This window comes from Diorhabda sublineata, chromosome X (assembly GCF_026230105.1).
Source record: "Diorhabda sublineata isolate icDioSubl1.1 chromosome X, icDioSubl1.1, whole genome shotgun sequence".
In the NCBI taxonomy this organism is placed as follows: Eukaryota; Metazoa; Arthropoda; class Insecta; order Coleoptera; family Chrysomelidae; genus Diorhabda; species Diorhabda sublineata.
This window is the reverse complement of record NC_079485.1, coordinates 31,275,153-31,419,331: the sequence shown is the minus strand read 5'-3', so window position 1 is coordinate 31,419,331 and position 144,179 is coordinate 31,275,153. Positions and strand designations below refer to the sequence as shown.

The following is a 144,179-nucleotide window of genomic DNA, read 5'->3' as shown; positions in this document are numbered from 1 at the left end:
TGCTGCTTACTTACATAAAAGAGTTTTCCTGAAATATTGGCCATTTATAGTCACAAATAGTTATAATACAAGCAGTTAATAAATTTAAACCTTTCTGATAAACTATATTTTTTTGTTTTGAATAATTGCCCATGCGCGAAACAGGAAACTCCAAGATGATTCCGCAAACTCTCAACGACTGGCCTTGCGATTTATTTATGATCATAGCAAAGGCCAGACGTACCGAAACGTTTAAAATCGAATGGTAAATCCGTTGGAATCATCGGTATTTTCCCTTTATGATTGTTGCCTCAATGAATTTACTCATCACGTTTTTTAAAACCAGTTTTATTCCATTGCACAGTCGAGGTCGATTAATGTTACGTAGCATAATTACAACTTATCCTACTTTTAACAACAAATTGGGAGATCATTCTGGTTCATTAGGAAGCCGACTGATTTGGAAAAAAACCAACGGTCCCGAAAGAAAATTCTGAATGGTCGCACTGAGATCGTCGCCTCTAATATTGCTCATTTACCCAGCCAATTATGGTTATTGAACTGTTGCGCTATATCTGGGAAAACACGCTGAATAAGCTCTTCTTTTGAATCTCTGCTGTGGCAGAGATCTGTGAGTTACGTGATGAATCCGGTCGAAGTGTCTATAGCGACTATATTATTATTTCATTCTAAGCATATCTCCTTCACTCTCACTCACTAAACGGCAAAACTCGCCATCATAAATTGTAATTAATCAGTGAGAAAAGTTCTCGCGCACTTAACATTAAAGTGTCACAATCACAAAAGATCAACAAAAAAAGAGCACATAGCTTGGAATGTCACTATCACAAGTATAGAAAGTTCTCGCGCACGTAGCGGTAATCGTCACTCACAAAGGATGCACTCTTTGTATGGATCAATATAGAGGAAGAGTTGACATATTAGTTGGTTGTCAAATGTCAAATATCATGGTTGCGTTCAGAAATTTAATTTGTGACAAAACTTAACTTAAGATTCATCAATCTACATATAGTTGGTTGTAAAGGAAAATTACGTGGTTTGAAAATAATAACTGATATAATTTTCAGTACAAACAATTTATTGTAATTTCAGTCTTACACATAAAAGAGCAAGATTGATAAGATCAATTGACAGACCTCAACTTCCATTAACAACATTTGACAGTTAAATAAAAATAGGTTGCGTTCCATATATTCTAACAGGTTGTCAAATGTCAAATATTATGGTTATGTTTAGAAATTTAATTTGTGACAAAACATTAAGGAGAAACAAAATTATTCTTTTTATTCAATTACGAGCATTTTCATATTTATTCACCTTTTCAACCTTCATGAATCTTGGTTATTCTAAATAGGAAAAAGTTGACATTTTGGAACTAATAGATGTGCAGAGGTATAATGCAAGTGCTACAACTAAAGCATTTGCAATTAAATGAAGCGAAAGTTGCTTCAGTTTGCTTTCTAGTTCTAGTTTAGGGTTTCGTATTTCTACCCCATAGAATCTTCTAAACCTATTTCATCAAGTATGTCCTGATGCTTCAATACCCTGTTAGGATGGAGAGATGCAGCTTGTTTTTGCTAGAAGTCAAATACTTATTAGATCTAGTGTTATCAAATTCCCAGAAGAGCTTTCACGGGTGATCTAGCTTCCAAATGTGTTACCAGAGTTTTCTCTATTTTCCTTATAGGAGCATTGAAAGGCTTGCAACCAATAAAAGGTACTTCTGTTCATTTTTGACCAGTATATCAGTTTCTTGGATTATGTAACTAAAACCAAGATTTAAGAAAGGCTATTGTTAACTGCTTGATTGTTAAATATATCGCTATGATATCTTGTCTCTAAGTTTGTGTATTCATACCTGTAAAACATGAAAAAATCGAAGAAATATATTATGATTCATTATTTTTTTAATTCCATGCAGGAATTATTCCGAAAAAGAATGAATTTAATTCCGAGTTTAAAACTGATTTTCCATTAAGCACAATTTATTTAATATTACATCAAAGTGTTGAATTTCCCACATTTTTGTCCCTGGAAAAATGAACCCGGAAAGTTTCGTCAAAGCATCTTCATTTCCAGTTTACACTTCGGAAATTTGTATCATCTCTTCGTAACTTCAGTTCGGATCTTGTTCAAAAGTGAATAATTACTTAAAACGTCTCGAATTATTTAACTTGATTTTATTGTGACACTGTTTGGAAGATAATTCAATATCTAAAACAGTATATTGTAACTTATAAAGTTATAGATTTCCCAAGTTCAATTTGATTAGCCGAGAATAATAATGCAGCTCTACAGGAAGTCGTTTTATACGTGACAACCTTCAATAAAGGTCAGATATTGGGCAATATCCTACAGGATCGTGTCTTACCAGCCAATATAAGACCCAAATTCACATTAATTTCCATAAATACGGAAACTTCAAACAATTTATTCAAATAATAATACGTGCAGATTATTTCTTCGTGTGCATGGGTTAAGTAGTTTTTTTTCTTTTTTATACAAACCTTCTTCTATATATTCCTCATAGTTACTAAAGATATTGGATGCCATCGCGATTGAAGAAAGGAAAGGTTCTTCTAGAAACACTATTATACAGGGTCTATATTGAGTTGAGAGATAATTTACCCACTGAGTTTAGATTTCTGAGATACGCCGTTTGGAAAAATCTTTCATTCTATTCTTGCTATCTTAAATTATTAAAAAATATTTCATTTAATGTGAAAATGATTCCCAAATAATGGTATTTTAGAGCTCAATAGAGGCTCCTTTTTGACTTGTACCCTACGTTAATAATGAAGATTCCGAAGAGACGAAGGCTCATGGATAATTTCTTGTCAAACTATTAATTCTTTTATCCACTGTTAACACTGAATCCATCGAGATTAATCACAACAACGTGTTTAGTGACTCATCATAAATGGAGAGTATTTGATTAAGAAATTATATTGCATCTTGTGGCTTGTCAAAATCATATTGTTTTTTGCTCAGAAACTTCGGATTTTCTACGAAAAGGATTTCACGAGAAAAGTCACAGATTCTTAAAAATTCACTTTCTATATCTCTTGTTGCGGCATTATACTTCACTTTTCCCTCCATTAGAAGTGCAGTACAACGCTGCAGCGGGAGATATAGAGTCAGAATTAAACCATATAGTGCATCTTCAGAAACGTTTCAAACTGACTGGGTTTAGTCAAATATCCATACTCGAACGTTAATGACTGTCGGCTGTTTAGCTTGAAGCCTACTCTTTCGATTGCGATGTCCACCATGTCTGTAAATAAATCAGTGCAGCTGTTGTTTTTTTGTTGTGTCGTAAAAGTGACCGATGTATGAATAGAGCAACTGAGTGTTGTCGAATTTCACATGGAATTTGGAAAAACTGCACAGGAACTTATAATTTATTGAAATAAGTGTATGACAATGAGTGTTTGTCGCACCCACGTACTTTTGAATGGTTTGAGCGTTTCCAAAATGTTGTCGTCCTTCCACATCAAAAATGGATGAAATTATCGAAAAAGTCTGTAATTTTATTCGACCGTAGGCTCTTACTGAATCTATAGGAATTGATAAAGAATGTAGGCGCCAAATTTTACATGAAAACTATCAGAAAAGTGTGTGCTGAACTGGTAACTAAAATCCTCACACTTGAGCAAAAAAAATCTCGCAAAAATATTTGTACTGACACTCCGAATGCCACTGAAAATGACTCAAACTCATTGGAATAGGTAATAATCAAATCTGCATTAAAAGGAACAATATTTGAGTCTGTTGAAGCTATGGAGGAAGAAGCAGCGCGCGTCCTGAAGGAACTGGTAGAAAAAGTCTTCAAACACTGTTTAGAACAATGGAGTGATGTAGTGACAGAAGAGGGGTATATTTACACGGTGATAACAAATAAATATACATAATATCAAGATAAAATGTTTATGTTTCTATATGTTCTTGATTTTAGGTCTCTTCTGTTTCAAAATTAGTTTTTTTTAAATAATTTTTGAATGATAGAAAAAAAACTAATTTTGAAACAGAAGAGACCTAGATTTAAGAATATTTAGAAACATAAACATATCAAAAGGTCTAAGAAATAAGAAATTAAAAAAATAAAATGTTTCATATCACTAGTCTCAATATTTAACAACCACATCTTGTATAATTATAACAGAAGAAAAATCAACTTTAAAGAAGGGATATTTCAACGAAAATGTGTGCGAAAATGTCAAAATGTGTCGAATTGACGAATTGCTTCTCAAATAATAAACAGATTGTACATAACAAAACGTTTTTAAAAAAAATACAGAAAACTACGAAAATTCTAGCCATAACCTTCTCCATAGAGTCATTATAGATTTTCAAAAATTACCCTCGTTGTGTAAAATAAAACTTCACATGTGCCGACATGTGTATTCTGTTATAGATATGTGAAACTATTATAATTAATTATTCCTTGGCTTTGCTTTCAGTTATTGCGATTCTGAGGTTTAAATTACAATGACACCTCGTATATTATATTCGTATGAAGTAATTAAATCGTTTATATAGGTTAAAAATTTAATTTTCTTAAGTTTACGTTTGTCGAATAATCCAAACAGTGCTGCTGGTCTTTAATCCCAATATTCGTAGACTTCATGCTGCGTCGTATAAAAACGACGTTGGTAAATCCCCGCTGTCATCAATAGAATGAAACATTTTCATGATCCTGATTGTTTGGGGGTTTAAGGAATTCTTATATCAACATTATTAAGTTAGCTTTATGTATAAGCAAGCTCCAAATATTTAATGACTGTTGACAGTTGACGTTATCATAGATTTTGATAATACACGGAATTGTTTCTTTAACTCAACCTAAAATTACGTTTAAGATTGATATTTATCGTTGAAAAATAATAAATGGATAATAAAAAATAAGGAAATATTATATATTCCAAGAATTTTCATCAAAATATAACCTTAAACTAACCTAATACAAAAACTATTGATTTCTATGCGGACAAGTATTTTCGTCTATATCGTCGCTGTAAAAAAATCCTTTGTAGTTACATTTTTTAGGGAGTATCCTTTGATTTACATAAATTTAATAACAGATTGTGTACTCTTACAATAATTTTACAAAGGTTTTTTATGGTTCAAAGGGTTAGAAGATAATTAAACTCTTAACAACATCAACTAAACAATGCTCGACAATTTTCAACGACTTTCTGTAAAATTTCACATGCTTATTAAAAAATGAATTCAAATTTGACGAAGTATAAATATTTTAATATTACAAGTTACTTATAAATTGTGTGTAAAAAATAATTTCTTTCTCTAATTAACACAAAAATCTTGTTCTGTTGATATACGAGTTGCGTCTAATATATCAAAAAATAATTTATTTCTTTCACTTCTGATTTTGTTAATTCAAAAAACTGATCTCCTATTTGTTAAATTAGAAAAGTACTTTCTGGGCTAGTACCGCAACGAATATTAAATTACACCATTTTGTGAATATTGAGATAGCTTGGAACTTCAAAGAAAAAAAGGTATAAGCCATTGGTTTTAATCTTGTTGGATCTCTCGTTTATTTGGAAGTCAGTGTTGCTATTAGTTTTGTCAATGAACAACTCGAAAGAAATTCACTTCAAATTTAATTTTCTCAACATTTCGATTTTCATTTTGATTCCGTAATCTCAATTTGCTCACTACACACAATGAAACACCCACAAAATGTTTATACTTGATAACGTATTATAAGCTTCAAGACTTATATCGACTTTACATATTTACTCAAAGTTTCGCATCTAAATTCAAGATCTGATCTCCCCAACTAATAATTGCTGATTTTTTTAAATTAGACGGTGTTATAAATTAATTTATTTCGATAATATTTCTTTCAAAGCATAAATTAAATTTTTTTGTCAAATTTGACATGGGAGTAATGACTTTTCACAAATTGTTAGATCTTCATGTCCCAATTTCATGATCTTGATATATACTCTATTTTTTCATTTACAATTCCACTTATTTTAGTGTAATCTTCTCCGAAAAACTTGATTTTCCCCTGTTTTCTGTGGCGACTAAATCGTTGGTACAAGATGTATAATCTACAGTTTTTCTCCTCTACTCGTTCGGCAATGAAAACATATGTCGGCCGAAATTTCGAGTGAAGTAGAATGTAAAAAGGTCGTGACCCTTAGAGCTTTTATTGCAGGCTGAGGGAATTTTTGCTGTCGTTTTGCACCGTGTACGCAACTGTGACGCACTGCGTTCTTATTAGATGTCTAACGTATACCATGAATTTTTCAATTTACTCCTGAGAATGAATATAAAGATGATTTGTTTCAAAAGATAAACAAACATAAATTGAAACACTACAAATATTTTCAAATTCCCTTTCTCTCGTTCATTTAATTTTTTTAAAAAACAAAAACATTAACATTGTTTTCTACTATGAAATATCCATTTATAGATAAAAATACATTTACGTCATAGAATGAGATGAGGTGTTGATTTAACAACGTTGCCAGATTCTATTGGTTTAATAATCGTGTTTATATTGTTGAATACTGCAATGAAATTTTGAGAACTCCTCAACAGAAGGTTAAGTTGTGTTGACATTTGGAGTAGTATACTATCAAAAAACCCAGTTTCGGATTGATGGTATGAGGAACATCTATTAAATAACTAAACCGACAACACATTTTATTCATAAATGTATCTCCTTCAAAAGCAATACAATCATTTCAACGAATTTCCAACTTCTCTATGCCTGTGCTTGTAGAAGGATTTGTCTTTTGCCTCAAAATAGGCTTCAGTTTCAGCAATTGCTTATTCATTTAAGCTCAATTCCTTATCATCGAACATTTTTTTGAGTAGCCAGTAGTCACTGAGGGACAGATCTGGACTATATAGTGTAACTCGTTCAATTTAACCATCGTTGCCATTGACTTGTGAATCGGTGGTTTTTCCTTGATTTTTGCATTCAAACGATCCAACAACTCTTGAGAGTATTCGGTATTGATTGTCTCTCCTTTTTGGAAATGATCGATAAACAATATTCCATGCTCATCCCAAAATACTGAAGCCATAACTTTCGATGCAAAATATCTGATTTATTACGTATAAACATGGCCCAACTTTGCTTTGAATCATCAACACGTTATTGTTTTTCATCGACTGTGAGTAAACGCAGTACCCCCTTTGAAAAAAGCTTTCTCGTGGACAAATTTTGATGCAAAATTGTAAACACACTGCCTTCTGATGTCTTTATGGACTCAGCTATCTCAAACTATTTCAATTTACGATTCAATAAAACCAATTTGTGGACTTTCTTCATGTTTTTTGGAGTAATCACCTCAATTGGACGACCAGATCGGCATCGGTGTCTGTACGGCACGGTTCTTTTCGATAGAGCAGGGACCGGATAACATTTTGGTTATTGCTGAGCTTGTATAGAATTTTCATGAAGAAGCAATAATAAATTTACACACAAAATTATTTTGAAAATAACAAAAGTATCTTCATTCAAATGGCTGTCACTTTTTTTCATCCCACATAGTTTTTTTTTTATTTATACATTATTTTTTTGCTTGGATCCTGTTTAAAAGATCATTTATTGATTATCAGCTAAAAATTCTTTCAAAATGATTGATTAATATCTTTATTTTCAATACTTTTCCAAATTAATCACATTAATTTTCAAAACTTTATTCGTTTCGGTCAGTTCTTTAGATTAAAACCTCAATTTTTTATTTAGATCATTTTTTAAGAATTATTTATTGATTATCAGCTGAAAATGGCTCTTGAATGATCGATCTGTGAGTATTTCATAATTTTTTCCAATTTAGGTGAGAAATTTCCCAATTTTGTTGTTGTTCCAATCAGCTTTTGTATTTAGACTCTAATTTTATAAAATGATGAACTATTTTAATAATCGTTTTGATCAATTTTTTAGATTTAAATTCAAATTTGTTTATTCAGATCCTTTTTAAATGATAATTTATTGACTATCAGCTGGTTTTAAAATGATCAATTCATCATATTTTTCCAATTTAGCCGTGAAATTTTTCTTTGTTTTAGTCAGTTTTTTTAATCATCATCAATCACAAATCCTAAGTTTTAAGTTTGGATACTTTTTTAAGGTCTTAAAATATTATCATCTAAAAATGTTTCTTAGATTTTCGAAATTTTTCTAATTTTAGCTGTCATGCCTCTAATCACTTTTTTCGAGTTAAACCCAAATTTTTTGTTTTAGATTCTTTTTGAAAGATCATTTATCGATTATCAGCTGACAATGATATTTAAATGATCGCTTTGTGTGTCTTTTCACATTTTTGAAGAATTGCATGAAGTGTTATAGTATAGTAGAAGGAAATATATAGAAGGTGGAAATATTTAACATCGTCATTCTCATTATTTGATAGTCACACCTCGTATATCCGAAATGGAAATGAGTATACGTATACAATAGATCTTCAACGGTAACAAAACAAAATAATGTATGTAATGTTTCTTTTCAAAATTATATAAAACGAAATTATTTTGATGCAGTAAGTTGATATCGTGATGATTGTTGATTACATTAAGTTTTATAATGCATGGTCTAAACTTACTGTCTCATATTTTTACCTGTGACTGTAATTAATCCTCATATTTCGCAAGTAGTCTCGAATCCCAATTAAAATCAGCCCCTAAAACGTTTTCTTAGGGATAAAGTCTCTATAAAAGACGAACACCAAACTGCCCTAAATTACAGATAAAATCAGAACGGAGACAACTATCTCAAATTGCGGTTTATTCCCGATTAATGGAGTAATTTTTTAGCGTATTATTCGATATCTTCTATTTCCTGTTTGTCATTTAATGATTCATAAATTTTATAAAAAATAATCGAATTTGTGATATCCCTAAACGAATTTGTCCATCAATAAATAAAATAATTTGAGAAAATTCAATTGAAAAGTAAGTTTCTAATAGACGTCACCACAGTTATAAATGTAGCCACAACTAAATTCTAAAAGCGTGGTACATAAAACGCCGCATATTACCGGAAATTGAAAAAACCACCCTGAATTTAAGTGAAACTGTGAAACGCCTTTTCAATACGCAACTAATCTATTGCTGGCAGCTTTTACATAATCCCCTGTGTGTTGTAATTATGTTCGGATATAACCGGAACCGCAGGGAAAATTCATACTAATAAAAATTTTCAATTTTAACATAAAAGGCCAACTGAAGCTATTAAGTTCCTGTAGTCACTCCGCCAGTAATAAAATTTCAAATTCCAGAGAAAATTTTAAATTCATTTTTTTTAATGAAGACATGCTCTCTTGAAAGCAAAACAGTGTTTTTCTACCAAGATTGCGCTTTTGCGCTTTTTACATTATTATTTAATCAGAAATCAAGAGCACTTGAATATATTTTGAAAAAAAATTACCAACTAAGAATCTTTGTAGTCTGCAATAGTGAAAACTGTGACAACGATATAGTATAAAAAAACACCAGCAATAACATGTTTGTTCTGTCCCTCTTCAAATAAAAATCGATTGTCCTAAAGACAAAGAAAATTTTAGTATAACAGTGAGAATCTCTATTGCTTCATTTCTGTCAATACTTATACCTCCTTTTTGGGTCACAATACTTGAATTCATCATCGTCATAACATTCAAACTTTGGGATTACTAGGTCTGGCTATTAAATAACGAGACTGAGAAAAACGGTTTTATTATAAAAATTCTTCTACATTCGAATGCTCCTCTTCAATATACTTCCCTCCCCTTGCCATACATCTTTCCATACGTTTTTTTCCATTCATCGAAGCAGTGCTGGAAGTCTTCTTTGGCGAGTACCTACAGGAGCTCTTTCGTTTTTTGCTTTACCGCTTCAATCGACTCAAATTGGGTCCCTTTCAAAGCAGATCTTTGTTTACCCTTTCCAAGAAATCTGCGTCGATGCTAGAGCTTCTTTTGGTCAGGAGGCAGATTTTTTGGCAACAACTTCGTACAAACTTTCATCATGTGTAATTCCTCGTGTAAAATTTTTCTAACCGTTTCTTTATCAGCGTTAACAACTTCGACAATTATCCGGATGCTCATTCGACGATGTGCACGCACAATTTGGTTGATTTTGGTCACTGTTTCCTGAGTTGAAACAGTCAGGGCGACCTAGGCGCAGGTCATCTTCAGTGCTCTCTCAACAAGAAATTTGAGATTGATAAGTTGCTCCACGAGAAAAACACACATTCGTTTCAAACCTCTACTGCACAAATATAATAATTTATTATTATTTAATAACCAGACTTCGTATAGTTGACTAATATCTTATTTTGCATTTTCTTTCTATTTCGACATTTCAGTGTAGTTTAATTGGTACGATTGATCAAAAACATTCTGAAAATTTATATTAAACCGGTACTACACGATGCGTCCAGCATTCGCGTTTCCAACGTACGACTAAACGTTGGTTAGTCAGCAGTGCTGCAACTACTCGATGCGTCCAGCATATGCCCTAACATTCACTAACGTTGACTAAACATTAGACGAAAGGATATTAGCGAAATTTACCTAAAGAAATGAAAATTTGGTAAAAAAGTGATAAACAGCATATAACAGATATAAATTCTTTCAAAATAAACTATATGATAGTGGTAACTTTGGTTTTTAATATAAAACACTTGCATACACGCGCAAGGGGTGAAGAAGTGTGTGTAGTTATACTACAAGTGTTTGTTCCAGCTTCATTCCAATGTTGAGTACTTCTTTGACGCGGGTATCCATTGCCAATGTTGCAATACCAACGTAGTCGTCAACCACATGAAGTACCGGCGTGAATATTGATATAAAACTGCCATTGGAATATGATAGGTGCTAAATGCATTATTAATTAGAAATTATTATTGAGTACATCCAAATCCGAAGACATTTACAATATTATTATTCTCCAAACAAGATCCGTCTTAAAAGAGGTTTCTTTACTACGACTAAACTACAATCATAAACACCATAGAAATAATTGCAAGTTGTAACATGTCGCACTCACCGACAAGATTTAAATATCTGTTCGTATAAGTAAACAAATAACGGACACCATTATATTTGGCACCATTTCAACCTTTACTTGTTATGAAAGAGAAATTTGTTAAATTGTATTATTTTGGAATTTAATGAATGGACTACGTGGCGGGCCGAAACAATTGGTATGATAGAAATTATAAGTGAAAGAAATTCATAGTGTAGCGCTTCCTTAAGCTGTCTTGGGAAGCAGTTGTCAAAATTACATTTGTCTCATTAGTTTCATCGTCTCTGTTTCAAGTCTGAATTAAAGAAAGCGAAAACAGTTCATATACAAACTTCACAAAAAGGTGTCTTTGTCCAAAAAGTAGATTCCTGGCATTTCACATGGTCGGTGCGTTTGTAATCTGGGAAAGATCCAAAAACATCAAGCTTGTATTTGTTGAGATAGTATTGGATTTGGCGGAACTGTTAGAATTGTCACTTTGTTAAGCATTGCAGTACAATTTTTATTGAATGCGAAGTCTGCCACATTGTGTCAAGGTCGTTGGTTTTGATTTCGATCCGACTTTGACATCCGTTTGTGCTATTGGCAATTGTTTTGGGATCATAGCTGTAAACCCATGATCTTTCACCAGTAATAATTTATTTAAATTTTTAAAAACTAAATGAAGACTTGATGCACATAAAACAACACAAAATAAACACACACCAATATGATCTAAGATAGGTTCGATACTTTTGAGAAAAACCTGTTATATCTGATAAAAAATTTATATACATATCAAGAAATTTTTGTACCACCCTGTATAGAGGGAATCGTCTTTTTTTTAATATTTCGGTAGCCATTTATTAAACCTTAACTTCAGTCTTATAAAAAGAGCTCTGCTTATAAATGTTTAATAGTTGTGTGTTTATAAATATTTAATACAGTTGCGGTAACTAGATTATAGTTTTCTTCAAATTACACGATAATAGTGGTTTCCTTTTATTTTTATTTTATCTGTAGCAATAGTCTTTTCTGCATCAATTTGTTATCGTCTTTTTTCAAACCGATATTTCAACTCGATTGTCATTTGAAGTAATGACAGCCATATTTGTTTTTAAGAGACTCTTTAAATAAATTGTTCCATTCACGTTAAATTGCAAACAATTACTTGACGATGTGACTTGAAAATAACCATTAGAACTTCTCTCGCAGAGCTAGACTATTTTAGTAACGAGAAAATATCACATCCACAAAAACCTCATTCAACAAAATTATTATAAGTAATTAAAAAATGAAATCAATAACACACATTTCCTTGGAAAGAGCAATTTATCTTTCTAATACCACCAGAAGACGAAAAACATGTAGTAGCACTCATTTAATTCAAACGTAAGTAATATCAACCTTAAGTGCTTAATAAAAGAATGGAGTCTCGTAAATTGAGAATCCCAACAATACGAACAGTATTTAACGCTTGAACTATCAAATGGAGACAGCAAATAATTGAAAAAGAATTTTTAATATTCGATTGTAATAAACTACATTTCTCAAATATATTGTTTCCTCTAAAAAAGTATTAAATCCATCCATATAAAAAAACTGATAGGGTCGCAATGTATATGAACTAATTGAAATAAAAAAGACCGTTTGATATTTTATAGATTTAAATAGAGCTGGAGCTCTATTTCTGGTTAGCTTAAAACAGGTTCTCTGAGCTGATTGAATTTATACACCTTTAGCCAACAGGTTATCGAGTATGAATTCTGGATACTTCATAGAAACAATATTTTGAAGTTCATGTTTATTACGAGCCATTGGGGGACATTAATATCGACAAAAAGTGTCCCTGCTTTCTGCCTTTCCTGTCCAATTTGTCCTACAACTGAATCGGGTTGAGGTCGGGTTATTATGATGGCCAAATCATTACTTATTTTCCAATTATTACAAGGACTGCTTGGTATCGTTGTCATGCGGGACTACATATTTATCTAACATCCGTTCTTTCTTAGTCTTACGCACAAACACTTTTAGTGGATCTTTTATTGGTCCCAAAAAGCTCAAGCATTGACTCATCGATCAATAAACTCCCTTAATCCCACTGTAACCTCTTAATTTTATTTTAAAGTTGTAAAAAAGGATTCTTCACTGCTGCCCTACCAAAAATCCCAGCTTATCTCAATCTCTTTTCCATTGTATAAGTACTAAAAGGCAGATTCCTGAGTTCATTGATCCAAGCTACTATCTCTGGGCCTATGAGTCGTCAATAACCTTTACTGATCATTCAACACATTTTATCTTCAGCGGTTGTGGTGGTCTTGATGAATGAATATTTTTTTCACGTTATAGTCCACGGTACGTCAAGGTATTTTTAATTCAGAAGTTACTTTTGGGTATACTGTACCCAATCGATAGTTTCTTGGTTTCACATATTTGAAAATTTGGTCCAAAAAGTATAAATCATAACAAATCCTTGCGTCTTACAACTGGGACTAAACTACAATCATAAACATCGAAAAAATAAGTCACAGTTGAAGAATAATGAAGAAATGAGCCGGTACTTGCAAGTTTTTACTTATAGCACTCATTGACAAAATATAAACATGTGGGTTTGTAAGACCCTTGGAAATATGGAAGAATTGATTATGGGATGAGCAAAAACTTTTGAAAATATATTGAATATAAGAATTGGACGTTATCGAAAGAAAACTGGGAGGATTGCATCGAAAGCCATATATATTTCTATCAATTATACAGGTTGATTAATTTTCCCAATCAAAAATTTCGTCAGTTATAACCAATCATACTTAATTTCATGACTGCAAAAACTCTATTGAAATAACTGTATGCACTTGTTTTTTAAAAGTCTTAAGTTGTTCTGTTTTCTATAAATTTTAAATTGAAAAGTTGTTTTCTAGCAATTATTCTTATCCCCATCACATCCTGATGATGTACCTTAGTTCCATAAAATATTAATAAATTATTTGATCAGTCAACTGGATTATTCAAGTCACATTTAATAATTAATTTTGTATACGGTTTTAACAAAATATAAATTCAAACAATCGTCGAAAGAACTTGTTGCATCCACTTATCCTAATAATACGTATCTTCAATAATAAATGCACTCTACTTTGTACAAACAAAGAATATATTTCCGGGAATAAATTGATTTTGTTCGACTTCTACGAAGAAGTATTTTAATATTCCCAAGAAGAAATTCTTTCCTTGCCGTATCTTAATACCTTAAAGCTGGCTGTTGATGCGTACGGATCAAGACAACAAAGGTGTATTTTTAATTTAGCAGAACATGCCTGTTTCCGAATAAAAGCAGGAATTTCGAGAATCAAATCTCTACTATGGAAAGGACGGTGGTGCCGTCGACGATGCTGTTTGCTGGTAACGCTCATATAAAATATGTTGAAACACTAACCTAAAAAAACGTATACAGAGATTTGGAATTTATAATGGTATTTCTATTTATTGGTTCTCCATTTTCGTCTAGCATTAAGTTTAAAAAAACCAAAACTTTTCATGTATCGTTATTTCTTGTACAGTACAGTAAAATAACTACTCCTAATATCTCGAATTATCTTTGGATTTGAAAACCATGTATATTTAAGGGAGGTCGATATTTATAGTTGATTCATTTTCTTCGCCCCTTTAGCAACATGAATCGAAAAACATTATCTGACAAAAGTAGCACATTATTTAGAAGCTACTTCACGTTTCTTTACAACACTGTTTCTCTAAATTCTCTAAATATTAACCAGTCACGACTCTATTTGGAAGAAATTGATTAGATTCAGGTGGTGTAGCAAAAAGCTTGGAATTCAACTAATCGCAAAAAAAATAATAGAACTAAATTGGGTGCCATAACTGTCCATATGATATCTAAAATGTGTGCGTTGATATCACTACAAGAACTTTGAGTATGCCTGTTGACTTGACCATTTGACGACCATTTCTGAAAGCCTTGCAATACTTCTGGATCTGGATGATCTGTGTCCAATTTTTGGATTATTATCATATTATACTGTTACAAACTCTTCCATGACATGGACCGTGAAACCGGTCCTGTTATGTTATAATGTTGATTTCACCGGTTTACGGCATCTTTGATATGCTTTCATAAACAGCTGCGAGTTTTTTATATTATTTTCTTAGATCTAATTTCTAGGAAGGTCTTTTTATCTATTTGTTTATTTTCTAGAATGTATGAAAAATTCGTTTTGGGTATATAAACTGGTTTGTTAAGCAGCTGGAGCTTAGTTTATAATAAGAATTCATTTCATAGTTATTAAATAGTGAAAATTTTATTATACAAGTAGTGTATAGTATAAGTTAATTATCACTATATATGTTAGTTAAGTGTAGCTTAAGTGTTTAAATAAATTAATTAAGTAAAATATAGAGTGTATTCAAAGACGAACGAGAAGATGTAGTTTGTTTGACAATATAGTAACCGAGATAATTTCTTGTTATCACAGAAAATAAAAACAATATTAGTGTAGATAAGGACATGATAAAAATAACTGAATGTTCAGAATTGATAATTCCAAAAAACCTTTTGAAAAAAAATTGGTATTTTTCAAAATTAAATAATTCTGGATAAAAATAATGTTCTACTTCATACCCCTTGCCAATGAATGTTTCACAAGAGCGATCTCGGGCTCTAAACAATCAACCTGTTTTGACATTTTATAAAAATTCGAACAAAATTCTCAAATTTTCGTTACCTGATAAACAATCTTTGTACATCATCTGTTATTGTTGTTTATGCACCTATGATTTCCCTTATTTATTTCTAGTTCCTTGCGTTGTCGGAACACCCGCTGATCTCCTCCAGAGATCCATTTCCAACGCTAGAAGCTGGTATTGTTGGATTTTATCTAATTGCCAGATTTCGCATCCGTTCAGCACCACACGCTTCAGAGTAAAGTTATAAATATCTCTTTTGTGCAGTTTGGATAGTTTCTTACAGCAATAACACTATTTTCTATACGCATACAGTGCCGGATTTGGTTTCCTCTCCTTATCATAAATTCAAAGTACGAAAGATTTGATGGCTATAATCAGTTTTTGAAAAATTTAGTGACCCTCGCCCACACAATGTCTTCTGTTTCAGAAGCTACATATCTGATTACAGAACATCACAAAACAGATACCAACTCCTATGGGTCCAAATTCACGGAATCTATTTCGTAGGACAAATGTTTTAATTCTGATAATGTGTATTTTCTTGAAATGATTTTGAAAACTTGACTAGGTCTTAGTGTTCGACCGATACCCTTGCTCTTGATGTTGTCTATTGATTAGGTTATGTTAGATTAAGTTAGATACGATTAGATACGTACCTGTAGAATTGGATTAGTAATTTTATATATATAAGAAAAAATGAACTTTCCTGGCGGGAATATGATGATTAAGCCTAAGTCTACCTTCTATTTTTGTCTTTAAGCCCAGTTTATTTCAAAATGGGAAATATCAAAGTGAAAAATGTATACATTGAATTTTTTGTTATTTATATTAGTAGTATGCGAAAAATATGCAACAGACGTCGACTTGACTGTACAAGAAAAACAAGATATTTCATCTCTCATATCAAAGCCATTTGTCATAATGAAATGAAATTCGTTTTGATAGTGTATGAAAGTGGAATGTAGGAAATGAGTGTAGTCACATTTGCAATACTTTGCATACGAAATATAGGAAATATGCACATGGGATTCATATAGATTCACATTCAAGATTGTTTATAAAATACAAGGTTGTATTACAATACATTACAAGTAATTGACTTAGAAACAGAGCCTCTAAATCTAATGCCATTATTTTTGATAATAAAATAAAATAATTTTAAATAATACGTCAACAGTATAATCGAATAGTAAACGAAGAAACCTTTTGGGTGGAATGAAAAGATATCAAACTAAACTTCTATTATTCAGTATTCCTAATTTCCCTAAATATCCTCCAAAATATTGTCATTATGTTTGTAGAGAATACGTCAACAATTCATATAACATCACTCAATAAGTCGTGTGACTGACACCCAGATGGCACTGCCATTTTCAAATCCAAATGACGTTTATGAAGTACCAACTTTCAAAAGTTTATGTGTCAAATTTCATGACATTTCGATCAGTCATAGAAAAGTGACAACCATTTAAGTGAAGCTAGTTTTGTTATTCTCAAAACAATTTCGTGTTAATTTATAATTGCTTCTTAATGAAAAAAAATACTGTACAAACTCATCAATGTCTTCAAAATCGTTATCCGGACTCTGCTTGCTCAATTTAAACGTACAGACACCGATGATGGTGAAGGTTCTGGTTGTCCAATTGGTGGTTACTCCAGAAAATATCAAAAAAAGTCACAATTTAGTTATATCTAATCGTAAATTGAAATTGCGTGAGATAGCTGATGCCAAAAAGATATCATAAGACAGTGTGTTTACTATTATGTATGAACATTGACCATGAGAAAGCTTTTATCAAAGTGGGTGTCGCGTTTACTCATAGTCGATCAAAAACAACAACGTGTTGATGATTCAAAGAAAATTTTGGTCATGTTTACACGTAATAATTCAGATTTTTTGCGTCAATATCTGACAATGGATGGAACATGCATCCATTACTTTGGATCTTAAATCTGTTGGAGCTGTTGAATGCAGAAATCATAGAGAAACGGCCTCATATGTCGACGAAAAAACCACTGCTTCACCAAGAGAATGCACCGATTCATAAGTCGATGGCGACGATGGTTAGGTTAAGTAAGAAATTCAGCTCAAATGAATAAGCAATTGAGGCAAATGAAGCAAAAGGAAAATCCTTTTACAAGCACAGCATCGAGAATTTAGAGAAGCATTGGAATGATTGTATTACTCTTGAAGGAGATTACATTGATGAATAAAATCAAATTTTGGCAAAAAAATGTGTTTTTCTTAGTAAAACGACTTATTGAGTGATGATTTCACTGGTAAATACTGTCTTTGGTAGAGGGTTGAACGTATTTTCGTTGAAGTTATCTCTTTTATCATAATAACAAAATTGATATTTTTCTTTTAAATGATCCAGCTTTACCGTGGCATAAACAAGCTCATTCGCATAGCTAAAAGATAAAAGTCAAGACATGTAAGGTAAGGAAAGCCCATGGAAAACTGTTGTTCATGACGAAAATGTCCCTTAAATATGTTCAATGGAAAGTAGTAGCTCAATTTGCGAAAAATATGAATAGTTGTCTTCGAATATGCAGAAATTGCTCAAAACAAAGCGTAATAGCCAGACTAAGATTAGGTTATACTAAAATCACACACGAATATTCACTATGTAAAACTAACAAATCTATGTGTACAAGGGTTGTCCATAAAATATAGTTCCCAAGAGCTGCGGACACAACGTTCATTGTAGTCTTGTAACCATGAAAGATGGAGCTTTTATTCGATTCTCACGCTAGGTGTGCTTTGCGCTCTGTAGGACATTCATTCCCAACTGTGTGAGGTGTTGAAGAAACACTTGAGAGGAACACATGTCACAGCCGAGCAAGAAGATGGGGTTGAACTATCTTCAAAGGATAAAGTCTAAGCTTCCCAATTCAATGCCTATAAACATGTTTTTCATTATGAAAATTCGATGGAAACCTTATTTTATGGACAAGCCTCGTATATGTTAATTACTTCTTCAGTTAATAAGTTGTGACTAAATTATCAAATTTATCGCTAATGATTAACATGGTTGATGCGAGAAGTTTAAAAAAAAAATGGACTTACCTACCCAAAATTTTGTACAATCTTTTAAAAAGTGTTTTCGTATTTTACTAAAGAAATCTGCTAATCTGGAGAGAAAAAAAAATTTTAACATAATATCGTTTTCAACAATTAGAATTTTTTATTTGGTGTAGGAAAAGGAAGTAAACTACATAACTCCCTTTTCCTTTGGCAACGGTGACGTAACCGTCGTTAAATGCAAACCCTTAGATTAAATGATGAGGCAAATTCCTACTACCGTGTAGCCAGTTCTCGTTGATTAATTATAATGTGGTTATTAGGTAGAATCTGTTGTATAAGGCCCAAAATCGATTATTTTCCTTCATCGTTTCAGTACGTCAGACCCACATTCAAAGTTTGTTGACACAATTTTCAGTTTTTCCTTCACAAACAAAACTGAGGTTGAAACGAAAATCGGTTAATCGTGCTAGAAAAAAGATTTATTTATTAAATGTGCTGAAGCTTTGTCGGTAGTTTTCATCTGACGTTGAGATTTTTTTGTGAAAAATGAGAAAAACAAAATGATTCCACATTCAACAAATGATTCTTTATACAAACTATCTAACATGGAAATTTATAGTTATTACTAAATTGAAAAATATAGTTTCTAGATGATTTCTTAACTCTACGAAACATATCTCTTGTAAAAAAGTTCTCTGCAGTGAAAATCTATAAGGACTCAATCAATTCGGTTTTTTTTTAATGTAATTTCCAGGTCGTTTGTGCACCTAATCATAGGTCTTTTTTTACCACATTCAATCCTGGACATATGAATAGCCCAATTCCACTTTATGATGACTATTTTCTCCAAAAATATTCCTCTTCAGAAGAGGTACACAATTGATAATAATAAATGACGTAGGGGTCGATAAAATAGTTCAGTTTATGAAGAGAACAGGAATTTGTCTTGCGTTTCATCATCAAACTGGAACGCAAAAAAGTTGTTATATGTAAGGAAGCTTGTTGCAAGAATAAAAAATTACGCGCCTTTTTTACCAGGATTTCAAACTCTTTGGTTAATATAATTAGACTTATTTGTTTTCTTATAACATCGAGCATCAAGCTGCTAGGTTGTGTGCATCCGTCCCGATTTTAACCAAGACAAAGCCTCATTAAAAAAGGCTAAGAACAAAAACTAGCCAAAACCCGAAAAAATTATAACAAAAATAAAGACAAATGTAAATGAGAGTCCTCTAAAATGAGCGAAAAAGTAAAAGATAAGATAAAGAATGTATATAATATTTATTGGCATAAAAAATACATTGTATAATTAATTACATTGAGTTGAAATATCTAAATATATATACATTTACTCCAATAAACAGATAAAAAACCTCAGATATTATCTGTACGATAATTTGTACGTGGTGGGATATTTAATTAAATAAAAATTTAGTACTTATTTCTAAACTTATCTAAGTTAACTGTTACATTTAAGAAATGGAACAACACAAAAAAGTGAAGTATATAATATGTTTTCATATAATATAAACTCATTTTTGTATAAATATGGCATCACAGTCAATGTACGTTCTCAGTTTCTTTTAGATCAAGAACTGTCAAGTAATTAATGAATATATTTTCTTGATCTATTCCATATATGACATTTTAGTGCAGTTATGAATATTTTTAGTATATTTTCGTTTGGTAGATTGTTATAAAATACAGTCGCCAAGTACAAATAACTTCTCTGTTCCATGTTCTTGTTCATAAGGGGTGCAACATACTTTTGTTTATTCCTAGTTTCATAGCCATGTGTTTGTCCTAATAATTTATCCCTGTTTAAATATTATCTTAAATTGACATGTCAATAATATATTTGACGGATATCTAATACTCTAGCTTCGATGTATTCTCACTAAACTCTGATAAAACATAATTCTCTATTTTATATTCAAAAATTCGACAATTTCATTTGCTGGTTTTAATGTGAAAGAATTATATAAAATTTTGGAAGAGCTTTCTCAAGGCTGCCGAATTGTAGATAAATTGTTTCTTTGAAATTCGCCGATAATAATCTATAGTCCAACCATGTTTAAATTTCTACAAAATCCCTTTCAATTTTTAATTTCAAGTTGTACCAATTGTGTTTTTATATACGACCACAATATCATCAGCAAAAATATATTATTCATGTAAATAGTCACCCCAAGACCGTTCCTTGAGGCACTCCACACGTCAATTCTTTCGTCTTTATTTTGTCCTGTTGTTTTCGATTATCCAAAAAAACTATATATGCTGGACCTTTTATTCCTAAGATTTCCAGTAAAATGGAATGATTGGAATGGAATATCCCTGTTACTAGTTTGTCTTTATCTATGCATTCGTAAATAGTGTAAATTGTTGTATCAAATTCAGATTCTGATACTTAGATACTGATGAATGGTTTTGTTTAGTCTTTAGGTCTAAGGTTACAGCACTTCTAAGAAAGAAGATTGGTTGGAATGTTTAGAATGCAAAATGTGGGTCTATGTCAAATATGTAACTGGAAACGTTCACTCATACATTTGCATAAGAGTATTGCTACCTCTGTATAATATATATTTTCTTAAGAAATATTATTTTAGTTTGGCAATGGTTTATTAAAATAATTATAAGTATAAATAATTTATACAAGTTGTGGTTTGTAGACGAAGTTTTTTGTGTGTGTTTTTATATAAGGTTTAAAAAAGTTATGTCACATTCAAAATTACTAATTATTCATAATTTTAATAAAACTGTCTCAAGTGATCTCTTTTGTTTATAAGGTTTTCAAACAATAAAAAAATTATTAATAATTGACGATTCTGTCTTTTAATTTAACAAACCTCGCACCCCAAAGGTGTAACAACTATCATCAAATCGGAGGTAAGTGTTGTTACAATCGACTTTTTTGCTTAAATTTTTCTTTTTGAAAAACTTACAGTGGTTTTGATAACTTTCATATTTTCATTGATGAATAGACATATTAACGAGGTATTCAAATGTATAAATTGTTTGATAGCTATTGTCATTTTAACAATAATCTAAAAATTGCAACAACGTGCCCCCCGCTCACGTATGAGTCTTAGGACTTCTAGTCAGAGTCTGAAACCACGTCGACGTTGTCCATATTGAAATCCACACAAAATTACTACCACTGTGTACTCAAGTTCCAAATGAACTAAACGGAGGTCATGGAGAGACTGACCACGATTGCGAAATCCAAATGAAGCGTTAAAATAAATTTTGTGAGCGACAATTTGAAGCTATACGTGTCTTTATTTAACTTTTTTCATTCTCAAACCTTGAGGTTTCTTGCACCGATGAAATTTCGTTTCTGAACTTTCTGAAATCTCGTTAACTTTTTCGTTTTAAAGCGTCTTTCTACAATCCACATTATCCATTCTAATTTGTGACAGCCTAAAGATACAAAATTTATAGTTGAACATATTGTACAGAATTTAATATCTGTATCATCAATTGTTTACATTTAACAAACAATGGAGCTGATGTGTATGAGCTTATTCGAAGCGTGAAAATATTCAATTCATTAGATCGTTAAAGAAACTGTTTGTGTTCCAATGCAATACTCGGCAGGCTGATTTTATTTGAAGTTTAAGTATAATATCTGTGAAATATATTTTTGAGTTGCACGCAATTTGGTTTTGCATCAAATACAATATCTAATATATAGAGCAGTAGGGCCCTGAAGGGCCATCATAGGAAACCAACACTTAAAATAAAAAATAAGGGCCGAATATTCTGGTAATCTGGAATGATAACAGAGCAAAGCTCAGATAACATGGAACAACGGGTAACAGAACACGAAAATGGAAGGGAACTTATAAAAACTTTAAGACACGGAGATAAAACGCGAATTATGGTAAATGGAAAATAATAAAATTGGAGGAGAAAATGGTCTCAAAGCGGAAATATTCAAAATAAGTGGACGAGAGCTACATAAAAGGATTTGAAGAGTGATAAGGAAGGTGCGAGAGCTACAGATGCATAACACCACTGGATGTGACCTACAAAGTGTTGACCAGAATAATGAGGAACAAACAGGAACCAGTTTATTACCAAAACGTCGGTAAATATTAAGGAAGCTTCATAAGGGGCGAAGCACGACGGAACATATTTATAAACAATATAGATCAAAAATCAAGACCAAAATCTAGAACTGCACCTACTGTTCATAGATTATAAGCAAGATTGGACACAGTGTGCCCTTTGTCTTCTATATAATGATTAATAGCATATTTAATAGAACGAATATCATGCAGTTTGGTTGAATTATATCAGGTCTTAACATCTTTATAACGGCAATTATTGCCTCACGCGCTTTCTAGATCCCCTTGCAGTAGCTTTGTCTTGGATGCTGCGTGTTGGACATTAGACAAGTCATTACCAGCTATAACTATACCAAACTTCAATCAGAAACTGGTATACTTGAGGTATATTATCACTCCAGCTGCTCTCTATTGAATCTAGGAAATCTCGTCGTTTTTTTAGGTGTTTGAACCCCAATTCTAAGCTTAGCAAATTTGACTTCGTTCTCAGCAATTCTAAAATACAATAATTTATAAATTATTTAAAAAGGTGACTCTACACTTGATGATTCAGAATGTATGAGCTGACCTGCGCTTTAGCTCGTCGAGATATTTGTTCCCAATTTTGATACAGATTAATTTGTTGCAGGAAGCCGAAAGTGCCATAGCAGCTATGAACGGGCAATGGCTCGGCAGCCGAAGTATCCGAACAAATTGGGCTACTAGGAAACCTCCGGCTCCAAAAAGTGAAGGTAAGTAAATTTTATTTATGACATAATCACTTTCGGGCCACGAAAAAACTTCTAGAAATATGAGCTTTTAAGTAGATACAATTTAACGTAGGAATCCACTCTTTAAGTATTGTTTAAAACCTAACCTAACCTTGCTCAATCCAGAACTAGTATAATCAGTAGTAATATACCGGGTGTCCTGTATAAGAACAGATACAGAGGCGTATGAAGGAGCCCAAAATTGGAAATGTTTCTCTATGAGGAACCACGCGATTAGAAAACCTCTTCCGACATTATTCCACGCTTCTTCTGCAGTTTACACTTTTTTGCTAAACGAGAATTTCACACTTATATAAATAAAATTTTAACAATTCATGTATAAATTCGTATACAACTTTTTAAATAACTTTCTTGAAAACATGTTTGCTGTTATTCCATTTTTCTTTGAAAATAAGTTTTATGAAAATTTACAATATTAAAGAAAGTTTTATAATTAAATTTTCTATGGTATAAACAAATTTTTTTTTCTGTTGAATCCTTTTACTTACTATTACTTAATGCCTTTAACAGTGTACCAATTCTGATATTTTTAAGTTGAACGGTTACAAAAATATTATTTTTTTTTAAATTTTGGGTCCTATAACTCATTGATGCAACTTGGTATGGAGGTAAATTGCTTAACAATCGTAATTTGAGTTCCCCTATACACCTCAGCTCTGTGGCGGTTCTTATGAGGGACACACTGTATATCAAACAATATCATCGTCATTCAATATATTAGAGTAACTGATTCTAGAGATAGTATAGGATTAATACTAATTTGTTGATTGACTTATTAATATTTATACAACCCGATAACCATAGGAGGGATTTATTCGATATTATCTAATCGATTGTTGTCGCCCTATATTCATACACAAAGTTATTTATCAAACGCTGCCATTGAATCTTTTCTTGTTTGAAATGCCGTATATTATTTATTATTATATAGATCGGGAATTGCATGAAGTTCTATATGCAAAATATAAGGACCGTATTTTATCGATAGTTTCAAAAAGAAGGTTGCAGAATAAAATTGTAGATTTTGCCCTATAGTTTGTAAGTCATAATATACATATTTTTTATACATTTTCAGTATAAATTGCTTTAGAATAGTGAAAACCCCAATGTGCCAAACACCCTCTATAAAACAAACACAAAAATTTTTTCATATTTTGAAGCTTTTGTTTGTTTTTCTGGACAGTTATTATCTTTCTATTACATTCATATGATAGTTTCGAATTTTGTCCAAATGTAAATAGTCACCTCAATCCTTTGAAGATTAATTTGCAATTTAAAACATCTTTTGGACGTAGACTCCTTTTTTTTCCTTTTTCTTTTACAGTATCGGTTCAAGGAAATATGGAGGTAAAATAAAAATACGAAGTTTTGAATTATGGCAGCACTGATGTGAATATGTCAAATCTGACATTCCCATCGAAAGTTTGACATTATTAATGGTGAACGTACTCAGAAAGTGTTGTCATATCAGTGATATTCGAGTTGTTTATAGATACTTAAGACATTCATCAAAAAATGACATTCGACGTAGATTAAACCAACAAATTCATGCTGGTGATTATGTTTAGTAAATATGAAAATATTAAATATTTCCGAGAGAACGTATTGCTCAAAAATAACCTCAAACATTTCAAAATGCTTCATATTTAGTCGAGAAAAAATTGAATGATTAGAATCTCTGCGTATAATTACTTATTTATTTGGGCTAATACAGAACTGTATTGGAACTTACACCTGTTCATCACTCATTTTTTATACAACCAGATAGCGTCAATATTCCACTTAATTAAATATGTGTCAAAGCAATAAAGACTGGAGGGTAATGAATCTGCCTCCTGTTTCCGATGCTGCAACCGAGAAATCCTTTGATCTACTGTACACCACAAACCTTTAAATTGCGTGATGCAAAATTAAAAATGCACAACCATTCGCTTGACACATTTTCTTACAATTGTAATCAAATTTCCTGTGAAAAATTTTTAACGTTCCCACCCATAACCATATTACGTTATTGGGTGTGTTGAAGAAAGATTTGTTGTATAGAAATCAAAATTTTCATGAAACTTGGAACAAATTTGAAATTTCAAGCTAGAATTTTCTTGTATCTATCACTTGATTTGAGCTATATCTTGTAGTAGAATCAAATTTTTATAAAAATATGCAATAACTGTACTTGTTTGTTAAAGTGTAATTTAATAAGTTTAAACCTCCAATATTAGTTTAAACTACAGATAACTATTTTTTTTTATATTTTATAGATATTGTTCACTTGACTTCGGTTTAACCGGCTCACTGAAGGTAGTTTAAATTTTAGTTAAACATAAAACTGAGAATTCCTACGTACTTTTTTGAAATTCTAAAGGATTTTGGTTTTGTTAAAATGATTGAAGATATGCACTTCACTTTATAACTGTTATTGTACCAAATTGTCAAAAACAATTTTTAGACTTCAAAAGATTTCCGATGTAATACAACCCCCTTTACGTAATTACGACTACGTAAATTGAAACGTGAATTATTATAGATCCAAAAGCTAATGTTATTTCATAAGGTAAAAATCGACTTGAGGTCGTCTGTCAAATTGATTCGATTTCAAAAATCCCCTTCGCTTTTTCGATCCTGAGAATTGTTCTCAATCAAAGACGATTTGAAGCTGTCAGAAGTTGCTTATGTTTTGCATGCCTCGAAGGTTCCAATACGAACATGTGCATATTCTATTGAATACAAAACTTTTTGATTTCCTAGCGATTTCGAATATGTCATAGCGCCGTGACGTTGTTTCGAACTTATATTATATTATGAAAAGAGATTTCCCTCTTTTGTGTTATTTCGTTTCCTTCTATAGAAAATGTTGTCAAATGTTTTCATTTCCAGCGTACTGTTCAGTTCTTATACTCACATATAAATGGGTTCATTATTAATTCTCTCTTCTCTTGTTAATTCCTGTTTAATATAAGAACAACATATTGGCGTTGAATGCAGCAAATTATATGGTAAAATACCTGTCAAATTCATCTTATTTATAGAATCGTTACCAGAATGTACACATTCATGTACCCCTCATCAAATTTGATTACTGGTAGACAGAAAATTAACAGTCGCGTTTGTTGCACTAATTTCTATATATAAATGAACATCATTGCATAGGATTATGTCGATCAATTGAATATTGGATCGCCATTGGTCGTTGTAAAATTAACCTAAAACCAAATATAATATTTATACACTGCTTCGTAGTTACATACATGATCATACCAGTTCCAATAGGAAAGTATTGTATGGTGGTTTCATATCCATATATATAAGGATACAAAATTAGCACAAACTATGGGGGGCTCCAAAGTAAACTGAAAGATAGTATGTACGATTCCATATTCAATTAATTCTTGTTTTAGAAGCCATATTGTGACAAACAACAGAATAGTACATTTCAAAATTTGTAAACCAGCTTTCAGCAAGCTCTTTGAGAGCTTGGTAAAATCATTCATTATTACATCGCAGATTCAGCATGTTCTTTATATTGTAATCTTTTTCCATGCAATAATTTCGCCATGTATCTGAAGAAATAGTAATCTGACTGTGCAAGGTCCAGACTAAATGTTGGATGAGGTAGGAGTTCAATTCTCCCAAGTTTGATCTAATTCCGCGTAATTTTCTCGGTATGTGATTTAGCAATGTTTTTTCGTAAGAGAACCAAAATATTTCTACATTAAAGCATCACAGATTCTCATCAGCTATCTACTATATAACTCGGCATTGATCGCTCGACCATCTGGAATGATTTAACATTCTTAATTCCACCAGACACAAAATAAGACTATCCGCTCTAATCAACCTCTTTTTGCGACAGGTTTTGGTGAATGCCCTTTTTCACGTTCCAGCAGAGTAAAGAGCTGTTTACACACCTCTACTAGACGTTTCGCTTCAATATCGATAAATTTCTGTGACTATTCGACTATTCGAGAAAAATTCAATGGATTCTAACGAGGTGACTTTGGGAACCACGAGAATCCCCAGTACGACAGTTACAAAATGTGGACAAGCAACATCAACATTATTATTATATGTTTCAAAATAAGTTAAGTTCCTAGAAAATGAAGATTTGTCTCACATGACAACTATGGAGGAAGGAAAAACATTCTGATACATAATTTCCAGGAATATCTTGACAAAAAACCTTCGTTCTATATTAAAAGCTTATGGATTCACTCCAATAGAAATGTGGTTATTAACATTCACAATGTCACCTTAGGAATTGGCTTCATTTATAAACAGAACATCGACAGAACAATTTAGTTTTTTTTCAATTTTATCAAAAATCTCATCCATAACTTGGTTGAAGTCTTCATGTACTCTATTTTGGATATTGGTCTTTAATTTGAAGAAACTGGTATTTTGATCGTAGAGTCCATACAATTCTAGGTTTCCATTGACTTTATTTTTTTTTTCTAAGCAAAGGAGTAACTTGGTGAACATAACCCGCCCTACTCCAAAATCACATTGATTCTTTGTCGATTCTTGAGTTTCATATGATTTTTTACTTTCAAATTACTTTGGAAGCAACCTGTATTTGTAGTAAATTATCCATGATTTTTACTTAAATGTGTTAATTCAGTGGAAGTTGAATTAAATTGTATGAAGTTTTATTTTTGACTCATCGGATATTTCGGAATGTGTGAAGTGCTTGTCCACAAAAAGACAACATAATTTTTTACCACTGGAAAAAAAGCTTTTTTATCCCATCGATGAAATATTGAACGCATTTTTTTCTAGAATAATTTGAATAATTGATGGGAGTTTTAACTGCAATTTTTTTTAACAAATACTGATCCAAATGAATACAAAATTATGAAATGGTGTGCAAATTAAATAATCGACAACAATAAACCTGCAATACAGATTAGCTGACAACAAATATCCATTTTGTTATTTATATATGCAACATTATATTAAAAAATATGACATACCAACGAAGTATTTTTTAATTTATACCAATTTCAAAGTGGCCAGTGAAAAAAATATAACGGATGAAATGTTATAAGTAATTGAAGAAAGTATGGATTAGATTTGGATTAAGAATAAATACAAAGAAAATTAAAATGAAAATACTATAAAAAAAGTCATATGGAAAAATTACAATAGGTATTAGAAAAGTACAAATACCTGGAAGAAGAAGAGAAAGAGAATTGAAGAGAAAAAGTGACAAATCAAAAAATATATGAGGAAGATGTAGAATAAAGTGGTTGGATGGAAAGACCAGAAGACTATGCTCAAGGAAAAATGGTGGAATGCTCTGATATGAATGATTAGTGAAGATAGATAGGTACTTACGCAGGTCAGGAGTTACAAGATGAAAGGAGAAAATTAGAGATCGGATATACAATTTTGAACGGAGTTTGAGGATTGATTCACCACGTCAAATAATTTTAACCCAAAATCAATAACAAAACAAAATTTAATGAAATACAAAAAAATGTGGGTAAAAATATATCTATGGTTTTAAAAACAGCATTAGATTTCACACTAAAAAAGCCTGGAAAATCAACTAAAGGAAAACAGATTCGAAACTTATACAGAATGTTTCATTAATACTAAGCTGGAATTTCTAGGACTTTTGTTTGTGATATTTATACTGAACACACTATTAACACTACACCAACACTCACAATTACACTTTCTGACGGGCGTTTCGTTTTCAGATTCCGAAAACTACATGAGGACGATAACTTGAAAATCAAAACGCGCGCTCAGTTTTATTAATAATTATCTATATAGTCTAACTGTTAAAACAATACAATTTAACCTAAAACAGACTCATAATATTTTTGTTTACCGAGATACAGCGTGTTTTATTATAGATGATTTAATACCTTCTAAAACTTACTTTCTCGACAGTGGCGTAGATTCTAGAGGAAAATATATATACATCCCTGTTGATAGAGAAAAACTATATTCTATAACTTAATTGTTAAACAATGAATTTTGGAAACTGTAGAAATGATGAATTGAACACTGTGTATCTTTGTCAGCATGATATTTCTATCAAGTGGTTAACTTTTCAATAAATACTGGAAAAATTGTGGTATAAAGTTGGTGAAGACACAAAGGATGCTTCGCTGTTTTTTTAGTTTTATTAATTTGTATCTATGACTTTATTTGTTTTTAATATATATACCAAGATTAAATATTCATAAAATTCTCCAATTACTTTCATCCCTCGTACTTTTAAATCCGTTACATACAACCACCGTAGCTTGAGGCTACTACAGCACAAACATTATATGGTTGTGATTAGTAGTTTTTGCCGAGTGAAATATGAGGGTAAAAAAGAATTTGATGTTATTTGCTTGTGAACATCTTTCAAATATCAAACTGCTGGACATGATAAAACGTGTTGTTTAAAAAAAATGCACGGCTCAGGTCGCGTAAAACCTCAAATTAAAAAAAAAGTAATCCAGGAACGAATAATTGTGGAACAATCGTTTTGTCAAAGAAAGGACGAAAGACCTTTGAACAGAGCTCATTGTTTTCACTTTAGTTTTCTATCAATGACGGTAGGCGAAAATTGTATAGTAAAGCACAACATAAAGAATACGAACAATCGGAAAACTCGTCCTGAGTCTCCAATAGTCGTAGAGTATCAATTAGTTAACACATTTTCAACATTAAAGTGAAATGTATTTTTACGAAACAGAAAGATCAAGTTGACCTATTTTATTTTCCATCAAATTTTCATCACATTACAACTAATCTCGATTGACTATGATTATGTGAAATTACGAGCAAAAATCAATCAATTGTTTACGTGAGTGGTCTAAAAATGTATATAAATAAAGAAATTATCATAAATCGGATAATGAAATATTGATAAACAAATTGTTACGTTTTGGTATGAATCAAGTTTAAAAAAATAATCACTGGATGCCAAATCTGAGCTATATTGGGATGACTTCCTACCGGCGTAGTTCTTCGCAGTATGGAATCTGGCATTGTTATGCAGGATGATGGAACTATTCATATCCGGTCATCCTCGGACCTTCTTCGAGTAACCTCGTCACAGTGGCACAATATCCATCATAATAACACAAACTGAAAACTAGAATTTGACTAAATGTGAAACTTAACGTACTTCTTCAATTCCTGCCGTGGTGATTTCTGTAGTTAAATTTTTATTTGTCTGAATGGGAAAAGCAATACCATCTCGTTATATAACTTGTTCACCACAGAACTTACATACTTTCATTGTAAATGTCATATGGGAACCCAGTCTGTGTTCATAAAAATTGAATTCATGTTTTGCACCAGATACTCTAGATCAACTTTATAAGCGTCTTGCCGTTTCAATAGTCTTGAATCGTCTGTCACCACTGTAGTGAAAATAATTTTTCCATAATGTTGTATCGAATTGCAAACTTTCTTCCCATTAGATTTGTTCCAGCAAACTGTATGTAACTATTTGATCATTCGCGATATGAAAATAGGGTTCCAACAGTATCAAGTTCAAGTATTCAATAAAAAGTTTCACGTTCCAGTCACAAATTAAACTTGTTCACTGCTAGCTCAGGAACATATATTTTAGATCGTCTATCGTGTTTTATCAGGTTATAAAATATTTTTAACATGGAGATAGAGTATTTAATCGGTAGTGGAGATGAAAGTGAATGGTCCAGTGATAAAACACGAAAGATGATTTTCTTCGTTTCTCTACCTGTATTAAATCTGGTGTTCCAGCAAAAATTGCTGGGTACTAGATCGTAACATATTACGAGGATGGTCCCAGAAGTACCTGGCATGACCTAGTGATGGCGGTAGTTGCTTGTAAATAAAGTACACAATTTATACAGCATAATTTTCAAGTTTGAAAAAGCTACACTGTTAAGTATTTGTTTGGCAGCTATCAATAGTGGACGTTTTAGGTGAATTGGTAAACATGGAAAAAATTTGGCATCGTTATGTGATACAAAACTTTTATGTGAAAGGCAATAGCCCAACCAATATTGAGATGAATTATATTCTATTCTGGGGAGGACAGCTCCTTCGTTTTCAACAGTAAAATATTGGTTAGCAGAGTTTAAACATGGCCGTAGAACCTGCGGAAACCAGCATCGCTGTGGTCGACCAAATGTGGTTACAGCCCCAGAAATGTTCAATAAAATCGACAAAAAGGTACTGGACGATAATCTACTGAATGTGAGCGAGCTGGCAGGCATAGTAGGCATTTCAAAAAGTGCGGTACATCGCATATCAACTGAAAATTTCGTCATGGGAAAGCTGTGCGCAAGATGGGTGCCACGTTTGCTCACAATGGAACAAAATAGCGCCGTTCACATGTTTTCATCGAGTATGTGGCAAGATTCAATAGACTTGCTAGGACGTTTCATAACCATGAATGAAAAGTGGGTCCACCACTTCACACCCGAAACAAAATAATAATCAAAACAATGGACTGAAAAAGAAGAACCGACTCGGAAGATTGCAAAGACCGTTCCATGCAGGCAAGGTCATTGCTTCGGTTTGTAGGATGTACGTGGAATATTTTCTATTGAATATCTTGAAAAAAGAAAGTATGAATCGTTACCTCACGCACCTTATTCACAAAAATTTAGCCCCTTCGGACTATTTTCTGTTCCTCGACTTGGAGAACGCTGGGAAAAGTGTATGGAGCTACGCTGAAAAATAAATATATTTTTAGCCAAAATTTTAGTGCTTTCTTTGATAGGCCAGGTACTATCCTCATATAGTCAAGTCATGTGTAGTGCATCAAAGCTTGAAATATGATCCGAACATACTGCTGGAAAAAAACTATTATCTCTCGTATAATACAAACTAGTGCAATGGATTCTCCATTATTTATTTAATAGAAAAAGAAATGTAACTTCAAAGTAGAATATATAAATTTTAGTTAGAGAAGAAAATAAATAAATTGTTGTCTTATCTAGAACATATTACCTTCCAGTTTGTTAACTTTTATCTTAAAAGTTCTATAACGTTTTTATTCAGAATATTTTTATCAATAATATAAACGAATTGTAATTCTTTGCTCTGTTTATGCTAATGAATATTGGAGATACTGATTTGAACACGTCCCGTTTGAACTCAAATTTCATAAATTGTAATGGGAAAGAATTGATTGTTTTCGGCTCATAAATAAAGTAAAAGCAAACAAATTATAAGATTTATTTTTATATATATATATATATATATATATATATATATATATATATATATATATATATATATGTATATATATATAATTTATAGACCTCAGAAGCACTACTATAACTTACAATAATGGTTATGTTTTAATCTATTTATTTTAGAGTCCGTAGCGAAAAATAATAACGATGGAAATAAATTTTCTAGCGACATGTCCTGCTGGGGATAATCTCTGGCATTTCCAAGATTTTATAATTCATGTTTCACTCAAAAAATCAGTCTTGGCCCCAAACTGTATTTAAGACACGAACTATAACTTTGCGAAGCGGACTAAATACGAGGTTTTTATTAAAGCGTTTTTTTTTGTTGTTTCAGTAAACTCCAAACCTCTGACATTCGATGAAGTTTACAACCAAAGCAGTCCAACAAACTGTACAGTGTATTGTGGAGGTATAACAAACGGTCTGACTGAGGAACTCATGCAGAAAACATTCGCCCCTTTTGGGACTATTCAAGAAATTAGGGTATTCAAGGAAAAAGGATATGCGTTTGTGAGGTAAACTTTAGTCCTGCTATTGAAATATTCCAACCGGTTTTCCGACGGTGTTTGCTTACATTTTTAATTTTCATTGTGAAAAGATCGTTGCTTTCTCCAATAAGAAGAGATTGAATAAATAAAAATATTATCATCGTTCCATCGCTATGTAATTCCACCGTTTTGCTGTTTTCATCGGTGTCGAATCTGCTTTTGAAAATAATTCGAACAAATAAAGAAACTTTTAAGTAATTAACGATGTGCCAGATTTATCCGTCTCTGTAAAAGACATAATTAGAAAAAACTGCTGTCCGGGTAAATTTTGTGACTCATTAAACGTTTTATAGTCCAATAAAAATGCTTTTTTTCCTCTATAAACTTACGACATTCTCGATATTAGCTAGAATTCGATTTCATACGTTTAATTCAGTATCGTTGTAAATTATTTAAGAGTGAATTTTATAGTGTACTTTGAAAATATAATAAATTTTATTGTACCTTCGAGAGTGATATTGTCATCGGAAAAGAACAAAACCAAAAAGTGTTATCAAGAAGTAACGATACAGGGTAGCGCCATATCGTAACTCTTAATATTTTAAACCGATATCATACACATACTAAATGTCGCAATCAATTATTCCCGAGAAACCTGACTTAACACGAAACCTTGCAACACTTTCAGTTTTACTTCAAGCCTCATGCCCACAGCTTGGATTGTATTTTGTGACTTACATTACAAGCAAGGTATTGTTGTTCAGTGTATAGAAGAACTAGATGAAAAACCTTCGATAATCTTTCGCAAATTATAAATCCTGTATGAATAACGCGCCTAACTATTCGTGCATTCTCTCATGAATTACATAGACCGCCGCAAAATATTATATCAATATATAAAATATCAACGTCAGTTTGATTATTGAATACTGAAACTAAAATTTTTCACAAGAATACGATTCAAAACCACCGAAAATCTTTTATTAATTATATCCCACGTAATGATTAAATAAGTATTCGAAAACTCGGAAAATATATTAGTTAGTCCACTTTGGTGTTGTGTTGTGTGCTATACATAAATTTCTTAAATTTCTCATTTCCTAGACCTTTTGATATATTGATGCATCTAAATGTTCTTGCTTTTAGGTTTCCTCTGTTTTAAAATTATATATAATGTATAATTATTTTTTTTTTTTTGGAAGAAAAATAAAATTTGACGTTCCGTTAAAATTAGTCTTTAAGTCTTTATCGAAATATAAGACGTGAATGAGTGTATTTTCATTCAAAGCCTTGAAACCAATATAAGTTCTCATTTTTTTCAATTCTCATAATTTTTTTCGTAAATCCGCCGTAGAAACGAAAAAAAGAAAAGAATTTAAAAGAAATTTATTAAATAATTTCGAAAATATATTCTTCAAAGAGGAAAACAACTACTTTCCTGGCTAATGCCTCGACGAATATTGAGTCACAACTTCTCTGAAGAGCGTGATGTGAATTGACCTTTTTGTCGATATTAACATCCCCAATGACACGCAATTGCAAGGAGACTGACTACTGACTAGTTTCGATGTTATTACGTCTCATCAAAGCAGTTTAACACCCCTCGTTCGGGCTGAACGGGCAGACCCGAACTGAAGACAACGTCAAAGAGCGCCGCATTTGGTACATGTAGTTAAACATTTCCCAGCGAACGCTAAACGTCGTCATCTTCACTTCCAGCTGCGAACCATAGTTAGGTAGAAATCTAGCGTAGTCGCCGATAATATAGATTTTACACACCTCATTTACCATGTAAATATATATATATATATATATATATATATATATATATATATATATATATATATACATATATATATATATAGCGTTTTCCTAGTGGAATTGTATCAAAATTAAACACAAATGTGTACTAACTTTAATATATTTCCCAGCTTTCGAATAGTTATGTATTTATCGTCTGGGAATTAATTAGTTAAAAATTTCGATGTATCAAGTTCTGTTATATATTTCAAGTATTGAAATTGACGTTTGACAGAAATTATTTTATATGGAGGCAACCTTATAAGTAATCTTTGCGAAAATCATGTGAAATTTTGTATGAGACATTATTTGCTTAATTTATAATGAGAAATTGCAGCATCTCGTAAATTTCTCCTTTTTTTGTCTCCCATATTTTTCACTTTCTAGACATTTCCCAATTATTGTTATGATTTTTGTTTTCACTACGCTACTGATTATGAAACAAAATCAGGAAATAAGTAGAGATCACTTATTATTAATCTATATGATTATTTAATCGTGTTACGCAACATTCTTCATTTTTCTGGGTTTTTTCATTCCAAAATTGATGAACGGATGCTGCCCTTCATGATAAATTTGTTTATTTCGAAAGGTGCTTCTTTTTCATCCGTAAGGGTTCAAAAATAAAAATCTTAAACTCGGCCTAAACAAATCAAACCATAATTTTAGATTAAAGAAAAATGGATTTAGTAGCATCGTGATATATTTAAAATTTATTAAAGATGCGAAATTATTTATTCATATTAACTGTAGTTTCAACACTCTACTACGTCTATAAAAAAAGTTCAACAGTTTAATAATGATTTATTACCTTTCTACATTAAGTTGGAATTTTTAGAACACTTGGCGATATTCATACTGAACACACTGTTTACACCACCACTACACCAACACTCACAATTACATTGTGTGACGCGCGTTTCGATAACCAAGTCCCTTCTTCAGAGACTGAAGGTAAACTAAGTTGGTAATCGAAACGCGCGTTCGAAAATGTAATTGTGAGTGTTGGTGTAAACAATTTGTTCAGTACCTTCTCACATTACCATATTAAAATATTTCTTAGAGCATTTTATTATTACCGTAGGTTTTCTACAAAGGAATCAGCAACACATGCAATAGTAGCTGTGCACAACACAGATATTAACGGACAAATAGTTAAATGCTCTTGGGGTAAAGAATCTGGAGATCCTAACAATGCACCTGTGGCCGGTCAGGTAAAAGAATAATTCATAACTATTATATTGTTATTTTTCACCATAACATTAATTATAGTCTTATATTAAACTATTTCGTCTCAAAAATGACACGTGGATCACTTATAGCAAAACCTCTTTTTAAAAGAAATGAAATTTGCACTAATATCGAGGTGAAATATATCACAACATTTTTATAGCACTCGTATATATTAATTAATAAATTCTTCAGGCAATAGCTGGGACTACCTTTCCATACAGCGCTTACGGGCAACAATTAAGTTACTGGTATCCCCAGAGTTATCCAGCAGCTAGTTCAGCACAAATGCAAGGTCAATTTTTAGGAGGAATGCAAGGTTATGCTTACGGGCAATTTGGAGGTTATCAACAATCATATATGGGGTAAGTGATTGAAACAACAACTCATTAATTCACTTCAAATTGCATTGATCCATTACTAATATTGTTTACGTTGGATCCTATCATCATTTCAAGTATTAGCGAACAAACTAAACCGGCATCTTGCACACAAACTGATCTCCATAAAGCCAAAACTTTCTTTTTAATGTAAACATGAATATACGCCTCTGATATTAGTGTAGGATAATCTTGTGAATATGAGTTTCGATGAAGGTGCAGCTAGTAGGTATAGGGCTTTCATAGATATTAATGAGCGACCTGGTGAACATGCATACAAAATCATCAATAAAGGAAGATTATCAGACGACGCCGGAACAAACTGACATAATTTGAGCTTAACCCAACCTAACATGTATAATAAAACGTTAAATAAAGGATTAATTAAATCAAACATCTGTTTTTCATTATCAATTTTCACTATAAAATTTTAAATGATAATGAAGCTAAAACATACACAAGTGAAAATTGGACATTGAGAAAGACGATGAACAATGTTAACATAAAAAAATTAGGAAGATTACCAAGGAAAACAAAGTATGATTAATGACAAGACAAATAATAACATAACAAATAATCATAATAATCATTTAAAAAACTGAGCCTTACATTGAATTATATCCAAAGAAGCTCAAACTAGCGGAACCGAGGGCTATCCAGGATCAAGTTATCAACGCTAACATCTACAAGAAGACTGTGATTAAGGATCCGAACAATCAATTCGACAAATGCAGTGTCTGGTCAACAAGTTCCGTCCTCTCAATACCAATACACCGTATTACAAGTACCATTCGCTGAAGGTGTCCGCAAATAACAAGTTTAGACTACGATACATCCATAATTGCCTATATACGGGTGACGAATAACAGACCTATCATCGTGGTGGTTGATACTTGTAGAAGATTCAATTTATTCCTTCTCGTCAACATTCTCAGCAAACACCAGGAGAAACTAACCAAGTACGCGGCTCCCGCAATTAAGTTTAAATAGATGTGGCAAAAAACACTTTCGTTGACATCTAGAAGTCTGTGATATCAAAAACACAGTGCGCAAGTTTATTTTGTGAACCCAGCTTAATCTTTTTGATACTTTGTATCCGGGATAGGTAAATAATACCGGCTCTAAGCTGAGTAGTGCATAAAACTTTCGCATAATAATAATAAAAAAGAGAAAATAGTTGAATTTGTATGAATGAATGCATTTACAGAATGAAATCAGGCAACACATGTGATGGAAGCAGGAAGTTATACTAAGAAAAGAGAAGAAAATTAATAGAACAAATAAGGAATATAAGGGTTAAGAAAACCCTAGAAGAAATAAAAAAGCGAGAGATAAGAAAAAATGGGTATATTGAGTAGGAACACCAAATTGGATAGGTAGAAGGGAAAGAAAAGAAAAACAGTATTAAACTTCGATTTTCCATTCTCAAGATACCATTATTTTTCATGAAAAACAATATACTTTTTTGTAAAATTGTCGAGAATTTGAGCCTATACTTTTTCAAGACTTGGTAAATAGAATTGGAAAAGATTTAAACTGGACAGACGATGACATAACTAATTAAATATATTTAATCATAAATTATTAATATTTATTTTGATGTAACATGTTTTGAAACCTATTTTATTATTATTTTTTAGTATGGGTATACAAGTACCAACAGCAGCCACAGCATGGCAAGGGATTCCTAGCCAACCCCAGATACCTGCAACCCCCCAACAAATGACAGCCCCTGCAGCAACATTGCAACAGCCAGGGATAGTGTTCCCTATCCAACAATATCAAGTGAGTAGTTGTCAGTGTGTATATCACGATATAGCGCTTTGCGAGCATGATTGCTTCTGGGCAGAGTATGTCTGACAATGTATATCGTGAGAACGTAACTGCCACATTACCAGTGGCGGGACGTTAAATTTTGATCAGATCAATTTCAAAATATTCAATATAAACCACCCTGAACATTTTATGGTTTGTAAAAAATAGTTTTTTCAAATAACACCTTCAATATTTGACCGTTTCGTTATAAAAGTTTGGTCGAAAACACAAAAAAAGGAAACTGTCCATCTAAATCAAAACTTGACTAGTTTATTCCATTCTTTGACCTTGAATTTGTGATCCATGAATATACAGGGTTTTTCAAAACGTTCGCATGCGAGTGATATTACTGCATTAAACAAAAAAATCGATTAGAAATCACCAAACAATCAAATGTCTATAACGCATAGATTAATCACAAATTAACAAAAAGGTTTAGCCAATCAAAGCTTGTGGAACGTTTAAGTTCCTCTCTATCGAGCGGTCGACAGAGCCATAAAAGTATTTAGCTACTATCGATAATAATGCGCCGAAAAACTTTCGAGTACGTTTTAGAAGCAAAGGTAAAGTCAAAAATGCGGCAACAGCTAAATACTTTTATGGCTTTCTCGATCACTCGATAGGGAGGAACTTAAACGTGATTGTTTGGTGATTTCTAATCGATTTTTTTCGCTTAATGCAGTGATATAACTCGAATACGAACGTTTTGAAACATCCTGTATGTAATAATATACGAGAGGATGTGGATAAACGCATTCAACAATGTTTAACAGCAACTCAAAACGTGTTGATGAGAACGAAGTATGTAAATCAACACAATTTTTCACAAACATTTATTGTCATCATTGTAGTAAAAATATCACAAAGGTTATATTCTGAGTTACAGGGAAACAAACTATTATTTAAATGTAAATAACATATTATTATCTGATTTCCATTCTAAATATTCTGGAAATTGAAATTGAAATCGTGTTTAATAAGCTTTTCAGTATATCTCACCATTTGTCACACCCCGTAGATATTTTTCTGTCCGTTGTAATTTTTTAATATAATATAGAACAATACTAAAGCTTGAAAGGATTGTGTGTATCCAACATGTTGACCTAAATCAAATGATGACGCTCAATAAATTTCATGAAAAAAATGTCAAATATCGAACATTTTATTGTCATTTCATATACTACTTCAATTGTTAACTTTTCCTTATTTGCGGTTACTATTTAACTAAGATTTGAATAACAATATACTTTAAGAACGAAATGGTATTAAAACACCATAAACTAGAAATGGCCAGAAATGCCATCAAATGGTACACAAATGGCTCCAAATCAGTAAATAGAGCTGGAATAGGAATGCAAGAGCCCAAAACCAAACACTTTGACAGCACCAAATGTTTTTCGAGCAGAAACTTAGGCAATTGAGGAATGTATCTAGAATTATCGCAAACAGGAGATTATTATCTTGTCCGATCCAGAATTCTAAGCCATACAACAGAGGAAGAGTCTCAATGGGATTATGACCGCTTTAATGGACATATGAAGACGCTAATTTTAGCAACGGGGAGGACACAACCTATATCCATACTCTATATAAATGTGAGAAACTATGGCCACAGCAAGAAAAAAGGGCCCAATCGTTACTGTCGTAGTGTATATGACATCCTGTATTACATACATAAATAGAATATTTATTTCCTAATATTTGCGTGCTACTGGGCTTTTAATAACACATCGAGAATATCACAGTTTTTTCATGATAATAGGGGGTGAGCAATTTATAATGAATAACCCGATACAACGTACGACAAAATTAATATTAGTTTGTGTTTCTTCTGATTTGAAAAAACTATTTATTATATCCCATGTTACAGTATTACAAAATAATTTGAATTGATTTGAAGGGTTTATACTTTTATGTGCCGCCACTGTAATAAAACATGACCCAAAAGTATCCCACCAGCCCATTAAAATTCCTCTTTCAAAGTAAGTATTTTCAAGTGAAAATTAAATTAGCAGGACTTTACGAATATTCCGAATGGTTTGTTTGAGGATATTATATTTCCATGTCTTCATTACGAGAAATTAGAAGGGATGAGAAAAGTTAATTAGATTATCTTGGGCCTACATTAAGGGTATAGAATTTCTTATTTTAATGCAATATACATATTTATTGCAACACTTTGGCCATACTATCGAAAAGTATACTTAAGGTGGAAATTTACTACACAGCTAACAGAACGAGACATGATCGGCGAGGGACCAGACTGCATTGTACCCTTGTCTGAGTCAAAGAGAGAAAGTTTTCGGAAGAAAGAGAAACAAGCTTTGTATGTGAGTCGAATGTTGCTGAGTACTAAGGGGTGATTCTAAAATAAAACGTACAATATTAAATAATTTATGTTGTAATAATAAAATATTTGGAAAATACGTTTTCAATTCATTTTCCAATTCAACATCGTTACCTAAACCTAAATGAATATTGTATTATGTGTTTCTTTGTGCCTGATTTCTTCTCTCTCATTTCATCAATAGTCCAATCTGGTTTTTTTTGCTTACTTCTTTTAATTCCTTAGTACTAATTTCTCTATTTTTGTAATTTTCTTCTATTCCAGTAACGTTTTTAACTACATGTTTTTTTTTCTCCCGCTTACACATTCTTTTGGATAGTACCCTCATTCTTTTGAACTATTATCTATTTTCTGCTGTTCTCGGTTTCGACATCTTCCATCTGGCTTTGTTCCTTTCCGCACAAATTTATTTGCATTCTGGATTTTACCAGTCTACTATAGTTTCGTCCACTTCTTTCCATTTTTCATACATTCTTTCATTATCGTGATATTTCCTCAGGTTTTCAGTAATTTTGTCTAAAAAATGCTTTTGTATCCTAACCTCTTGAAATCGTTGAATATCATATATCTTTGCTATTTCGTATTTTATAGTTAACTGTCATAAAAACGAAAGCAGACAGTTTTATAATAAACATAATGTTCTGTTAACAACTATTGATAATAAAACAAAAGAAATTAGAGAATTTTATGTTTTATGTTAATTTGCGACATTAATTTTTGTTTTATACAAATTTCAACTTTATTAAGTATTGCTTGATATTAAATCATTTTTGCGAAAAAAATACCAATGTTTACTTTCTTTCCAAAGAATTTACTAATAAAATTTGAAGTTTATGCTAAAACTGTACCTGAAAAGAAAAACTTAACCACTCAATCATTTTCTAATATCGGTTTGAAGTAACTTTAGTTTGTTTTTCTTTCAAACTTTTTCCTCAAAATTTTCTGTATTATTTCAACGTGATAAGGGATGTTAAATCCTTAAATATTTTATAAAGATAAAACTTCATAATAGTTAAGGGAACAAGATGAAGATTTTAGGTTATGTTTCGTTATTTTGTTGTTGTTGATAGAAATGCCATCAACTTTTTTAGTTAGTTTCTGGTTGTTTTATGAATGTGAACATAGTAAAACAATATAAAAAACAATAATATCATTTATACCACTATCAATAGTCAAAATATGATTACAATATAAAAGAATTTGATTGTGTGCGTAACTGTATCGACAATAAATATTTTCTTTTAAGTAATACAGGCAAAATGCGAAGTACTGTGTAGTGTAGATTCAGGACTTTTAAGAGCTATTTTAAACAAAAGCGAAGATTGACGAAGCAACAGCTATAGAATAATTATTATGTATTTTCATCTTCTCATGAATTGTAATGTCCCCGTAAACATTTTTGTTGTTTTATGGAGATACAGCCGTATACTAATATTGACAATGCCGGCTTTTCTCGATCATATTTACATAATATTTTACTTTAGCCGAAACAACATCATTGAAATGAAATTGTACTGTAAATTTCGCAATAATCTATGAATTTCTCATCATATCAAAAATATTATAAACGGCAAGTGTACTTTGCATTATTAATTAAATTATAGCAATAGATAAATTAATAAATATTTAACCTATATATAAGGGACGAGATCCCAGATACCTTTAGTAGTTTCAAGTTTAAAGAAAAGTATGTTTTACGCTCTGTAAATAGCTATATTTTCGTGAGAGCTCTCAACTACTTATTAACAGTGGAAACTCGTTTAACCGGACTAATTGTTGTCGTTAAGGATTCGGATAATCGAAAGTCCGGATAATCGAAAGTACTGATAATCGAAAAGCGGACTTTGTGGAATGAAATAAGTTTAATGATAGTAATATGTATTGACAAATAATGATATTATTAATCAAATATAATAATAAGTTTGAAATATTTGGTAACTGGAATTTGACATAAGCTACTTTTTCTCTTCATTGCTGCTATATCACGAATTCGTTTCAGCTGTAGTAAATTCACAGTATCACTTTCTGTTTATTTTTCAAACCATTTGAGAGCTGTTTTCAAAGCCTGAAGTGCTTCATCATGAGATGATTCTACATCATTTTTCACGTCGAGATTTTCTTGATCGACACTGTCACAAGTGACCCACTCTTTGATATCTTATATTTCATAAATTGGCTCAATATTACTCAATTATTTAATTGGTCGCAGTTGATAGTCCGGATAATCGCGAATCCGTATAAATGAGGGCCGGATAATCGAGTTTCTACTGTATTTATGTTTTAACATTTTTACAATATTTTGTGGAAAGTATTTATAATTTCGTCCGAACATGAAATAATGAACATTTGTTATGATGTTTTATTTCTATGAAAATTACAGATTCTTTGTTTATGCAGAATTAGCAGAGCTCTCGAATAGGTGTTACATGTTGAACGGTTTAGGCAAGAGATCTCTCTCTGTGGTAGAGCGTTGTCGGTCAAGTATAGAAACACCCTTTATGAAACAAATGAAAAAATCAAATCAACAATGAATTATTGTGATTAAATAGATTCATATTTTGATATTCATGTTATAGGTGATCTACGAGTATTAATCAATATAATTTTGCAAGTTGTCAATGTCGAGTAATATTTTGATAAAGGTCGAAACGTCGTATTTTTAGCGGACTTTGAAAAAAAACTAATTTATTCCTAAAAATGCCCAAAATATCTGACGTTTCGGTACCGTGAGGAGATATCGCCTTACTCAATATGCCTTCAAAACCTGAAAAGTATGGTATATAAATATTTTGGGCTTGTGATGCAAATAATTCCTACCCTCGAAATAGACAAAACTATACAGGAAAGTCATGTGATGGTAATCACAATCAAACAAATGTTGGAGAATGCATTATATTAGATCTCGTGGCTAAATAAAACGTAGAAGGAATCAGTGTCCTTTAGCACATTTCAACAAAATCATTGACCTTGCATCTTTGGCAGCATACGAGGTCTGGTTATTAAATGACGAGACTGGTTACGAAAAAGGGTTTTATTATAAAAATTATTCTACATCCGAATGCTCCCTTCAATATCCTCTCGCCACACACCTTTCCAAACTATTTTTCCATTGATCGAAGCAGTCTTCTTTGGTGAGGGACCTTCAGGAGCTCTTCCGTTATTTGCTTTACCGCTTCCATCGACTCAAATCGGGCCCCTTACAAAGCAGATCTTCTTCTAACCTTTCAAAGAAATATGAGCAGACCCGTTGGTCAGGAGTCAGATCTTTTGGCACCAACTTCGCACAGACTTTTGTCACGTGTAATTTGTCGGGTAAATTGCCGAATTGCCACCATAGGTCTCTTGCAACAATTTATAGCACTCAGTCGGAGTTTTTTTCAATTTAACAAGAAATTTGAGATTGATACGTTGCTCTTGTTTCTCGTCACACATGGATTTGCATAGACAATATATCCAGGTACCCAATGCACAAATCGTTTTCTACTCCACCCGTCTAGGCGCCCTCTATGCGCGCAGTCTCGATATTTAATAGCTAGACCTCGTATATCATTTACATGATACATAATCCATAATTTGTTTCGAGTGATAGAAACAGAAAGTTTTTGAAATCTATAATTCTAGTCTATAACTGTGTGGTAGATTTATAAAAGAAAAATCGATAAATCATCAATGCACGACGTGCTTGGTCAAGAACTAATGCTTTCAATTCCTTCTAAATCTATAGCTTCTATGACTAGACGAGATTTTATTGAGCGTGTTGTAGTTGCGACAAATGAACGAACGCAAGCGAAGAAAAATACGAAAAGCTTGTTCTAGCTGCAAAAAACCTGTTGGTGATGAACTTGCCGTAAACCGTAAAACTTTTCTTTAAACTTGAAACTACTGAAGGTACCTGGGATCTCGTCCCTCACATATAGGTTTCTGAAGAAGTTTCTGTATTATTGAAAAGTCTAGTAAAAAAACTAATAACGTTATTAATACTATAACATAATGGATATAATATTCGTAAAGTCTGTAATGTAATGAGGAAAAATAAAGAAACATATGGGCGAAATATTTTTATTTTGCAGCTATTTTATTTATGAACTATTACACGTTTTCTATTCGAACAAAATAACTTCTGAGGTAACTTATTCTATTAAATTTTTACTTCATTAATCTACCTTCGATATCTAGTTACCCGAACTCGGTTTAATTGGGAACGTAGAAATGCTTTCATTCAAAATATAAGCAAAACCCAAAAAGCAGTCATTTTATAGAGAATATTAAATACAGAAAAATTATAGATATTTACTAATGAAGCTCAACAAAAAATCTTTATTTTATACGATTTTTCACATCATTAAGTCGTCGACCAACTTGAATAGGGTTGCGAACAAATATCTACTAAACTAAACACAATGTTATTTTTTGCTATATCCATACTAAATTTGCTTAACATACTATATTTATATGAGTGGACAGAGAAAACAGCTCAACTCAGTATACGATTTTTGTTCATTTCCATGACATATACATCTGTCATTTGAGCCCCCCTTTCTCTCACATCAACAACCCCCTATTTTGAATGGGTAATTACCATGTATGGCACATCATTAGAAAGGCGTGTAAAATAATTATTCATACGACTTTCTAAAAGACTTAGATAGTTTAAAGTGCAAATCGACTTATAATGCTTATGGCATGTCATTTTTCTGTCAAAACAAAATTAAAGTGAAACAAATATGATTGTCTTACCTGAGACAGTTTATTCAACATGATTATTAGAATTGATGCTGTATTTATTTAATCACCTTCATGGGAACCAGTAATTTCACCCCAACCAATTTCATGAAAAAGTCATAATCTAATTAAAAAAAAAATGTGGAAACAGTGCTAGAACTGAAGACGAAGCAATTTTAGTTCACATTTATTTAGATCCTAAGAAAATTAGTTATAACTGAGAAAATCATAAGCGATTATTATGTCTGAATGCTCCTTCTAAATACTATTTGCCACACATGGGTATATACCCTATTCAAAAATAAACGATTCGGGAGTTGGAAAGGAAGATGTTGACAAATATTTCAATAAATACTGTCAAATATCGGTGTGTTTACTATAGCGCACTCTGTACGTTTAATGTTCCTTCATTATAGTGACTGTAAGTACTGTCAAATCTTACGGTAGATAAAGGAAAAAATTTCTATTCAAGCAATAAAACTGTGACATAAATTCAGCCCAATTTCAAGTTTATAGTTGTAAAAGGTTCGTTCCAACCCATCGAAAAACCGTCCTTGGTACGGTGACTATTCTGAGCAATATACAAGCTGTTTCAAAAAAAATAATCTCATCTCTAGGATAAATAGAAAACTGGAAAATATTCGGGACTTTTCCTGTAAATAATTTTCATAACGCCAACCGTATTCTAATAAAAAGCGTTCAAGAAACAAAATTAACACATTTTTTACGATTTTGCCGCAACTACTGGCAACACTGTATAGATGTTTTGGAAGCAGATATACAATAAATTTGTTTTTATGTCTGATTCTCTTGGAGGGCGATAGTTACGTGGTTCGTACCAAGTAGTATTGAACACAACTTTTTCGATATTAGATTTATTGGGCAAAATTTCAAATAAACTCAAACATCATTCGACAACTATGAAGTAATAACAGATGCTGGTATAAAGTAGGTATTGATAAAGTTATTAATTATTATTAATGTTAATTAGTAAACAGTATTTGAATTGAAAATTTTTTGTCGGGTAAAGATTAAGTTTAAATGAGTGTTGGTAATGTGATACCCTTTTGGGATGTGGATCCTCATCACACCAGTAGTATGCATTGTAGGAGTTAAACATACCTTGTCGCATAAAAGTGGCCTCATCCGTGAAAAAACATATTTTGAAAAACTTCAATTCTTGTAATGTTTGACAAAAATCCATTCTAACCGGTAAATCGTCTGGCAGAATCTCTTGGACTTGTCTGTAATGATAAGGATGTGGCTGTTGCTCTTTAAGTATCCTCCAAGTACTTGAAGAAGATGTTGTTGCTGATTGTTGGATTTTGATTAACTAAATTTAAAATCATATTTTCTTTATTAATGGTTCTTGTTGTTCTTGGCCTACCAGAATTTATTTTTTTAGGTCTCACATTCCCAGTTTCTCGACAACGTCGTTCAATGGCTCTAAATGTATTTTTACTTGGTAAGTTTCTTCAAGGAAACACATAACGGTTAAACACTCGTCTAAAGTTATAAAATGTTAGTGTATTCAAAATTTGAGTGCATTATGATTAAAAATATCCAATTTAACACATGACAAGGTTTCAGAAATGTAATTATTATTGACTCAACGTCATAACTATCAACGAATGACAGTTTTCCATAGCAAAAGAGAAAATGCTATTACCGTGTGTAATTCAAAGTTAAATAATTATGGGTACTCAGCTATTGGGGGCCTTAGTGTGAAACAAACAACAGTTTGAGTCCCAGAATACATGATCATCAAATTGTTATTTGATGATTAAACTGGATTTTGTGAAACGTTTCAAAAAACGAAAGCCCTCAGTCCCAATTACTCCATAATTTTCAAATCAAAATAGTCATTATCGAGTTTTTATCAAGAGTACCTTTTTGGTGTAAAATTAAATGTTGCTCAAGTTCACTTGAAATTTTGCTCAATAAATCTAACATTGAAAAAGTTATGTTCTATACTAAATGGTACGAACCGCGTAACTAGCGCCCTCTACAAGAGAATTTTTTTTTCAGCGCCCTTTTTCTTGAATACCAATGGCGTAATGAAAATTTTTCACTGAGAAAACCCCAAATATTTTTCAGTTTTCTCTCTATCCAAGAGATGGGATCACCTTTTTTTGAAACACCCTTTAGATTACGTGTTCCAACCGGGCAGTTACCGTTAATCGAGCGATTCTGTTTTGTGTTCCAACTGTGTTCTCAATAGATATTTGATTGGTAGTACTATTACCAGAACCGTGCATATCCGAAGATTGCGCAGATTTAAACGCTTCCAAGAACGGTTCAGATTAGGAGGTTGGAACAAACCTAAAGTATTTGAAAAATATATATTTGGTATGCATAAAATGATTGCTCGAATCTGAATCAGGCGTTTTAAAACCAATTTTTATTTTTTGCTTTCAGGCCCAATGAAACAGACACCTTTGTCAACAACCAGACCTAGTGATATATTAAAAAAAACCAACAAGAAAGATACCGTTATCAGTAGAAAAAAAATCGCGGAACAGTAATATTGTTGTGCCAAATTTCAAGTAGTTACAATGAACACAACTATAGAAGTTTTAAGTCCATCCATTATAAGTAGAGGACTAACGAGGACTAAAGCTTCAAAAAAAATAACTTCTGAAGGTGTATGAGTGGTGAAAGGTTGCTGCACTGCCTAGGCAGAGCCTATTACACGCCTAGCTCACCTTGATTTCACAACTTTGCATGAAATCTGTATTTTTCACATCTTTTTGGCAGCTGGGAGAAGAAGAATGGCTCCTGGTATGATAGAATTTTTCCAAGGCAGAGCGGTCAAGACTTTTGGACCTCGTACAGTGTGCTCTACAACTAAGGATCAATTCGTTTTACTTGAGTTACCTGTACTTCTGCGGTAGGACTGTCAAACTCATAAAAATAATAGAATATAAGAATTTATATTTGTAAAGAAATGCAATGTGGTTTCTATTTAAGTTTGACTTGTACAAACGCAAGTAGAATAGGAATGAAGTTAGATAGGTTAGTTGATAGTTATGTAATCTTGAAGACACGGATCCAGATGTGCAGAATGTCTCAAAACAAAACTGATATTTTAATCAATTATACCCAATTTATTTTTTAATTATTTCCATTTATTGTTATAGATAGTATATACAATAATAATTGAATCAAGGTTTTCAGACATCCTGGTTATTACGAGCACGGTAGAATCTCGGATCATATATCATAAAAAATCAGCTGTATATACAGAGATCAGTCACTAATAAGTCGTAGAGAAGCCAAATTTTACTATGCATTAGTTAGTCTACCTCGTTGTAGGATGATTCACATAATTACATTTCTTACATTAAAAAATATTAAATAATAATTATTGTATTGAAATTCTCGTACAACTAGACATTATCATTGTTGTTATTAAAACAGAAATTGTCAGTTGATACATTTTTCGTGATTATATTCCCAAAATCGTCAATTCTCATAGTCAATTATCATCTAAAATAATATTTCATATACATAAACTTTATTTTATGTATGTAGAAGGTGTTCAGTCAACTGAAAAATTATTTTATACAGATCCAGCAAAATTTCCTATAAACTGTGGATCCTCACAATCTCACAATCACTTCTGCAGTAAGGAATCTTGAATTTTTTCAAAAAGGGTTACGAAAATTGAAAATCCACATCCATTGATGGACACAGGCCTTTCGAAAAATATGAAGGACAAATTTTTCAATTAGAATAGCAGAAGATCACAGATTTAAATAACATTTAAATAACATAACAATTTAAGCAAGCATCCAATTGATATATTTCTCTAGTTTTTCACAATCTTCTTATCATTAAAGCGACAGGATTATGTTTTATATTTTCACTATCCTGGATTCGGACTATAATGCCCAAAAGTCTGCTAAAAGTTGAAGGACGAGAATTCCGAAGAGACACTACCAGTGCTACTATCGATGGAATTGTTGAAGATGTTATAGACACAGTAATCAAAGTCAAGCATCTGAACATATGATCGAACAAAATTAATTAGACGATATTGAGAGAGATTTGGCCATGTATCAATGAAGAGAAGACAAAAAAGATAATAAGAAATGTTGGCACCAGACTCCAGAAATGAGAAGTGACAACGGACACCCATTGGAAAAATTTCTAACAGAGAATAATAAATGATAGAGCATCTTTTCTGTCGATATACTACCTTGACGTTGAAACGGGATCAAATGCTGACTACATTATAGATTGTATAGCATATAGAAGGGTGATTAGCTAGTTAACTAGTTTACATTTATACAATGAACCTCAAGCATCTGATGAACCACAACCAATCTAGATCGAGGTTACCCGTACTACCCAACCTAACTTTTGATTTTGATATTTTTTTGTTTGATTTTTAAATTTCAACAAAAATAAACTCATTACAACATTAGAAAATCGACTCTAATCGCGCAACTCCAATTTTACGATAGAATTCACCACTAAAGTTGCTTTTTGTTGCTTTTGTATCAAGATTCTTGTTCTGCACCATTGGAAAACAGAGCCTCTAGTTGGAAATTGTAACTCACTCAATTATAAAATGTAAGAAATGAAAATATGTAGACAGGCATAGCTACCACATTTAGGCTATTATTGAGCGTAAGCGTGATAGAGTATATACATTATATACAATATTCAACGTGATATATCCAACAAAAAAAATCCGACATTTTATAAATATATATGTATAATGATTGAGAGACGTTTTGATACAAGATAAAAGTTTACCGCAGATGTAGAAAATAGAAAGACGAGTACTGGTAAGTTTTTGAAACAATTTACGGTTAAGTTCTACAATTTATTTTAATCGTCACTCACAAATGAATTTTTTCGAACCAATAATTTAGAATGATAGACAGCTAAGTAAAGTTAACATGTTTCAAAAAGTTATCATATCATTTAGCATTTATATTATGAATAGCTATATGTTCGTTAAATGACAGTATATATAACTTGCACGCTAATATTAAGAAGCACCACATATTTATAACGGCTATATTAGTGTCTAAGTGTAAAAGGAACCACTGTCTAGTGCTCTCTCCCCTCCAACAATACATTCCAAAAAAACGCAATTGTAAGAAACTTTCGTGTCTAGCACTACTCCAACCCACTATTATCGATCAGAAAATACGCTCAACTCTATTTATTTATCTATCTTCTGCTGCGAATCTCGCTACTGTAAATAAATCAGTATAGCCGTACTTTCGTTCGTATCACAATAGTTTTTCTATTTATCCTGCAAATTATTAAGTTAAATAGTAGAGTAACAAAATGTTGCGGTTAAAAGAAATTTATCGCGTACACGTATTTTTAATTAGTTTAAGCTTTTCCAAAATTATCGGAAAAACGTTCTGAATGACTCCTATCTATGACGGCCCTTTCATGTCAAAAATAAATGACAATTTTAACAAGCAAAATTATTTGTACCGTTACTCTGAATGCCATTGAAAATTACCCAAACATGTGAATCATGGTTTTAATTTCGATAGTCGATTTATCCAAAAGTTTAAAGTATTGATGATGATTTTTTCGATATTCAATTTTATTGGACTCCTGATAATCAAATTATTTATCAACACATCACCAGTTTCAAGGCTTTTCTGAACTTTGTGAATGAAAAGGAGAAAGCGGCCCGAAGAACAAGTCGAATGCTTTAGCTCATTCGAATTGTTTGTCAACAGGTTTCCAGCTCAGTAGATCATCCCAGTGATGAATTCGCAGAATTTGGCTACGTTCTATTCCTGAAATCTGCATTAAGGAACAAGATTTGAGTCTATTGAAACTGCAAAAGAAGCAGCACGCATCTTGTAAGAGACAACAGAAAAATATTCTAACATTGTTTCAAATAATATGATGTGAAAATGTATAAAATTAAAAATAATATTTAACAACGTCGTCTCGTGCTTTAATAGCCACATGTCGTACTATTAGTTAGTAAGCGTTATTACAGACATAATAATTAAAAAAAAACTTGATTAACAAAGAAGAGTGAACAGGTGTTGTTGTGCTGGTAAAAACTTTTCACGTTCTTTCAATATAAATCGTGATTTTAATGAATGAGAATATTGTTTACCTCAAATTTTATTCAAAATCCAAACAAACAGTTTTTAAATTTGATTAATGAATAGCTCACACAATGAATTTATGAAATTAGAATAATGGAACATGTAGCAAAAAAAGATGCTGGTAAATGAAGAGCCACAGGAAGATGCATCATCAAGACAAGTGAAAATAAGATAAAAATGTTGGATATTTCTCCTAATTTGGAAGTGGACATCCATATTATGGAGTTTATTGAAATTTTCACACATCTAGTGGACCACCTATCCTGCAATGTTTTCATCACACGACATTCAGAATATTTTAACAAAGTTTTTCTTCATTAGTTGTAGTTGAAACAAAGTGCAATAATTATAATATGGACAGGAATCGATATAAATGAAATTCTTAATTAATGACCCGTGGTAGAAATCCATCCAAATTAATCTCTCCATAGCATTTTTTTAGCGGTGTATATAATGATACATAATAAACACAAAGTATTTGATTTGCTTTTAAAGATCTGCTCAATTTTTGTTAAGTATTTCTAAAATATGAGTTGCATGTACATAAACTTTTTTACTCTAATAATTTTATTGAAACTATTCATTTTAAAAGTAAATATAGTTGAGTATATTTCCACTGATCTGATTTTTTTGCATTCATTTTTTCATCTAAAAAATGATGTGTTGAAGTTGGAGCGTGGTACCTATATTTGACCAGATATATGTCCATATGGTTATTGAGTGTAAGTGTCTGTGTTATTAATGGAAAAAAAGTTTAGATTAAGCTAGTATAAATATGCATTTCTGTTAAAACGTTGATATTTTCAATAGTTAACTCGTTTAATGAGATTATTTATTACATTTTGTTATTTAGTAGGTAAAAATTTCTTTTTACATTCTAATTGTTGAAAAAGTTAAGAAACAATTTTTGATTTCAGTTACTAGTTTTAGTAAATATTTTTATGAGTTTTTTTCTATATTACATGCTTATTTTTAAAAAATGACCCTCTTATATTGTTATTAATTTTTTTTACAGCCAAAAGCATGTTTTGGACATTAGACACACAGGCAAATTTTTATAAAACATCAATACTTCATTAAAATTTAATTTCCTCTATTATTTCATACATTTTAACAAATTGATAACCAATTATTATTTTGAGTGATTTTTCAAATAAATTCTATATAAATAAGGATATAATTATTTTTATGGAAAAATGTGTAGATGGCTAAAACTCTGTAAACAACCACACGATTATGATCTGCGTGAATAAGTGAAATATTGAATGAAAATAATCACAGTGCATTTATTAATTTACATGTGTTAATTAAATAAAGCTAAGACACATTTTTAGCACGTGTCAATAGGACACTTCACAATGCGACACATCATATAAGCCGGACACATATCTGTGTGTACGTGTGTACCAGCTGTCATTTTGATGTTTTTGAACTGATGAAGTAGTATCCTCGACCTTCACGTTCACACAACACACATTCACAATCCTCCGGAGGTTATAATATAATGGAACACCTACAAGAAGAGATGGATTGGTTAGATGAAGAAGAGGAAATGGTTGCGGTAACTGCAGCATTGCTTGTGCTGCAATATGAATCCAGAAAGTACTGGGTTCATCCAATAAACCAACGTAGGCACGAATGTGGTGAATATCATGTTCTGAGGTCCGAAATTAGCAATGACGATGACAGGTGTAAAATGTATATCAGGATGACCAAGAAGAAATTTAATGTGGTTCACAATTTACTAGAAAGTAAATTAAAGAAGCAAAATAAAATAAAATAAAAAATTAAAGATATATTACGGAAACGAATATAGTTAAGGAAACACTTTTCAGTCACGCTTAGAACAAACTCGGCACAGGTGGTGATTATAACCTACAACACTTTTTAACCCTTCTGACAAAAATGCGACCAACGTAGATATTGAAAACACGCGCTATGACGTGTTAAAGCGTTTTTTCGGTCTGTGATGACACATCACAATAATATGCATAGATCTATGTAAAATAACGTGTTAATGCGTGTTAACACGACATGTGTTAAAAATGTGTCCTTAGCTTACCCATCACTGTTTTTTTATTTGAATTAATAAGAACGAAATGACTCAATATTAACCTAAAATTCGGTGTGAAGCACGGTCCATGTGCGATTTTGCAAAAATATGGTTAGAAAAAGAAATGTATTGACTTCTTTTTTTAATAAAGTAGATACATTTTTTGAGGATGTTTTTGGTGGAGTATTGATGCATAAAACTGCAGAGAGAAATGTAAAAATATCCCAAACTGTAATTGATATTTGCTAAAAACAGCACAGTAGTCAATTACAACTAGTAACCTAAGAGGCTAAACACGTATATAGGCGGCCATAGAATTGCATGTAAAGGTTTAGTTAGATTATCTTAAAATATCATACTCTGTGATAGTATATATTGTTGTCTTAAAGAACTGTGCAAAAAGGGAACGAATTATAAGTATAAAAATGTTTATATATACGATAACATATAACGATAGACTTTTTATATGATTTTATTTTTATTTCTCGATAGAATTTTTCGATTTCCTGATATTTAGGGCACAACAATGCGTAGTTGATTCACAAAATATGAATATTCAACAGAATCGAAAGGCGCTATCGAACTTTTATAGAAAAAAAAGAGTATAAATTATCTCCAATACACAATAATAAATATTAACCGATAAAACCTCAATTTATTTCAACCAGAGTCGTCAATCATAAACTAACTACATATCGATACCGTACTTCAATAGTGCAACAACTCAAAATTTATCACTTTTGAGCTAAACCAATATTATAAATGCCGACATTTCTATACAGAAACAATTCTAGCTTGCGATTTAGCCCCTAGATGTCACTAGCTACATTAAAGAATCTTCCTGGAATCGAAAAGCATGGGAGTTATACATTGTAACAAATAGAGTTGTTACAGTATTGAACTTCATCTTTATTTGTTTGCCCGGCCTTTGTTATTGTTACTCCTGTATAATCAACCAAAATGATTGATTTTTCTTTTAAAATAAAGCAAGTGAAAATCACAGTGAGACGCGTAACTGTTTATTGTTGCGACTAGCAAAAGCTAAATTCCAGGAAACCGATAAAAATATTTTGGTAGTTGGGCAAATTTCCACGATTAAACAAAAGAAAAAACGCATACTCAAAAGTAGTCCTATATATATATACACCTGCCCGTTGGGTAACCATTGTGAGATGGGCAAAAAAGTGGTATTGCCCATAGACTTACAGAGATTAGAAATAATGAAAAAATTGTGGGGAAGGATGCTAAGATTGTAAGGGTAGAAAAATTGCAGCCCAACATACTATTTTGGAAAACTTCTTATGAACAAGGTGATTTTAAGTCAATTGACGTAAGACAAAATGCCAAAGGTCTCAGGAACCAAGATCAGAAATCATTATTTAAACTTGTACCTGCTAATAAATAAACCCGCTTGTATTTTCAAAAAATATATATATCGAATCTCTGTATATTGGTCCTTCTATGAAAGTTTTTCAGAAAATTCAGAAGACGGGGAGCAGGAAACAATGTCATTTCAGATAGTTCTGAATCGGAATAAATACAAACCTAGATTTAGTTTTCATTATCTCGAGAAACCTATTTTATGTTGATTTTTTTTAGAATTAGTTAGTTTAGTTTCTGACATTCAAAAAAAGTTTATCAATAACAATTATTATTATCTTTTGTTATTTACATTGTTAACAATGTAAATTTAAATAAAATATTACTTTGAGAAATCTTATTTTTTGTTTTGTTTGATAAATAAAACGGTTGTGTAAGTTGTTACTTATCCAATTTTTAAGTTTTCAAAAATGTAATTCAAAAGCGTTACAAGACTTTCAAATTTCAAATGTCTAATAAAACAATTTTTAATTTCACAATTTTTTCAAATACGTTTTTTGGGCATGTTACACTATTGAACTAGACTATCGATATATTTAATTATACTAATTTGTCGTGTATTGTATATTGGCCACGTCATGGCGGTAAATTATGAAACACTGGTCCTTCCAATATGACTATTCATCTTTTGCAGCCTTTATTGACCTATGAAATTCGATACCTTGGTTCACAATTATGTGAAATTTATCTTTCATCAATAAAATTTCAATTTCATGATTTGAGGACTAAAGTTTTTTGTAAGATCCTTGATTATTTCCGGAGCGAAGATTTGTTGAAGCATTTTTTTAAACAAAAAAAATTTACATTGCAGTTGGTATGGCGATCTGAAATCGATTAATCGTAGAATCGATTCCTCGGACCAAATAAATCAATTTTTTAAATCGATATGTTGTACTGAATCGAATCAGTGGATCGATATCTCACATTTTTTCTGTTTTTAAAAAATTAAGCATTATTTATAATTCACTCTATAATGATCTGAGTATCGAGGGTTCATCTGCTCCTTGTGAACGCCTTTTTTCAATTGCCGGCAACATCGTAAGTGATAAACGGGTCCGCTTGGATCCCAGTTGACTTACAGACTATTGTTTTTAAAAATCTTATATATTAATCATTAGAAACTATAAGCTACATTCTCTATTTTCTTAACTTTGAATGTAACAAAACATTTAGAAAATAAATGTCTTGTTTTATACCTGATCTGATTCTTTGATATGGTAATAAAAATAATTGTTATTATGGAATTCCCTGGACTAAAAAATCCGATTTTACTTATAGAGATCTCAGAGATTGTTTTTCATAAAGTGGATTCAAATATTCATTTTAAATATAAATTTGATTTTAGAAATCGATCTTTTAGACCTCGATTTTTATATGAACGGTTCATTAGATCACGATTGAATCGATTTGATAATCGATATTTTTTAGAAAGAATCGCCATTCCTTAATTACAGTACATGGGATTCGCGGAAGGGCTGTAGCGTTTATTTTTTTCAACATCCATCATGAATACTTTACTCTTTTTAACCAAGAAAGGATTCTCTCACCTGAGCAATTTGTCGCATACAATTACTGTATCAAAGTTTCGATAAATGTTTTCTAAATTCTATTCTCGATAATGATCTACAGCTTGGTTTTATTGAAATGTTTTCACATAAAAGGTATTCTTAAACTAATTCAGTTTCTAAATCAATTTTTGCCGCTTCTTGAAATCTTCTGCCATAGGCTATAGCTTACTCAGCTTAGTGATAAGTCCACCACTGTGTCGACGTGCCTCATATATTTAAAACGTCTATATGGACAGTTTCTGGTGGAACAGTAGAAGCTGTTCCTACTAAGGAAGACAGAATGATAACGCGTTCTCTATCCTCCGAGGTTCCAACTCGGTTCTGCGCAATCTCAAGCACGCGCAGTAAAGATAAAGTGTCTCGAACGAGAGAGAAAATGAATATTGTCGGCACCGTAACGTAGGAACGTTTTTTTTTTATTCCAACTGTCCATATAAGAGTATTACATATATGACGTGCCTGTTTTGTTTACGATATCACGCGTTGTATATAAATAACGTACGGTTAATTTAGACATTCGAAGTTATATAAATTCGCATCAAGCTGGAAATCAGTGAGATTGTTTAAAATACAATTGAACATAGAATTTGAATGTTCTCCATCATTTCCGTGTATGGAAAACATTTTATTCAAGGTCAAAGGTCAAAAAAATGAGTTTTTCGCAATTTTCATCAAAACGGTGAGTTTTATCCCAAGAATACCCCAAATGAAAATTCTAGATCATAAAATTATCTACAAAAAATGTATCAATACATTTTTCCCTACAAGCCAGAATTTTTGAGATATAATGATTTAAAAAGTTGTAACAGTCACTGTCGTATTTAATGGTTTCGCCAATATATTTTCAGCAGTAAACATTGAAATGGTTGTGAGTATTTGTGAGAAATTTTTGTTGACTGGTTGGAACTGTCATAAGTTCATCAAATAAATTATCAATTGATGAAGTAAATCTGAAACATTTTAACTTTTACAACATTTTGAATCGTGATATCTCAGAAACGGTGGCTCGTAGGAAAAAAAATAATAATACATTTTTTGTAGATAATTTTATGGTCTACAATTTTCGTTAAAAGTATTTTTATGAGAAAACTTACCGTTTTGCTGATAATCGAGAATTCCCATTTTTTTACCTTGAAAAAATTTTTTTTCTATACCGTGTATTAAATATACCGTAACAGCTAATAAAAATTTCGAACCGTTATTTTGGAAACTAACGTTTTCGATTGATATTTTGAATATTGGAGATAAACGTCTTGTGATGGCTACGACCAATTAAAATTATTGGCCATTAGGTTACAAAATTCTAGCAGCTAACGAAGCCCAGCCATTCTACTAAACAAAATTATTTAAATGGCACTTCACTTGTCCACTGTGTTCCCCTTCCCTTGCTGATATTGAACATTCATTATAATAAAATATGACATATCATATTTGTGTGTGTTGTTAGCTTTAAATAAATGTTGTGTAACTTATAGAATCACAGTAGGTATGGTGGGTACGTTAGTTGTGGTGGATGCGTCAGATTCTGCAATTGTAAAAAATGAACCATGTAGTGAAGACTATTAGTGAAAACTGCAGTGTATAGTGTGTACCCTATAGTACCTACTAATTTTTGTTGATCGTTTATGTTGTACCTACAATTGTAATATAGTTAAGAAGTTCGATCTTGTTGTTGGATCTCTTTAAATAACTAGGACTTTTCTGTCTCCTCAATTATTTAAAGATATCATTTAAAATAATCTGGACGTTTAAATTTTGTAATATACCATTTTATTTGTGTACATTGGAAAGGAAAATCAAAAGGAGTTACCAATTTTATTTAGATATCAGCGTGGCTCTATTTTGATACTGTAAAAATTAGCCACATCAAAGATAAAAGTAACGTTGATGTCTTGTAAGATGTATTATACAAAAAAAGACCAACTTAATGCAATTCTCTCAAATGTCGCTCAAGTATTTTATAGTTTCCTGCTCAACAGTTCTTGGAAAGATATAGTTTTTGAAGAAAGTAGTGCTACTGAGTAATGGTCTAAAAACAAAGGTAAAATAAATAATTTCAACATTCGATTACTTAAATGTTGTTTGGACCACTGCCATAGCAATCTTAATCACATATAAAATATGGAAAGTGATGTAACATCAAAATTCTTACCCTTTTAATATACCTACTGGTATATAATTAATGTTTGTCATGTTTGTATTAGATCTTTCTTTTATTTTTTCTCCCTGTCAATACCTACATATGTAATACAAATATATGCTGTAATCAAATTAGTCTAACTGGATTTCAAAACTACATTCGAACAATAAAGTGAAAGAATTTCTTGAACCGTTGGTGATATTCATACTGTTTATTGCTACCACTACACGAACACTTACCTACAATTACACTTCTATATTCGGCTCGAAGGACCAGACAGTGTATTTAGCGTGAATTGGTAATGATACGATATTTTCTTCTTTACAAATTCATCCTATTAGACATGGTTTCCAAAATGGGTAGGTTCCATAACTTCTTCATCTAAGTTTATAGCTGTATCTTCATTGCTACTGACTATATAATGTGCGTTTACTTTAACTACACTAATTTATTCATATTCTCAGCATCAAGCAAAAATTGAACCGTTTTAGGAGGACAAACTTTCTGTTTTTAAAGATATTTCTCCCTCTCTGCACAATTATTTTTCTCCTCTCATTTGTCTTTATCCCTCTATGGATGTAACTATGGTTAATTTGATACATTCATACAGAATTTGATCTTTGAATAAATTAAGTGTAGGAAAGTCTTTTTAAAATCTATTATTGGCGTTGTTTGTTCCATTCTTCGCATTGGCGTTGAAATTTGTGGTGAAAAAGGTCTAGAACATTTTAACAACTTCTGACAATCACTGGGTACGGAAAAATAGACAACAGGCGACTTTTTTGAGAAATGCGTATTTTTGGACTTTGAACTTATACATAATAATACCTATATTTATTGCTGCTGCGCATGAGGTTGGAAAACGCGTGTGAATCACGCCAATAATTATACAAAATGAAAACTTAGATATTATATTGTAGAAAATGGAATTGAATAAAGACAGTTACAGTGAAACTTGTTTTATTTTAACAAAACCGAAAACCAATAACTACTAGAAGTTTAAAAATAAGCCTAACCTCTGACTTTTACCTTTTGGTTGTTCTGTTAGTACCAAAGATTCTAGTATTTATCTATCAATTCTTAAATTTTTCTTCTTCCATGATCAATCACTATTATCTTTTTTGTTTATTTACATGTCTCTATCTGCTGCGTTCTTAAGCTCTTTTCGTTTTGTTGAAATTAATATGCCACTCAACAGCAAGCTCTAAAAATGTTTTTCCACATTATTATCGACTCTCACTAACTCATGGTCTACGGTGAAATAATCGCCTCCAGGCATAAAGCATATTTGGATGTGATCACTCAAAAGCAAGCAGTAATGGTAATGTAGCGTGTGATGTTATGATACAGTTTTTATTTATTATTTAGGTATAAATAAAACATTTTTCTCTCGCAGGATCGTCAAAATGACCAATACTTACTTGGCATCACACAAAAACTTTATCATGGTATTTTCACAACCTGGCACAAAACACGATTTATATACTAGCATTTTTCAGTGTTTCAAAGTTTAATAATATTTTAGAATAACTGTCGTATTTACTTTCTATCATATATTCAGTGTTTATTTCACACATATGACAGCCTTACTGAAATGTTTAAACTATCTACAAAATTTTTAAATTTTCAATAAATTTTTTCTCTATAAATATTGGTCAAAGAATTTGAGAAAAAAAATATAATAAAAGTTGTATATAAACTATCCAAAACTATTTTTTTTTCAAACAATGCAAGTACACTTATCTCTACCTTTGACTTCCCTTGCTCATATAGAGGCTAGTTTCTTCTATTTGGGTATAGTACAAAGATGTCACTTGAATTTTTCGAAACAAATCATCACTGGATGTATATAAAACGAGAAGTATAATTCAGTCATAAATGTGATAGAGTAATACATTTCAATTACCCTTACAAAACCAATACAAAATGAACAATCAAAATATAGACGACATAATTTTTCTTCACCCTCTATTTGGATACTCAGTGACGTTGGTTGGTAAGGAGCTGAATGTTTACTTTTTAAATCAGAACGATTCCTCTTTGAACTCTTGAATATTAACTGCTTTCCATTTACATCAAAACTCAGATTATTCTCACTTGAGACGTCACAAAAGATTGAAAGTGAGGTTAGGGACATTACGTTGTCAGATCTTGTCATCAAAATAAGCAAATACTAAATGATTGGATTGGATCATCAATGATAATGGTGAATATTATGTGGTTATTGAGAACATTATCTGAGTATAAGATACTCACATAACTGAGTGTCAGTTCACTGGAATGTAAATCAGCTATTAAGTACGCTCATGGAATTTGGTTAATCGATTGATCGGTTTATAAATTATATTAACCTAACTTAGAAATGAATTGAGCAATCCCATGACAAATTTTATTGCTAATTGTCTGAGCCATTATTTTCAAACCTTCAGCTGCCTATAGAAGAACCCTTGAACAATGGATTTGTTGTTTTTTACTTACTTTCTGTGCTGGGAGTTCAATACTTTTGGACAACGCTTTATGTCTTGCTGTATTTCTGATCTAATATTCCTTTGAATGGAACAACTATTTGGGGAGAAAAATAGGAGCTGGTAGATCGTTTAATAAGCAAAATATTGTTCAGAGTCGTAGAAACTATTTTATGCTACCTCTACCAGTTATAATGGAAATATTTCAATAAAAGATCATACAAGATACTAAATAAATTTATTTATATTGTCAACGAGTAATAACTATACTTTCATAGGTGAACATACTATTTGGTCTTCGATCTCAGAATAATTGATTAACGCATTACATCCTTAGAATTAACTGAGTATATAAAAATTTAAAAATAACAAAAAGCACTAGAACAATTGAAAAAGGATTCAAGTTACCATACCAGTTCATTTCAACTTACATTTGAAGGATTTATTGTTAAAAAAAAGTTGAATCTCATTTTGGGGGTAGAAAATTATAAACTACCCTATAACACTTTTTTGATAAGTTGTAATTTCTAGTGCTGTTAGTGATATTTATATTCATACTGAAAATATTACACCAACACTCACAATTACATTGTCGGGTTTTTCGAACCTTCCATAAGTGCATATCCGGATCGAAGGACCAGACAATGTAATTGTAAGTGTTGGTGTAGAAGTAGTAAACGTACAGACCTTCATTTAGTTGAAATTTTTGAAATGGTTGCTGACATTTGTACTCAACATATTGAACCAACACTCACAATTACACTGTCTGACGAACGTTTCGATAACCAAATTCTCTAAGGTAAACTGAAAGTTCAGTCTCTGAAGACAATAACTTGGTTATCGAAACGCGCATCAGACAGTGTAATTGTGAGCGTTGGTGTAGTGGTAGTGTAAACAATGTTTTTGAAATAATCTCAAAAAAATTCGAAAGGTCTTTCTATCGAAAGTTTTGGCATACTTGTGATAGAAATTGGATAATAGAAATATAGTTTTTATAGCTCTTTAAAAATGTGACTTTTCAATTATCTTTTATGAAATATATGTAAAAATGAGATTTGAAAAACATTTTTTTAGAAATATAAATTTTAATGTTTTGAACAAATAGATGTAGATGATTTTAAAAGTTTCCACATAACAAATTTTTATTACAAAAAAAGTCGAAAGAAAATCTAGACGATTTTATAGAAAATGTTACTTCTTCACAATTTTTATTTATACCATTTTTTCACGTTTTCAAAATATTTTTATAGTGATTTTCATTGTAGTTTTTCACCTATTTTGACCCCCCAAATGAAATTCAACTAAAAATCCTATAAATATATGATAGAATTGAAAATGAAAAATGGTAATTTGAATAATCATTCACTGAATGACTAATTTTAAAAACATTGTACTACATACAAATAAAAAAACTGCTATTTGCTAAAATTGAATAATAAAAAAATATCTACAAGAAAAATATTTATAAATATAGGCGCAAAAATTAACATTCACTTGTATAAGTGAACAAAAGGCTTTGGAATTGAATCACAACCATATTTAAACTGTATTAATCTTATAATCTAATTCAGAATATTAAGCAAAGCTAAGTAATTACCTTTCTCATAAGAATCTTCAAATTTCGTAACAAGTTATATATTTTAAGTTAGACTTAAATAATAACAAATACCGACGATTTTCTGACACGATTCCATAGTTAAAAGAATAGTCTAATTATACAAAATTTTCATTTTCATTCTTTTCAATGTCAAATCATTATTTTCCACCTTGTATCTTCAAATTTCTACTTTTAGTACTAACCAATAAGAGCTAGCGCATTTTAATTTTCCACTAGGTGCGCTGCTGTACTATAAAGTTCCCAAAATGTCACTATGGGAATATTTTGTAAAGGTATAATTGTCTATGTTTTGAGTTGAAGTATTTTACATCAATAGTTCGTTCTCCCTTTCATTTTAGGTACAATTTTTCCAACAAATGAATATCTTGTCACGTAAATTACAGTTATAATTTTTTTCTATTGAAAGTATCACAAAATTACCACCATAACATTTTGTCTTTCAGAAACTTTTTACGTTACTGACAAATTATTTATCTATTTAGACATGGTAATGACGAGAGATATGGAGGAGATAATAAGCCTAGATGAGGGCGCATCCAAATTTCAATGGACGCCGTGGAACCTCCATTTTGATCTTTGCATGACTGATGGCCACTTGCACCATTTCGCTTTAACTACTGTTAAAAATAAACAGCAGTTTAAAACTAACTAACCGATTAATTTCCCAATCCTTCCCAACCGCGCTTTGCTGGTTGGATGATGTTGAGGCGAACTTGATTCAACTAAGAATTCGACGTTGAAAGTACCACGCTCAGGACAGGAAGGATTAGCAGTCGATTTTTGAGAAGGCCCTGGTTCTCAAAGGACCGTAGCTCCGGTTAAAGAAAAAAATAAGTTGACCTATACATCTATAGATTGTCTATGTTGAAGTATTGCTTATTTTAAAATTGTTTTCACGTGTTTTAAAATATTACAATGTTCATACAAGTTATATGATATAAAGTCTAAACCCTATAGATTATCGTATTTTCAAATTTGCCGCCGAATCTAAGATCAAAATGGCAGTTCACAGCATTAGTATATTCGCGGATGTTGACGCTTATTCTCCCCTTCATATCTCTGGTAATAACAAATTTGACAGCTACACTTCAATACTTCACTCCCCACTAGCGTCATCTGGTGAGCATGAAACGATAGCCGTCATTGATATAAATATTCTTCTATATAAGGGTCACATGATGACTGGTCAAAGTTAACGTGTTAAACAGCAAACTTTTTAGATTCAAATGAAAGCAAAGATACGAGGGACAATCAAAAAGTGTTGAGATATCGTCAGCATTTACCTAAATAATTTGATAAATTCTAAAATTTATGAGATGTTTACAACAATAATTAACAATAAGATCACTCATTAAACTTTGGTTCGAAAAACTAGTCAAGAATTAGGATAAAGTAAAGGACATCCCAATTTTTTTAATCAATTAATTGAATGTAGATCAGTTATCAGATATATATTGATGTAGCCAGACGTAGGTACGTGAAACTGTATTGACAGTTAGATTGTCACTTTTCAGCACGTCGCTGTAGAAGAAGAATAAATTTTTAGGGAATAAATTACAGGAAATCACGACAGATATAATAATAAAGAAAATAACGTTCAACAATTAGCTGAAGCGAAAATAGCTTTATTTAGAGGTTATATTTTGAATTTACTTTATATGGTCTTTTCAAAACACAATTCTAGATACAGTTCTCTCAGTTCCTATAAGCCACTAATTAAAAATTCCAACTTCCTTTTCAAAAATGGTTGTGATATACAAAATTTTATTTTTAAATGTAAAATAATTGTTAAAATGGGATGCCTTAAACTTCTAGTACACTTATTGCTCGATTATATTTATAATTGAACGAATCCATGATTGACTATCAATAATTAGTTTAGAAGTTATCTACAATGATATGATATGATGAGTTACAATGATTTTCTTCAACTAGATCCTTAATAATAAGAGTCTTCGCTATTTCTAGTTTATGTTCAAAATAGCAATAATGACACATAAACTAACCTAGTACTTTTTGTACAGCATACAGATGTAATGTAAGGCTTGACAAAATAACACAACCAAATATGTTTGTCCATAATAAAAAAATGAAATTTTGGGGAGGTTTCACGCAGTTGGTTATGGCAATTAAAAATCGAATATTTTCAACTGAGAAGGATGATACCAAAAAGAAATAATTTCTTCAATCATGTTTAAAAGAAAATTTTTTTAGTAAAGATATCTGTTTAAAAAACCAAACAGCAGATATTTTGAGTTGCGTTAAACATAACACTAGCGACAACACTGTTTAAGTTCTCACTGTAAGGTAACGCAAAGACCACCCAAACGAATCCCGAAGGAACTATTTGCAATAAGCTCACCCAGCACCTCGCCTATGCGGATGATGTTGACATGATGCCACAAATCACTTCGGCTCTTTCAGGAGCGGTTTGAGGAGTTCGAGCGAGCAGCTAAAGCCAGTATACTCAAAATCAATGAACATGAGAACCTCAACCAACTTCCCAATCCACGTTCCAAGTCAGAGAACATAACTGAAAATAATGGCGTGACAATGGAGATCAAGGCAAGAGCTGCGGAGAAAAGTGCTTCTGGGCAGTCCAGAGAGCGCTCAGGTTTAAAGGGCACTCACGAAGATCAAAGCACACAATTTAAAAGACAATAATGTCCTGTAATCCTAAGAAATACGGTGCGTGGAGGATCCGGAGGAGAACGGCGATTCAGAGGAAGACAGCACCTTCGCTGGTTGTAGGACGATGAGGCGGATCTGAAACAGCTAGGGGTTCGACGTTGGAGGCACCATGCTTAGGACAGAAAGGATTAGCAGACACTGAAAGAATCATATGTAAACAAAAGAACGTAGATAAACGCGCAGAAGATCAAATGTTCAACCAAGCGTTAAACAGACACTTCTAGACAACTAGCTGTATAATACTATTTTGCGATTGTGCTACAAATAGTTTGATAAGGAAGTTTATAATAGATATAGTATTGAAAGATGCTTCAATATTAGACTACTCCACTCCTTTGGAATTCTATACGGTGGGATCTAATAAATATCTCCATCTTAGCAAAAATATACTACACCTTCTCACTGATTTCCTTACAGGATATCACCGATTCAGAAAGCACCTGATGAGATTTGGTCTAACTGAAATTTACAAAGCACCTTGCCATTACAAACCAAAGCCAAAATTGGGAATGTGGTCTCTGACAAGAGCAGATTTAAGGCAATACTCTTAGACTGTAAACGACTGTCTTCAATGTTTGAGTTGGTGCAGCGAAAGTAAACATCGATCATATTCTCTTATCAAACCTAGACGTGTACAGAATCATATTTAACTAAGAGGTCACAATCATTAATTTTTTTCTGAGGTTATGTTGTTAAATTTTTGATGTAAAGCTATCACATTATCAAAAAAATGTTGCTGAACTATTCCGTCTCGGTGTACTACTACTAATGTAAACTGGTTTGATTCCATTGGATGATGGGGACACCACTAATATAATTAAAATTTATGAAAAATAATTATTCATATTATTTTTTACCTCAATTTGAATATTATTTAAGGTATGTTGAAGCATTTCTGAAGTTTCAATTTAGTTATAAGCTACTATGGTATGCGGTTTTAATTTTAATTAATCATACCATACAAATATTCTGAATGCTGTAAAAAAAGTGATATACAACATAAAAAGATCTTTTTCTTATTTATTTTTGATACAACAGACAATGATACAACGTGGAGCGTGGTTACTTTCTTATTTACACCACCAAAAGGAAATTATGAAAGTAAGTTTCACGTTCCTCGTGGAGATTACTTTTCCTTCAGTCATCTCAATTCAACATGCATTCAAAAGATATCTCAATACTGCGCCTACAGGTGATGTACATAATCGGAAATCAGTTTGTTGATGTGTAGGTACGTTTATGCATACCAATAATGTGCAAAAAAACGTAAAGAACCTTGTAGAATAATCACTTCGTCTTAAAACATCCAAAAATCAAAAAAGTAAAAAAAAACTATCACCAAGCAAACATTCGGCTGCATTAGGGATTTCTAACCGCACAGCGTTAAAAATTCTTCATGAACAACTCAATTTCCACCAATATAAAAGTATACAAAGCTATAAAATGCATTTGAAACCTCACTCGATAATCTACATCCTCATTTACTTATTTCAGAATACATGAACAAATTTTTTTACCCTCACAAACTCAAAAAAACATGAGAAGCATATAGAACATATATCTGGTTGGTATGCAATATCTAGAATAGTTATTATTGGTGTATAGTTCTTGGAAGTCAATTCTGAACGTCATGTCAACATAATGGAGGATTTTTTTATTGGCCAAACTCCATATGGATGTAGAGAAAACGTAGTTTCGACAAGATGGTACCACAGATCAAACAAGATCAATTGATCTCTCGTGGGAACCATCACTTTTAGTGCAATCTTCAATGACTACCATGTGATTAATACCTGTGAGGTTAGCTAAAATTTATGATTTATATGGTTGGTCAACTGTAAAAAAAAATCAACTTTCTGCTACCTCAATGCATTTACAAGAACAGTGGTCACCTTTAAATGTAGTTTTTTTACACCAATTAAAATAAAACTTTGGACGAATCCCTGTACACATAAAATAATTTTTATGTTGTTACTTTTTAAAACGAGAAACTAACCATGCCTCACATTATACAAAACAATATATTCAGTTAAAAATAGCTTGAGTACCTCAATTTATACTTTCTTCTACTTCATACTTGTGCATTTTTTTTTTTGAGTATCAGACTATTTCTAACGTTCACTAATTTTGTATCTCGTACAAAACACTGATTCACAAAGGCATCATAACAAACATACACAATACTTATTTAATAGTTTGTTTAATGTCCGTCTTCAACATAAATAATATCTGGAATTGTATACAGGGTAGTTAGATGAAAACAAACAGATCTTTCGACAGATGACGGAAACGACAGTTGACAAAGACAACACAGCAAACATGACAGATGACATCCAAGTTGGCAGTAACCACAGATATTGGATCATAGACAATAAGACAGATAATGGGTGCGGTCATAGACAACAAACGCACACAACAATTGACAGATGGCGGAAACGAGAGATGATGGGTGAGACATCACAGTACAGACGTCAGATGATATCCAAGATGGAGGAAACGACCGATGATGAGTGAGACACAACAGTATATAAACAAATGGAATCCAATATATACGACAGTTGACAGGTGGTGGTATCGATAGATGACACATGATTGGTGTCTCAGAATACACGACTGTTGACATCCAAAATGGCGGACAGTGAGACATTCATCATAGCAACAGTTGGTAAAAATAATTTTCTAATGATTGGATTGATGACTGTGTTTTGTTTTCGTCTTCCTAACCGGTATAAAATTAAAAAAATACGAGTTAAGCAACCATAAACTTTTAAATAATTATGAAGACATCAAACCATTAAAAAATATGCGTATATTCTAAGCCTTAAAGATATATTTTTACATTAGTGGAAGTTAATTGATTTTGTTCTTCTTAAAGGAAAAACAAATCCTATTTGCAGGTAAACACTGTTATTTTACAAACTTTTATTTCACTTTTGTGAGTAGTAAGTATCTAAAAATGCTCCTAAGTTTACCTAAAAATGAGTTGCTACAAAATACTACTACCAGAGTAATTGAGTTGAATTTCTGGAATATGTCATACAAAGCCTTCAAAGTCACTACCGAAGAATGCTTCAAATGGAAATGGTACATATGGATGGAAATTTTAAAGTCACTAAATTAGACAGAGCACAAATGATCAACAAAGCGTTCGTTTAAGCATGCAGGATGAAGGACCAAAAGGCAAGAGGAGATAACTATGATGTCTTGCCTTTAGCGGTTTTGGTTCTGTAGTTAAAGCTTTCCAGTTTTTATGAACCTGAAAAGCTGCACTAGCATATGTTGTAAACTAGTTCATAACTACTATAAGCAAGATCAATATTTGAAGATGGTAACTTGGTAATCAAAATGAGAGTAAGATAGTGTAATTGTGAGTGTTGGTAGTGAACTGTACCAAAATAATAAGCAATTTATACAATTTATTATAAAAAAGTCGATGTTTAATTAATATGTATATAATGTAAAAATAAAGTTAGTTCTTTGTATATCCTTCTTTGATTATAAATTGGACGTTCTAAGTAAACACAAATTAATTGTCAAAGGATTATACTCAATAAAAAAATAGCAAATAACTTGTATATCTATACCTAACCATTATTTTTCAAAACATAATAGGAACATAAAACGCACATTATATAAAAAATAAATTATAGAAAACTATTATCTTCTTGTATATTCATTATTTTCCAAAATTTTATCCATTTGTCTTAGCCCTGTTCTAAATAATACTTGTTAAATTACTTCTGGTAGTTAGTATTCATGTATACAATATTTCTTCTAAATGTGGATAAATATTTGAACAGTCAATGAATCATATCTAACTAGTATGTTGATGTTAGTATTTTCGAGAAATACAGAATTAATTAAAAACAACTCAATTTTAATCTAAAGTTTACGAGGAACATCGTTATATTTATGAGCTATAAAAACATTTTACTATTTCCAAACCAAAGAATATTTAACTAGATTTTAAATAAAAATGTCTAAAAACCAAATAAAATGGAATTTCTGAAAAGTTTGATGCCAAATAAACTATTAACACCACAACAATAAAACCATCTAGTCCTTTGAGCCTTCCATAGATTCATATCCGGCGTAAATACAAGACGGTGTTCGTGTAATGGAAGTAAACAGATGGCGAAAACGACAGATGATAGGTGGGACACCACAGTACACAAATGAAATCCAAGAGGGAGTATACGACAGTTGACAGATGGTGTAAACGACAGATGACACATGATTAGTGTCACAGACATCACAAAATACTCGACAGTTGACATCCAAGATGGTGGATACATACATATTGTGAAAAGCAATGTTTACAAAATACTAGTCGGGATTTAAACTTTATTTAAGGACCATCTTTTGTGAATTACTCCACGCAATATTTGAACGATTTCTACCAAGTCTAATTTTTCCTATCAGTAGTTTAAGACCTCTCTATAAGCAGCCATCTGGATCTTTTTGTGGCAACTACCACCCATGAGATCATAACACCATACAATAAATAAACAGAAATGCCATCAACAGCAGACAGAACCAAAATAGGAGTGTACGGGCCTAGAATCAAACACTCTGAAAGCATGAGCAGCACAAGTATTTTTCAAGCAGAAATCTATGCAATTGAAAAATGGGTTCATTTCAATCTAGAGAGGAACTATCGCAAATAAGAGATCATAATCCTGTCCAATAGTCAAGCAGCCATTAGAGCTCTAAGCTCCAATGTTATAAAATATAAACTTAGGGATTGCCTAGAAAACTTAAACTAGGCAAAACAAGTTATCCTACAATAGATTCCAAAACACAACGGAGCTTTATTGCTCGCTAAAGCGGGGGACAGACAAGTCATTCATGAGTCCCGAACCTGAACCTTTCTGTGTTATCAGCTACAGAACAATGGAAAAGAAGGTAGATAGGAGCACTTGAAATAGAAGCACTGGGTTCTCCAATATCGCAGCAAGAAAGAGGGGACACAATAGATCCTTTGGCCAAAATCCATACATATAAATACCACACCCTTATTTATACTACAGAAACGAGCCAAAGTTGAATAGTTCGTAGTTGGTTTGGTGCATGAACAGGATTAAATCTTTTCATGTCACTAAGCACACTGGACATCTCCATGCCTAAGCATGGAGATGGCGTCTTAAATGACCATGTCTGGTTAAAATACTTGTGACCAGTCGAATTTGGCACATGTTTAAGTGAAGCAGTTGATTGCTAATAGGCAGAAGGTCCATTGATAAGTGTCTTGGGCTATCTTATGTCAGGTGTTTCCATCAATCTTGCAATCAGACTACTAAGTGATGTAATAGCATCAGCAATAATGGGTTCTATGTCCGTAGGTGACCAGGCACCTAAAAGAGCTAGTTCATGTAGGAAACCATTTCAACAGTTATAGATTTTATGGCAGCTTTACAGTTTGAGCTGATTCAGATTGCTATGTTACTATGGCGTCAATTAATTATTGCATCACAGCAAATACTTGCATTAAGGAAGCAAGTTCTCCAAGTGAGAAAAATTTATTGATTATGGAGTGTCCTTAGTAGAAGCCTTCTCCGACCTATCCATTCATCCTTTGAGTCATCATTGTACATTTTACCTCTTTTAGTTAGTATAACAGGCTTAGAGTCTACCATCTACTATTCTTTGTTAGTGATGTGTGCCTCTAAACCAAAGTTAAATGGGTAGATAGATAAGGATTATATCAAACTAGAATCTCAAGGTCAAATTTGTTTTTGTTTTCCAATTCCAGTAGCTCTGAAGAGTTTAGATATTCAGTTTTCCAAGTTTCTTCTTGTGTTCGCTTGCAGTTGTGAGATAGTCTAGATTAACTCATTGAGTGTTTCATCCATTTCCTAACTGTTTTTAGACTCATCAATTTCTGCTAGACTTAATCCCATTGGGTGCTTTCAGAGAAGGCAATGCTCTATAAGGGAGCCAGAGATACATTCCCAAAGACAATTTTTAGAAATGTTGTTTCATGTATATATTCACACTAAACGTACATTTTAGTACCACTATACTGTTTGTTCCTTAAGAGTCTTCCATAGATATCTGATTCAAAAATACAGTTTAAACAGTGTAATTGTTAGTGTAGTATATTATAATACAAGGAAATTTATTTTTATAAGAAGATATTCTAGGATATGCTTCATATATTAACAATTTCTGATTCAATTTTTGTAGTAATTCAGTGTCCTTATCCAAAAAAGAATGCTTATAATCTTGGAAATATGGAAATATTTAGGAATCGTCTTTGGTTTGGAAAGTTTCTAGTTTGTTACAAAATAAGATATAGAAAAATAAAAAAGTATTAAAAGTGCATCATCTACTATCATGTGAACATCTTAGTAGTTTTACTTTTCGAACATTTGCCACAAAATTTTTGTTTACAGGTAATCACAACAACGAATTTGGAATTAACAGAATATATATGGGTTTTTACAAAATTATTGATTAATACATCAGTGGGTGCCGGTAAACAAAACTGATGTTTATTCTGCTTCCATAATTGATACTAATTAATTTAAAATCAGTTCTATTTATTTCTAAGTCTATGGTATCACGGAACATAAAAATCCTGGATCTACTGAGGCAACTTTTGCTGTCAAAAACGCATGCATACAGAACAGTAAACTTTGCAATATCGAACATTCCAGTTCCTGTAAAAATAAGAGGAAAAATATGAATATTTTAATCTGTTTGACTGTTTACCTCACCTTTGTTTCAATAACTCTAGATTCGATATCCTGGAAATGGAGTTTCAGTTTTGATTTTCCATCATCAGATGATCCCCGTAATTGTGAAAATTTATACTGCCAAACGGGAGTTTTAGAATCACCTTCGTGTAAAGAGAATCCTAGATTCCAATCCAATGTTAATCCCGCAGTCTTTCCATTACTACTCACGGTAAAAGTCTTGTTCTAAAATATTTAACAGCTTAATTTTCAAATTAACAACAAAATACACTGGTTACTTGAAATATAACCAGATTATTTTAGTTGGAAAGAATAACATAGAAGAAAATATGTCTACTTATAATTGAAAAAATAGTCAAGGACAAAAAACAACAAAATGTGAACACTGGAGCACAAAATTTAGATAAAGAAACTTTACATATCGATATGGTTATAATATAGAGTTCTAAAAACAATATATATTCTAATAAAATATTAGAAATTCCCTAAGAGGAATTAACGGTGAAAACTAATTGGGGGAAAATGAAAAGCGAAGACATTAAGTAAAGAACAAAAGAAGAAACCAGCAGTATAAAGAAATAAACAAGAAAAAGCAGAATAGGTATCGACATACAGTAAGAATAAAACAACGCTATTAAAAAATTTAGTGGTAGACCAAGAGATGGATAGACCAGGAACTATGGACAAAAACAGGAAAAACTTGGGTAGGAAAAGAGCAAATTTTTGTTGGAAATCAAATTGTTCTTGAATTTCTCACAACTGATTGTTTTCTGTATTGTAAAAAAATGACATTAAAGTAGATAAAAAAACCAGCCCCTGGAAAATAACAAAAATGAGACACCCGGATACAATCCTTTATGTTACAATTGGTATAAGACTTATAAAAATGAAAATTCAACAAGTTGTTTAAATTTATTTGTCCCGAAGAAAACATCATCCAGCTTATTGAACTTCATAATGTGAAAATTCCAGAAAATAGAGTAAGAAAATTTGAAGAAATTAGATCTATAAACAGCTTCCCTTCAAGCTTTTCTTTCCATATCACAACTGTTAAAGGACACTTACAACTTTAATAACTTTTCTAAATTTCAAGGTTAATTTGTTATGTGTTACTTGTGTTAACTTGTTATCAACCTAATATTTTTTATTTTTGAACATATTTCAATTTCAATAAAAAAAACTTCAAATTCTACATTGAATATACAGATTAAATTATAATAATTACACATAGATCGGCTTAAGTCAGGTAACAAATTTGCATTAAGAGGAAAAATGCAGTGTTAAAATGAAATTACAAAGGGGATTCAAAAAAGGGTTCAAATTAATGCCCATCTTGATCAATGTATTTACGATAACGTTTCTCAATGGAGACGCAAGTTTGGCTTAACATATCAAGCTGTCCGCTTTTCAAATTATTCTTCAAATGCAGGTCGGAAGTCAGGAAGGTCCAAATGCAAAAACGCGGTCCTCCAGAAAGCTCAACAGGAAAAAACCAAGTGCGTCAGGTCACATAACCGTGCGGACTACTCAACGAATCCTCGTCTGCCTATCGATTCTTCAAAATGAACATTAAGGTACAGAGTGTCAAATATAAAGTGACTCCTATATTTTTATCAAACTCTGTAAGAGTAACCAACAAACTTTTATTACAAAATTCCTAACCTAACCCACGAGACCTCCAGCATGGATACCAGCCAATTCTTCGAGTGCGTTGCCTAACTTACGCCGACCTCTATATAATATGTAATTAATATTCAGATTCTCATGGAGAGATATAGGGATACAGGAAAAATGAATAAATATATATAACATCAAAATAAAATGTTTTTTTATCACCAGTCTCGTTATTTAATAGCCATACCCCGTACAATACATATTGGAGTATAATTTGATGTGAATCTGATGTGAAAATGAAATTTACAATTTCCATTACAATTTTTTACTTTTAAATAAATATAAAGACGTAATTTATATCAATTTTTTTTCGGGGCATTGCCTATTAATTAATGTGTTTTAAAAACAAAATTTGTCAGTAATTTGTATCACAACATCTGTCATATAACATTCTATTACATATAACTAACTACTAAAAAACTTTTGTAGCATTTTAGTCATTTGTATAAACAAAAATTTTATACTAAATCTTGTGCCAGGCTAAATATGCAAGATTTCAACAGGCTATTAAAAACTTTCTCAATTCAGTTGCGGCCTTGTTAAAACAACTTTCAATACTACGTTTTTGTTTTGTACAAAAAATAATGGATTAGTCATTGAATAAACAATATAAAATAAATCCAAATACCACCACTGTAATGTATCTTCGAGCTAACCAATGATGATTGACCATTTTGTATCAAAACTACTTTATAAAAAACTATTTATTATGCAAGAAAATCAATTAAACTTGGTTTCCTTAATCCAACTACCGTATTCGACGAATTCCAAACTATTAAGAACCTTGTATCTGTTTAAAAACTGTTTTAAATACTAAAATCCTATTGTACATAAAAGCGATAAATAATTATTTTATAACCGTTAGTTACATCAATATAATATAAAATTAAGTAATTTGATACGTTAATGGAACTTCAAGTGTGAAAAAGGACACTTGGAATCACTTAGCTATGAAGTTGATTCCCATTAGGAGCGGTCAGTGTACAATAAATCTTAACGAATACAACAACAAATTGAAGTTAGGTAGGTAAATTTATGTAATCCGAGACTATACGTTGATGGGGGGTAAAATAAAGGACACTTTGTATCATTTTACTAGATTATTAACAGATTCTAATAGTTACCAACACATTCTGTATCTCTGTCTGGGTTATATTCGTGCAATGTTGCCTAATTTTAAATAAGAAATTGTTATACCAAAACAACCACTAAAGATTAAAGGCTAGTCTGTTTGAAACTCATACCAAAACAACATTAATATATAGGGTAGGAGCCATTCAACAGACCTATAATTTAAAATATCTGTTCATTTCAGATCGATATTTCACCATAAAATATAAATAAAAAAAGTTGCAATATTTACCCCCAATTTCATGACGGCGGTACATACAGAACAGTGCCAAGCGTTTTCAATTTTCAAAAGTTCCTGTCTGGTTTCAACAGAAAAATATCTGGAGTCCTGACCAGATGTTTGTACCAAGAAACAATGTTGTCTTTCATCGACATTTTCTGAATCTTTTATCACCCTGAACATTGTTTGATACACTTTAAACATCAGAGGGCATTTTCCCCAATCAGTCACATTAAGCTGCAAAAAAACTCATAATGATTAGAAAAACAAATATAATTAGTCAATATAAATGATTGTATTTCTGAAGATTTGCAAATATTTTTTGACTTACCGGTGGGTTATCAAATAACATTAGATCAGTACCCTTTAATGCAAAAAATCTAGGTTTGTAGTTTTGCCAAGGATGGTTATTATTCAGAACACCCTCATTCACCCAGCCCATGTATTCTATACGATCCGAAACACTGAAGTTTCTATTATAAAGTTTCATCTTAAATAAAAAAAAATCAAATTAAATAATAAAAAAATTCTAACAAATCGAATACCTGTAAATTTGTTAATCCAATAATATTATCTGAAATATATTTCAACCACTGAGATAATATTGCGGAATCGTCACACTGAATGATCCCAGTACTTATTCCATTCAACCCTCGAACTTCAAATGCATTTGGTCTAAGTTTGTCAGTCCCAAAAATGTATCGTGTGACATAAGCCATCATAAGAGGTACAGTTACTATGTCAACCCAGTGAGTTAATGGATTCTCTTGATCTAATTCTGAACAAATAGAGCTGGGTCTACTACTAGTACTACTTGTTATTCTCAAACTTTCATCAGAAGCTGCCTTTTCATCACCATTCGCTTCTGCTGCTTGCTGTATCTCTTTTTCTTCTGGAAATATAATGTCTTTATACAATCCTAGCACAATATTTTTTCAAGATATCAAGTTCACTCAAATGTGATTATTAGAGTTTAATAAAAAGTTAATTGTTTACAATCAACTTATTTTAGATTTGAAGAAATTTAAAATAAAGTTGACAAAATTAACTGAATAAATTAATAGTTTATTAGTTAGAATTTTAATTATAAAAATAGTTATAGTCTAGTCATCTTAGGCCAAACTATTTTCAAAATTCACATATAATTGGCTGAGGTCGAGTTTTAAAGTTAGGGGTCAAAGGTCACAAATTTTTTTTACATTTTTGAAAATATCTCGTTTTCTATGGGTTTTACGCTATTTGTATTTGTTATCAATATTAATTTAATTCTCTACAACTTTTGTATTCAACATTTTTTTTACCTTGAACTGTTTTCAAGATAGAGGACGCAAAGCACGCGGTCAGAAAATTATCTGAAGTCCCGATCAAAAACTCATAATATTAAGGTTATAATTTATTGCTAAATGTATAATTATCATTTTTTATTAACTTTTATTGCCACGTAAATAAGAATTTGTTGAGGAAAATACTTATATTTTATTTTAATTCTAATCTAATTTTTACTAATGACTTTCTATAGAAATAAAGAAGAAAAGAAATAAATTTCTGATTAATGTTTTTATTAAACGTGTCATTTTATAGATTTATTATTGTCAAAATTAATAAACATTTCGAGAACAAGTTCTAATCTCAATGTTTCTTCTTGTTCTTCTTCTTCATCATCGTCGTCATTGTCCCTCTATTGAAGGATTTCAAGTTCCTCTTCATTACTGTCTTCAATGCCATATGTCTCAGTCATTCATGATTTCTGGAACAAAGTTTCTTACAAAATTAATCTCGGTTTGATATGGTACAGCATTGAGACAAGCTTGTTCTTTACACTGGCCGCAAGCTAAAGAACACTGCAACTCTGCTTTCTTGCATCCTCATTTTGAGCCACAGCCACTTTTGCAGTTACAGAATATTGTATTCATCTGGTCCAGGTGGTAAAATAGTCATGATAGGTACCAGAATTCGTTACGCCAACCACATTCCTGGGGTTGGACAATGAAATATTGACACTTGATCCCCGACTTTAAAACTTGCGAACATCCAATTATATGTTAATTTTGAGAATAGTTTTAGGATGCCAAAATACAAGTTTTTATGTAGTAATATACTGGGTATGTGGATTTTTCGATGTCAGCCCCCTATAATGACTGGACTATTATGAATATATAACATGATCTGTATCGAATATTTGAACCTTATATTCAGTTCGTGATTACTAGTTTTACTAATACTACTTTTACGAAGACTGACCTTTCAAAGTTCTTATTTTTTCCTTATAATTTTTTTACTAGGGACAAGTCAACTGTTGCGAATAGTTAAAGGGTAAACGTGAATTCTGGTTTCAAGAAAGAAGAACAAATTAGAAAGGGAAGAATGGTAATTATCATCTAAGTTTTATGACTTATGACTAATACAAAAGTTGACAACTATAGGGTGTTTAGCTAAAATACTTTAGACATGAGGATATTATACTGAACACACTGTTTACACTACCACTACAACAATACTAACAATTGCACTGTCTGACGCGCGTTTTGTTAACCAAGTTATCATCCTCAGAGACTGGAGGTAAAACAGTTTCACCTTCAGTCTCTAAAGACTGACAGTGTAATTGTGAATGTTGGTATAGTGGTGGTGTAAACAGTGTGTTCACCATGAATATCACAAATTGTTCCAGAAATTCCAACTTAGATGATGGTTCTAAATTGATTCACAAGTAAAAGTTTCTAAAATAAAATAAAATGAAAATTAAATATGAAATACTTTAAAATTAACATTTTCAAACAATTTTCTTATAATCTACCTTGTTTTTGTAAAAATGGAGTAGCTGCTTTATAATGCTTCACAGTTAAAACAACCAAATCTCCAGCATTTCTCAATATATTAACTGCATCATCATGAGGACAAGCCGTAATGTATTCTCCATTAACTACAAGAATTAGTTAAACTTCATTAAAGATTATAGTTGGAAAAAAAATATATTACCTTTAATAATAGCATCCCCTACAAATAATTCTCCAGTTTGATCAGCAGCTTGATTTTTATAAATCCTAGATATCAAAATTGGCAGTTTATGTTCAGCTCCTCCTTTAATACTAAGCCCAAGACCTCCAACTTTCTGTCTTCTAATCTGTACCATTCTTTCCTATAAATATATTTAATAGTAAATACAAATACTATTATATACTATTATATATATATATATATATATATATATATATATATATATATATATATATATATATATATATATATATACCTTGGTGTTAATTGCTTTAGATTCAGGTGGTAAGAGTTCTTCTTTCTGTAAACGTAATACTTCCATGGAAAGATGTAACTGTACGGGGATAGGTCTACTTTTTCCATCACTCACAGTTACCATTCCAGTCCTAACTTTTAGTTTTTGATCAACCTTCTCTTCAATCGGGGTCGTCATCCTTGTAGTGTTTATCTTCATGTTTAAATCAACTAGAATAATACAATAATCAACTAAATAAGCAGTTGATGTGTAGTATAGGTGTTTAAAAAACATTCATAAGTTTTACTCCAGCAACATTTATGCATTTATAAGTATAAAGCATAATGAGTAAAACTAATAATTTTAAATTCATGCAAAATTGACAACAAAACATATTTATTGCGAAAAAAGAACGAATTGACAATAATAGATCAGAAATTTACTTTGAAAAATGATAAAAAGATACTCACTACTTCTATTTTATAAACGAATAAACATTAATTAACGTTTGTTATACAATATTATCATTTTCACCCTTCTGACGTTTCATGGGGAAAATTTTTTGCAGTAGTAGCAGCCATTTTAATAAGAATTTGAAAACTTCTTCAGTTTAATACTGGGACGTATCCACTGACACACTTACGAAAACAGTGAAACCCAATCCTATCCCTCGTAGTACAGGGTAGTAAAATTTTGATAGGGTAGGTCTAACCATTCAACAAATAAATATCAAGCTCTTGAGGCACAACTTCGCGCAACTTCAAAAAATACGCAGAACTTCATAGCACTCGATGACGTTATTTTCACTTTTGTAAGTTACGGCCTTAAAAACATCAAGGGATGGTTGGAAATATGCAAGGTTGATAGAGTATAGGTTGCCCGGTAACTTTGATCTACGCGTGACGTCATCTGTTCAATGGTATGGCTTTTGTCGATTGGTCGACACTTTTTGAGAATAAATATAAAACTAGATATATTCATCAGATAGAAAAAATTTTCTAAAATATCCAATAGTATACGATAATTACATTCCAAATTTAATTATATCAGATATTTGTTTGTGATTTTATTGATACTTGTGCTTCAAGCTTCTACCAATTTTTTTTTAAAACCTATTATATCAGAGTTAATTTAATTTATTTTATCGTTATTTCAAATATCTGTTCTGCCTTATGAAAATAAATTAATATTTACTTAGTATAGTAACAGCATTTCACCGAAATAATTAATTCAATATATATCTGAATTGGTATCTTTTCTCAACAAATATATTGAAAAAGACAAGTACTTTTCTATGTTTATTAAACGACCATAATACAAAAAAACATTATAGACTATACCAATCTATTTTAACTATATTTAGAATTTTAACATTTTTTATGTTTGTCTTTTCTAATTTTTTAAGATAAAGAAAATATACGCCATATTTTTTTGAAAGTATCTATTTTACGAAATTTCCATCCAAAATACGCTACTCTTTCATAACGATGATGCTTTTAATTTAATCCCAGATTTTTTAAGCTAACCTAACCTCCTCCGGACATCCAAAATGTTCATTAACTTTTAAGAGAAATATAGTTTTATAATATTTCACTTAAATAATTGATATATGTATCAATGCCAATAAACAAAGTCTCTATCCACAGAAAAATGCTCTCTTAATATAAACTTAGTCCACTAAACTAATGTCTACATAAAATTTTTAAGAAAAACTCATAAAAAACTACATTAGAATCAAATCCATATAATCCAAACCGGCCGTAATTGGCACAAATCAACTTGTTCTCAGAATAGTTTTCATCAAATTTGTAACCATTTTCGTCGCATCCACGTTATACCGCAACCTATTCTATACCAACCTTGGAAAATTAGTAGGCAATTCTTATTAGTCCATTGCCTTTATGGTTGCCTGACCACCAGGAATGATCATTGTTAGTTATTTTTAAGAAAATTTAATGTTTCATTGAAGATTTGTAACTTTTTTTAAGAGTATTATTGGATATAATATGATAATACAGTATTTGATTAAATAATACAAAGGTGTTACTCATTGTAATGACCTTATGTGTTGAAAAATAATACAATACAATACAATAATAGTGGTTCATTTATTTAAACGTCTATTTCGTGACCTTTGAAAACGGTGTCCCAAATAAATTATTTTACATTCATATAGTAATTATAAAAGGTCGTCCATAATTACATGCAGTAATTTTTATACCTTTATAGTACATTAAAAAAAGGTAACTACTTTTTCACGTATCCTTTTTTATAAAATCGAGTAAGAGAAAATTATACGGAGGGAATTGAAATCCTCTAGTGCTATAAAAGTATCGCACCTGAAGGAAAGACCGTTGACAGATTATTTTAAAAACACGTGAAAATTTTGAATTGATGACTGTTAAATTTTTTTAATAAATGATGTAAGTAACAAAAAATCAAAGCTTGTTCACATAAGAAAACTACAAAATCTTTTGATATCTTTTTATTATAATAGTACACAAATATAAAAATAAATCAACAAATCTGACTTCAATTAAAGGTATACTTGGAATACAAAGCATTGTTAACCTTTGAAGATGGAGTTTTTTTGATAAAATCACTTATGTATCGACCAGCTTCAATCAATTTTTTCAAATCTATACCACTGTGAACTCCTATGCCTTCCAACATATAAACAACATCCTCAGTTGCCAGATTACCCGTAGCTCCTCTAGCATAAGGACACCCGCCTAGACCAGCTACTGAAGAATCCACCACAGTCAGTCCATTCTCTAGAGCAGTAAAAACATTCAATATGGCCTGTCCATAAGTATCATGGCAGTGTATAGCCAAAGTATCTGCAGAGGTTACTTTCAATACTTCTTTTAGCATACTATCGATGGAGTTCCTGGTTCCTACACCGATGGTATCACCTAATGAGATTTCATAACAGCCCATTTTAAGTAAAACCTCTGTTAGTTTGGCAACAGTGGATGGTGCTATTTTACCATCATATGGGCATCCTACCACACATGATATATATCCTCGCACTTTTACATTGTTTTTCTTTGCTAATTCTAGTACTTCTGTGGCTCTAGATAGACTTTCTTGAATTGTACAATTGGTGTTTTTTCTTGAGAAACCTTCAGAGGCTGCTATAAATATAGCTACTTCTTTTGCATCAACTTTCAACTAAAATTAATATATTTTTATGATTTATAACGGTTTTGGGATTAGAATCTTACAGCGGATTTCAGTCCTTGTACATTTGGTACGAGTACAGGATACATTACCCCATTTTCTTTTTTAATGTTTGAAAAGACTTCAGCATTGTCACCCATCTGAGGTATCCATTTCGGACTCACAAAACTACAAAATATTAGTATAAATAGTTATTTAATGAAATTTCTTATTAAAACCTTGTAGTTTCAATGGTTTTGAGTCCAGTTTTTGATAATTTATTTATGAATTCAATTTTAACATCAGATGGTACTTTGGTCGGTTCATTTTGCAATCCATCTCTTGGCCCCACTTCAACAATTCGAACAAAACTAGTGTTCTAAAAAATAAAATGATAAATGCGAATAGTTTCAAACTTAACCTAACATACTCTAATTTGATTTTTAAATACAGACTGTGATAACAATTTCACACTTGAACGAAAACCCATTTCAACTTCAGATCAAAATTTCGTAAACTGTTTAAAAATTAGTATAAGCAACGATAACATAATTCTTTTATCACATTCTTATTATACGTAAACAATGACATGCTTTATTTCATGCAATGTATTGAATTAGTTCTGTTTACGTAGATACCATATACCTACCTCACAGAGATTTTTTTTACAAAAAAAAATTGGATTCCAAAAGTTATAAAGCGTGTTTAATTATATTATTATATTTTTTTGATATATATATATATATATATATATATATATATATATATATATATATATATATATATATATATATTACGTCAATTAAGTACTTATAAGAAATTTATGAATGATTTGAAATCTTCATTAGAGCTCTCGTCCATAGATGGCAGAAGTTAATACAGTTATTATTTCTATAAACATATAGATGGAAGCACGTAAATTATTATGTATAATTTAAAAGTTTATTGAAAAAATTATAGAATAATTAAGTGGCATTCCTTACAAACAGGGAATTGGTAAAATTAAATTTCATCACTAAACTCAGACAAAATTTGACCATGAGTATTGAACAACTGTTTTTAGCCTTCCTAGTCCAACACGATAAACTTATAGAGAATTTAACAACTATTAACTTAGATCTAAACTATATACGATTAATAAAAAATATCTATTACAATCAAACGGCGGTAGTGCGTGTTGAGGACATGGAAACAGACGAAATCGAAATTCAAAAGGGATTTCGCCAATGCTGCGTTCTTCCTCCACAACTATTTAATCTATATTCTCAGTTTGTATTTCAGAAAGTGCTGGATGAGAGACATGAGGGGGTAAACATCGAAGGAACATTAATCAAATTCTTAAGATTCGCCGATGATACTGGCTGAGAGCGAAGGAGATCTTCAAATCCTCTTAGAGAAAATAAACCGAGAATGTGAAAATGTAGGACTCACTATAGATATAGAAAAAACTAAATTCATGGTTATAAGTAAAATCCAAAATATTAATATTAACCCTATTCTCACATTAAATGGAAAACAAATAGAATGGGTGCAAACTTGATGTAAAAATTTAAATACCAATGATATGAGAATAGTTTCCAGCCCAACATATGGTGGTAAATAATGGGAATATCCATTCTTACAGAAATCAAAAATAGTGGTGTCATATATTTGGTGAGTAAGGGATGCATCAAATTTTTAATTTATAATTTTATTCAAAAGGTAATTATAGAAAAAATGTGCTGTAATAAAAAAAGGATTTTGGGAAATTTATAAATGAAAAACAAATTTATTTTATAAATGTTTATTATTTAACTGATTATATTATAATATCTTACTTTTAGTAGAAAATAATTTAAAATAAAATAATAACAACTTAAGTACTGAATTCTCAAAATATTCCAAGAAAATTGAAATGAAAATCGACTAGCTACTAACTTAAACGTTTCCCAACAGTAATATTAATTTGATGTGTTGAAGTGAGTTTATATTTGCCATAGTATTTGTAATTACAAGTGAAACGTGATATATAAATATAGTATTTTACAACATCAACTTAGGTACTAAATATATTACCAAATTCAAATGTTGTTTTACCAGTTAGGCCATTTATTTTGTATAATACATTATAAAATCCTCCTTAGATAAATATCCGGTATATTTTCATGATTCAACAAAACTTGAAAGAAGGTTCTACACCACAATATTATCAGGGGAACAAGTCTTCTTTTATTGTGCATGAATACTTATAATTTAAAATCGGTTGACCCTGTATTAAACTTTTCAATACATATAATGAAGATTTATGTTATTATGTCATGGAAACAATGGATAAATTCAAATTTAGTAAAATTGATCTTTTTTTCACTTTTTGGTACTACCATTTATCAAATAATGTTCAGTGTTTCACTGAGAAAAATATATTTGATTTCCATCCTGTTACCATATCAATTTTGTTGATGAAATTCTGATTTAACTAAGTAATTGATTGTTGTAGTTATAGAAATATGGACTAGCAATAAGTTTTCATACTAAACCCACCACCACTACTACTAAAGTCACAATTACATTGTCTACTTCTTCCACGTTTCCATAGGTTTCTATACTATCCAAAGCATCAAACAATTTAATAGAGTACTAACATGGTTTGAGAAAAAAATAGGTTATATACAACTTTTATTATAATTTCTTTTTAATTCTGTGATAAATATTTATAGATAAAAAAATTATTGAAATTTAAAAATTTTGTAGGTAGTTTAAACATTTCAGTAAGGCCGCCATATTTCGTGACATAATAGGTATAAAATAAACACAACATACGATACAAAGTAAATACGGTTATTTTAAAATAAGCTTTATTATTAATTTTGATTCATCTGAAAAATGGTATATAAATCGTGTTTCGTGCCAGGATGTAAAAATACCACAACTAAAACACCTGAAAGTTTTTTTTTATGATGCCAAGAAATTCTAATATACTACAACAAAAATTGTTTGGAAGTGTTGGTCGTTTTGACAATCCTGCGAGATGTAATGATTTTTGTTGCCAGGATCATTTTTATGTAAGTATATTTTAATATTTCAAAGTTATAAAGTTTATTATGATTTCAATTTTTCACGTGATTATGTAATAATATAAGAACTTAACCTATAAAAGGTTTATACATACAACTGCTCAATGTTTTTATTAAACCTATGACGTCACCATTGAAAACTAATGAGAATCATTTTCTTATGTAGTTGAAAATTTCAAATTTTTTTATTTTTAATTAAATATTTTACTTTCTGACATTATTTCATATGAAGAACTTGTAAAATAAACAAAAAAATAAATATTTTAAAAAAATGCATGGACCCTATTGTGTGTTGGTCCAGTGTGTTTAGTATGAATATCAGAAATTCCACAAGTGTAAAATATTGTTTACTACTACTATAACAACACTATCTGGTCCTTCGAGCCGGATATAATCTTATGAAAAGCTTGTGAAAGCAAATAGTGAAAATTTAAGTGTTAGTGTTACATGTTAAAAATAGTGTACACAGGTGGATTTCGGTATAAAACCAAATTTAAAAATTGTTGTTAACACCTACTTTGTAGAACCATATATAGTAAGTGAGTAATTGTAATAAACAGTATTTTTAGTAGAAAAATATCGATGTAAAGCGTATCAATTTAGATCAAACTAAAAATTTAGTATCAGCTAGATAATTAGCAATTGTAAATGAGGCACTAGGCACATGGACGGACTTGCATATTTTTAGGCAATAGTGACTAGAGAGTCTGGTAGGACTCCAACTATTATTATCACAATCTTGTGCAAGTATGTGGGAAGTGTTTATTGAATTCTTACCTGCGAATTTATAAAGTTTTTATAACTATGCTTTAAAATCTAGTAATAGATTAAATAAATTAACTCTAATCTATTAGTAATAACTACATATAATATATAATTTGAATTTTTTTTTAATTTCTTACTACTTAAATATTTTATATTTATTTTTTTGAATAAATATAATTTTTTCGACAGTTAAATATTTCTAATAAGATTGTCAGTCATAATTTAAGTATGGACCTAACATTTGACATAATCCAATGGTTTTTATTAAATATTTTTTTGTTGTTGTACAAGTTTGATAAACAGTCAACATCTCTTTTGATTATGTCTTCTTCTCTTCAAACATTTCTTCTATTAACCCCAACATAAGATAGAAAAACTAAGGTCTTGCATAGGGTAGTTTGTTAAATTTCGTCTTAGTGATAATAAAACATATCTAGCAGTATTTGGAATACGACAAATTTTCATAATGTACACTAAGAAGAATCTAATCTGTTTATACAAGACTCGATTAAATAATTTTTGGTATATAGTACCTAGCTGAAGTATTCTAATAACATTTGATCTACAAATACTACAGAAACATGTATCAACGATGTTCAAAAAGTTAAACGTCAATATCTTGGTCAAAAACAGAGACGTTTCGTTACATTTTTCTCTTTGGATAGAACTAAAATCTAAACTACACTTATTTTTTGTGCTCTATATAATTTTTGTAATCTTTTACATTTACTACTTAGAAACATTGCATATTTTGAAAGATTGTCTTCAAAATGAAACAATTCGACTTGTCCATCTTTCCAGATGAAGCTTATGTCAATTCAATGAGATATTTCACATATCCAACGTAAATTTATTTTTCTTAATAACTAATAATAATAAGACTAGATCTAAGTACCTTGCGAGTCAATATACAAATAATATAACAATAAATCTACACACCGACACTACAATAAAAAAAATATTGAGTCAGAATCTTTTTAACTGCTTAAGGGGATGAAACCGACTAGGGGAAGCTGCACAATTTCTCAAAAGCTTAATATTTAAGAGAAAATAATATCAGAAAATAGAATATCTAGGGAACGGGTCTGTTGATATTCATTTGGTATTTTCTATATTGGTGATTTTGAGTGTTTTATAATAATTGAAATGTAAAATTTGTGATAGATTTGATATTTTAGAAACCTTGTTAATTGTATAATAATGCTAAATCTAGTGCATATGACATATTAAGAACAGCAGCTTCTTTGATCGGAAAGTTGTAGTATGTGATGGATAAATTGTAGTTTTAGTGGTAAATTTAATTGAATAGTTGTGAATTGATCGCTTAGTACCTTCACAACTAAAAGAAATAATTCTAAGTAAATTTCAAAGTTATTGCACTTCTTTTGCAGTATCAACATAAACTACTCTGCAAAAGTAGAAGCAATTTTGAAGTCTGTTAATTTTTATTGAGCATTTATTTATTTTTATTAAATTAGCCCAGTGAAATTACATTAAAAAGTTGTATCTGACCTGCACAATGACATGTTTTAACGTCTAATTATTAATGTAATTCTACTGCACCAGTGGTAACTAAATCTGGAATTACTCTACTAAGAATAAATTAATTTATTTAGAAATTGCACCGCGTAACCTCTAATTTATGAGTCTTCTGGTGCAGTCTTTCGACAGATCCACGTAAATATCAAAAAATAAAAATATTTTTCTTCAATAAGAAATGAGAATTGGCAAACAGCTTTTTCACTGTTGTCCGTATCAAAAAATAGAACAAATTCTTCTAAAATAATTTTGGATATCAATAATGATATGATTTGTGATAGATTAAGTACATTTTACTCTCACTCATATAAGTCACTAAAAGGGTTACAGTGAATGTGTAATAGTTGTAATTGAGGATTTCATTACTGTAACCTAGCTTCTTGTAAACTTTGAGCTTGAGCCGCCGTTTGGTAAGGGATTCCTGGGAAAGCTCCAGCTGTAGCAGTCGGTAGCCCTGGTGTCTGGGGTAAAGCCGCGTATGTATATGGCATATAACCGGCAGCACCTATAAAAATATTTACATTTATCAAAAATTTTAATTACCAGGGTCATTTAAAGAGTTCTGCGGAACGATTATCGAAAAGTTGGAGAGGAAATAATTTTTTTTTGGATCCTTATGTATTGTGTTGGCAGTAATGTATGTTTTAATACGTAAACATGGTCATTAAATTCGAATAAAATTTGCAAGGCTAACTTTTGCATAATTTAAAACTGTCCAAAATATTTCTGTTCAATACATACAGTTGACAAGATAGCTACGTTTGTTTTCGAATTACTGCCAAATATTTTTGGCAAAGTAAGTATCATCAATATTACAACAATATTAAAGAAAATAAATAGCGGACGTGACAATGATTTCAGTTGATAAATTACTCGAAATATTTTCAGTGGGACTGCTCAATCAAAAAATCGGTATTTAATGACATGAAAATCTATTGATATGTCACAAACAAACGTATAAAAAAAGTACCAATAATCAATAAGTAAGCCAATGTAAATAAGTTGACGGATGAGGACTCAATTCTCTTTATTTCTTTGACAATATATGTACTTATAAGGTTAAGAAGTACTTCTTACCAGTAGCTCCTGTATAAGGTGTATATGCATCAAATCCATTAGCGTATTGTCCAGTGTAAGGTGCTGCTGCTGCCGCAGCAACAGCGGCTGCATTTTGGTATTCATAGAATTGAGATGTAGCCGCAGCTGCGACCGCAGCTGCGTGTGTTAATTGTGTAGCTTGTAGAGGAACTAAACTGCCTGGTGCTGTAGCTGCCAAATACGGTGATTGATACACATAGCCAGGGGGCACTCTGAAAATATAAACTTTGATTAGGTCAAGTAATATGATTGATATGTTCCTACACACAAGCAACACCTTAAGACCAAAAACACCTTTGTGGCAGAGCTACGTTCAAGAAGAGTTTGAGCTTGTATTATCGTTAAGAAATATGTTAGTAAATGTTTTTAACAAATAGATAATACCAGCAAGTAACTTGATTTAAATAAATACTGAATTATCTAAAGTGATTGTTGATTTTTGGCTGTTTATTAAATTAACAAAATAATTTTTAAATCTTATAGGGTTATAAACGAATTTTATTCGATGCAGAACATCACATCTTAGCGTAAAATCCAATATAGTTACAGAGGCAATACACTTACCCCTGATGAAAACTACCCCAATATGTAAACGGTAAATTCAATAGGGCGAGGGGACTGAGGCCAGAATCGGTCTCACCCACACTTTACGCAAACAGTATCAATCAAACAAAAAATTAATACAACAAATAGATTTGCTTTTTCAAGGTGAAAGTTGACCCGAGTCAAAGTACAAAGCTAGGATGTCGTTCCGACAAATTGTTGGTAGTATAAACAGGAATGTAGATGCTGTTTTCATTACTATCATCAAGAAAGCTGAACACAAAGATAATAACACGCAGAATTAGAGATCAGGATGACAATCAATAGAAAGCCAGAGTCGTTATTAGTTCTAAGAGAAAGGGCAATAGCAGCTCAGTGATTTGCATAACGTGAAAGGATCCTTGGAATGCGACATATGGATAAGGTTAACGTGGAATCACGAAAGGAACATGATCTTCTCCATCGATGAATCCAGGCTGTGTCAAGAGATGCATTATAGCAGCGAGAGTGGAAAGGCTAACGTCTGTTAAGCGGTATGTACATTGTACTCTTGAAGTTTTGGTATAAGATGATTCCTTTACACTCAAAACCACATTATTCCTCAGTTCAGGTCACTGAACCTTTCAACAAAATAATGTCTAGCCATATATAATCAGACTACGTCAGTCTTGAATTTTTCTCCTACCTTGGCATCCAGGATCCCTGGATTTTCCTCTAATTGAAATTTGGGAAATAATCGGTAAAAGATTAAGGAATAATTAGGATATTAATTACATAATTTTACGAATATGCTTGGATATGACTAAGGAATATCAAAGCTCCATTCATTATGAAAGTTTTTGAGCAAAATCTCAGATTACCCTAACCAGATTTTGATTATTTACGCATGTATTCCAAATATTAATGGAATTGATTGGTTCATATTTTTTCAGAAAATGAGATTTAGCAATTATTGATGCCTCTTTGAGATTATGAACAACAACACTTTATGTGTAATCTAATTAGGTCCCAGTAGAAATGATAGAAAAATAATTATGAATTTCATGTGGCTTAAACGTAATGATCTGCAGCTTCGGTAGCACATCTTTGTCAAAATGACAGAAAATTCTATCAAAAGAATTTGATATACTTACGTACTTTTCAATAAAATAAAAATATTAACTGTCGCTCAAAAATAATAGTATTTTTTACAAATTAAATAAATATATTTTGTGGAATTAACATTTGTCGCCTTGGGCTAGCCTGGACCTGTTTGAACTTGAACTTGCATGAAGGGATGAATCTTCACCCTTCAAAATATAGCGTTTTGTGCTACGACCCACTTATAATGGGGTGCTGGCGTATATTAAGGGAGGAAAATATATTCGAGTCGTGCTAACATTGCATTTTAAGACTTATGCCTACTAACCTACAATTCTATTTAAAAGATGGTTATGTTTCCAAAAACACAACCGAATAATTTGCCATTCGATACGATTTTCTTTTTGATATTGAAATTCTGGACATAATTTCAAGAGTTCTGAATTGTTATTAGACAACTATTCGTGTTATTTAGTTAGTATATTTAAAATATCTGGCTCTGACCATACAACAGAATCACCTTTATTTTTGCATCCGTAAATATTTTTGTAGAGAATATTTATTTGAAAGTATCGTAAACATAACGCCTTGAATTATAATACTTTTATTGTAAAATCAGAGTTGCTGATAAATTTAAGAAAAATTTATTTTGTCGAAAAATAAACATCGGAATTGAGATATTTATTTAATTGAAGTAGTGGCGCAACTAATGAAAGGAAATTTTAAGGTGTATGTATACATAATATATAAATTTCTAATTCTATAAAATCAACGTTTCAGCATAGAGTAAATAAGAGTAAAAAATCCAAATCCAAATTTAAAAAAAAGCCAGCTATACAAAATTAGACAAAAATTCACATTAGAATACTTACATTAGAAATTTGGAGCAAATATAATCAAAATTCAATTTTATAAATATTCAACAATGTGTAAATCATTATGTATTACGTTTAATCTAATTAGAATCGACTAAGAATGAAAATAACATCAATATTAATTTTTGATTGGCCTATTTATTTCACGTTATCAGGGAATCGGGGCTACGTGGTTGTGATTTTATTTTAAGACCGACAATAAAATATTTTGTTGAAATTTACGTGTAGATACAGAAATAAGCTACCTTCAAATGCAACAAATGAAGCGAATTCATTGTCTGATGCTACAATAACAATGATATGAATAGATATGTATTTTATTTAAGTAACTATAGTCTATTTTTATGGACGAGAGAGTAATAAAACCTAATATCTAATGCGAAACATAGTATAGCCATTATTATAGAATAATCTAAATTTTTCTTTAAATTTTCAAAAATGTACCAGAACTAATACAAGTTTTTGGTCTTTTATTGGTCCATAACCATAACCATAAGCTGTACAAAACAATAGAAAAAGGTTTGGATTGGTATGGACCCTCCCTCCCCTTACGTAAGATTGACGCTAAAAATATTTTAAACTAAATTTTAATATCCCGAAAAATAATAAACCGTTGAGCATATTATATACAATTAAACAAAAATTCGAAGTAAAAACCAATAAAAACAAAACTTTTTCAAAATTTTTACTCGATATATGGAGACTCACGGGAAATGTTTACGTTTTCTTCGTTTATTCATTCCAAACTTTCATCCACACCGGTTAAATTGGTTGAATCCTGATTACAGTTTCTCGTCGAAACGTATCTGTCTTTCCGCAGTTTTACACACGAAACGACATAAATTCCACATGTCTTACAACATCTATTATCAATAGTTTTATCATTTTCTATATTACTCTCAAACTGAATTATTTTAATAGCCATGAGATTTATTTTAGCTGGCAAAATGAATTTTTAAAACAATTTTTCTTTAATTTAATTCAAATGAGATTTGTTGAGATTCCTTTAAGCCCCTTCCTCCCCCATTCTGAGCTCACGTAATTAATGGATGCCCCCCCCCCCAATTTGCCAATAAAGGTTTTCATTCTTGATATGATTGTCCTTTCTAGTATGTAATTTCGAATGGTGTTGCGGCTTGAGGACTCAAAATGAAACTGTCTAAGAGTTTTTTAAAATGCCAACGTTTCGATCTTTATCAAGTCCAAAAATATATGTAACATTATAACTCTTACGTTGAGGAAAATAAACAAGTATTACTTGATGATCATTAGGACTCAAAATGAAACTGTCCAAGAGTTTTTTTAAAATGCCAACGTTTCGATCTTTGATTTGATCTTTATCAAGTCTAAAAATATATAGTACATTATAATTTAAACGTTGATGAAGATTAAATAAAAGATCGAAACGTTGCCATTTTAAAACACTCTTGGACAGCTTTATTTTGAATCCTCAATCCACAATACCATTCAAAGTTAGAAATTTTCTTTAGTTTTAAATCCAAGAATCTCTTCCCGACAATTTTTGGGTTTTTATATTTAGTCCAAATTGTATATTCAGTTTAATCAGTAGTTAAATTAGTAGGACACTTGGTGTTGGGATATTCACGATTTACAGAGTTATTCAAAGATAGAAATGTGGCAAGTTTCAGCACTTGAAGCAAATGAATCATTCGAAATGAAGACTTCGAAGGAAAGTACATGCGTTCTTCTTTAGAAAAGAATTTCCGACTGTACACAAAGTTCTTGCCACGGTTCGAGATGATGACTACCCTGAAATGAGTCGAAGCACTTTTGAAAGAAATAGGTTCCGCTGGAAGAATCATTCCAGAAAATGTATTCAATTATCTAAGAAAAGAAATGAGAAAAACAAGACAAAATAAATTTTTAGATGGAATATGGATCAACGAGGGACATATACCAAATAATGTTTGGCAAAATTAAACTTTTACAAGTTTTAATCAATTTATCTACTGGTTTCAATCCACCAATGGAAGGGATGATAATAGTACACAACGATAGTTCAAACGGTTTTGTTACAGTTGATTTATTGAGTTTTGAATCTACTCATACCGGTGACTACTTTGAAGACATGAGTCTTAATGTCTAATAAAATTACTCCCAACCAAGTTGTTAAAAAAACAGAATTTGCTAAAGTTCTGTGAGGACAGAACTGTCTACGCCTATGGATTACGAATACTTTATTATTTTAATACTCTCTGAATAATAAAAATAGATTATAGGTAATGAGTAAATGATAATTTTTTGTTTCTAACCTATAAAGAAAACAAATCATAATATAAATATATTCAAAATTTGAATTACATATTTTTATAATACAAAGAAAAAAATTTAAAATGTGTTCTAGGGTGTGGTAGGCGAAAATATCACTAGCTGTAAGATAGATAGAATGATAAGAAAAGAGACAACGAAAGATCAAAAGTCGTCGCAAGTAGATATTGCCAAGTCTATTTTCGTCGCCCTATTTAACATTGTTTGCGCGTTTTGACTAAGGCATTATTTTTAACCATAGAATCACACTCTTCAGTGTCTACTTACAAAAGTTATAAGCCGTGTATGTGCGATATGTAGGTACCACAATTCTAATCATTCGTTAGTACAAAGTACTAATCTATTTTTTTATAAACAAAATTGAGTTCTATTTTTTAAATAACATCGTATAAGTTGAAGCATTGAACTAAATACAATAAGACAAGTAATTCAATTACATAATTTGATTGAACTTTTATCCAGAAATAAACAGCTAGTATTTTGTACTCTCGTCTGCCAATTTTTGCAGTCGAAAAAACGTGCATACAATGTGTCCATCTAACTTCGCAGCATGTGGTATACTGTTTTTTTTTAAATAATAGTGAAAAGTTAAAATTCATATAAAATAGTCTAAAATCTAGGGTGCCACCATGAGATATCAATTTTTTTCAATAAAATACGAGGGATTTTCAAAAATATGAACTTTGATCATAAGTATCTTTTTCTGTAATATCCGGAAATTTCATCAAGAACATTTATTCAAAATTGTTCAAATGTCTACAAAACGATGTTTTGATACATACACAGTCGCTATGGTATTTAAACGTCAAATAGAATTTGAAAATAAGATGAATTCTAATGACGATCGTGATGATATTAAAGGAAAAAAGAAAATTGTGCTAAACACATCTGGTTGTTCATTACTTTTGGATTTTATGTTTCAATATACCCACCTAGACCTTCAATGCTTTGGATATTCTGATTTATGGTTGTTCTGGTTGTAGATAGGGAGCCAAGTCTGACAAATATGGTGGATATTGCAACAGATTGTATTGTACTGATTTTCGCTATGGAAAAGGACTTTTCTCTTAAATAAACCATGTCTTTTTTTACGAATTTTCACATCGAATTTATACAATAATATACTACGTTGTTTATTTTACTATTGTAGAGAGAATCTATGAGACAAATTCCCTTATGACCTATTCCTCTACTCTCCCCACAGGCTAGGAACCACTTATTGTTTTTATTCAGGAGGTAGTATACCCACAAAGTTGAGAACGAAAAAAATTTATAATGGTTTTCTTTATTTTTATGGCAAGCTTTTTTTAAAGCATGTATACGAATGAAAATTTTAATATCAGATGGTTGCAATTTAAACTTTACTTTTTTTTCTATACGTTATGAAGTTAAATAAACACACTGTATACGTATATCTAATGTTTTTATTCAATAAACAATAAATCAAATCCGCCAATGAAACTTTCAAAGACAATTAAAAATCAATTATTCAATTATTTTTAAAGGGGGTATTAAAAGGGTCAGTTGAAGAATTGATTATTCAACATTCAGTGTGGGAAAGCAAAACTGGATAAATTATTAATTTAGATAATTATACATAATAACAAAAATCGCAAAACACGTTCAATTTGAATTATAACTTCACATTATTTAATATGAAAATGTACTACCCCTATTTTCTTAAAGAAAAAATATGAACTTGTGATATATCGTTTGAAGGATCATAATTCAAAAATAATTTCAAATTTATTCGGCTTCTCAACCGTATATAGTGAGTTCATCAAACAGGATTAGTAACTATGTGATGTTTAATTAAAATATTTACAGGGTGTCCCGTATAAAAACCGATACAGAGCAAATGCATATTCAGAAAAAATTATTGTCTTTGCAGTTTTTTAAGTTAAAAATATCAGTGAGTTGATTTTAAAAAAATATTTTCATACCATAGATAATTTAATCATAAAACTTTTTTTACTATTGTAATTTTTCATAAAACTTTATCATCTGGGAAAAAAATAATGTTATTTAAAAAATTTCAAAAAGTCAAGAGTTGGCTATGAATTTATACATTTGACAATTCAAAATTCAGTTTTTATAGTAATGAAATTTAACAAACAATGGCGATGTTATTGGTGTTAGGTTTTGGTGAAGGAAACTGTAGAAGAAGCGCAGAAGATTATCAGAGGAGGTTTCCTAATCGCGTGGTTCCTCTCAAAGAAACATTTTTTAAGGTTGACAAACAGTCTCGAGAAACAGGAAAGTTTAATTAATCGAGAACGTCCTGTTCAATGATTATGCGAGATGAAAAGCTTATTTTGGATACCACTGATGATCAACGGTATATTAGCACTTGAACTTTATCTCAATAGAGTTGCAATTCAAGATCATCAGTACACTGAACTGTTTCCACAAATATAACAACAAGAAGAACCAAATTGCAAATGGTCAAATTTAATGTATAAATTCATAACCAACTCTTAAAGGCCGTGTAACTGGGAATGCAACCTGATATAGAGTTTATATCGTCATTTTTTGGGTTCTCCTATACGTCTCTGCCCTGTATGTTACAGATATTCATAGTTTTTATGTTAATTATTCTGGTTTTACTTTTTGTATATAATTATTTTGAAAATTTTGTTCCATACTATTCGCCTCTCGTATAATCGATTATTACCAATACTTAAAAGAAGCTCACATTTGTCTGCCAATCAGATCTAAAAATTTAACACCTGTTATTTGCCTCGAATAGAATTATCTTTAATAAAAATGTGCTTAGTAAATAATATTTTGGTTTCTAAACAGAGATAATCGAATTTGTGAATTGTCAACAACAATATTTACTTGTTATCGTATTTATCGGACATTCCAATAATCTAGTAACTTATTTCAAATATAATTATTGGTTAATAAATTATTAGATATAATTGATGGACTTTGTATGAAACTAACACCGAGTGGAAGAAAAAATGTTTACAATTTTGGAATCTTAATGAAACTATTGTTTCATTTCAACCATTCGGTTAATGCTTTTCTGCGGTATTTAAGCAGTGATCGTTATTTTAGATATATGGAAATTGAGATATTTTTCACGAAAAACCACAATTCCAATATCTTGCTACCTAGCCCCCTGGTTGATCTAATTCTTGTAACTATTTTAGCTTTCTGTTGTTTCTTTTATGAACTGTGTAGAAATAACTCGATACTTGCCTCTCTTTCATCCATTCATTTATCTTTTCTGTTAATTGTTAATCAAAATCCATGATTTTAACCATTTGAAAAGCTTGTGCTTACATTACATTACATGAAGTAGCAATTCAATTCATTAATTTTAACCATTGCAATAATAGATGTGTTACCCGGTGCATTGTCTTGATGAAACAACATTTTCTTCTTAGCCAAATGCGGCCGTTTTTGTTTGATTTCTTCGTTCAAACGTTGCAATAAGTTCGCATAATACTTGCCACTGGTAGTTTTTCTTTTCTCAAGATAATCGATGAAAATTGTTCCACGCGCATCGCAAAAACCGACGCCATGACCTCGCTTGCAGATGGAACGGTGTCTACCTTCTTTGGATCTAGTTTTCCCTTTTCATTCCATTGTTTTGATTGTGATGGACCCATGTTATGAAACGGCGTGTGAAACATTGCCAAACACTCGATGGAAACATCTCCACGTCGCTGTTTTTGTTCCATTGTGAGCAAACGTGTGGATTTTCTTAAATATTTCTGAAGTCGTCACCTCATTTGATCGACCACTGCTTTGCTGGTATTCGCATGTCTTACGTCCTCATTTAAAAGGTCTTTGCCATCTTTGGAGCTGGTTTTCCTATTTTTGTGTAACATTGCCAAACATTCGATGAAAACATCTTCACGACTCACGACGCTGTTTTTGTTGCATGGTGAGCAAACATGGCAACCATCTTGCGCACACCCTCATGTCCAAATTTTTAGTTAATATAGGATGTATCGCCCTTTTTGAAATCACCACTATGTCTGCTAGCTCGCGCACTCTCAGTAGACGATTATCCAGTACTACTTTGTGGATTTTCTTCAACGTTTCTGGATTCGTCACCTCATTTCGCCGACTACTACGATGCTGGTCTTCGTTTAAACTCTCCTACCGAATATTTTACTGTTGATAACGAAGAATCAGCCTCACCTAGAGTAATATCTAGATCAATTTTCATATTGGTTGGGCTAAGGCCTTTCAAATAAAAGTATTGTATCATTTAACGATGGCTGCTAAGCAAACACTTAACAACGTGGCCTCTTCAATCTTGAAACGTATACTTTATAGATTGTGTACTAATACAGTGATATTGTTCAAGCAACTACCGCCATCTCTAGGTATGGCCAGTGCTTACGGAATCATCCTCGTAATTGTATCTAGATCGTCTAATTTGGAGTTGATTGACATTTGATTATCAATGATATGGAAAACCTCGGCAATTTGAATATTTCAAAATACTTTTATGCTTTAATTGAATCGATCAAAAAAATTCGAATTTTAATACAAAATTCAACTATGATCATTACTTCCATTTTGAAAAACAAAAAAAACTTATTTCTTATTAAATTTTAAACTAAGATATTTATACAAATTTTTTGTCGATTCGGGAATACTTTTGACACGGTTTGTTACTTTCTCACACTACTACTACCTTTATTACATCGAGTATAGAGCCTCAAAATGAAACTACGTCATTAAATGGAGATTTTCTATCTTATATTTTATAAATTCGTAGTATTTTTCAAATTTTCCTAAAAATTTCATTTAATTGTAATAAAAATGATTTGGTCATAAAAAATACTGAACAATTGTGTCAATTTGAGTCCGGGTTAAAGTTTGAGAACAAATTATATTAAACTTATTCAAATAAACGGTGGAACGTAACAATTAAATTTCAAGCAATCAAATAAACTAGTCTCAGAGGAACTCTAGTTATTCACTTAACAAATAAATGTGAAAGTAATGTAATTAAATTGTCTCTGGTCCAAATACCCATATTATCAATATTAGAATATTCCATTATACCCATACGTAAACATTTCCACGCTATAATAATTTTTCATGTGTAAAAATCAATTTTCCTGACATGCAAATGGCGTAAAAGGATTTAGAGTGAAACCCCATCCTAATATATATATTTTGTTTTTTATTTTGACATTTCGATTTACTTATCTACCATTAATTACTTTGTCAATATCCAGTGAGTCACATTCGTTGGTCATTATCAGAAAAAGATTACGATGGTCGATGGAGTAGGCGGTTCTAATATACCCACAATTAAGAGAGGAATATGGATATCAATTCCCATTAGACTAGGCATAATCTATTATAAATTATGCCATCTGAAAATCAGATTATTTTCACAGTAAAAGTGATAATTACAATTTAACTATTGTTCTGCTGAAAAATAACTACTTATTTCATTTTTTTTTGATAATTTTTTGTGAAAAAGTATAAATACGTAAACGTGGACTAAGATATAAAAGATCTATTGAAAATGTTCACTATTGCTGGCTGCCAAACAAATACTAAACAACGTGGCGTCTTCAAACTTCAAACATATGCGTATTTTTCAAGCAACTACTACCATCTCAAGTCTGGCCAGGTACTTATGGAACCATCCTCGTAATTGTATCTATATCGTCTATTTTGGAGTTGATTGACTTTTGGTTGTCAGCGATATGAAAAACCTCGGCAATTTGAATATTTTAAAATACTTTTTTGCTTTAAATCGATTAAAATAATTCGAATTTTAATACACAATTCAACTATGATCATTACTTCTATTTTGAAAAACAAAAAATACTTATTTCTTATTAAATTTTAAACTAAGATATTTATACAAATTTTTTGTGGATTCAGGAATATTTTTGTCATATTTTGTTAGATTCTCACACTACTATTACCTCTATTACATCGAATATAGAGCCTCAAAATCAAACTACGTTATTAAAAGATTTTCTATCTTATTTCATGCAGAAATTATGTCTTATGCATTTTCACAAAACCTTTCATCACCGGCTTATGTATTTATACAATTCCTTCACGGTCGTAGTTTCCGAAAAACAGTTTTGATAGTCCCATGGAGTGCCCGGCTGCGTTTCGCTTTTTCTTTTTCATTTTCTTCAGTTCTTTTTCAAGTGATTTCTCCGTTCCAGTGAAGAGGGTCTGGGTCTTCTTTTCCGCCAAATTATTTGCTTCTTCGTTTCTTTTTATAATGGTACCCAAATTAGCAGTACATTGTTTTGTTTGTCTAGTTCTTCTAATGTTTCTAGATATACCATGATCAACATTTTCATAAAAATTATATTTCCTAAATACTGAAAAAAAGATCCGGAAGTGGCTTTAAAAGGGAACAAGAGTGTACATTTAAAAAAACTAAGTTAACTTTTTGTTCATTCTGTATACAGAAATTTCTATTATTTGAATATTCATCTACTTATTACGAAAAATAAAAAATCATTCATTTTTACTTATTTTTCTTACTATTTATTCGTGTGAAAACGAGGATTATAGTAGCAATTTAAATATGAGGAAATATACAAAGTGGAGTATCAAAATATTTTTACAATGTGAGGTAGATATATGAGTCCATATTTTTTGTTAATAAACTAATTTTGTTACTTTCCATAGTAATGAAGTTATGTAGCACTAAAATCTCACCCTGTATGATACTGCAGTGTTAATCTATCTATTTATCTATTAGCTATGGTTAATATGGTATAGTATTATATGTTTAATATCGAAATAACTGGCAAATATTACTTGGAAACAGATAAATCGAGTGAATACGGGTAATGAGACTTCAAATTAAAGTTTTTCTTCTTAAGATAGTCAGTTGGTTGACATGTTTTATGAGAACTATCATTGTCATGATGAAGAATGATGCATTCATGCACAATCGATTGTATTGCAGTTTTCTATCGATTTTGACAGAATTTCTAGACATTCATCACTATAAGACGCACAACCATGACGAAATTCTGCAATCAAATCTTCTCTGATTGTACTTCATTACCAAAAGTTGCACGAGGCTATTCTATGCATTGTTGTTGAGTAAGTTCTTTTTTAAAATAATAAAAACTCATCGACGCAAGCCTCAGGTGACTTTCATTGTTACACAAACTTGATTTTTTTAAAAATTCACTATCAACAAATTACTCAGTCAATGTATGAAATTCAACTGACTTCGCAATGAAAAACGTCATTTATTACAAATACAGTGGTGTCACCACTCACTAACGCCACCTATTGGTTGTTTGTATTAATTTAGTAGCTCGTGGCCATAGATAATTTAGTAAAATTAAAGTAACATACCAACAACAACATGTATTGTCAAAGTTTCGCTCATAAAAAGACATAAAACGATATTTTTAAGCTAAACCAAGTCTATTTGGGTATAGGTTTCGTTTGTATGATAGTATAATTTCCAGTCAATGTCACTGTAAATAAATTAAGGTACTAAAATCAAGGATAATTGACAGACATAGAGATTCACTATCTTGAGCATTAGTGCGTGACAAATTGTTGGTACAGGATATCAACTGTTGATTTTATTTTTATTCAACAATTGCATTCGGCTGCAATTCGTCATTATAAAACTATAATGTAATTTAAAATGACTACCCAAAATTTAACATGGATGTAATGATGTCAAAAATTAAATGAAATCATATATAAAATTCAATAATGAGAAGGGAAATTTACTTATTTTTTATTTCATAAACGTATAAATACCAAAAAGTGTATTCAAACGTTTACAAAGTGCTCACCGTAATAAATATTGACGTGCGGCGTAAATACGGGGACCATCAAAAAATCTAGAACAGCGGCCGTTGAATACACATGCATAGAAAGAGCTCATCAATAATTCACATTAATATGGACGTACACGTGAGGGAAATGAGCCTTGGCAGGGGAGAGTAAAAGTGCTTTTATTACAGTGGAGTAGTCTAACAAAAAGTGAAATGATAATTTTATAGCATTAAATAATACAATAAAAAAAAAAGAAAAAGAAGTGATGAAATAAGCCAAATTTAATACAATAACGTAAGTTCAATTACGTTTAAAGCAAACTAGATCAGATACAAAGTAAGCGTAATGATACAAAAGTTTTGAGGGGTAATACCATAAACGAGGAGAAAAAGGGGTAACTTGAAAAAATTATATACAGAAATCCTTAATATTTCAAATATAGCATATTGAGATATCTTTGAGATCTTGGTAAAACCATTATTTGGAATTAGATGCAAAAAATTGTCGTTTTACATGCACCCGTGTTTTCTTTTGATTACGTTTTAATAGGAATTACGAAAAATTGAAATAAAGACTTGAAAAACTTGTATAGAAATATATAATACTCGAAATATAGCATATCGTATTCTATGGTTTCAACCCAATGTTCGGCAAGCTCGTTGAGACCTTGGTAAAACAATTATTTGAGATTAATGCAAAAAATGTCGTTTTACATTTTCACATATCCTTTGGATTAAAAATTTTTTCCCATAGATCTGAATAAATAGAAATCTGACGATGCAAGCTGTGGACTAAATGCTGGATGTTATAAAATAACTAGCATTCAGTTCATCATCCCCTTCAATAACGAAATCGGGGGTCATTGTCATCATCCAATAGGCTTCCTGAACTATCATCATCACTTTAATTGTGCGCCATTGATAAATATAATAAAAGTCACATATAAACAAAAACTTACAACTTAAAAAACACTCATGGGAATATCACAGTGGGGTCCAGTAGACCCCAAGAAAGGTTATTTTCTTTCTAGACAGGATAGTACCAACGGAATTTAGATAGGAACGAAATGTCCCTAGAACCTGTTATATCAAAGAAAGACTTTTCTGGTCTATTGGACCCCAGGGTTATAAACAAAGGTTATATTGAGGCGTAGAATATACGACTATTTCCAAAAATAACTTTTAAATCTAAGATAAATGGGGTACCAAAACTTAAAATATGTTCTTATAAATTTTTTTGTTGCGTTTGCAAATATCAAAATATCATTTTCTCATGAGATTTTTTAATGAATAAAATTTTTCCCTGATACTTATAAAGCTTAAGCATGGGTTTTAGTAAGTTAGTAAAATGTTTTCATATCATTACGTCAAAAAAAATATTAGTAGGTAAAAGCGACCAGTTTTATTGATATTTTTAAGAATTAATAAATTTAACCATAACAATCTTTTTATTGTTCAGTACGTAACCCGTTTTTCTTGTAAAATAATTTCATATATACTATTCTAAATTTTATGACTTCCTGTTGATGGTTTGTTGTATTTCAGTACTAATTTGGTTTCCAGACTCTCTAGCTGATATATCGAATGTATTCCAGATATACACTGACCGACAGAAAAAAGGACTCACCATTATTGTTAATATACGTAAAATGAGCCAATATTTTTATTAAAAACTTCATTCGTTTTCTTTTAAATATTGTACTGCAAAAGTTCTTAGAATTTCGGAACCACTACTGGAAAATCTACGGCCTGGAACAGGACCCTAAATATGTAATAACATGGTCATTAGATGATAGATGATCATCTGATTGATGCCAACTAATCAGTACAACATTATACTGAAAAGACATCCCATGTACTTTACTTTTCACTTCATCACGTTGCCATGGATATATATGGATCCGATTGTGACGTTTCAAATTATTTAATATTTCAAAATGTCACGATTTTGACTTAACTTTTCTAATTGAATTATTTTTGCTCTGGAATTAGCAAACAATTTTCTATCTGAATAGCCCTCGAACATTGATAAGTACTCAAAAATTTTATAACAACATTGATAATGCTCATTAACGACCAAGCAGAGGTTTCCAAAAATATTGCGATCGTATTCAATCGTCACTCAAGCAGTGGTGAATATTGAGTTATAGTTTTGATACAAAAACACACCTGATTTTTTAAGGGTTATCCTAATACTATTTCACAAATTGTGGTTCAATTGGGCTTATAAATAAAATTTGTATTGTATTTTATTGTAAATTTTTTTAACCACTGTCTTAACCATTTCCCTGTATAATATATATATATATATATATATATATATATATATATATATATATATATATTATGTATTATAGCTCGTGCTAATGGCCGTACTTGTCACATGCACAATAAAGAAAAATAAAATCAATAATAGTTATTCTATAATTTATGAAGTTGACGTGTTCAAAATATTTTTTTACCCTTTACATTTGATGTAGAAACAATTTTCAGTTTGATTTTTAGAGAAATTATGTTCGAAAAAAATGTGTGAATTATTTTGAATGCTACTATAAGATAAAATTGTGACAACACGAGCGTCGGTGAATAAAAGAAATTGCTTAGCTAAGAATTTGTTACTGTCGAATGGAGAAAAAAACTCTTTTCTTTGCTTGGTTTTAGTTTTTTTTGTTAGTAAATTTTACTTCCCATTATACAAAGTGACTATCAATACCAATCAAAGAAGGTTTGATTAGTATTTAATTTGCTCAGTTCATTAGATATGGAAGGCGTTTCTGTTTTGGGTTATAACGTCGCTATTGGATAATCTTCGCGCAAATCCGGACTTAGTTGGCGGTTAATGACGATTGCGCCGCCGTTCCAGCCCCTATACCGGGACACTATTGACCCAAGCGTCCCGTTTGGGCCGTGGCCGTGCTAGATCTTTTCTTCCAATCTCACTTATACGGGATAGAACAGGATTATCGCGCGCACCTTATTCTAGAGAGAATTAACGCCCACGTAATAATATTTCGCACATTCCTACTAAAATTTCATTTCATTCAAAATAAAACATACAACAGCAGTTTCAGATTTAGTATGGAATTGAAAATAATGAATAAATTTGTTAAATTTAAACCATAAAAATTATAATTATTGTTTAGTGACACACATTTTGAATAAATTAACGGAATTTGACACGTAATAATAGAAAACATAAAATGCGTTTGTCATATAGTTAATAAACATTTTTGTGAATAGATAAATCCATAAAACACTTTATATTGAATTAATAAATCGGAATAAAAAATATTTTATTATAAAATAAATAGTATTCAATTGACAATTCATGACAAATAATGAAAAAAAAATTGAAAATAATTAGAAGTTTATTAGTCCAATAACTTTTTAATAAGAGAACCTCAAATCATAAAATTAAAGAGATGAATCATACGCTAAATTGATGCAGAAATTTATGATGGACCCTTGTACAAGTACTTTTAGCAAGCGGATATATTTTTTATATTCAATTATACTGACGTGAGTACCCTGTACTGGGGGGGGGGGCAACTAACAACGGCCGTCGGCTTTATTTCAAGTTCAGAGAAAAAAATTATAACAAAAGTGTCCCCGACAAACACAGAAACTAGGTCGACCACTAGAGGGCGTATTTAAAGAAAAAATCTCGCCGTTTGCACATTTCTTAATAATAATTACATATGCAGACGATTTAGTTTAAATAACCAGAACAAAAAAAGAAACGGAAAGAACATTTTTTATACTAAGAGAAACAATAAGAAATTATGGATTAAGAATAAACCAAGAGAAAAGTATATGGTGATTAAATAGAATAAATAGAGATGTAAGCGGGAAAAAAACAAAAAATTGAAGATAGAAAAAGTTTGTGAATTCGATTACCTGGAAGCAGCACTGTCAAATAAAAATGGACAACGGATAGAAATAAATTAAAAGAATAGCCAAAGAAAGTAAAGGCGTGAGATCGTTAAAAGTAAATTGTTTAAATCAAAGGGGTTATCTGGAATAGCCGAAATTAGAATATAGCGAAAAATTATTCTGAGAAAACAAAATTGGTTTGGAGGAAGACAAACAAGTGAAGGACTATGTAGAAGAAGAACTAACGAAGAACTGAATTTGTATAAATACCCATCAATAACAACCTACACAAAAGTTTAAAGAGTAAGATGATTGGGTCATACTAAAAGGAAGTACGAAAATAGATTTGCAAAAAGAGTAATTCAAGAATAAGGAGGTACAAGAAGGAGAAGACCAGAGATAAAATGGTTGGATGCAGTTTTGAAGGATATTCGAGAGGTAGAACTGAATTGGAGCACAAAAGTATTTAATCGCAACTTGTGAAATCAATTGAAGACCGATGAGAAAAGAATTTCTTCAATTTCTTATAACTTTTATATTTGTTTAATTTTAAAACAGAAGAGACAATTTACTAACAGCCTACTTATAATTTGATATTCTGGTTTGTATTTGAAATTATTCCTCAACCATCAATTTTGTTTGTTGTGTGTCCAAAATTATTCTATTTACTACTACAAAACTTCAAATCAATATTTGAATTAACGCCTCATAGAAATGTTATATATGATATAAGCAATAACCTTATTATTTCAATTAAGTGTCAATTTGGAAATTCATTTTGGAAATCGATGAATTTAACGTTTTTTAAAAGAAAAAAAGGAAATTTTAATCGCCTTAATACCTAACTAATCAATTCCCAGACGATGAATACATAAATATTTGCTCGAAATATATTAGAGTTAGTACACTTCTGTGTTTAATGTTGCCACAATCCCACTACAACACATTTTTTTTGTTATCGGCTAAGCAAAACCTGACTTGTAAATATAATATAATGTAAATATAATATAATTGTAAAATAAAAAACGCACAGAATTTGTTAAAGGAAATTTTGCTTCTTTATTCTATATTTGCCCTCTAGTGGTGGATCTAAAATTCTGAAAATAATTTCCACCTGGTTCTCGGGACCCCTTTTGTTATAATTTGTTTCCCTGCAGCTCAACACGTACAAGTATAAGTAAAAAGTTGAGATAGTTTTAAGGTTTTTTTTTTTTAAATAACTAATAGTAAGGGTACAAACTCTATATAAATTAGCCATTTTGTATAATAAATTATATCATATTTTATTATTAATAATTAATACATGCTCTTATTCGCCTACCTCTCTAATAATAAGAAGTCTTGGTAAAAATATGGGTGTTAGATTAATATAAAGAAAATTCATATGCTATATTTTTTTCTTATGTAAGTTTTTGAGAGTGGAATATAAAAACGATCATTTTGAGGTACTAGTAAAAAGTTCAACGAGTTTTATGAGTCTTAAATTGTAAACTTACTGTATCCCAGCAATTAATATGAAAATTTGTATCACTACTGTCTATCAGAACATCAATTTTCTCCTAAATTTACAAGGTATGATTTTAATGTAAAAAATTCTAACCTCACTAATCACCTTAACAACGTCAATAAGAAACTCAAATAACACTTCAAAACATACTGAAACGAGTAAGAATTCAATATTAATACTAATTATTGTGATGGAATACAACATTCACTGAACTTTCTTCTTCAAATTGATAAGTTGTATTGCACAGTAAATATCTCTAAGATCAGGTGGTATAAGATCGAGCAGTTTGTCGGTGTTCAACTTAATCACTTGAGTTCCATTTTCTCCCAAGCATAATTTCTTCAGAGCACAGTTCAAAATAGTATTTTGGTATTGTTCGTTAACATTGAAATCAACGATTCCATTTCTCAACTGAAGGAGCGTATACGCACACTCGTAAGCTCTTCGGCGGTCTTCGGCACTGTTATAACCGATTCTTAATCTTTTAAATCGTTTCATGAATCGCTTATTCCGTCTTTGATGCAAATAGTTTTGGTAGGTTTCTGATTCAGATTCAGAGTCTGATACAATGGAAATTTTCCGTTTTTTATTACGTTTGGAAATTTTCATTTTACGCACCTTAATTTCAACATAATCAAAAGTTCTATCGATAGAATCGGTGCTCACTGACTCCTCACAAGTGAATTCCATGTCGGAATCATTACGTTCGAGAGTATTGTTATTTTTATCTCCATAGATCAAACCATTTGCAGTTAATGTTTTACTCTCATCACTTGAAATATCGGTGCTATCCATGTTTCTTGTTAACACACTTATAAAGTTTTTACACTTGTTAGCGATGTTTAAATTAAAGACTACGAATATTATTGTACAGTAGATAGCTTCTTCGGAAGTTCTAACTAATTAAAGATAAAGCACGTTTCACTTATAAGATGATAAAAAGACAAAAATATACTCAAAAAATGACATATAAGAAACTGATTAAATCATACGGATAAATATCTTCACATACATTGTTTTTTATATAAATATCTGTCACTTTTCAATTTTTGACAGGTGTCTACGATCTAAATTTCTCAACCGCGCATGAATCGAAATCGTTGTTTTGATAGGTCAGTTTGAATGAAGTTTTTTCATCAAATAATTTCTTTTTTGCAAACTAAAACTGTTACTTTCGATATTTATTTGTATAGTGCATGAATATTGATGAAATTACTTATGAATACCCATCATTTAAATAGAGATGGCCGCGTCTGCTCTTTTTGTTTTCAACATAATGAGCTGTAGTAAATTATTTGTACAATTGTAAATTAAACGGCCAATATAATATAAAACCAAATTGCATAAAGTTCAATTATGAAATACTGGTACTTAATATCTAATATTATTTTTTTCCTTTAAACTGTGTTATCGTGAAGATAATAATTAAAACAAAAGACATAGACTGAATTATTATCTACAAAAATGATTTGTTTACATAACCTAACTTTCAGACGATCACCATTCTTACTACTATCCGTCTTGCAAGCTGTGAACAATCTTTGTAGAATTACCATTTTAATAATAAACTGGATTATGATATAAAATAAGTTTATCCCTTAATATTGTATATATAGTGATAGTTATTTAGATTGATGTGGAAATCGGAAGTGAATTATTTTATGAGAAGGCGGATATTTGTTTTATACTCGAATCATTCAAACGCTTCAAAATACGTCACCATTGGACTTACTTCGTAAGTGATCTATCTCCGAAAATAACTGAAGAAAATTAATTATTTTATCTTTTGCTTTAGCACGCGCTCGGCTAAGTCGTTTTGACACTTGATTTTAAATATAGATACAATTTTGTCACCACAGATCCCTGTTCAGGGCTGCTCGACACGTCGAATTATCAAAAATAGACTCAACAAAAATAAAAAAAAAATTACTTTTAACCTGAATACTTCAGTGTTTGGAAGCGACAAAAAATGTGAGGTTAAGAACCTATTTGGAGGAAACAGATTTTGAAATACGGGGAGCAAATAATATTTTTCAAGTTTCAACATTGTTGCTTGGATTTAATTAGTTTTAAAAAAATGACAATATTATTTTGAATATATTATTGAATATAAATTTCGAAAATTGTTTTTAAAAGTGCTGATTTATTTGACAGTGACAGGGAATTAGGTTAACTGTCATTAAAGTGACATTATATTGACAGTAATAAGTAAAATTAAAAAATTTTGTGAAAGAACAGTATTAGTAAAATTTTTTTCAAAATTGTTAAGATAGGAGGAAAACAAGAATATGATTTAAAAAATTTTTGTGGATTAATCAAGGAAATATGCATCTTAAAAGAAGTAAAACTGGAAAAGTTAAATTGAGGTTTATAAGTAATGAATAATGGAAGACTTGGAATGGAAGTGGAGAGGAGAACGGAGTGTAGCTGCAAATTAGTAAACAAATTAGGAAGTAAGTGTAACACAATCTAATTTTATGAATAATTTGATAATTTAAATTGTATATTTGTGAAAATAAAAAGCCTCCCTAAACTCAACTGAAAAATATTAAGTAATTTCGTATTAAGCAATAATGATATTGGGGAAATTGACTTTTATGTATCATTTTCAATACATACAAGGCGAAAATCTGATATGTTAGAAAAAAATTCGAACCCGTACCAACTTGTTAGTCTGCTAACAAGGCTTTAGAGACTAGATTTAGTATCACATAAGTCTGGTTATCCCCAAAAATAAAAAAATGTGCTAAAATAATTCTTGACATTAAAAAAGTCTTCTAGTAATAGATTTGGAATTGCCAGTATTACTCTGCAGGAAGTTTATTCGAATTTTTTGTAACTTCTTTACTTAATCTGTAAATTCACCCTATGTGTGTCTCACATCTCCATTTACATGTTTTTAGCGCATTTGATTTACAAAAAAATGCGCTTCTACTAGGGAAGCTACATAAACCACGTGGTTATATTATATTCCTTTTGGATGCCCTCTTTCCTGTACGTAGCCTTTTCCATGAGCCATCTCCCCTGCTCGACGCTACGTGGTTTTATTTCATAATATTTTACGTTTTCTATTAAATATTTATTAAGAAAATATTTCATTGTGAATGAATAACATTTATTTTTGTTTTATATTTTATATTTGTTAATTTCTGATATTTATAAACAATCTGACTCAAATAGTGGCTTCAGCTATCAAATAAATTAATTTATTAACAGTTCATTATTTTTTAACCAATTTATTCATGATTTTTACTAAAAAATTAGCATTTATTGTATGCCAAATAAAATCACAAAATTGACTCTGAAAAAAATTTACGTAGCTTTGCTCTCACCTCCCCCCCGTCACGTGGTTCAGCGTAGTATTTGAACTTATTTCCCTTTTGGACAAGTTACGGGATTTATGGACGTTCCCCAGGCGTTTTGTTCGTCCGACTGTCTATTGCAGCGACATATCCTAACACTAATCATGTAGGAGGCGCGTGTTCTTTGCATTTAATTCCTGTATAGCTATAGATGTGCCGAAACGGAACAAATTTTAGGAATTATTAGAAAAAAATTAATCAAATTAACTAGCATATGATCCTATTGGTCAAATGACCTCAAATCCGACGTCAAAAGAGATCGATTAACTTCAATGAACGTCAATTCATGTCATATGAGCATATATGTGATACTCCTATACGGACAGTTGGTATGGGAAGAAACGTATCTACTTTACGGTGCCGACAAGATTCATTTTCTGCCTCATCTGAGACACTTTATCTATACTGCGCATGCTTGAGAATGCGCAGAACCGAGCTGAAACCTCAGAGGATAGAGAAAGCGTTGCCGACTGGCTACTGTACAAATTTGTGGCTTCACAGAGATCGAACACACACCATATATTTCGAATACGAACATTTGACTCTAAAAATATATCATATTTTTATAGTGACTTTTTTCAGATGTATTGAAAAATAATCACAGGTTTTCTTTTATTTATAACTTTTTTTCTATGTTAGGCTAAGAACTCTGAACTACATATACGACAGAAATGTGAATATTTAAATAAAATTTTTCTGTTTTTCTTAGTCGGAACAGCTTCCGCTTATAAAAACTGTCCATATTTTTCATTTCATGTACCAATCAATATGACAATATGACAATTGTCAAGAAATAATGGAGAAAAAATTATTAAATAAATTAAATTATTCATATTTTTTTGTATTATTTTTCATGGAAATTTCCTTTCGTAAATTAGTATTTTTGTTAATATATTCACTGATTTCTGACGGTAGAAAATGCGCTTTATTCTTTCGCGCTGTTAGTGCGCCGACTTTTTTACTTGTTTCTACAATATGTAATATTTTAATACGTCCTTCATCCTGTATATTGAATTACTTAGGTGATCGTGAAAATGCACAGTAGAATAAATGAACGAACGGCTTTCATCAAATTATTAATCAGATTTTATTTTGAGAATCTAAAAGAGTCTTCTCGTGCCCTCCGTCGAGACGTATAGTTTTGTCTCTTTTTAGTCTCTCCAAAAGCAGCTGTTAGCATGCTTTGCCTTGTCACTGGTGACATTTTAGATGGTTTTGGAACACCTACGCATTTATGTTGCTGCCAACATTTTACGCGCCACTGTTTAAGTGTACGGCAATATTCATAATAATAAAGTTTGTAATGAGAAATTAAACACAAACCCTGTTGCTTTTAGTTTGATGACATTGGATTTTAAATTAATGTAATTACATATAATGTTAAAAATAACAGCCGTCCATCAAAATTTTATCTGAACAACTCTTTCCATAACTGAAAATAGATGACGTGAACACCATAGTCGATTAAAATATTAAAAATAGCTTTAATACGTAATTAAAATATTTACGAAAATAGATAAAAGTGAATTTGATCTACTGATTAAACTTTTAGGAAATTGTCAATTGTAAGGAATCTAAGAAGGATAATCCTATAAGTACTGAAAATTGGACACGTTATATAATTATATGTATATAAGTAACTATTAGCCTTGATTTTGTTACATTTCATAACAATAAGTGAATTCGTTCTCAAATAGCTTCATACCAATTCACCTGAATCAGTTGCTATGTCAGATTAACAGATAAAATTTGATCTATTCCACATTTTTCTGGTGTATTTAGGAACTTATTATGTTTAAAAATTAAATCTATATTTGAACCATATCTCGCTTTTGTATGCAATTATTCAGTGAAAAATTATAACAAATCAAATACCAACAACATAGTCCGATAAAATTAGGATTTAAATTGCTATCCAAAAGGCAAGCCTGAATTTTTCAGTTGATTTTAACATACATTTAAAGGATTTATAGTTGAAAAATGTCGAATTTTATTCAGGGAGTAGAGAATAATAACAAACCACAAAAACACTATGGAGAATATCTCAAAAACGTGAAAAGATACAAAAAAAGGTCCAAACCAAAAATGTAGGCACTAAAATTTTCTATAAAAACGTCTGGAATCATTTTTGACGTATTTGCAGTAGAAACCGAGATATTTGCAATGAAAATTCGAAATTTATTGCTCAGCCAGTTAGTTGGTTTGGATCATGCGCACGCATCTGGATGCTCAGAGTAACAAAGACAAGCTACATATATTTCCCTCGCTTTCTGAATAGAACAGGTCAAATCACAGGTAAATGTATATTTTTATGGGGGTATAAATTCGAGTCTTTTATAAAAATATTTTTTTTTTAAATTTTTTATTAAAAAAATACATTAAAAAATACAAATGTTTATAACTTTTAAGAAAATAGAGAAAGAAATAGATCTGTTGTTGAAAGTAGATTTAAATAAGAAAAAAGTTTGAAAATTCCTTTTTTCTGATTTTTTAAAATTTTTCAATAGAATACCCGGCTGAGCAATAAATTTCAATCGTTTATTGCAAATATCTCGATTTCTATTGCAAATACGTCAAAAGTGATTCCAGACGTTTTTATAGAAAATTTGATAGCCTACATTTTTTGTTGGACATTTTTTTTATATCTTCTCACGTTTTTGAGATATAAATGATTTTTGGGTTGGTTTTTAAATATTTTGTACCCCCTGAATAAAATCCATTTTTCAACTATAAATCTTTAAGTGTACGCTAAAATCAACTCACAATGAAATATGCAAGCATGCCTTTCGGATGGCGATTTAAATCCTGATTTTATCGGACATTTTGTTTCAATATAGTTGTTTGTAAAAGTGAGGTTTTGTTTATGTCTTCAATTAATACCGCATAAAAGCGCGATATTTATTACACAAATGAATGTGTTATTTTACGAGTATATCCATAATAAAAATTTATATTTTAAATTAATTTAAATTAATATTTTTCATAAACACATCCAGAGTAAAAAAACGACGCAACTAACGACTCATGCATTCATAATACTGTAGTATACCGTGAAGAAAATTATAATTCTATTTTTAATTGTAGAGCTAGTCCCAAAAACATACGCATTCCAATGGCAACACTTCATTTATAGTCAAAACTGTCAATATGATATATGCTATCAAGAACAGTGTTAAAGTGTGGTTATGTTCATGAATATTCGATTTTTGAAAAATTAACTCTATGAATTAATAATACGTACTAAGTTTTATTTTGTTATTAGAATATGTTGAGCACTGTATTTTATTAAATTTTCATTGTATGAAGTAAATAAATAAACTCAAACCCAAAATAAAAACTAGTGACACACTAAAATTGCCCGAAGCGAAATGTTGTCAAACATTTAAATTGGTTCTGCAATATTAAGTTAGTAATAAAGGTTCAGTGTATAACAATGTGCTATTAGAGAAATTCAAAAATACTAGTGTGTCAAAAAATACCTACGCAGCTACCTAAAAAAAACCGACCAGCACAAAGAGACATCTAAAAAGTAACATCACATACTTTCTAATAAATTGGTTGGAACTATTTAATCTCAACTTCATTTAACGGCCTAAAAATAAATATTTTTCCATAATTTTAATGAGATATATAATTAATAATGTTTCTATAGAGCAGTGGCGGATCTACGGTGGAGGTTCTTCAATTGTATGATAGCCGTTAACGTTTTAACACTTTGTATAATGTCTTAAATTACATTTACTTTGTCAGCAATCCAACAACATAAAGTATTTTGATTTTTGTCTCCGCTACGTATATGAAATGAACGCGCACTATTAAGGACACACGTAAATGAGTCAGCGGTCCTTTCACAAAAATTTTCGCTGTTCTGCCCCCCGAAATCAAATTCTAGATCCGCCACTGCTTCAGAGCAAAATGTTCGGTGTAGTTTATTTTCTCTGCATCTATTTGTATGTGGGGTGACTTGGATCTCTATGTGCTTTTAAATCCGCGTACCGAATTGGAAAAAATGCACTCTATCGCTCAAGCACACAAATACCTCACTCGCAACTTAGTAGTGATGGTAAATCAACAAAAAAAACCCATAATGTTTCCCATATGGACAGTTCTTAAAACATTCGAAATTGTTTCTAAAAATTATGTGCAGTGAGTGTGACTGCTGAAATTTATTTAAAACTGTCTAAATTTAGAAATTTGTTTTTTTGGGTAAATTAGCTGCATCAGGAGTTTAATTTAAACAAAGATTTAAGAAAAGTGAGTCATAAATTTGAGCCTGACAAGTCTTTCATCTATTAATAGCAGAAGGACAATATTTACAGAGATGGACTAGATGAAAATAAACAAAAGTCTTTTCACATAACTGATAATTACTAAGTATTTGAAAACTGTCCAATATAACAATCACCAGTACTCAAGATACATGAGACGTAAACTTGAAAACGGTTTGATTTTTATTTTCAAGTAGAAACTAAGCAGTTCACAAACAATTCATTATTAAACACCTATTGTTATTTCTGGTGCCTCAATTGGTTGTATTCAATGTGATTTAACTTTACCACGAATCGATTATTTTCCATCTTCATAATTTTTATTTTGTTAATATCCATTTCCTTATATTATTTTTTTTGGCAATCTTCATTCTCTCTGCTATCCTAATTGATTCTTCTAAAGTGTTTCTTTATCTGTTCTTCCCATATTCTGTAGTTGATTTCCAGCATTTTGTCGGTTTGAAACATCTATTTACATTCTTCCCCATTCTATTGTCCTTTTTTCAAATTCTTCTTTATACATATTCCCATCTATACCTTTCTTTCATAATACCTTGTTCGTACCTTTCGTCCTCAAGTTAATCCAATGTTTTGTTGTATGTTTGCTTTCTATTCACAATTTCTTTGTCTATTACGAGGATGGTTCAAATATAAACCGGAATTTTGCTATAAAAAGTTTTATTATCAAGTTACAGAGCTGAAATTTTCCTAGATAGTCTCCGTCACACTCTACAAACTTTTGCCACATCTCCGGAAGCTTTCGAATGCCTTCATCGTAAAAATCTCTAAGCTTGTCACCTACTACCTCCGTATTGCTTTCGAATCACAGTCCTCCAAGTTTTTCAATCCAATTCGTTCAACGTTTCTTTCGTAAGCCAAGATGTATGCGATCTAAAGTTGTCTTGCAGCAATATCGCACTACGGATTGGAATATTATCTGTAGACTGGAGATTACTATAATTCTGTGCCTTCAAAAGTCGTTGTTCAGTGAGAAAAACAACCCCAATTACTCCTCTCATGTAACAAAACATGGTACACGACAACTTACCCGCTGACAGTGTAGACATAGACACGCGTTCATTTTCCGGACTGTAGTAGTATACCCAACACCGTATGTGACGAATATTGGGTGCAATAAATCTTCTCTTCACACCATTGTAGAAGACGCTTGAAAACTTCCTAGCGTACGTATTTCTGCTCAAAATTCAGAAGTTTTGCGGTAACCGAGCCGTTCATGAACTACTTGTTCAATAGTACTGCGTTGGTCTCCCAAAATGAATTTTACTACAGCGCTGACGTTTTCATAGGTAACATCCAGTTAGTAAAATAAATTCTTGAGAAGTTTCGAATTTTGAGTCTGCTACTAGAGCCGCTTCAGTGCAATCCTGTTTGTAGTGTCTGTAGTGAAACATGTATCTGGATAAAGATCTAACTTGAAACAAGAGCAAAGAATTTGTAGTGATAATGTAGTGTAAAGTGTAATTTTGTTCTTTTGTTTTGTTTGTTTTGTTCTTGACTTGAATCTTGGAGAAGCATTCGTCACGAATCCGTTTAAAAGCGAGGTTACGTGGTCCCGGCTATCATTAACGCTTCATAACAGATCAGTCTAACATCCAGTGCATCCACTTTTACGACACGTTTATTCAAGGATTTCGGTTTGTATTTGGACCACCCTCGTATATTGTACTTCACTTTTTTGTGAATATTGTTCTTCTATACTAAGATATTGATTTCATCTAGTCATCGCGATTCATTGAGATGTCAAAAATTATGGACATTTGTTTTGAAAAATTTATAAAAAACATAAAATTATATAAGATGGATTGGATGAATTTTGTTTTTATTTATTATATTTTTACTGTTCAGTTTCTACTTAATTGTTATGAAATTACACCGTGACCTTTTAAAAATGATTTTTTTCAATATTTTTGATTATTATAAAAATGAGACAAATGCCTGGATATCCTTCATTTATAGGAAATATGTGGGGCCCTTTTTTTTTACCATCACTTCCTGGACCTCCACCACCGGCTGCATTGTAACACGATTTAAGGTTAATGCAACCAAGCAACATCGACATCGATCAGTTAGTGTCGCATTAGTGTTACACTGCAGTCGAGAGTTACTGTCAAAAAATATTAAACGAACATTAAAATATAATCAGCCCAAAATAAAAAAAACGGAAAACCTCACAGCAAACATTAAGACTGTAGTCCGCCAGCCGTCCCGACGTTCCATTGGAACTTTAAAAAATATTTTTTCAATGTCCTTTTCTTGTGATTGGAAAGTTCCCCAAAATGTGTATATATCTATAAGTGACTAATTGACATCTTTTTGTATATTACGAATAATACTCTGAATATTATCAATGTAAATGAACCGAAGGTATCTGCTAAATACCTAATTACCGAGGTGTGATAAAAAAATACTGTTAATTATTCTATTTAATAAAATTAATCTCCTTCAAATATCCAAACGTTGAATCTATGACAGGATATCATATGCTGTCTCGAGGCTTTTCCAATAGCAATAATAGTGTTATAACATTCACCTTTTAACACATCAAACCAGAAGTTCCATGTTACTAAATCTGGTTAATAAAGCAGAACCGGATACACCTATAGTACGACGTATTTTCAAGATGAAAAAAATAAACCGTTGGCTCATTTTACAGGTCTCTTACTTCGTAAATCGCGTCACAAACTTTTTAGCAATCTTAGTAGAATTCAATCCCCTTGGGTCTTACCATTTTCTCAGACATCCAAGAGAGGATCTTGGTATTCAATGGGCCTGTTCAACGCAAGGTGAAAGAGTGATTTTCGATAGTAAAATATTTTATTTTTAATACATTTTTACTTAGGAACACCTTTAATGTATACATCTCTTGTTTGGAAAAGTTTTCTTCTGTCGCCAGTTTTAAAGGACTGACAAACCATTTTTCGTCACATACTATCATCCCCTTCAATGGAATTGGACACTTTTTAATAGTATTCGGAGTATTACTACATTGTTGTCTCGTCTCTTCAATTGAATTTCGTACCTCGTAGCTGCAACTCAATTATTTGCTGCTATAAAAAGTAATTAATCGTATTTTTTGATCGTACCTCGTACATAATTAATCTAGCCTCTAACAGGCAAATAGATCTAGTGAAAAGGAAGGATATTCATATTACAACAATCTCTTTCGATGATGATTATGAGATTTGTACGAGTGAATATTGAATGGGCTAAATGGGACAATTTTTTTACAATTCACATCCTAAAAATATTGTCTTCGTTTCTATAAGTTCAAATGTTGCCAAATTTTTATGATATGATAATTATTTTCTTATAATGCCAAGTTTCAGTGAACTATGTGCAGCTGTGACTTTTATTGTCTGCTCGGTAAAATTTTCTTTATGCTGAAAATAGCTTACGATGAAAAAACTCGAATGAATGTTTTGAAAATTTCGATTAATAACAAAAAAATTCGCACAGGTTCGTCAAAAGAGACTCGATTTGTGGCAAAATACTAGTTCTTCCATAAAAAAGCACCTGTACACACAGTTATTTTCTTTCGACAGTTTTTGGTTAATAATGGTACGGTTACGCTTTCCCACGCACCTTAGTTGCCTGAACTGGCCCCGTGTGATTTTATCTTGATTCCATACATGAAAATAGGCATAAAGAGACACCAATCCCATATTAATGAAGAGGTTAAGTAAAAAATGGGGAAGAAGCTGTCAGAAATTTCTATAGTTTAGTAGAAAAAATATTTTGAACAGAGGAAGCACCGGTGGGACAAATGTATTAATAGTAAAGGAGTGTTTTGTAAGGGAAAAATTTGAAATTAAGTATAATTTTTTTAAAATTCTGGTTATTTTTGGGTCTTTCCTCATATATTACAATAATGGGACAATATAATATTATTAGAACGGAAAAATCAAATTCCAAATCTACTTTTTGTATATTTTGTATAGCTTCCAGATTTTTATTTCACTGTATATAAATATAGGATTATGTTTCTAAATCATCTTGATTTAAGGTCTCTTTTGCTTTGATTAATTTTTTTTATAATTTTTGAAAGGCAGATAAAGATATGACGTTTCGGCTACTTTCAGTTTTTATATTTTGACTTCAGTCTTTATCTAAACATTTTGATAAATACTGAAAGTAGTCGAAACGTCACATTTTTATCTGCCTTTCAAAAATTATGAAAAAAACTTATTTTATAGCAAAAGATACCTTAAATTAAGACGATTTAGAAACATAATCATATATAAAAGATTTAAGAAATAAGAAATTAAAGAAATTTATATACAGGGTGTTTCAAAACAGGTGATCCCGTCTTTAGGATAGATAGAAAACTAAAATTAAACGGTTAAGAAACAGTTATGAGGTCATTAAATTGACAATGAATTGTGTCTTTAAATTCTTGAGATGAATTTACCTCTGCAGCATGAAATTTTTCTTCAAGATACGTCCAAACTGTGTAATCTAATGGATTAAAATCGCATGACCGAGGAGGCCAATGAATCGAAGCTTTTGCACCTCTACCAATCCATCGATTCGGAAAATTACTCAACCAATTACGACACCTTCTATCAAAGTGCAGTTGAGCTCCACCGTGCATAAAAAATTAGCATTAAATATTCTAATATCGCCAATAAGTGATTGCTTAAAAATCCAGGTACATATCACCAATTAAATTTCCAGGTAGAATTTGATAACCTATCAATTAGTTGAATAATTATGGGTATTCAGCTATGGGGGGCCTTAGTATGGAACAAACAACAGTTTGAGTCCCTGAATCGCAAAGCATGATCATCAAATTGTTGTTTGTTTCATACGAAGCCCTTCAATAGCTAAATGCTCATATTTATTTAACTTTTAAAAACAAGTTAGACTGGATTTTTGTGAAACTACAAGAAACAAGAACCCTAATAACTTTATCAATACTTTATACCAGCATCGATTACTACTTCATAAGTTTCAAATCAAAATATTCAGTATCGAGTTTTATCAAGAGTATATTTTTGATGTAAAATTGGATGACGTTTAAGTTCACTTGAAATTTCGATTAATAAATCTAATATCGAAAAAGTTATGTTCAATAATACTTGGTACGAACCGTATAACTAGCGCCCTCTATGAGAGTCAGACATAAAAACAAATTCATTCGTATACAATTTCAATACAACGTTGCCAGTAGTTGCGGCAAAATCGTAAGAAATGTCTATAATTTTTTTTCTTCAACGCCCTTTATCTTTAATACGAATAGCGTTACGAAAATTTTTCACTGAGTAAAACCCAAATATTTTTCAGTTTTCTATCTATCTTAGAGACAGGATCATTTTTTTAAAACACCCGTTCTAACCATTGAGATCTATGTATAAAAATTTATATTGCATACTTTTTATCGTGATGATATTTTGATCATAAATATCCTGAATTTGTTTATTAAGTTAAAATAATAAAAATGGAAATTATATTTAGTGGATAATTTCACAACTTTTAAAAATACACCAATTTTTGACATTTGTACATGTGATTTGTGATTTTAATCAAATCTAACTATTAAAAACAGTAAATTTCTGTTTAACCGCTTTAGTATATAAGCGGCGCCAAAATGGTGGCATTATAGATAAATAAAATGGTTTTATTATATGCCACCATTGATCATTTATAATATATAAAATTTTGAAATAGATTAAGGAAAAATTAGTTTATTCAACCTTTGTCAGATAATTTATACAATCACTGAAGGACACTGAAAAAATTTCAAGTTATATCAATTGTACCCAGAACTATTCGGTTGGCGAACATCGTGCAATTGGCGTTCGTTTAACCGTTAGTAGAACTGTAGCTTACTTACGTACGCTGTTCAAAACAACTTTATGTATAAAATACCCCAAGTTGTAATATCTGGAACCATTGGTCATATTTACACTGAACCATATATGTAATACTTCTATATGGATAGTTCGTATGAGGAAAAACCCTTCCTACGTTACGGTGCCGACAATATTCATTATCTTCCTCCTTCGAGACACTTTATCTATACTGCGCATGCTAAAGAATGCGCAGAACCGAGCTGGTACCTCGGAGGATAGAGAAATCGTTAGAATTCTGTCTTCCTTAGTCGGAACAGCTTCCACTTATAGAAACTGTCCATATAGAAGTATTACATATTACAAGTTTGTTCTAACCCATTAAAAAACCGGTGACGTTCTGCGCAATAAAGATTACGTGTTCCAACTGGACAGTTAATATTTTGCGTTCCGACCGACTTAGGTTTGTGAAGCGTTTCCAGGACTGTCTTTTCGATACTTGATTGATAGGAAGAATGGTTCAGATTAGCAGATTGGAACAGACGTACTATTTAGTACTACCACGTCGAACACTGTTGCTACAGCGGTGGTAGTAAATAGTGTGTTCAGTGTATATCATCGTTTTAAATACACAATAAGAGCAACTGAAAAAATGATGTTGAAAGAAAATTGACAATAAAATTGAGCGAATCATGAATGGTAAAATATCGAAAAAAAAATTTAGTGAATATCTAAGATTGAAAAAAGAAATAGTCAAGAAGACTCTGCTGTAATGGCCATTCTTCTACTATAAAAAGTAAATAGATGATTTTATGGAATTTTTCTCTATCAAAGTTCCCCTGCAAGCTACGAATCGAATGAGAAAATTTGCTTAGAAGCTGCACATCATTAAATAGCACCTTAGTTCAGAAACAGAAAAGTTTGATAGTCGTCAGGGCTATGGCACCAACAACTAAATGACATTTGTTTGAACAAAGCGTACGTTGGGGCACTTTTTATATATAAAACCTGGGCTTTCTCCAACGACTTTCGAACGCCTGCTAATGTTTTAATGGTGTAACTCAATAACTAATAAAAATAAAAATATAACACGCACACTCACTAACACTCATATCGAAATAACTAACTGTTTACATTTTAGTGTTTGAGAAGTTCGGGCTCTCATTGTCTGCCAAATGTCAATACATTCAATGGATTTAGTATCATCAACTGTCTTCATGACATAAGTAGCTAGAAAATATGAGAAATATCATTACGATCGATTGGTGATGGGAGTTGTGCTGCACTGTTGTGCACAAAAACAAAACAAGGACAATATTTCGGTACTTACCCGTACTGACTAGGGAGCAACGTCGGGTACGCTCCCGCTCGCACACTCGGGAATGGAAATCCTGCAATTAAACAACTACATCAAACCCAATAAAATAAAATCTCAGAAAATATATTGAAAATATAATGCATATATTTTTGAACCACAAAGTAAAAAGTAAAATTATACAATTTAAACCGAATCCTAAGTCTGTTTAATGATGAGCTATGACATTGAAATCCATTTATATAGCTTTGGAAACAATATTGTTTTTTTCCTTCTCATTTTTTGCTATTGTCAAAGTGATTTTGAACGTGTGTATTTACAATGATTTAATACGATATGCACCAGTCTATCTATAAATTTTTGAAGCATTTTATATCCCAACGACGAAATTGTAGATCAGAACTTTTCTTAATGCAATCAGATTCGGTGAAAATAGAAATGAAGCTACACAATATTTACCAATAGAGAAATTTGTTATGCTAGGTTATGTTTTTTCCTCATATTCAATATGGCCGTTAGGTACGTCAAGACTCCGATGATCTTGATCTGAATTTTATACAAATTCAATTGAAATTGAAAAACCGATATGAGAAACTGGACAAAATGATGGTAGGGAAACTCTGAAGGGCCATGAAGTTATAATAAAGGATAAGAGAGATGAATGGATGCAAAAAGGGACGAGAAGAAAAGCAACCTCTAATTTATTTTTCACTTTTAAGCAGAACTAATTCTAAAAGTGTGTTTCTCGTTGTTTTAACATTGTATTTTGTAAATTTGCTATTTCAAACCCTTCTTTAATATCATATAGATGTGTTGTTGGTTTCATATCGATTTTGTAACTCACGAAAAAGATATAAAAACAAATTGATGAATCCTGGCGATTTCAATCACATATTGCATTGTTGTCAGTCTTTGACAAATGTGTAAAGTTTATATCAAATTTTATTACCCAAGGTAGAGCAAAATCAAGGCTAAAAACTTAGTTATAAACATATAAGTGAATCTAGTCTTCTTTTTGAATAAAGATACATAAATAAAATAAAGAATACATAAATTGTTATTGTACTATATGCATTTTTTAACGTAATATAATTATTCAGTCATAAGTAATTCAACGTCCCCACTTTCTAGTATTACATATTACTAATTTTTTATTTAATATTACTAACCCTTTTAACTAAACAACTGAACCAAACTTCAAGTAAAACAGCGGATTTTTATATAGTTAGGTATCAAACGACATATGCGGATGTCCGGGTGTGCCACACCATACAGGAAGAGGGGTGACTAGGAATCCATGTTAGTGCAATTTGACGCCGGTCTTTGGCCCGTGCCTAATGGTACGCACCCGGTGCTAACCGAACAGTACTTGCTGACGGAACACCTGGAGGACTTGAACTTTGTGCACTCGTGCTCAAATAAGACAGATGGAACATGTAAATAATATTCAGTCTTTCAACTATTTTATGGACGTATTATTAAATGTATTATATTTTAGCTACTAGTTTTAATTGGTTCAAAGAATAGTAAAATACGTATACAGGGGGTCTGCAAATCTCTTGGGAAAATGCAGGGAGGTTTTCGAATTGCAGGCATATGAATTTAACCAAAACGAATATGTGATACAAAATAATAAAATAAACATTTTTAACTTTATTTTATATGTTGTTATGGATAATTAAAAACCGAAATATGGCGAAACGTAAATTTTTACTAGTTCAGTTTCAAAAGAGACATAAAAACAAACATATTGAGAAAGAAAAAATAAATAAAAATTACCAAAAAATTGAATTGGGGATCTTGGTCAACCAAAAATTTAGCAAATTTTCGTATTTTCAACGTTCTTACATGAGGTAAGTTTATATTAAATAAGTTTTTACACTATTGAAAAATAAATAATCAATAAATTAATAAAATCACATATGAGGTTAACCTAACTTTGTAGATATAATTTTAAATTTTGAAAAAAAAAACAATTTTTTTCGAGATCGGTAGTACAATGAAACATTCGTGACGATTGGTCGACAGAAATCATCCCTTAAAACGCTTTTTAGTCTCTAGGCACTAAAGTAACTGAGGGCAACTAATCTCAATCCTCGCGACAAAAAAATGACTTTAGTGCCTTGATACATAAATAACTTTTTCTAAAGTGTTAATATTAATTTTTATATCTACACTTTTTTTCGTATCTATTTATATTTTCAAGACATTTTTGATATATTTTATGTAGTTTCCTACCACCCAAATAAATTTCACTCTTTTTCAATGTAAATTTTTTAAATGTACGCCGAAATCAACCCATATAGAGAAATTAGTTTCGAATAATTATTTAAATCCTCATTTAATTGAACCACTGTAGACACCTGTAAATATTCCTGTTTGGAATGAACCAAGAATCATCTGTAATTGCTCTTTGTACCTTGGATTGAAACCGTTTATTAATGGCGATGTTGCTATCTGATGCTGTGTCCCAAAGTTGAATTCCTAAGCCCAGAAAGGTCGCATTATAGCATTGTATGCTAGGAGCTTGTTTCGGAGGGATAATTGCGATCTACGACCAAGCAACCAATGGTGTTTGCTGAACTTTAAGCCCAGTTGTTTTCTTTTTGGTTAAATTTTTCAAGGAAAAATTAGACTATTACAGTAGGCATGACTAGAAGAAAAATGGGGGGCACATCATTTTTCCCATGTTTTGAGACCTCCTGAACACGATTATGATGGTTTTTCGAATATCTGTAGTTTATATATATATATATATATATATATATATATATATATATATATATATATATATATATATCTGTTTAAGCTACAATTCTTATTTTCGTCTCTCGAGCAATTGCTATGGGTCCGATTTGGTTCAAAATTAGCATACATGGCTTTTTTGGCGGCGGATTGATGTTATTAGAGTTTGGTTGAAATCAAATGAATATTTCGAGGGGTTGCAGTGCAAAAAAAGTGGTTTTTGACCTTTGCTCACCTCTGCAGGTCAAACGAAAAGCGACTAGAGGGTTCGAACTTCGTATGCAAGTAGGGGCGATGTTGAAGAATTGTCTTTCTCAAGTTCAAAGTTTTCTTCTTTAGTTCTTCTAGCACAAAACGCCTGAAATCATTTTGATCGTTGTAATTGTTGAACTGGACCGTCTCCTATTTAATGAATAATACGAGTATAATCATTGCTAGGGTGATTTTTTTTACTTCCCATTTTCGAAATTTCTTGTCATTATGACAATTTTTTCTTTTTTCTTTGAACAAGAGGGTTAAAGACCACCGGGTCTATTGGAATTATGAATTTTCATTCGAGAGAGAGAGTTAACTTGTGAAATGAAAAGTTATTGAGGAATAGCAAATTTTCCATATAAAGAAATAAGATTGAGAATTGATATCATTTCCAAGAAATTCATTTTATGGAAAGATTTGTTTGTGTATCAGTTAAATTCTTCATTCGACGAAAAATTCGACTTTCGTGATGGAGCTCTGCTGCTCACGGCTTTTTTCACTATATACGTAGATATTTAGTAATGTATGCCTTTGGTATTAATTTGTTATTCATAAAAGCATCAGGCGTTTCATTAAGGTATTTGATAAAGAAAACACAACAGGATTTTGATTCATTAATCAGTATTCTCCATTTGTTTGCCCATTCTTGTGTTTTTTTTTTAAATTATTCTGAAGTAATTCAGAGGATAGTTCCGGTTTCTGGTCTTTGGCTAGATTGGGAGTATCATCTCCAAAGGTGGTCGTTAATGAACCATCATTTAATGGAAAATCCACGGTGGAGAGCGTGTATAAAATTGAACCAAGGACACTTCCTTGGGGAATCCGGCTTTGATTCCATGGATTTGAGTGGTGTAGTCAGCATACGTTACTTGAAAGTGGTAAATCTGGTTTTTAAGTTTGGATAATAGTCCAGGGTTCCACACCTTGTCAAAAGCTTGACTAACATCTACAAATGCTTTATTCTTGAAAAGTTTGTTGAAATATTTCTATGACACTGTGCAATTGCTCAATAGTGAAGTGATTTGTCCTGAATCTAAATTTGTGGTTACGTATTAAAGATTTTTTGTTAATTTCTTTTTGCAATTGGACTACTAGTCAGCGGTACCACCGTATGGAGTTTTATAATGGTAATTCGCTTTGTTCTACTACCTACTAATGTTTCATGATATTCTTATTGAATGTTGAACAAATTTTATGCGATCAGTTTGATTGCTAGCAAACTACCCCAGTAGATGTTAAGATGCCAAACTCTCGTATTAACGAAACATCAAAAGTAAACAACAACTAACATACATGGTTGGAGGTAATTTAAAATTTCTTTTACTTCAAATTTTAATTGAGGAAATTTGCTAATTCATTTCGTTGCAAATTCTTTTTAATCTGATGACAAAGATTATCGATAGGGAATAGATCAGGACAGCTTAAAGGCTATTTTAATACTTTTTTCCTATGATATTCCGAGTTTTGTGGTAATACCTTTTCAAAATACAAATTTTCTATTTGGCAGTTCGTATATAGCCAACGCAAACCTCAAATTTATTGGAATCAGTACTCACCTGCTGGAACATTGCCTCTTGGTTTGGCTCCTAAAATTGCTAAATTCACATTTGCTTTTCTTCCATCTATAATAGGATTTGGATCTTTACATGCCCTTTCTGCCGAAGCCCTATCACCCATTATTACCTGGAATAAATATCATTATTATAACTAATCCCTTTTATATTTTTATTCATGTGTAGGCTCTTCCGGTACCCGGTACCTCATGGTCTTCAACTGCCAACCATACCTCACCGTGTCATTACAGATAAATTGACAGAAAATTGAGTCTCAAGTTTAAAATGCCTAGGATTCTACATGATCGAACAGTTGCATCCGGATAAGGAAATTAAATACAGGATTGAATCGGCCCAGGCAACTTTCCAGAAGAAGAGATAATTGTTTTGTTAGGATAGTCTGAACTTAAAACTAAATGAAAGAATGATTTAATGTTATATTTGGTCTATGCTATTGTGCGGAGCTGAAGTCTGGACACTGATGACCGCCACAATTGATCTTATTTGAAATATGGTTACATGGAATGCTAAGAATACAATGAGTGACTTTGCATGGAAATGAATCAGCTTTTGACAACAGTTAAATGCCGAAAACTGTCATGACGAAGATCATGTCTTTAGAGGAAATAAAGTAAAAAATAGAGGGCCGTAGGCGGTTAGGAAAAAAAATCTTCTGGTAGAGAAATATCCGGAAATGGACAGGCATATTTAGTAGCATAGAACAATTATTTAGGGTGGCTGAAAATGTTATTTCCAACGTCAAGGAGACCTGACAATTTATCACTGAAAGTATATTTTTATATAAGAATGTTAAATCAGGACTTGAAAATATCTCACACCCCTGGTATACTATTTATTACGGTTACCTACTATATAACTACTGGATAAAAATGACATGTAACTAATTGTAGTGTTGGTATGAATTAGTTATACGAAGTTTAAGTAGAAAAATATTCCAAGCTGATAAGATACACGAATAAATTTTTAAAAAACGATAAGGAGGGTATTCAATTTCACAAGTAAAAATACTTGATAACTGATAACATAACCTCAAATATAGTGAGACCTATATAATATGGAAACGCCTGTAGTCCAATAAAATTTGAATTCATTTTAGCATATATACAAATTGTATTTATAGATGGAAAATGCTAACCCAAAAACATCACTTTTTTGAAAATATCTCAAGAATTAGAAACAATTTGAAACAAACAATTTGAGTTTTCTATGAAATCGTATTGGAATCACTTTCGACGTTTTTGCAATAAAAATTGAAAGCCTTAGAATAAAACATTTAAATTTATAGATAAGCATGGAATATTGAAAAATTTTTAAAAAATAGGAAAATGTGTCCTAGAGATGACAATATATGATCCAAAAAGTAAATTCAGATATATTTTTTTATTGATTTATTCAAGAGATCTATATTTTTTTTCCAATCAAAGTTTGAATGTTTCCAAATCTTAAAAATTTTAATTAATAAAATAATATATTCCCCGTTGTAATATTCTAAGGCTCTTTTATTTGGAAATACGTCACAAGTTATAGATTCATAGTTAAGTTAGTGGCCGATCAGGAGCCTTTGCACACACAGGCCTTCCCCACAAACTATCAAAGGCCGATATACTTGGAAAAATCAATCTTTTAACTCCACTAGGCGAAATTTTAGGCTTGCCCTTGTGCTCAAACCTCTCATATCTTAATGATAGCCACACCTATCTGTGCTTTATCTTGTCTCATGCCAGATGTTTCCATAAATCGCCGCGTAATTAGTTTTGGGATCAGACTACTGAGAGATGCAGTAGTTAGACTTTTAGATACACCAATAGGTTCTAGGCACGTTGATGGACATAGCAGCTCATTCACGAGCATGACTTTTTTGCTCTCCAGTACAAGCCTAGAGCACACTGTTATGCACACAAATAAAACGGCCTCGTGGTATATTTATTGAAATTTATTCTTGATAATTAGTAATGATTTCAGATTTCTTTTGATAGAAAATAATTGTCAAAAGAGACCTACAATGAGAAACAGAAATTTTGCAACTTTTGACTATAAATCTGTTTTATCAGATTATTTCACATTCTAAAAATCATTTCGGTTTGTAAGTGAAGCTTTATTTTATTTGACTGGTATTATATTAATTCCAGATATCTAGTCTTGCTAGATTTGCCGATTTTCATGCTTTCAGGCAAATAGGATAAAATCTGGAAGTCAAAATAAACTTATCCCTACACCTCTCCGATAGAAAATTTTTGTATACAATTAAGGATATTCAGTATATTTCCTTGTTCCTGTTGAATGACAGCTCAGAAATAGTTTTGAATTATTGGTGATTGGTAAATAGACTGCAGTGGGTTCAGCGAACAAGTGTTGTATCTATTTTTACCCAAGTAGTTAGCAAGATGTGAACCTTTTAACTTATTTATATTACGTCAACATTATGAAATATACATATACTTATTCCAGCAATCACATTAGAATCAAACAGTTCACTTGTCGAAATACAAATGTACGAGGTCGTTTTCAAAATTCACAAACATATCAAAATATAATCTTTCCACAATATCCAACCTTAGGAGCTTCAAGCAATACGAGTATATAGATTGATTTTAAATATAATTGTATTGATCTGTTTCTTTCAAGAAAGATCGTTGCACGGCTATCCACCTACTCCACGTTCAGAATTAGTTAAGGGCTCAATATTTTAAAATGCGAAAAAATGCACAATCACTTGCCGATTGAATTCAAATTGATATAATCTTTTCCCGCATTTCGCAATAATTTGAGGGCATATTTACTGAAAAGTAGCTTCTGTAAACTATAATATTCAATTCCCGACATGCTGGTTTAATTTTTGCTATGGACGAAGGAATATACATATTTGAAACCAATATAAAATTCTATTGAATATTACGAGGTTTATTGCAAAATCCTTCATATCTTTGCGTCAAAACTTTTCAGTGACTCTAAGGTCATAGGGGTCATCATTAAAGGTGGATTTATAAAATCTACGTTCGCGCTGGCGCTGGCGTTACGTTCGCTTTCACATTGGTTACGCGTTGGAAACCGAGCGCGGGCGTAACATCACACTTCGTAATCTATTCAATTCATGTTGAACCTGAACGCTAAAAAGTAAATCAACGGAGTTGCTTATTTGGAAAAACTACCTAGATCATTATTGATTTTGGACCAGATACAAAGCGACAAGCATTTTGAATCGTAAAGACCAAAAAAGCTAAGTAAAGACAACAAGAGGTCACACGAATAGTAAGCGAGGGAGATAGAAAGAAAGAGACTCGTTGGATTGTTTATAGGTTTGAGAATTAGCCCTGATATAGGAAAAATATTACTTTGCAGGACTTGAAGTATGAACAGCTATAGCTTCCGACGTGCCTTAATTTGTTGCTTAACGACAATGTTTCCGCTCTATCATCAAGCCTTGTGCAGATATTTCAACATAGCTGCAAGTCCCTACGTAGTTCTGCTCTGTCCAAAATGAAAGCACACTGGTTGAATCACAAAAAGACTATTGAAACTAATTAGATGAATACATTGAAGTAAATTTTGAGAATTGGACTGCTTTGAAAAGTGAGTGATATTTAATTAAATGCTTACGGCTTTAAAGGATGTGAAGAATATATATATATATATATATATATATATATAAGATGCAGTAAATCAAAAAAGAAAACATGAGTTTTGATAATAGGACAAAGAAAGGATGTAAATGTGAATTTTTACCCGGGACTGGGACACAGACGATAAATTAATAGATATAGAGATAAGGAATGAAATATACTCGATGAAAAAAAGACCCAGAGTAGAGTAGTAGCAGCGGTGATGTAGCAACTAACGAAAATGGCAGGGAAAACGAGTCATAGGATATGAAAAGTTAAATAGGAACCAATAGAAACAAAATAGTTGAAAGATTTGTAAACTGGTACGAATACATAAACAGAAGAACACCACAAACCCTAATAAACAAAATGACAGAAGCAAAAAGATGTAAGAAAAGAAATAAATGAAGAACCTAGAAAACGTAGCTACAAGAAGTGGCACATGAATGAGGAAGATAAGGGAAAACAAAACATTAGATGAATGAAGTAGCAAAAAAGAATAATAAAAACTAATATCCCAATACTCTGCTACTCGAAAGGGCATAAGAAGCTCTAGAAAGAAAGATGAAGGTAGGTTCGATACTTTTGAGACACACCAATAATTTCCCACGAAATTTTGCTGTTCGAAAAACCAAATTTCTGAAATGGATTAATGAAAAAAAAATCAAATCGACGTCTTAGGTATGTATTGAAAATATCACAACAGTTCAAGGTTTTAAAGAGTTGCAAATTCGTGTTTCAGAGCCGTTTGTTCGGCAGTTGAAAAAATTATTACCGAGCCCGATGAAACAACTAAGTAGTGGTATATTTTTAGCACTCTTCAAAATGAAAATTTAGTATTGAACAGCCAAACTTTCGTCAGATGAAGTTACCAATTATTTTTAATATGATGTGAGTACCCGAAAATTTTTGTATGACACAAATTTACAACGTTCGGGTGAATAATAATTAATTTTCTGTCACCAAATTGTCAACTTTAATGATAGCCATTGCTACTAGTTGTTTATAAGAACAAATACACAAAGTATCAATAGTGTGGTGATAATTTTTTTCGTCAGCTGTAAGCCCGCGAGCTATATACAAAAAATGAAAATAGTGAATTCCCCTTGCCCCGACAAAAGAATAAAAGACAGCTGTGTAAGTGAGATCTCCCCCTATTTCACAAATACTAGATCTGGTGTGTTTGTAATCAACCGAAATGTTAGTTGTTAGAATTAATTGTCAAGGTTAAATTATTAAATTTGTTTTTTTTTTAATTTTAGAATTATTGTTATTCAAAAACAATGTATTTTCAAAAATGTATATTTCAACTAAATCACATAATAATAGTAAGAAAAAAACTCGAAAACAAGTTATATTACCAAAATCGATAGGGTTTATGTTGATTGTTTATTGTTTTATAAAACAATATTATTTGGGTTGGGAAAACCTTTATACTAGAAACATCTGTAATAAAAGCTTTGATTCCAACTAAAAACAGTTCAAGGATTTAATTTGTTTGGTTATTTATTTTACTCCTAATTCTAGTAGACTTACAATAAATGGCTTTATGTCTGGAATTCATACAAAACAACTGGGAACAAAATGGAAATACACATGCAGTCTTCATAGACTTTAGAAGTGCCTTTGATTTGGTAATTAGAAAGCACTTATTGTGAAAAGAACAAAAAATATAAAATATCTGAGAAAAAGTAAGGAAACTGACTAATATATATGTAAAAGGATAAAACGGGAAGATATGTCTTCCACCATATTTAATTTAGAGATGGAGGACATGAAAAGAGCACATTCAAATGTAATAGTGAATCAGTTTACATATGCAGATGACCTTACGATAATAGCAAATAAAAAATAATCAATAAAAGATAAGGAAGCACGAAAATTCGAATCATAGATAAATGGAGGTAGTAGAAAATAACGCAAAAACAATCTTGAAATAGTGAAGCACAAATTTGAAGCTGAAGGACGAAATTAAGCAATATTGAAAAAGAAAATATTAACAAAAATATATGTCTATATGAGGATTATATAATCAATTATAACTTACGCAAGCATAAAAACAAAAACAGAAGGAAATGATCGAAAATACCAGAGTTTGATAATGATATTAGGAAGATAGGTGTGATGAAGTAGATAGAAGTGGATTTATCAGCAGGCCGAGTAGGCTGTAGCCTAGGACGGCAGATATCAAATTATTTGTTAATTTCAATTAGCAAAATTGGAAAACATCATTGTTTAGATGGAGTTTTGAAATTTTTACAGAAGTAGAAGTAATTTAATAAATTTTGAAATATAGTATTATACTTAAACGTCTTTATATGAACAAATGCCAAACGCTTTGTAAAATACGCCCTAAATGTCCTTTAACAATTTTTTGCCGTAAAAATGATCAAAATCTTAGTTCTAAAACAAAAACATCAAATTTCTGAGGACAGTAAAGGCGGCAAAAGATAAATTGCCTACTGGAGGAAAATCGGTAAATCCGCCCCTGTAGAAGAAGAACCAAGTTGGAATTTCTGGAACCATTGGCGATATTCATACTGAATATACTATTTACACCATTACTACACCAACACTCACAATTACACTGTCTGACGTCTTGAGAGACTGAAGGTAAAACTGTTTACCTTCAGTCTCTGAAGATGATAACTTGGTTATTGTTACGCGCGTCAGACTGTGTAATCGTGAGTGTTGGTGTAGTAGTGGTGTAAACGGTGTATTCAGTAGAAGTATAAGATAAGACGTGATGAAGTAGAGGTACCCAGAGCAAATTGTTATAATCTAGAAGTAAGAAGGAGAAGTTTAGAAGGATCCTGGCGAGGATTTATTTGGAAAATATGGAACCAACAATGTTTTCCAAAAGCTGGAAAAAACTTCATAGAATTCTGTAAAGTGGCTACTGATAAAAATTTAGGGAAGATAATTATTATTGAATTAAAATAGTTACCTCAAAAATTGTAACATTGAATGTTTAAATGGTCTTGGTACTTTTGAAATTTTGCCTCAAAAATTGAGATGGCAATTCTAGTAAGGATACACCCTAATGCACGAATTTATTGAAATTTCAGTTTTTCCAATTAATTTAGTTCATTGTACATTATGACATATTTGCAAATACTTCAATTTCTGTTTCTCTCAATTATAAGTAGTTTCATTTTTAACTTTTTTTCCATGTATTAGATTCTTCTGTTTTATTAAATAGTTGTTAGTTGCTTTGTTTGTGAAATAGCAAAATTTTCTGTAGCAATAAAGTATATTCCCTCTCTTTTAATGTATTTATTTATATGAAATAAGCGAAATTTGTCATCATTTGTACCCGGAATATTCGTATCTGCTTTCGAATTTGAAAAATAAATAATAATTCCTCGATTTTTTTTTATTTCCCATTTCTGAGGAGTGACTTGTATTGAATTTATTCAATTTGAAAGTAAAATGAATAGTTTTCACAATTATTTTACGACACCAGTGACCTTATTAATTTTATATGTTTATTTAAAGAATACAATAATTACGGAAGTAGTCCAGTTTACTTTGTCCTTTGAATGTATTTCATGTGTAACAAACATAAATTCCCGAAACATCTGCTATTCTTATTTCGTGTGGTTCCAAGTAAAACAATACAATACACAGAAAACAAAACAAAAATATGTATTTCAAGTGAGTTTGAATAAATTTGACTCAATGTGTATCAAATGTCGGCTAGTGAAGTTTTTATCGACATCCATTTTGCTCAATTAATTAGCAGCACAAGTTCTACACTACAAAAAATGTTTCGCGTCATAGATCACAATCATCCAACGTTGCCAAACTTTGAAGTAGTGTAAAGAATGAGGGAACGATAAAAATATTTCAGTTAGGATTTTTTTCATCAAATAACAAACTAAAGAAGATGAAATTGCTTATGAATTTTATATGCCGTTTCTGAATGTCCCTAGTAAAGATAAATAATTATGTTGAATATTTCGTTGACTTGACCTAAACAAAAAATATTATGAATATTCGTGACCAATTGAGGAGAAAAGGAAATTGAAAATAAATAAGAAAAACAAAGATAATAGTGATAGGAAAAAGAATTGATGTTAACATTATGTATTACTTGAAAAAAGTGTATATAGACTATATAGAAAAAATTCTAATACACAAAGGTTTAATGAAAACAGAGACTACGACAACGGATAAAAGAAAATGAGGAAAATAATTTACGGGACAAATTAGAATATATTTCATCTTTTATACTATCTAAAATACTATAGAAATGATTATGTTAAACATTTATGAGAAGACGTAGGTATAATAATTTTTAATGTTATAAGAGCAATGAAGTTTTCTTGTTCAATGAAAGGCTTTTTTAATTTAAAATCTTTATATATATATATATATTCCACAATTCTTTTAATTCTACCGAAAAAATTTCTAGTTAAAACTTTGAATTTCTCATTGGATAAAAATAGTAATAGTTCAAAAAAAATAACATCTGTAGATCATTATATGTGGTAATGATGAGAAAAGTGGATTCTAAAAATGTAAAAACATTAGTGGCAAAGTAAGGAAAATTAAAAAGTAAAGAAAAAGCACTTACAATGGCTAATTGTTACAGATTTGGTAAACCTTGTATTTTAAATCTGTATTCAATGGTCAGATCTGATGAAATATGTGCTAATGCTGAATAAGGGTTTCGAATGGTGCAATTGAATACCTAATATTAAAATAAAAACATGTCTTCGTCTTGGGCGGGATATTATACAAAATATTGATTGTTGTTGTTCAAGTTTGAATTTCAGTAAGTTGATCATAGCAATGTTTGTTTAACAATTAAAAAGTGATTCTATGAACCAAATTATTAACACAGTACATTTATTTACCTAAATTCTGATTAGATAAAGTTTCATTGGTGGTTTTTTTGATATGTAAATAAATATGAAGTGAACTATTTGCTTCAATAACATTTTTCTAACGGTCATCGACTTATTTGTTTGCCATGTTTTTAAATATAACATGTCCATCGCCATCCTTTTATCGAAAATATGAGAATTAATGATATATAAATATTAGTAAAAAGTGGGTTAAAACTCAAAATATATAGAAGTTACAACAAATCTTTTTATACGATTTTGAATGGATTCAGCTTTTTGGAGAGTGTGTAAAATTTATTTGAAATTTAAAGAAACGGTTATAAACCTAGAAATAGTTGTTATGTAACTCGCCCTTACATTAACACCCTGGGAAATGGACCAAATTATTTTCCAACAAGATACGAAAAGAATAAGTTGACAAGATGGACGTAACATAGACTAATGAAGAAAATGGATGAAAAAAAAGAAGAGTGACGAGTAGGAAATAATAGAAAAAAGGATATTATGGAAGATATCCGGGACGAGGTATAGAATATGAATAGCCAAGGATTAAACCATGTGAAGGGGTTGAATTTCAAAAAAATATCATGACATGGTAACTATTTTGGAATTGTATTTTCCTCACGGATCAGGGAAAATGAAACAAGAAGAATGAATTAATTCAGTAGGAGATTTTAAAAACAATTTTTGATTGATAGGTTCTACTAAAAAATCAAACAGAAATGAATGATGATACAACATATGATATTAAAAATAAAAAGAATTTAAAAATCTTTCTGATGTGGATATTTAAAATATTATAAAGAACTTACAAATCCGTAACCTCTACTTTTTCCTGTTTGTCTATCAGTAATAACAACTGCCTCTTCGATTTCTCCATAAACAGCGAAGTGATCTCTAAGTGACTTATCGCTAGTGTGATATGGTAAACCCCCGACGAATAATTTAGTCCATGTGGTATCTTTATTTTGTACCCCGGTTCCATTAAGCGTACCAGCAGCCCCCAAAACCCCTAGACTTCCGAGTCCTCCCACGAGATTCTCGGTCTCTGTGGAGGCAGTAATTCCAGCACTCGGCATCAACATTTTCGTTTGTTCTTCAATTGTTTCGCGCTGCTCTTCGGCAACACGTGATGAGTTGTGGTTATCAGGCCTCGAAGTCGGTCTAGTGGGTCTGGTCAAGGGGTTGAAAATATTATTTATGTATTCCTTGGTGAAGGTGCTCTTGCGATCTCGCATATGTAAGCCGGTAGACACGTGGTGCTCTCACAGCGGCGCGTAAACAACTACAACTAACCACTCTAAATTTAGATTTTACTCTAGAGCTGTTCTTTCCGATCTCAAGCACTGTACTGACTAAGGGCACAGCGATACGGTTTGCCGCGCTCTCCGTCAACATATATGAACCACGCGGCCTACTCACTCACTACGCGGATTAGATGGGAATGAAATCGAATCGCTTTGCTACCGCGTGGCGTAGCTAACTATTCGCTAGCTTAGCTTGTAATGCGCCCCCTGGATTGAAGAAAGGTTATTGGGGGGGATTTTTTTATTTGTCGTCGGTTTCGTTTTCGTTGAGGACAATATATGGCATACGGGGTTATCCACAATTATACGTACTCATATTAAAATTGGAATCAGGCCAAAACAGAATACTCCGACAAATAATTAGATGTAAGTAATTAAATATGGAGGGTCGAACAATTCGTTGAAAGGAAAATTCAATAGAAACTATATGCAATTGAAAATATTTTCAGTTATTGGATTTTCCTATTCTTTCAATATTTTCTTCTCTATTTCCTCGCTTTGGTTCATCCAATTCTTTTTCGGCTTTCATATTTTTTGCTGCTATCACTCTAATCCTCATATGTCAACTGCTTGCTTTGTATTTTTCTTTTATTCTCTATTCAATTCAAATATTTGATAATTCTAGGTTCATTCTTTTCATTACTTTTTACAATCCACGGGAAGCGTATAAAAAAATTTTGTAGCCTACTGACTGACGTACATCATTTATAAAATTTTTTTTGTGTAAATCATTTTCATCGTCGGAAATAACCACACAAGGTGAAATTTCTATTGTTTTCGACGACGGTCTAATAGCCCAAATATTCAAGCAAGACAACAAGATTTGTGTATCAGTTTGTGAAGTAAATCTTATTTGGATCATTTTATATTGGAAATAAATTTTATTCACTTGGTCTATTTATGAAATAAAATCTGTTCCAAAATTTAGTCAACATCTTTTTGCAGTAAGATTGAGAATACTTGAAATGGAATAACTTCTTGATAAAATAAAAAGTACTAAAAACCATACAAATCAAAGTAATATTGTCATTTATTTGCTACAGACCTCTAATTATTTTCGAATTCTATGTAGAAATATACATAACTGAATTTAGCTTGATATTTCTAGTTTAATACAATATTTTCTATGGCTAGTGAGAGTAATTTTACACATAATAGAGCGAGCTATTCATCCCCAATAATAATTTGAAAACGAACTACTTCAAATAAGTACATAGAACATGTAGGATTTTAATTTGAGGGATTTACAATTCGTGAATTAAACCATCGCTAATTGAAGAGAAAGGTTTAATATTGTGAACTGCCTATATATAAATTAAAAATCAAATATTGGGAAATAATTAGTAGCTAAATATAGAAATTCTGTCATATAATCTGGAAAAATTCAGCAATCGCTTGAGGGTTAGTTATGCACCGAAAAATTTGTTTATTTCGTTTGAGATCACTACCCAATCATTTTAATGAATAACAAAAAGTCAAGCAAAACAGTACGTTTCGTACGATTCGTCAGGTGCCTTGACTAATATGGTGCTAGGTACATGGAGCTGGTCTATCGATAAAAGAAAATGTCGAAAGCATAGATTAATGTATTCAATTGAAGCTCATTATTAGGGACTGGTTTGACGAAAAACTCTGAAATATCTGGCAATAAAACACAAAGAAAACACAAAAATTTTTGGATCAAAATATATTTATTTTTCTTTTTAGCTCCATACACTTTTACCAGTTCTTCTCCAATTACACAACACACATATTAATTTTTTATTCTTAAAAAAATATCAAGGAATAAGTAATTAATTATCACCAGTCTAATAATTTGTTAGAAACCAAATTCAAATACAATATTTGAAAATATGAAGAACGCCATTGGTAAGTTCGTCGAGGAGATCTAGTTGATAAAAACTTTGTATCCCATATGTCCTCCCCTTGCATAATATTGAATCTTATCTATCGTTGGATTGAGTGATGAAACATGTTCAATTTATTCGTTTGAATAAAGTTGAAAATTTCGAACATATATATTTATCTAATTATATTTCGATGCTAGTTCTTCAAAATCACATCGAGATAACTTATAACATTAATGGCAACCATTTTGTTTTATACACGGTCGTAATAAAGAAGATTTCTTCTTTTTTGAATTTTTATTTCAATCTTTTTCGAAAGATATCAGTTAATACGCTGCATTAGTTTGTCGTAGGAGCTTTGCGTTAAAATTTGGATTCCAAACATAACAACTACATTAAGAAGTAATCTTTCATTTAATTATGAGGTTTAAGGTAGAGAAATAATTATAATAATACCAAAATAATAACCTAACCTCAAAATATTTATTTTTATTCTGAATTCATTTATATTAATGATTCTTCAAGAAAGTCTATTTCGAGTGAAAAAAAGCATCTTCAAGTTAAAGCTTTCATAAAAAAGTAGCAATAAGACATCTATTTACTTTTTTATACTAGGAATGATCAAGAAAAAGTTTAAAAGACGCAACCTTTGAAAACTACATATTGTGGAGAAATATTGTTCTCCCGTAGTGGAGATAGATGGTGCTACGTATCGTATAAGTGATGTAAGGGTGAGTAGTGGAAGCTCTCAGAAGTATCAGGACGATTGAAATGCAAATTAGTATCGTGGGACCTTATCGATCACACAGTTATAGGAGACGAAACCCCACAAAGCAAAAAACAACTATGAAGTGGATACGCCCTGGATCATCAGCGACAAATAAATTCAAGCTCACTTACTGTGGTAAAAATTTATGGAATTCATGTATGTTATCCTGATCGTGGCCAGACTATCAACGTGGATCGTTATTGTGCCACTTTGACGCGAAACTATAACACGCAAACAGCTACTTTTGTGAATGTGTGTCATCCTCCTTTATACCAAAACGATCTCCCCTACTGCTAAAACAACGTGAAAATTGTTAACGATGGTTCAGGTGAGAAACGTTTTACAGCACATATTTTCACCCAGTTTCTTGTTTCTGAGGTTTAGAAAGTGATGTGAAAACAAGATCGTTCCACATTCTAGAAAATGTCTCAATAAACTTTATGTTTTTGTTGAAAAGTAGACATATGTCTCATAACAACCCTCTTTCGTTTCCCTCACGGAGCCGTTGGACCTTGACCTTGAAGAGGGGGCTCAGCGGCCGCCCTCCTCAGGCGCGCCTACGTAAGAGTGAGGAGGTGGCCGGTGACAAGGACAGCTCATTTTTATGGACTTAATCCAAGGTAGAAGCATTCATGTCCAGGTATGAATACCCTAACCAGGTGTCGCGAACAATGCCTACAGGAAACCTGGCGAAATTCCAGTAGGATAGGTACCATGAAAAATCCCTTTGAGCAAAAGGGACCAAGGAACCCACAAAGCATCAGTGGCAGAAGCTCTGACCAGGGCTCACACGCCGCAGTTTCAGTGATGCTGAGAAAAAAAAAGTTGCAGAAAGCCCCAGGCTGCTCAGAGGGCTAAAGGATAAATGTTCCGTATCCTGAGGTTGCTTCAAACTCCAAATCTCCTATACTCAGGGCTTCCAATCCGGAGGTCCATGTAACGTCGGTTTAGAGGCCAAGAGCTCCTGGCTCACGCCCATCGAACAACGAGTTGTTTCTAAAACCGCTAAAACTGCATCTGCAATTGGTGCCGGTACTAGTTACGCGAAATCGAAAAGACGAATCTGCAATTGGCCGTAAGTCACGCGGGTAAACTCGATACCAACTTCACGGGTAAACAAGCTGTTGGATTTCATTGAAACGGTGTCAAGGACCTCAACCGGCAACGGAACCTCTTCAGCTGGTTAGGAAACATATCCTAATTCGTAATAAGGTTTAAGACAAAGCGCTTGATCGGCTTTTAAAAGACGACGGGCCTATTCGAAGACCCTTATAACTAAGCTGGAATTTCTGGAACCGTTTAAACTACACCTACACTTACAATTACACTGTATGACGAAGAAGATTTTTGGTCTACCACAATTCCACTATAAATCCTGTTCAGTATTTTCTGTTCTCAATTTGTTAACTCCTTGTATGTGTAGACAGTCCTGTAGAACAATTTTCCCACACTTTATTAAATCAATTTCAATAACTTTATGAATTTTTTCTGTGTCTAATTATTTTTTATTCATAGAAAATTCCTTTTAAATTTTTTACTTGATCCACTCTATTTAAATTAAATATTACTATTATTATTATTATTAGAATAGGGATCCAGTGGATATTTATGTGTATTTGGGGGTTGTGAAAGGGTTTAATATGTCGACCCGTTGGTTACGCCCGTGGAGTCGAGTCTAATCAAGCTTCAGATAATAGGGGTGCGATTTTCTAGGGGAGGATGCCCTCTTACCATATACGGCCAGGTGTGCACAACGAAGAATTGCCTATTTATTGTCGCACTCTCCAAGTTGAACGAACTATAATTTATAATGGTGAGGAAGTGAGGTTCTTTGTTATGTGAAGCTACTGTTTTTATATAATTTAACATTTTTCAAAAATTGAATATTAACAGAAAGCAATTATTGAAAAATAAGTATTCTAAAAAAAATTTTTACTAATATCTGTAGTTCGTAACTTGGTTGCATGCTAAAATAAAAACAATGTCACCCTTGCGAATGCACAGGAAATAAGGATAATGCGATAAAAGATAGCATTAAATTGTGAACTGAACTCGTCCTTTCGTCCTTAGCATATACACATGGCTCGTAATATTCATATTTATCTATTTTTTTATCTAATAGTCAAGCACGAAATGTGGTTGGTTTTATACATAGAAACTTTAGTTTGAGTCATGTATTATATAGTTTTAACGCAACCCTTTTTTTATTGTGTCCACCCTTCTAAATATTTGATTACGTTCGATTACGATTACATTGTCTATCTTATTCGGAATTATAATTTAATTGAATGCTCAAAAAATTCAATTCGAAGTCAAAAATGTCGTTGATATAAGGGTATGCAATTGTTCACGAAAATGTCTTGTATTCTTCGTAACAAAAACATTTCTTGGATTTATTCAATGGAGACAAATTTAAGTTTAATAATATAAGTAAGGTTTAATAAAAATAACGAGCATAGAGATATAGACAAGAATTTAATGATAAATAGTGTTCTGAAATTAATAGAAAATGCCAACTCACAAATATGCTGTATTTTTTAGTATTTTTAAAAGGTGTATCTTTCGAAACCGCACGTGCCGCGGTGAGATAGAGTGACAGCCTAAACGTAATGGTACACCGGAAATTCAAAACAGTGCCATATCTTTAATGTTTTTTGGATCTTTTCTGATCTTTTCATTTGAAATCCGCGACAAGCTATAAATCGCTTAGTGCTATTTTCAGAAGGTCGCCATGATTTTAAGTACTTAGTGAAAAAAGTAAAACACGAAACAAGCAAGGTTTATAATAAATATGGTTAAGACGTGTAAATATGCTCAATTTTTTTGTTATTAACACATTTGTAAAAAAAAAATATTATTTCAATAGCTTCTGTGATGTATTCTGTACAAGTTCAATGAATATTTTTTTGGGCATCTCCAATTACGTTTTGATTTTTTGTTTTATTTCTTCCTTTCTGATCTCAGGGCACTTCGTAGGACCATATCTAGTGACCTAATCACCCTAATCTTCTCTGTCCCAACGTTTCTAAGAGTTTTATCGTATTAAAATACATTGCAGACTTTTTTATTAAATAACACCAACATTGATGTCGTTGAATCTGTAAAATTTTTATGTTGTAGACAGTTGGTAGTTAAATATTGCCGCTTTATCTAAAAAATTAAGTTCCTCCAGTTTTGCGCTTAGATCAGTTTCCAAAGAACTGAACTTATCCACCTCCTTATCCAACAGTTTATTATGCCCTTATTGAGTCTCATCTCCGATAAGCCCTTACCTTCTGGGGTACGTGTTGGGCGACTCAATTTGAACGAATATTAAACTACAAAAGAGAGTTGTTAGATATTTCCTCGGATTAAACAGCAGGACTCACTGCTGAAGGTTGTTCAAAAACAGTAATAAATAGAAACGTTATCATATTTTTAACAGGTAAGAGAGATAAATTGTATCCAGTCAGAATAATTAATACGGAATAATTAGTAAATAACCACAAAACCTGAATTTCATAATAAAAGGTTGTAAATGAATATTTGAAGATACTCTTGCACAAAATTCAAATTCTTTGACAAACCTCGTACACTGTTTTGAAAAATTGATATCTGATGGTAGCATTTTAACTTTTGGACCATGCAGAACTTTTTATCACTAATAAAAAAGTTTTCCATATGGTTCCAACTTAAGTAGATAATCTGTATATAAAAAAAGGTTTTAGAACTGAAAAGTTGAGGAAATTCACACTTAATTACATCATCAGAATGTCGTAATCCTATCTGTATATATAAACCTTGATATGCTATATGTTTCGATCATAATGAAAGCATAAATCCACCGTTAAAATTTTGTTTGTTTTGTACGAAAACATAATAAATTTTTCATGGGTAAATCATGTTGATGGACAAAATGGTTCTTAATAATACAATTATTTAACAGGTAAATTAAGCAACTATCTGTGAAATATTTATCATTAGACACATAATACGTTCCATATTTCAGTGCAATAACCCTTAGAAACTTAACGAAGTTGCTGTCGTCTTGTGTCAACATTAGTCGGCCATTCAACAAAATTATAGGGTTGTCTTTATAGTCATACACTGCGGTTCATATGTATGGAATAAATTCAATTTTAGCTTCATTATACACTATGTTAAAAAAATGAAACAGGTCGAGTTTTATTTTTATGAATCTAGTAGGCTGCTGTCATTTAGGTATTCAAAGTTAGTAAAAGATGTCAGGATAATATAGTAGACATTTTAATTATGATTGGTTGTGGTAATAAAACAAGAACTCAAAATACCCTGGTCAACACGTTTCGTAGTCTACAGTTAGACAGATTGAACGCAGATTTCCAGTTTATACACAAAATAGTTTTTCCTGATAAAGCAACGTTTCATTTAACCGGAACGGTTAACAAACCGAACTGTAGATATTGGAGCTGATAAAATCCTCACTGGATCCTTCTCACAAAATGAACAACAAAATTGAAGGCCCTTTTTTGATAACATAGTTAATATTGAGGTTAATCTTGATGTTTTGATTAACTTAGTGCCTATATCTCAAAGATTTTTTCCTTATGTTAATCATCCAAATGAGATAGATCGATCTATTTACTACAAACAAGACGGTCTCGGCTCTACTTAGCTCTACCGCAATTTGTACGTACAGTTAGTAATTATTCAAATGAGATTTTTCCCATTAGGTGGATTGGAAGACGCGGAACGATCGAATGATTGGCTAGATCCCCCGATTCGACTCCTGTCGATTACTTCTTATGAGGTTATTTCAAATCTAAAGTATATTTTAAATAGACCACACAATATTATTGATTTAAAAGTTAGGATTCGTTGTTTAATTTGGTTTTTCCAGATATCCCCAAACTTTTATATATTCCTCTATATTGTTTTTACTGTACAATTAACGTGAGAAAATCAGACAAGAAAGTTTCGTGTCAAGCTGACTTATTCCTCGAGATAGCAAGTCGTCAGGAAATGGTCAATAACTTTAGGAAACAGCTTAGTTCCGACCTCACAAATACTTGACACGCGTTTTATGAAAAATTTATTAAGTGGAAAAGGGGAGGAAATTCAGTGTTCTTGTTTACCCTTACAATTTTAACGATCTATAATAAATGTATGATGAGGTTTTGAGGAAATTACGCTCATTGTTTTGGAGAACAATTGCATAGGAGGGTTGTTTTAACACTTATGCGGCAAACCCCTTCATAATTATATTAACAAGAAATAATATTTCCCAATGACTTAGAAAAAAAAAAAAAATAAGTAATTTTTATACTCAAAGCAATTATTATACTTAACAATTGTAGTATGGGTACGACCATATATTAAAACAACCTTCTTGTAAAGCCAAAGTTACCATTTTGTCCACAACTTACTTTTTAAATCAGTGTTTTCGTATTGGAATAAAGTTTCGGCATTAGAAAATGTTACGTATTTTTAAATGAACAGATCATAAGGATTTAATCTAACTACTTGTAGTCAAAGGTTCTCTTAACCTTGAATAGCTGCTTGCTTAATCCAATAAGATCTAATATATGCTGAGACTACTCATCAAGAGCATCATTTGTGCATGAAGGAGGGAAAAACTGCTAACAACGTCTTCACTGAGTGCAATGTTAGTCTATGGTCATACTTGCGTTTTGGTCGCGGCGATACGACCGCTGCGACCAGGATGTTTTGCATTGATTGTTATGTAGGTGGCCATGCTAGCGACCACCGACCTCGACTGATTTTGAAAACGCTTTTATGAGCGCCCACGGATAAAATGGCCGAGATGTCAAAATCACGTGACTTGGAATAACTTATTGAGCCATCTAAATAACAGCTGATCTACGTCAAAATGGTGGCCGTGGGGCAAATAATAGATTTTCTCGTATGCACCTTTGATAACTTTTCTTGGGTTTTTTCGGTAGGGGGAGTTGTTTTGTACCGTGAGGTTTCAATATATACCTTTTAGATCTATTTCAGTGGAAGTAATACAGCTGAAACTGAATATTTTTGCAGTTTTCTTAGTCAGTCTACAAGTAAGCTTTTGAAGCAATATACAAAATTTAGAACAGTTGTGTTTAGATTTTACGATTATTTTTAGCTTATTTTTTAATACTCGATTTAAAAAATTCTTTAGATTACCCTATAATAAAAGTTTGTCGATTGGTGTTAAAACTATACGTTTTCACAGTACGTAGAAATTTTATTAATGATTTATGATGTTTATTTTGAGATGGACTTCGACTGTTACTTTACTAAATTAGAGTTTGCTTGATGATTGAAATTTTAAGTAATTACGGGTAAAATATTCATGTGGTCTACTTTAGATAATTAATCGGTACCTGAATTTATACACAATCTCATAACCAAGTGAAAAACATGAACTTAAAATAAAATAACTCAATATGGAGTAATCATCATTTGTATTATATTATCATAATTATT

General features: G+C 31.3%; 4 protein-coding genes across 6 annotated transcripts in view; 1 reads left to right on the top strand and 3 right to left on the bottom strand.

Moving 5' to 3' along the window:
- The window catches only part of LOC130451698 (cytotoxic granule associated RNA binding protein TIA1-like), a 168,262-nt gene extending 108,553 nt beyond the window's left edge, over positions 1–59,709 (top strand). The window contains exons 4-9 of the mRNA XM_056790885.1: positions 23,399–23,501; positions 33,072–33,252; positions 36,110–36,239; positions 36,451–36,620; positions 38,276–38,420; positions 47,938–59,709. Coding sequence (XP_056646863.1) covers positions 23,399–23,501; positions 33,072–33,252; positions 36,110–36,239; positions 36,451–36,620; positions 38,276–38,420; positions 47,938–47,946 — 738 coding nt within the window. The 3' untranslated portion in view covers positions 47,947–59,709. The remainder of the gene's footprint in view (positions 1–23,398; positions 23,502–33,071; positions 33,253–36,109; positions 36,240–36,450; positions 36,621–38,275; positions 38,421–47,937) is intronic.
- A 4,739-nt stretch (positions 59,710–64,448) lies between these two features.
- LOC130451697 (gamma-1-syntrophin) lies at positions 64,449–79,354 on the bottom strand. Of its 2 annotated transcripts, none has more exons than XM_056790884.1 (9): positions 78,958–79,354; positions 78,509–78,717; positions 78,235–78,394; positions 78,053–78,178; positions 75,804–76,150; positions 75,590–75,748; positions 75,271–75,495; positions 72,255–72,458; positions 64,449–72,197 (listed from the first exon to the last, which is right to left on the bottom strand). In XM_056790884.1, the coding sequence occupies exons 2-9, from the start codon at positions 78,704–78,706 to the stop codon at positions 72,090–72,092; spliced, it is 1,527 nt and encodes a 508-aa protein (XP_056646862.1). In that variant the 5' UTR covers positions 78,707–78,717; positions 78,958–79,354; the 3' UTR covers positions 64,449–72,089. The 2 variants fall into 2 exon arrangements, with proteins under 2 accessions (XP_056646862.1, XP_056646861.1); XM_056790883.1 differs by having other exon boundaries at positions 75,804–76,147; positions 78,958–79,278.
- A 1,603-nt stretch (positions 79,355–80,957) lies between these two features.
- Positions 80,958–82,377, bottom strand: LOC130451696 (hydroxymethylglutaryl-CoA lyase, mitochondrial). 2 transcript variants are annotated; one of them, XM_056790881.1, is made up of 5 exons: positions 82,299–82,377; positions 82,080–82,166; positions 81,889–82,028; positions 81,715–81,838; positions 80,958–81,661 (listed from the first exon to the last, which is right to left on the bottom strand). In XM_056790881.1, exons 2-5 carry the CDS (start codon positions 82,137–82,139, stop codon positions 81,020–81,022), a joined length of 966 nt encoding a protein of 321 aa, XP_056646859.1. In that variant the 5' UTR covers positions 82,140–82,166; positions 82,299–82,377; the 3' UTR covers positions 80,958–81,019. The 2 variants fall into 2 exon arrangements, with proteins under 2 accessions (XP_056646859.1, XP_056646860.1); XM_056790882.1 differs by having other exon boundaries at positions 82,080–82,318.
- Positions 82,378–85,780: 3,403 nt separating this feature from the next.
- On the bottom strand, positions 85,781–135,318 carry LOC130451695 (RNA-binding protein 24-B-like). Its single transcript, XM_056790880.1, has 5 exons — positions 134,628–135,318; positions 125,346–125,472; positions 120,805–120,865; positions 88,084–88,316; positions 85,781–87,511 (listed from the first exon to the last, which is right to left on the bottom strand). Exons 1-5 carry the CDS (start codon positions 135,051–135,053, stop codon positions 87,369–87,371), a joined length of 990 nt encoding a protein of 329 aa, XP_056646858.1. The 5' UTR covers positions 135,054–135,318; the 3' UTR covers positions 85,781–87,368.
- Between the last annotated feature and the right edge of the window lie 8,861 nt (positions 135,319–144,179).

What these genes read in the sequence shown, in the direction of transcription:
- LOC130451697 (XM_056790884.1), bottom strand. Translation starts at nt 78,706, where the DNA reads ATGAAGATAAACACTACAAGGATGACGACCCCGATTGAAGAGAAGGTT. An exon ending in TCCATTTTTACAAAAACAAG is followed by an intron (nt 76,151 to 78,052) that starts GTAGATTATAAG and finishes TTATATTTCCAG; the next exon opens with AAGAAAAAGAGATACAGCAA. An exon ending in TGTTATTTGATAACCCACCG is followed by an intron (nt 75,496 to 75,589) that starts GTAAGTCAAAAA and finishes GTTTTTTTGCAG; the next exon opens with CTTAATGTGACTGATTGGGG.
- LOC130451696 (XM_056790881.1), bottom strand. Translation starts at nt 82,139, where the DNA reads ATGGGTTTTCGTTCAAGTGTGAAATTGTTATCACAGTCTGTATTTAAA. An exon ending in TATTTAAAAATCAAATTAGA is followed by an intron (nt 82,029 to 82,079) that starts GTATGTTAGGTT and finishes TTTATTTTTTAG; the next exon opens with AACACTAGTTTTGTTCGAAT. An exon ending in AAAACCATTGAAACTACAAG is followed by an intron (nt 81,839 to 81,888) that starts GTTTTAATAAGA and finishes AATATTTTGTAG; the next exon opens with TTTTGTGAGTCCGAAATGGA.
- LOC130451695 (XM_056790880.1), bottom strand. Translation starts at nt 135,053, where the DNA reads ATGCGAGATCGCAAGAGCACCTTCACCAAGGAATACATAAATAATATT. An exon ending in TTGCTCCCTAGTCAGTACGG is followed by an intron (nt 88,317 to 120,804) that starts GTAAGTACCGAA and finishes TTATATTTTCAG; the next exon opens with AGTGCCCCCTGGCTATGTGT. An exon ending in ACCTTATACAGGAGCTACTG is followed by an intron (nt 87,512 to 88,083) that starts GTAAGAAGTACT and finishes ATATTTTTATAG; the next exon opens with GTGCTGCCGGTTATATGCCA.